At 37.9% G+C, this 144,179-nt stretch overlaps 4 protein-coding genes across 23 annotated transcripts in view; all 4 read left to right on the top strand.

The window, feature by feature from the left end:
- Positions 1-22,456, top strand: part of tapt1a (transmembrane anterior posterior transformation 1a) — a 24,374-nt gene extending 1,918 nt beyond the window's left edge. The window contains exons 2-15 of one of the 2 annotated variants that reach the window (XM_047353677.1): positions 734-864; positions 1,702-1,820; positions 3,127-3,159; positions 6,181-6,343; positions 10,035-10,170; positions 10,570-10,667; positions 10,934-11,003; positions 13,154-13,234; positions 13,746-13,855; positions 13,952-14,011; positions 14,111-14,179; positions 14,325-14,401; positions 16,266-16,435; positions 19,568-22,456. In XM_047353677.1, the coding sequence (XP_047209633.1) occupies positions 734-864; positions 1,702-1,820; positions 3,127-3,159; positions 6,181-6,343; positions 10,035-10,170; positions 10,570-10,667; positions 10,934-11,003; positions 13,154-13,234; positions 13,746-13,855; positions 13,952-14,011; positions 14,111-14,179; positions 14,325-14,401; positions 16,266-16,435; positions 19,568-19,872 (1,622 nt within the window). In that variant the 3' untranslated portion in view covers positions 19,873-22,456. The remainder of the gene's footprint in view (positions 1-733; positions 865-1,701; positions 1,821-3,126; positions 3,160-6,180; positions 6,344-10,034; positions 10,171-10,569; positions 10,668-10,933; positions 11,004-13,153; positions 13,235-13,745; positions 13,856-13,951; positions 14,012-14,110; positions 14,180-14,324; positions 14,402-16,265; positions 16,436-19,567) is intronic. The other variant, XM_047353678.1, reaches the window with a different exon arrangement.
- Positions 22,457-27,477: 5,021 nt separating this feature from the next.
- Positions 27,478-131,447, top strand: prom1a (prominin 1a). Of its 18 annotated transcripts, none has more exons than XM_047353578.1 (30): positions 27,478-28,141; positions 69,800-69,858; positions 70,520-70,546; positions 79,308-79,513; positions 92,456-92,576; positions 94,276-94,339; positions 94,681-94,770; positions 94,983-95,006; positions 100,392-100,621; positions 104,345-104,419; positions 104,548-104,611; positions 104,927-105,086; positions 105,391-105,543; positions 105,810-105,933; positions 107,113-107,216; positions 109,058-109,142; positions 113,383-113,529; positions 114,753-114,824; positions 115,636-115,728; positions 117,137-117,154; positions 117,601-117,654; positions 117,733-117,813; positions 117,893-117,961; positions 118,405-118,494; positions 120,174-120,289; positions 120,944-120,967; positions 121,355-121,423; positions 124,780-124,879; positions 127,222-127,259; positions 128,331-131,447. In XM_047353578.1, the coding sequence occupies exons 1-28, from the start codon at positions 27,913-27,915 to the stop codon at positions 124,847-124,849; spliced, it is 2,718 nt and encodes a 905-aa protein (XP_047209534.1). In that variant the 5' UTR covers positions 27,478-27,912; the 3' UTR covers positions 124,850-124,879; positions 127,222-127,259; positions 128,331-131,447. The 18 variants fall into 18 exon arrangements, with proteins under 18 accessions (XP_047209534.1, XP_047209543.1, XP_047209550.1 ...); XM_047353577.1 differs by having other exon boundaries at positions 27,479-28,141; positions 127,222-127,254; XM_047353587.1 differs by lacking the exon at positions 121,355-121,423 and having other exon boundaries at positions 124,132-124,879; positions 127,222-127,254.
- A 2,477-nt stretch (positions 131,448-133,924) lies between these two features.
- Positions 133,925-135,707, top strand: fgfbp2a (fibroblast growth factor binding protein 2a). Of its 2 annotated transcripts, none has more exons than XM_047354345.1 (2): positions 133,925-134,608; positions 134,746-135,707. In XM_047354345.1, the coding sequence occupies exon 1, from the start codon at positions 133,950-133,952 to the stop codon at positions 134,598-134,600; it is 651 nt and encodes a 216-aa protein (XP_047210301.1). In that variant the 5' UTR covers positions 133,925-133,949; the 3' UTR covers positions 134,601-134,608; positions 134,746-135,707. The 2 variants fall into 2 exon arrangements, with proteins under 2 accessions (XP_047210301.1, XP_047210300.1); XM_047354344.1 differs by having other exon boundaries at positions 134,779-135,705.
- A 4,054-nt stretch (positions 135,708-139,761) lies between these two features.
- Positions 139,762-141,310, top strand: fgfbp1a (fibroblast growth factor binding protein 1a). Its single transcript, XM_047354398.1, has 2 exons — positions 139,762-139,880; positions 140,377-141,310. Exon 2 carries the CDS (start codon positions 140,396-140,398, stop codon positions 141,002-141,004), a length of 609 nt encoding a protein of 202 aa, XP_047210354.1. The 5' UTR covers positions 139,762-139,880; positions 140,377-140,395; the 3' UTR covers positions 141,005-141,310.
- The last annotated feature ends 2,869 nt before the right edge of the window (positions 141,311-144,179 follow it).

Here is a 144,179-nt window from a genome sequence, read left to right as displayed (position 1 = left end):
AAATCGTAAAGTCATGCTAGATTACATAATCTGCCAAAATTTACTTTTGAAGTTGCTTTTTGGTCCATAAACGAGTTACAGTTCATTGAGCTTTTTATTTATATTCATAATCTAATCTTACCTAATTTACTTTACTAACTCGCACTGATGCTTTGTACTGAGATACAGCTTACACTGCAGTTTTACCGTTAGTTATTCCACAGTAAATTAATGCTTATTCACTTAATAACAAGAAACCTGTAAAGTAAATGTTGCCTTCTTATCAGTAGACACTTTGTTAGACAAAATTATCTACCACAACATTACGTAACGTAGTATCTGAAGTCAAAGCACTCAGAATTTAATTTAATATATATGTTTTGGGTTTCTGGATTGGTTTTACTTCAAATGATGAAGTAAAATATTTAGGATAATAACGTTTTTGTTGATTAATAACTGATTAATTAATAAGTCTCACATACAACCTTATTACGCCTATCCACATCTACTTAATGACGTATTACAAATGACTGTACTTTCCTGGAGAATAATTACAAAACCTTTTTAAATATCTGTATTCGATATATTTTGCTTTTGCAGGGATATACTCATCTAGGCTGAGATAAAACGGGTACAATCTAGTTTTCATCACTCAGAACTTGTGTTATTGGAATCTCATTGTGCTAACGGCTACATAACTGTTACAGACACTGGCTCTGTGGTAACACTGTGGCCCTGTTGTTGTTTGTTCCAGATCCATCGTTGACACGCTTCATTTGTGCAGAACTCACCAGAGGCTACTTCCTGGAACACAATGAAGCAAAGTACACAGAGCGCCGGGAGAGAGTATATACATGCATGCGTATTCCCAAGGAGCTGGAGAAGGTAGTATGCAGTAACGGCCCTGAACTCTTGCCCCTGTTTCTCCATATCCATCTGCCTGTGTGTAGAAGCCTACCTTATTATGTTATAGTCAGCCTGGAGTCCGAGCTAAACCATGTAACAACCCGATGGATGTTCAGTTCCTACATCAGGAGATAATTTGATGGGAAACTGTGTCAAAGGCAAATTTTTCTGTTTCTTCATTTGGTCGTTTTTAAGTAAATTTGTCCAGCTCGTCATTGTACATCTTATAGCTAATTTTAACTCCAACTTTAATAAATATAAACAGTATTTATTACTATTACTGACAGTTATCATTAATAATAAAAAATGGGCATTGATGTTAAATCCAAACTAGACACACAATAATGGTTAAAATTATTTAGTGGTTTAACATGTTTTCGTAGATCTTTTTGTTACCCGTTGGGCGGTACTGATGAAACATACCTTCGTTTGATCCATTTCTGTGCTAATTGACATTTTAAAAACAATTTAACATTTCTGTACTGTATTAGAATTGAAGTCTATGTAACTGGACTTTAACTGGAACTTTGAACTTGAAATGTATAATGCTAAAGGTTTTACATTGTTGAAATTGTTTTTTTTAATGTAAATCTAATTGCTCATCATGTATTAAAAACTGTAAAGGCTTTTTTGCTGCATAATTGGGTTTGAGCCTAATTTTTCCTGTCACATGTGAAGCTTTTAAGCTTTCTTTTGGACAATGTGTGAAATGAAAATGTTCAGCTCACACACTTTAAATGATCCTAGTGGAGTTTTTTATATTCACACTGAAAACTGTTGTCTGACATGGCGGTGTTGTTTGTTTGACTGTTTTAGCTGATGATCTTTGGCTTCTTCCTGTGTGCCGATGCCTTCCTGTACATCTTCACACTGCTGCCCCTCAGGGTGCTCCTAGCTCTGCTGCGCCTCCTCACCCTGCCATGCTGTGGCTTCAGGTAGGATTGGAAACATACATTATGCTGTATCTGGACACAGGCACAGGAATAAATTATATACCTAGACCTGCTTAGAGTCATTATCACCTCACGGTAATGGTTGGTAACTCTTTGTGTGTATTCCCTTTATGCAAACAGCGGGTGGTAAATTTACTGTTTGAGAAAACTCGAACTATGGGGGTTCTTACAGCCCATAGCTTTAGGTTCCGGAGCTTGTGTTTGAACCCCACTACCGAGATTATTTGACCTATTCCTTTGTTTCTTCAGAATCAGCTTTATTTGCCAAGTTTGTGCACACAAACAATGAATTTGGCTTTGGTTCCACTTGCTCTCAATGAGGATTTTTTTCAGAAATATAAAAGGGAAATAAAAGTATTTTTTCAGTATGTATATATACTGTGTTTTTGCAAAAGAGAAAGACACGGTTAAATTGCAATTCTTTGTAGATGAACTTCAATTCAAAGAAATGTGCATACCACTAGAAAGTCTGTTAAACTGCAAATACACAGTTATGAATGAAAGTTAAAGCCACTCTTTTTCAATATTTGATGGGTTTTATGTGTCTTAAAAAAGACACATAAGATATCTTTTATAATTCAATAAAAAAACATAATCTGAAATGTTTAACTAGGCTGTAGAAGCACATTTGGAAGCCCCAACTTTACATTAGGATTCTGTTTTTGTTCCAGAAGTCCTGTTCAGATGCATCTTTGCAAACCTAAGCTGTGAACATTTGCTCTTGTGATGTGTTCACCCAAGGTTTTATTCATCTAATAATAAAATATCTTAAAGACTGAAAGATTTTAACATGTACTGATATTTGAAACCGCACAATTAAAGGGGTGTTCACTTACTTTTATTGTTATCATGCAAGCATAAATACCTAAATGCAAACTTTTAATCTTACAGATTAATCTATTAATCTTGTGACTGGTAGTCAAGTTTGCATGTATTTATGATTAATTCCGCATCTCCTAAAAACAATATAAGTTGTAGACTCACACACAGAATGCTAGGATATGATTAAAGGCATTAGAAGACACTTTAATTGCAGCTTTTTTATAAAAGTGCACTTTAAATGTTATCTGCTCTCTAGAAAAGTCTAAAAACCACTAAGGAGCAATGCCTTCTTTCAAAAGCTCTGACATGCTGTATAGACAAGAGCAGTTAGTTGAGGGGTAGAGATGTTAACAGTTCAGCTGTCTCACAAACGTAGATAAATGTACCATCACCCTCATCCGAGTCACAGTGTCACCTTCTGTCCCCTTATCTGCCTGACTCTCCCCTTACTTTCCTTCCCCTGCAGGGCACGCACATGCCCCTACTGCAAAAGAAGCAGGTATGCTCCCACAAGCCTGCTGGGGCTCTATAAAATAATTATTACTGTCCTGAACTGGCGCCTGTTTCAAGTCATCAGTCTCCATTCATCTCCATGCTGTTTGTGAAGTTACAGCCTGGCACCTTACATCATGTTCTGGCCTTCCAAGTCAGTTTTAGTTCTTGTGTCTGCTCTGGTAAAGATCTGCTGAGCATGTTTGGTCATTTTCATCCTCGTGTTATTTATCAGTGATACACCTACTAATGTACTGCTTTTGGATGTGGCACAGTGTGTTGTCTGTGGTTGCACCTTTCAGTAGTTATGATGGCCAGAAACAAAATATTTATTTACCTCCTCAACCAAGTGGCTATTTGCTACTCAACATGAAGCATCTCTAATAAAGTATTTTCCTTCCCTTTCTGGCCTTTAATTTTAAGCTTTCTGTTTCATGCTAACAAGAGGTGAAGTAGACCCAGTCCTCACTGTTGGAATGCAGCTCAAAGCTGACTGCTCTCACGTAAAATTCTACAAGTTACAGTAATTTGAAGAAATAAAGTCTGAATTACTTGAATCTAGCAGCTATATACACATGTTACAGGAGTTCAATTAATCTATTTTTTGGTCCCTCTGGAGTTGACTGGAATGGTGCTGATAGTATAGGCTGTACTGCAAGTGGTTAGTGGGGCTGACTGGTGGGATAGCTCATAGGCCATGCACCTGGTGATCAAACAGTATATGGCTTAAGAAGCAGGTGATATCAAGTTCTGGCGAAAACAAGCATCTTAATAGAACCCATTGTGCAGATCAGACGGTATTTATAAAAATGTGTTTAGAAATAATTGCTGTATAACTTTAGCAATGAAATCTGTCCATTCCAGTCTACACGTTTCTCTTCATAAACCACTTCTAAGTGTCTTATAGTTGCCAAACATTGGTGGAATTTGTGCAGTTTTTTTTACACGATTCAGATGTTTTACTGTAGCCATGGAGAAAACAAGTAAACATGTTTGAAGGAGCAATTTCATAAAAAACATGCAAATTGAGAGAAAAAAACCACAAAAATGCAAATGGACATTCTTAAAGGAACTTTGATAAGGCCTTATTCCTCATCTGATGACCTGAGGGGTGTGTGTGGAGTCTAATTTTTAGAGAAGCTACATTTTATTTCAAGAGTAAGAATTTACTCTAAAATGGACCATGTTATGTTTTAAGAGACAGTGACAGAGATGAGTGACAAACTTTACAGAAAAGTCTGGCGAGTAGCTTTAAAGAGAAAGTTGGTCAGGATAGTATTCATAAGTGATGCATGCAGATGTCTCTTCTGCCTTTCTGTAAGCTTATGATCGCATTTGAACACTAGGTGGTGGTATCACGCCAGAAGTCTACATTTCATCAAAAACATCTTCCACAGTTTTGCAGAATTTATGTACGTTCTTGATTGTGAAATGAAAATGTTTGATAGAAATTAATGTGGCTTTTATCAAAGTTCACTATAAGGATAATTATTCTCTAATGGTTTAGTAAAACCAGCCGACATGTACAACCGCTGCCTTCACTGTAGAGTTTTATCCTTGGCTTTGCATTAAGTAGATAGACAGTGATACTAATGATTAAGCTGTTTTACTTGTTCTAGGGCACTTTTTTGTCATTTTTCAGTCTGGTGTCAGCTCATAAAACAGTTCAAATGTGCAGTGATGTATCCTCCCCACTACCAACCATCTGAAACATGTATTTATCACCTGCTGCTCAAGTCACTGAGGTTTTATCATGGCTGTTGGTGTAGTTCCTAATATTCAGGCTTGTTGTACTGTTGTTGAATATTGTATTTTTTTAATTTTTTTATTTAGCAAAAAAAACCAAAAAGAAACCAGTTAACAATGTGTTTAACTTTTAAGCTTATTGCACCAACCAGCAGCAGGATAGATTGGCTCTCACAGACCTTTTTAAAGGTCTGTTTTGTTTTGTGGATATTTTATTGGTATGTAATAAAATACCAACAATAACTATGATACACTGGTTATCACCATGAAGCTCCTTTTCTTAGAAGGGGTTTGCATGCTTGCACACATACATACAACACACAGCTGACAGGGAAAATATTGAGAAAGTGTTCAAATTAATCCCCCCTCAGCTCTCTCCAGTCGCCTTGGTCACAGTAGCTAAATAACTGCTCCTATGGGTATGTCAGCTCTTCTCGTAATGTGCTCCAGAGCCGCTGCTGCCAACTACAGATGTTAATAAAATAAGCTGCATGTTTGACACACTTTAATACCTTGAAAAGACGTGCCTTGATGTTACTGTTGGATATGACGGTTGATGCGTGTTTGCCTTCTGTTTTAGACATTTCTGTCCAAAATGTTGAATCCAATTTTATATTATTACTGAAACGTTTTTTTTAAGAGTGAGGCTCAGGCGCTGGTGCTGCTGGTCTGTTTGGTAGATAAGAACAGCCTGGATTTATTTTTATACATGTACTTTAAACAGAAAAATATATTTAAAAAACAGCCATATTAAAAGGAAAGCTGGCTTTTAAGATAAAGGTTGTATAAAGGGGATAATATCTTAAATATTTCATATTGTGCTGTTGTTGATATCATCTGTTGTTGCTCCTTCTTGTGATTTCATTTTGAACAGAAATGAAATATTTCCCTGTCTATGTTATTGTCTCTGTATTGTCTTATGTGATTAAAATCAGAGATCATTCAGCCCGAGTAACCGGCAGGAATAGATGAGGCTGGTAGACATCTGTTGTCTGTTCCTTCTTGTTTTGGTTTCTTAGCCTCACCGTGTGTCAGAGGTCTGCAAAGCATCAGCCTGGGCTAAAAAAATGTGTGCATGATGCTTCAAATGGTTGGAAATGTCTTTATGTTGATGCTTAGTTAAAATGTGCCTTTCTCAGCACACATTTACTCATGCATGTTTGATACTGGGAGATACAGAGCAACTTGCAGCCCAGCATGCATTAAATACCACAAGCATCTGTGTCAGTACAGAAACCAGGCGATGGGTTTTTTCAGTGTGTTCCTGTGTCTGTGTGAACAGTGGGTCACGGCTGCTGCAGCCAGCACAAGTTTGTGACATGCTGAAGGGCCTGATCCTGGTGCTGTGCTTCTCCATGATGCACTATGTGGATTACTCCATGATGTACCACCTGATCAGAGGACAGTCTGTCATCAAACTCTACATCATCTACAACATGTTGGAGGTACCCTACACCGCTTACACTGAAAAACAAAAAACCTCCTGTCATGTGTACACCATGCTGAGGTTTTTAGTCAATGGAGTTGCAAAGATGTTTCAGATGAAAACGCACTAAGTCCACATGTACAAACTTTTTAAATTTCTGTATTAAATAAGCAAGTTTTTAGTTGTGTTTCTAAAGCCTGTTTGTGCTTTGTCACCTTATTTACTGGATCAACCTGACCCCTTAATTTTCTTGTTTTCTACCCTTGTAGGCTACCTAAGAATCTGATAAACTTTAGCGCAGCCAGCTGTTTTTTTTTGTTTTTTTTTACGGGTTTTATAAGTTTTAAGCTCGGAAAATCTGTTTCGCTGTATGAAATTCAAAAGGAAAAAATTACATATTTATTCGTGGAGTCATTTTAAATAAAATATTATTTCTAGATTTTAAAATATTTATATTTCATTTGGGAAATTAAGTGGGGTCTGGTGTCGGTTGTGAGTATGGTGCTCGCTGGGGTCTGCTCTGTTGCGCCAGTGGGCAGAGTCTCGGGTGGTGTTGCGCAGGGCCCTTGCCTTGCCACCGCGGCGCGCTGTGTGGTGGGGGACAGAGTGCGGCAGGGGTACTTGTAGCAGGGCTGGGTGTGGGGCTTGCGCTGTGTGGATGTGGCTTCATAGGCTTTTTGAGGGTGGAGCTTGTCTGTGGGGAGTGCCCCTGTGGGAGGGGATTTATTGCTTTTGGGCTCCGGGCATGTGTTCAATATCTGTGTCCTGGTTGGGGGTGGCCCTGTGTGGAAAATTCATGTTGGGGTTCATGGGATGTGGGGGGGCTCATAGGGTTGAGATCGGAAATCATTGGAGGATTGGGACTGCTTTGTTCTGGTGTGGCTCTGGTTTAAACCAGGTAGGCCCCTCCTTTGTTCATGACCCTCTTTCTAGATGGGGGCCAGGGTCGTTGGGGGCTGGGGTCGGGGTCTGGGCCAGGGTCGTTCAGGTTCGGGAGGCGCTGGCACTAGTCTGGGCTGGTGCTGGGGTGGCCGTCCTTCTCCACCCTGGAATGAAGGGGACCACTTCCTGGGTCTGGGGGCTGCTTGCCCCCATGGGGTATCGGTACCTGGACCAGGGAGTATAGTGTATGTAGGGGGGAGTGTGAGTCAGTGTTCGACGTCCATTGTTGTGTCTTTACATTGGGTGTGTGGGTGTGAGTGTTTTTATGTGTACGCATGAGGGTGGGAATGTATGATTGTGACTGTGTGCGCCTATTTTTGTGTCAGGTCGGGTATTGGGCTGATCCCTCTCCTGGATCAGCTTAAGCCCCCCCCCAAATGTGGGGCCTATTTCTTCCCCACCACACTCCCTGCCGGTGACTGGTGTCTCTGCCCGCTATTTATTGCAATTTATCCTTCAGACTGCTCTGCTCTTCTCTGGGGAGTTGCGGTAGTCCCGGCGGTGGTCCCCCCGGGGTTCACGTGCTGTGGGGGGCCTATGGATGTCTGTGGCTCAGATCTCCTCTGTGTCTGTCTTAGGTCCAGGGGGCAGGTCTATGGCTCCTCATACTCTCTACTGGATAATTATTTATGGAGAAACCTTATATACACAAGCGGCATGCTCAAACTTATACCCACAGGTGTTTACATTCAGGTGTTAACAGATACACAGATGTTCTATATTGAGCTGCAGTTACCACCAAATACATCTTGCATTTATTAGTACCATGCACCTTTCAGTAACATTTCTGTTGTTATATATGTTTCTGCAGGTGTAGAAACAGTCTTCTAGTATCTTGAATTCTCTTCACCCTTATTTCCCTCTATTCTTTCTCCTTCTCTCCCTTTTAGTTTTTTGCCTGACTTCTCTTTCTTGCTTCTTTTTTTTCCTTTTTGTTTCTTTCTCCGTGTCCATTTCATTTGAAATAATCCCAAAGCACTTTCTAATAAAGTTTTTTTAATATATCTATAGATAGATACAGGGATTGGACAATGAAACTGAAACACCTGGTTTTAGACCACAATAATTTATTAGTATGGTGTAGGGCCTCCTTTTGCAGCCAATACAGCGTCAATTCGTCTTGGGAATGACATATACAAGTCCTGCACAGTGGTCAGAGGGATTTTAAGCCATTCTTCTTGCAGGATAGTGGCCAGGTCACTACGTGATACTGGTGGAGGAAAACGTTTCCTGACTCGCTCCTCCAAAACACCCCAAAGTGGCTCAATAATATTTAGATCTGGTGACTGTGCAGGGCCATGGGAGATGTTCAACTTCACTTTCATGTTCATCAAACCAATCTTTCACCAGTTTTGCTGTGTGTATTGGTGCATTGTCATCCTGATACACGGCATCGCCTTCAGGATACAATGTTTGAACCATTGGATGCACATGGTCCTCAAGAATGGTTCGGTAGTCCTTGGCAGTGACGCGCCCATCTAGCACAAGTATTGGGCCAAGGGAATGCCATGATATGGCAGCCCAAACCATCACTGATCCACCCCCATGCTTCACTCTGAGCATGCAACAGATTGGGTGGTACGCTTCTTTGGGGCTTCTCCACACCGTAACTCTCCCAGATGTGGGGAAAACAGTAAAGGTGGACTCATCAGAGAACAATACATGTTTCACATTGTCCACAGCCCAAGATTTGCGCTCCTTGCACCATTGAAACCAACGTTTGGCATTGGCATGAGTGACCAAAGGTTTGGCTATAGCAGCCCGGCCGTGTATATTGACCCTGTGGAGCTCCCGACGGACAGTTCTGGTGGAAACAGGAGAGTTGAGGTGCACCTTTAATTCTGCCGTGATTTGGGCAGCCATGGTTTTATGTTTTTTGGATATAATTCGGGTTAGCACCCGAACATCCCTTTCAGACAGCTTCCTCTTGCGTCCACAGTTAATCCTGTTGGATGTGGTTCGTCCTTCTTGGTGGTATGCTGACATTACCCTGGATACTGTGGCTCTTGATACATCACAAAGACTTGCTGTCTTGGTCACAGATGCGCCAGCAAGACGTGCACCAACAATTTGTCCTCTTTTGAACTCTGGTATGTCACCTATAATGTTGTGTGCATTTCAATATTTTGAGCAAAACTGTGCTCTTACCCTGCTAATTGAACCTTCACACTCTGTTCTTACTGGTGCAATGTGCAATCAATGAAGACTGGCTACCAGGCTGGTCCAATTTAGCCATGAAACCTCCCACACTAAAATGACAGGTGTTTCAGTGTCCAACCTCTGTAGATAGATGGTGTTTTTACTCCTTTCTAAAGATGCACTAATCATTTTCTACCCCTGGTAGTTTAAAAAAAAAGATAAAAGATTAACTAATTGAGACTTTTAGGAATTCCTAAATCCTCTACAGACCCGCACACCTTTCCAGTAGTATTACAGCTAATGAAAGCAGATTGAATAATTTGGCATAATATGGAACTTTTTTCAGAAAATTTGGCATTTATATACCTCATTTATATTTACCTTTAAATTTACCACTAAATTAACCGTCCAGCCTTGTAAGGATAGCAAGTATCACAGGCAGACTGTAGTTCTTTCCATTTTCGATGCTTGAAGTACATTATATGAAAGTCACTCATGTCAGGATTGACTTAGTGCTTTAACAGAAGAAATCAATAGTTCACTATCTGACACCATTAATTAAGGTTATATTTACTGTCTTTTTAATGGTTTCAGAGAAACTTGATATCCAACCTGTGTTTCTTTGTAAGGTTGCAGATCGCCTCTTCTCATCCTTTGGTCAGGACATCCTGGATGCTCTGTACTGGACAGCAACAGAACCCAAAGAACGGAAAAGAGACAGTATAGGGGTCATCCCCCACTTTTTAATGGCTGTTTTTTATGTCTGTATCCTTTCATTTTATCTTTATGTTAAACCCAAACTGTTAAATATGATCTTTGTATTTTTTTCTGCTTTAAAGCAAAAGTAATAAACATCAACATAAACTAGGCATATGACTGTATAACATCCATATGCATATCTATTTAAAATTTATGGCAGTCTTTCAAATATTGGATGCCAAATTCAGGATGAGATTTGCATTTCTGTACATGAATTACATTGTTTTTTCTATGTTGTTTCAGAGTCTGAGCCTTCAGCTGATATTGTCTCAAAAATCTCAAGAAATAACTGACTGTTACGGCTTCTGGATTTGGTCCATTTATTAGTCTAGAAGTGTTATACCTAACCACTGTGGATGTGCTTTCATTTTTAAGAGGTGTTTTTCCTGAGCATGTCTTTCTCAGTCCTTCATTCCATCCTCATCATGGTGCAAGCCTCCACTCTTAATGTCGCCTTCAACTCACACAACAAGTCTCTGCTTACCATCATGATGTCCAACAATGTCAGTGCACACATGCATGTATTTACACAGATGTGTCAGTAGACCACAGTATTCTAATGTAGAAGCAACTACTATATTTGTCCAAGCCTTCTCAAATTTAAAGAGTATGCTAACATACAACATTTTAGTAAAGGTATTTGTATGTTGATATATTCTAGAACCTTTATACTCAGCATTCAGATTTTAAAACCTTAGTACCACAGCTATAACGTATTCTTAGGCGATATAGATTTTATGACCACTAATGTGTGTTTTATGAATCACAGTTTGTGGAGATCAAGGGAAGCGTCTTCAAGAAATTTGAGAAGAACAATTTATTCCAAATGTCTAACAGTGGTAAGTTTTTCATCATCCCACTGAATATCATTTTTCAGTTACCTGTCATTCATACACAGCCTGGCCAAAAAAAAAGTCGCCACCAAAAATTAAAAAAAGGTCACACACTAACATTTTGTTGGACCATCTTTAGCTTTGGTTACTCATCCAGAGTGTTGGGTCTTGAGTCTCTCAACGTTCTCTTCACAATATCCCACAGATTCTCTATGGGGTTCAGGTCAGGAAAGTTGGCAGGCCAATTGAGCACAGTGATACCATGGTCAGTAAACCATTTACCAGTGGTTTTGGCACTGTGAGCAGGTGCCAGGTCGTGCTGAAAAATGAAATCTTCATCTCCATAAAGCTTTTCAGCAGATGGAAGCATGAAGTGCTCCAAAATCTCCTGATAGCTAGCTGCATTGACCCTGCCCTTGATAAAACACAGTGGACCAACACCAGCAGCTGACACGGCACCCCAGACCATCACTGACTGTGGGTACTTGACACTGGACTTCTGGCATTTTGGCATTTCCTTCTCCCCAGTCTTCCTCCAGACTCTGGCACCTTGATTTCCAAATGACATGCAGAATTTGCTTTCATCCGAAAAAAGTACTTTGGACCACTGAGCAACAGTCCAGTGCTGCTTCTCTGTAGCCCAGGTCAGGCGCTTCTGCCGCTGTTTCTGGTTCAAAAGTGGCTTGACCTGGGGAATGCAGCACCTGTAGCCCATTTCCTGCACACGCCTGTGCACGGTGGCTCTGGATGTTTCTACTCCAGACTCAGTCCACTGCTTCCGCAGGTCCCCCAAGGTCTGGGGTCCCCTTCTCCACAATCGTCCTCAGGGTCCGGTCACCTCTTCTCGTTGTGCAGCGTTTTCTGCCACACTTTTTCCTTCCCACAGACTTCCCACTGAGGTGCCTTGATACAGCACTCTGGGAACAGCCTATTCGTTCAGAAATGTCTTTCTGTGTCTTACCCTCTTGTTTGAGGGTGTCAATAGTGGCCTTCTGGACAGCAGTCAGGTCGGCAGTCTTACCCATGATTGGGGTTTTGAGTGATGAACCAGGCTGGGAGTTTTAAAGGCCTCAGGAATCTTTTGCAGGTGTTTAGAGTTAACTCGTTGATTCAGATGATTAGGTTCATAGCTCGTTTAGAGACCCTTTTAATGATATGCTAATTTTGTGAGATAGGAATTTTGGGTTTTCATTAGCTGTATGCCAAAATCATCCGTATTAAGACAATAAAAGACCTGAAATATTTCAGTTAGTGTGCAATGAATCTAAAATATATGAATGTTAAATTTTCATCATGACATTATGGAAAATAATTAACTTTATCACAATATGCTAATATTTTGAGAAGGACCTGTATATGTGTCCGTTCTGTGTCTCTGCCCTGGGATAGCTTGGCGACCTGGCCAGGGAGCACAATTTCTCTTACAAGTTGACTTCTGGGATGGGACCAGGCCTTCCTGCAACCTGGATGGATGAATGGATGGATGGATTGATGGATGGACGGGTGGACAGATGGGTGGATGTTAATCCATTCTCATTTTTCCTGCCTTGAAATATTACATACATTCTAGCAGCACCTATTAAATGTATTTTGTTTTAAGTTCATTTACAGCCAAAAGCTTGCTTAGTTTTTTATTTTGAAGATATTCTTGATTCAGCAGGGAAAATCGTTTCTGTCTGAAAAAAGCTTTTTACTACAGTAACTCTTAGTGTCATTCAACGTGATGTGAGAACAATCAGCCTTAATCAGTTTTCATCCCTCACTGTTTGTAAACATCTTGAAACCTTCTGTGCTAATTAGTATGCTGGTATATGTACATAATGATATGCCAAATATCCACATGTATAGGCTTTAAATTGTAGTTGTTTGATGCCACAGTCTAGTGAAGGCTTCCATAACTGTAGTTTAATGAGAAAAGAGAATTTATTTAGTTTTAGGCTTCATTGTGACTCATCACTCCGAGCAAAAACACATTAACAGCTGTAAATCCTTTTTGAAATTTACTGGAACTTGTTTAAACACAAAATAAGTGCTTTAAATAAAAATCCACTAGACAAAGATAAAGATGACACCTGAATTCAAAGAGATTACGTTTTAATTATCACTTTTTACTGTTTTTTTTACGCATAATTAGCAGGTTTTATTTTATCTTGCAGATATAAAAGAACGGTTTACAAGCTATGTTCTCCTCCTCATCGTCTGTCTCAGGAATATGGAGCAGTTTTCATGGAATCCAGGTAGTTATTTGTGTTCCCTTTAAACTAAGGTTTCAATATCATTTAAGTTGCAAAAAACAAAAACTGCACCATTCCATTTTTACTGTAAATATAAAACAATGGATGTTGGTGTTTGCCTTGAATAAAAATCTGACAGCTATGCTGAGCAGTTCCTTTCTTTCTCTTCCTGCTGACCCACTGTGGTACTGTGGGGAGTTTTCCCAGAATCCTAAGTCAACAAGACAGTCAAGTCAGAGATGAGAGTTGGGTGGTTCTGTTTGACAGCTTTCTGAAAACACCCTGCTCCTCCTGCCAGTCTCAAACACAGACGTTGACTGTCAGCTGAAATTTTACCACCTTATAGCAGTACCAGTTGTCATTTTCTTTACATAGAAATCACTGTTTCCAAAAAGCAACGGGTTGAGTTCTGAAATGTTGAAAATATTTTATTTGTCATTTTGTATTCATTGTGTTCTTTACCATCTGATACAAAAACATGTATTTACTCAAAAATGATGTCTTTTCTCCTCAGACCACCTGTGGATGCTCTTCCCTGATGTTTTCATGGTGGTCTTGTCTGAAGTTGCCGTTGACATCATTAAACATGCATTCATCACCAAGTTCAACGACATCACAGCAGATGTAAGAACCAAGCCGACGGCACATTAACTCATACATGCATCACTTAATTAACAATGTTTCTAACCAGGCATGTGTATAATACTGTATATCTACCAGGTATACAGTGAATACAGAGCCAGTTTGGCCTTCGAACTTGTCAGCAGTCGACAAAAGAATGTATGAATTTGTTTTTGTTCTCATATCACTATAATCATTCTCTAACATCATAAAGCTCATGCAGCTAACTGATTGTAATGCTTGTCTGTCACTATGCAGGCCTACACTGACTACAGTGACTCAGTGGCCCGGAGGATGGGCTTTATACCTCTCCCGTTGGCTGTTCTGGTTAGTGACTGCAGTCTGTCACAGCTCAATAACTATTATAAACAAAATGAGGGTCTCAGAAAAACCAGTTATGGAAACACTGGTTTTAGATTTATTGTTTTTTAGAAAAACGAAGCCATTGAAATGTTTTGCTGTTTGTTTGCAGCTGATCCGAGTGGTGATGAGTTCTGTGAAGGTGCAGGGAGCCCTGTCATACACATGTGTGTTCCTCTTTTATCTCGGGTAAGCATTTAGGTGTGCTCTATTTTTTTTTTTCTGGTTTTCGTATTGTACATTATTTACCTGTTGCCGTAGTGAGGCATCTCTTAAGCCCTTTTGGGTGTATGTAGGTCACACACAATATTTTGGAGAAAATTGTAGCTGATTTAGTTAGACTCTTGACATACTCACACTTACACAATCTACTCAGAAATCTGTGGTTATACAAGCATCAACACCGTAGCTTGGCATTATTTCAGTTTTGTAGTGTTGGTAGGTTTGCTCACTTCCCACTGGGCTCTTACCATTGAAGAATTCACCTCAGGGAGAAGAACACAACGTTGTCATCTCTTGTGTCATCTCTGGCCATCCCTTTCCTCTGGTTTAAAAATAGCCCTTGTTTGAGCATATCGCTGTGCCTTGGCAAAGATTTAGCTGACACAATCTCAGCTCCAAATGGCCTGTCACAGCGAACATTGCTCCACAGACCCAAATGTGTCCATCTTCCACTCATCAGTGTCAGAGTCTTAGGCCCTGCAAACAGAAGGATGCTGCTCATCAACATCCTGGTGTGAATGATGAGACCTGAATGGTGGTGATTGTATTCAATCGTTAGGCTCTATCTTATGAAAGCACATTAATACCGGCGCATCTCAATAAATTATCATTTGTAATAGAAGTGTATCGATTTAGGTAATTAAAAAACTAGTATTATATCGGTTCATTACTCTGTGATTTATTTTAGTTTATTTTTATGAAAATTTTTTTCTAACAGCTGATGAAAACCCAACATTATTATAAATAATATAATATCAGTTTCTTAGAAAATTTTAATATTACATAAGACCCTTTTTAAGATTTTAAAAGCAGGAATGTCAGCCTACTTAAAAGTAGTCCATGTGGCCCATGGCGTAACGCGCGACCCATTTGTGGAGGCTTTAGTCCTCGACACAGCTGTCCCTGGTTCGGGTTCAGGTCCGGATCCCGACGACCTGTGTCCCCCGCTCTCTACCCCACTTACTGTCTGCCTACTTTCAAATATCAAAAATAAAGGCCAATAGTGCCGCAAAATAAAAGTATGCTCAGTTACACAGTGTAGGCACTCAGTACTTGGTCAGGGCTGTGTTACTGCATCAATGCAGTGTGGCATGGAGGCAATCAGCTTGTGGCTCTGTTGAGGTGTTCAGAAAGCAAGCAGTCAAATTCTATGGTTGGCCATGACATGGTCCTAAAATATAGGACTGAACAATTTTTTGTGAATATACCGTTATCCCAATATCAGTGTGTGCAATATGCATATCACAAAGGATTGTTTGGAGAGCAATAACTGTTGGCTAATATATTTTATTTGTTATGAACTTGCATTTTTCATTCTAATGTAATATTTAGCCAGTTGGACACGTCAGCAGATCCTAAAACTGAACACAAATGACATGGCCCTAAATGCTAAAGGTCACAGAGTGATGGAAACATTGATGAGAAAGAGAGGAAAGAAGAAAATGGACAGATATCGCAACTGATATCAATATCAAAATATTTTCTTATATTTTGCCTACCCAAAAAACAAAATTTATGTTTTCAAATTTTTTTTTTCTTTTGGTGTTTTGGAATATTCTAAGCAATTGACTTTTGAGATGACCAAGAAATGTCTGTATTAAAATATATTTTATATTAGAGAAACTGCCTAAATTAATTTTGGGTTTCATTAACCCAAGCATTTATTTCAGCAACAGAAATAAGTGATTAAAACCTATCACGCTGTGTGTAATCAATCTATGTGGGTTTCATTTTTTAAGTAGGTAATCTTAATATTCTTTTTAACAAAATGATTCAATAAAAATATTTAAAACATGTCATATTTTTCCCTTCATCACTGCTCTAATTGCAGGATGGTTACACTGAAAGTTTTAAACAGTATTGTGCTGCTGGGGAAATCTTGTGTCTACGTCAAGAGAGCCAACATGGAGGACAAACTGTTTGAGGGGCCACCGACCGGTCCATCCTCCACTGCAAAGAGCCCCAGCAAAGCTGACCCACGTAAATGTTCGAAATCATCAGGTAAACTAAGTATAAAAGTAAAAGTTTAAATAATTATACGGTAACAATCTGCATTCAATTAATGAATCCAACCTTAAGGTCTTTATTTACACCATTTGAAATAATTTAAGGGTTTCATGGAGATTTATCAATTTCTTTATATTTTAGAGACAGAAATAGCTGAACTTATCTAATTTGTAAAACCATGTCAGATTTTTAGGTGCAGTAACAGTCATTATTACATTGTAAAGACTTGTGTAAATAATTTGTGGCTATTACTAAATCAGTTTTCTCCCCTTTCTTCTCTGTTGTGCTCTAAGCTCAGTCTCCTTACTCCACACATCCCTGACATACCGTAGCTTGCTGCTGGGTTTTAACCATTGTTACCATGCTCATATTTCAGACAGAACAACTTCAGGAATTGCCTAACCTTCACCTGCTGCTCCACTTGAGTCACTGCATAATTATTTTCATTCGCAGATCGTTGTGTTTACAGTAGTCTGCAATCTCGGAACACTGTGATCTGCCTGTACAGCGTGTTATTGTTCAGCGTTCACAGTCTAACATGATTCGACTTAAACCACATGGTGGTTAACTGTGTAACACATCATTATGCAATGGTAGGACTGTATCAATTACAGAATAAACATAAAAACTGCTGTACTGGGCTAACGTCTGCTTAAATGAGAAAGAGTTGCATGTATGGATTATTAAGCATTTTGTTTTTATTCTGTGTACAGGGAAGTTATATTTGAAAGTGAGGCATTTAAGTAGAAGCAAGCAATAGTGATCCCCTAATCTCGAACAATTTATTGAAACAAAAGCCAATAACAGTGGTGGGAATACCACAACACAAAATGTCAGTGATAATAATGTCATGTGCCCTTTAGCGTCAATTACAGCTTGACAGCGACATCTCATGATGTTCAGAAGTCGACTGACTGTCTGCTGAGGCATGGCATCCCACTCTTTCAGGTCATTGAAGTTCTGTGGTACAGAGTCACAAACCTCTAGACGGCAACTCAGCTGATCCTTTAGGTTTTTTTTATGGGATTGAGGTCTGGAGAAAGTTCAGGTCACCCTATTGGAGGTCTGTTCTCTAATGAGGCGACCTAGATGAGCTGCAGCATTGTCATCTATGAAGATGAAATTAGGCTTGTGTTGTTCATGCAGGGACACAGTGACTGGATTAATGATGTTATTCGGGTAGTAAGGGCTTGTCACTGTACCATTCACAACATGTAGGGCTGTTCTGTGTTGACTAGACACACCTGCCACCACTGTAACATCACCACCATCAAAGGCTTGCCTGGTTATAACAGTGGCTGATGCATAGCGCTCTCCCTGACGTCTCCGACATTGTTGGCGGCCATCATTTCTCCTCAGCGTGAATCGACTTTCATCAGAGAGGCCCACTGAGTCCCACTGGTCCCTCATCCAGTGTACATGCACCCTGGCCCATGATACTTGTGCCTGGTGGTGAGTTTAGGTTCTCTTGCAGGTTATCTAGCACGCAGACTACGCTGATGTGAATGGTTTCATATGGTCTGACATGGCACTTGGGTGCCTCTCACCTCCCTTAAATGTGCCTGGAGTTATAGGGCGTTTATCATCCGGTTCCGCAGGGCACCGTTCATAAGGAAGCGGTCAGCATCCGCTGCAACCTGCTGATGAGACTCCAAGTTCATTGTCCACTTCTGTCTGAGAACATCCTGTTTGATAATAGCGAGGTACCATTGATCAACTGTTAGGTGTCGTCTTGGTCTCATGATATCAACATGTATACAGCATGATGAGGAGGACCGTTTAAATACCAGTTCTGACTGAACTGGAAATGTATTGGTTGATTCATGGATCAAACACCTGTTGTAAATACTGCTATTAAGCTCCTTGTTGGAGAACAGCAAGTTGTGCAAAAAGAGTTGAAACATTATGACGTGCACTCAAAGGTTTAGTGAACGTCACATTAGGTTCACTTGTATACGTTATAGTACATTTTAGCTTCCTCCTGAAATTTCACCTGAAAGCTGAATATCCCTAACTTGCGAGTAATGTATGGATGTGTGTGTGTGTGTATGCATATACATGTGTTGTATAAGTATAAAAAAAGATCATATTTTGATGTTAAAACTCTGAATGCTTTTCTCAGACAAACACACTTCTGTTGGTGAATTGCAGTTCTGTGCAGTTATTTGTATGTAGAACTGTATCTGAGAACTGGTAGCTAAGACCCTGGAGTGAGGCAGTGGTCTCTCCTCTCAAGCCTTTTAATTATCAGTGCAGTTTTGCTTAGGTCTTTCAAATATGAATTATTCTGTTTATTCTGAGATTGATTTTCCTAATGTTACTACCCTCAGTGCTCTCAGTGAAATAGCTCTGCCAGTGTTTCCTCTCAACAAAACACAGTACTTCATAATGAGATCCTATGTTTTATGATTATATAAAGACTGTTTCTGGAGAATTTCCATGATTTTCCTCTGTGCTCCATTGAAGCTGATAACTCATGTTGATGGAAATCAGTCAAGTTGTAGAAATAACTACTTTATATGTTCTAAACTGGTTTCTCATTGGTTTTATCTCACTTTTGAGTCTCTGGGGAACAGGAAGTATTAATAAAAAAGTCATCTTACAGCAGTTGCTCAAAATAAAGAAATTAAACGTGTTTAAAGATAAAATATATTTAGTTTTTGTTTAAAAGTTAAACCATTTCATTTCACTCCATTATCAACAGGAAATCTTTAACTATAGTTTGAATGTTGAGGAAGACTGATGCCAGGTTCTATAGCTGAATGTTAACGAGTCTGTTATAGTTCTGTTACTGGGGTTTATTATTAACCATCTATTTTGTGTAATCAGTAGACAAAGCCACCGACATGGCAACAATTTGCCTTTGTGTGAACAAGTTGAAAGATGTATTGACTTGCTATAGTCTGCCTTGGTTGCCTGGCAACAAGAACCTTGTATAAACCCATCAGATGAGCTATGTCCACTGCCTTTTTCTTTTTATTCTCAGCAAAACCATTATAGCTTGACAAGCATCAAAATGTTTTTTAGTAATAAGAAATAAACTAACATTGCTACAGTTTAAAAAATAATGACTAGTATTTTTTCAGGGAAACTGAATTTTACTCATCTGTATGTTTTATCATTCAGGTGAATCCAGCATGGATCAGATTCCTGCCACACCCTGCAGCCCACCAACTTCCTCTTCGTCCTCTGTGACCACCCAGCCGACCCCCCGGGCTGACTTTTTTCCTCCCCCATCCACTGATCCCTCACCTGCGACAGCAGCCAGCTGTCCTTTGACTACAGAACCCCAGTCTGATGTTGATCCACCAACAGCCTCACCTTTAAAGGAACAGGAGGCAGATGAAGCCTCAGAAACGAACCACAGAGCTCCCAAAAATGACCTACTGGAGATCGACCGCTTCACGATCTGTGGCAACCGAATCGACTGACCAGCGGGAGCCACAGATGTAGCAAATAACCACTCAGGTATAACGGAGAGCGGAGGCTCTCACCCAGGCCCCGTCAGCTGAAAGCAGAAGAGTATTTATTGGCAATACATAAGTTATTGTTAACAGGGAAACAGTGTCAGACGATTCTGCTGTGGTTGATGCCTCAATTTGAGAACTTTCCCAAAAAAGCTTCAGGTGTCTGATAAACAGCAGGAGACAAAGTGTGAGTGTGGCTTCCAAGTTGTTGGGATGATCTGCCAAGTGTGTGTGTGTGAGTGTGAGTGAAAGAAAGCGACAGCATATGTGTGAGTGTGACAGCACACAAGCACTTCCTGAGTGAGCAGCTGTGGGACCAGAAGGAGAGAAATGTTGCTCAGCAGCCAGAAAACAAGTTAAAAAAGCTGGTTTTAAAGCGAGCGCCAGAATTGTTTCGTTTTCTACAAGAAAACCTATGCTGAAGAATCATCATTATATTGGCTTTTAATAATTAGTAATTCTTCCAGGCATTTAAGTTGAAGTCATTCAGGGACTTTGAAACAGGAAAGCAATCTTCTGCACATATCTGCCAGTGTCTTCTTTGTTTTATTGTGAATAATAAAAAATCTAAAGAAAATCTATGAACCAAACATGAACCATCAAACATGACCTTATGTAGGTCTTTTTTATTTGTTGAAATCAAAGTGAAGCATAATTGGGGATGTCACAAACACCATAACAAAAAAGCTTCTCCTTTCTTTTAAACGGTTGGCCTTAAGAAGAGCGTTTCGTTTACTCCACTATTAGGTTTTTTTTATTGACACCTTCACCAACATACTGACCTTTCATTAAAGAACCCCATCTTGCTGAGGTGGAGGATGAAGCAGGTCACATCTGCACATTGTCTTAAGTTGCCTCTCGCTTTTGACACGTGGTCCACGTACATCACCACTTTTTATAGACAAAGTGACCAATCAATCGATGTTATCTTTAAAATCTCGATACTCATTAAGACAGGACACGGCTGAACAGGGTGTGTATTTTTATTTCTTCTGGTCTCGAATATTTGCACTGATGGACCATAGCGTATTTATATCCAGTCGTGTTTCACATTTAACTCAGCTGATGTTTTCACAGGAACCGAGTAGAAAGATAGAAGCAATATTTCCACAACAGAATGCCTTTTTTTGCATGTGTGCTTTAAAACTGGTGATTTGAATGACAAGAAGTTTTTGTAAAGTTTTTTTATTGTGATAAAAATATCTATATATATAGAAACAGTATATAAAAACTGTTTATTCATAATTAACTGCAAGAACAATATAAAAATTCAGAAATTGTTGATAGAAAACCAAGCAAAGCCCTTCATTTCAGTCAAGCTAAATTTCAGAAGAACTGTTGACATGTAAAACAGAATCAGATTTGTAGGAATTCACTATCTTCATCGTTCAGTAATTCTAGAAACAATAAAGCTACTTGGAACAAGGAAATACAGTCAAATATTCAATATTATTTTATGTTTTTTGTAATGTTTACGAACATTGGCATCTACTTCTACAGTTTATTTTGGAGAAACTGTTTCTTTACATTGTCCTTTACCGGTATGATAAGGAATATGGTTCTGTTTGGGGAACTGTATATTAATACAAATTTTTGCGTGTGAAATGTGATTCCTCAAACCATTGCATGGTTCTAACAGATGGTCGGAATTCCCCCTTGTTTTGTTTGGTGTCGTCCGAACTCTTTGCTTTGTTACCAGTGAAAAGCAGCAGAACCACATGCGGGCCAAAGCTGAGATCAACAGAACCGATGAAGTTGAGTGTTTTTATGTCCAGTACACTGCCTGCTCTGTTCATCTGTTTGGATTTATATTTAATTCATACCTTGATAATGTATGAAAATTGCCTTTTTGAAGTAATAAAACTTTTTTCTTTTTTTTTTTCAAATGGTAAATGCAAAAGTTTCTTTTAAATAACGCTAACGAAGAGGATGTCTTTGAACAATAGCTTTCCTGTAGCTGTAGCTCTAAAACAGAAAAAAAAAACTGTTCAAATAAACCCAGCCCTATTTGAAAATATAATTGGCCACCTTGGTAAATCATGAATAAACTATGATTTACCACATTATTTGGTTTATTTTCACCAGCCAGCCTCCAATACTGAAGGGTTTCTAAAACCAAGAGATCACATTTTAAAGCACAGCAGCGAGTCCATCGCTGAATGTCTGAAGAACCTAAAGGAAGGTTTCGGATTGGCCTAGTCAAACTCTGGACTTAAATCTGATTGGGATTGTGCGGCATGAACATGCCGTTCATTCTGGAAACACACCTTTGATGTGGCTCAACAAACTCTGGTGTGGTTTTAAGTTTTAAGGCAACTTTATTCAGAAACAACAGATTTTATGTGAACCATTTATGGGTGTAACACATTTCACTCAGTGAGCAGGATCCTACTGGTGATTAACATTTGTTCTGTTTACTGGATGTAATGAATAAACCATGCCAAAGATAACTAGGGGATTATCAGAAGAAACACTTTGACTGAAAAGTATGTATGTGATAGTTTTGTAAAGATCAAACAATGAAATACAAAGAATCTTTTAAAAGAAACATTTTGACTGTAATTATTTTGTGCCTATCAAGTCACAAGCTGATATTTACATTTTAAATATCAGATAATTCATATAGATTGCAAACAGTTGTATCATATCAAGTAAACATTTCTGGTTATGTAAAAGCTGACAATTGCATAAATGTACCTTCATTTTTAGCTGTCATTGTTATATAAAATGTAATTTTAAACACTGAAATGGAGACAGTTTTCAAGTTGGACCTTGAAATGTCTGCCCTGGTTCTGAGTGGTACTGATGAGCTTTGGCATCAACTCCTAACAGACGGTTGTCAGTCAGGTAAGCTTCTCTTCCCATTGGATGATGACCTTTCCACCATGTAAAAAAAAAACATCAGTCAAAACATGCAGGGTTTGGCTGGGTGTGAAAGAGCAAGGTGGCTTATGGAGAGTTTTGAGCACGTACAGAACTTCAATTGTGATGTCATGGTAGTTTATTGTGCATTATGGTAAATCACTGACATGGGAATGTTGTGGCTTTAAGAATTTAAAGCAGCAGTTAGAGCTGCCACGATCTTGGCTGCATTATGATGCATTCTGAAAAGTGTTGCCATGTTGACATCACAGAGCTGTATATTAAGCTGCTGATGAATATTGGGGTGTCCATGGATGTGGGAAATAGCAGGCAGAAACTATGTGACGTCCTTCACACTGAGAGGTTGTTTTTTCCACATCTGCTGTTGTACAACCCTGAGTCATACATTGTGTAGGATCAGCAGAGCATACAGTGACTGAATTGTGCACACCCCTGCTAACACGCCAAGTCAAAAATGAGACCATAATAAGTCATTTAAAAACTTTTTTAACAAATGAAATTTATCTTGTACAATTCTGTTGCAAAATAAATGCACTGGTTAGACTAAAATTAATTAACTAAGGCGTTGTTGTTGTGCCTTTTGATTCCATTTCAGCATTTAGTTCAGGTTTGATGTCTATCTGCATCCCACATCTTGATTTGGCAATCCCTGCCCGTTCTGCCCTACAAAGACTCTCCAAATCTATCAAATAATTAGGAGCTATTTTTGTTAAATGTTCTAGACTCTGGAAATGTAATTCCCAAGCTTTAATTTTCCTTTCATGAAGTTGTTCTTGTGGTAGATTTAAATGTATCCTTCAGCTCACTGTGATTCAGTAACATAAAATTAATCTTTATCCCTAACTTTCCAGCAGACAGCTAAAGAGTTTTGGTCAGAGTGGACTCTCGATTCAGATCTGTTCATGATTTCTAGCACCTTGATTAAAGAAAATCCAGTTCCATCATAAAAACAGTAACCCCTGAGCATGATGCTGTCACCACCATGTTTCACTGAGACTTTGGTGTTCTTTTAGTGCTGCTTGTTTTTGTGTCAAAAATGCCCTTGGAATTTTGTCCCAAAAGTTCAAGTTTTTTTTTGTTTTAGACCGTAACATGTTCTCCCACATGGATCTAGGAGAATTTTTCCAGATCTGGATGTTTTCATAGGGAAATAGCTGCTGTCTCACCATCCTACTCCTTAGCTTAGACACATGGAGAACACAACCAGTTTTTGTTGGATATTCCTGCAGCTCCAGTTGCTTAATAAAAAAAAAAAAGAAAGTTATATTTCCTGTTCGCACATTTCCTCCGGTTATTAAAAATCATCTTCGTTATGCCATTAAAAATAAATAATACTATGATTTTTTTTTTTATCTTGTCCTGACTGATATCTGTAACCATGACATCTTTCTAATTTGTAACATCTCCAAAAACTATGGATTTAGCCAAAGGAAACAAGAACTGGAAAAAACACTTCAGAAAGACCTTAAATGATATTAAGAATAAAAAAAGTCTGACCCTTTCTAAAGAAAAGAAGGAAATATAGAAGACTAATAGTCAAGGTATTTATCCAATACTGCAGTATGCTATGAAATCGGACTGTACTGATGGCATACTTTTGGAGATGTTGACAACCTCATTCTATTTGAAGAAACAGATTTAAAAAGCAAAAGGACCAAAGCCGCCAATGTGCTCGCAAAGCTCGAACTATGTTTTTTATTTACGACTTCCTGTAAGGGATGATGACCTCACCTGTACCTGCACAGTGTCTGTTTGGAAGCGGAGGTCAGGCAGAGTAAATCTGCACCAGACATTCTTAGAGGGATAAGCTCCTTACGCTGCCGAGAGCTGAGACAAGCTTCAGCCATGTTCCAGCTTCCAGTACTTTGTGTAAAGAGTGGACGACAGGTGTAGTTGAAAGTTATTTAGACAAAGCTCTGTGCAGAAGCAGTTGTATAGTTGTAAATCTGAAACAGGTTTAAGGAAAGCATACCTTTTAAAAAGAAAAAAAAATGAAGAATGTTTGTCCTGTTTGGGGCATTTCAGAGGCAGGTATTTTTAGTCAATCCCATATAATATCTGTTTTAGCTCCAAGGTAAGTCATCTGTCCCAACCCAGGGTATGACACAGGTCTAATGAGTTTTTGTCATCAGTAAAGAAATGTGATCGCAGTCAACTATCAAACGTTTCTGAGTCGGAGCCAAGGCCCGCTGAGCTCTACATACAGAACAAAGATGTTATTGTGCTGCAAAAACCTGAAAAAGTCCTACCTGAACATCATCTGCTAGCTGGTGGGAAAGAAAGGTAAAAGACCTGGTATTAGCATGTACACAAAATGTATTTTTGTGCATTACTTTCTAAAAAAAAGTGACAAACAGGGTATTTACTACACATGTGAGCAGTAAAACCTCCACAATTATCAACTATCTGAAATAAGCTACTTTTTTCACCTATTTAGCATAACCTTATACATTCAAAATTGTTAATTCAAAATAATGTGTGATTGTGCTATACAATCAAAATAATAGCAATTATTAGCACTGGTCACAGGTTGTATGTCGCCCGAAACAGAGTGTAATTTGGGATACTTTCAACAATCATCAATCAAAACAGCTCAACTAAATAATTCATGTGAAAACATTTATGCATTATAGATCCAACAGAACCATTATAATAGTTTAAAGCTATAAGCATCAGCTATGGTCTTACTGTTATTCGACTTTAAAACTGATGATGTGTTGCTTGAATCACATCACATGTTAATAGCTCTTGAGATAAAGTATGCATTTTTTAAAATATGAAACGTATTTTGTTTCCCCCCGTTGGAATATAAGTTCTATTGTGGCTTCTAGAAGTTAATACTTGCTGAGAAGATGAAAAGTATTTAACTGAATGCACCCCGTACTTAATGATTTCCTTTTTAAATGGGATTCCAGAGCATTTTGTGGAAAGTCAAACATTTCTTCATTTATTTACATAATTTTAAGTAGTTTTATCCTTAAGTGATTGTACTAGTATAAAAGGTGAAACCCCAAAAATGTTTTGTTCAAAAGAGTCTTTATATGTGGGAACTGATTTCCATATAACATTTTACAGATTCAATTCAATTCCGTTTTATTTATATAGCGCCAATTCACAACACATGTCGTCTCAAGGCACTTCACAAAAGTCAGGTACATACATTCCAATTAATCCTAATCATTGAACAGTTCAGTCAGATTCAGTTATTTATTCAAATTGGATAAAAAGTTTTTCTATCTAAGGAAACCCAGCAGATTGCATCCAGTCAGTGACTTGCAGCATTCACTCCTCCTGGATGAGCATGTAGAGACAGTGGACAGTCACTGGCGTTGACTTTGCAGCAATCCCTCACACTGAGCATGCATGTAGTGACACTGGAGAGGAAAAACTCCATTTTAACAGGAAGAAACCTCCAGCAGAACCAGGCTCAGTGTGAGCGGCCATCTGCCACGACCGACTGGGGGTTTGAGAGAACAGAGCAGAGACACAAAGAGAACAAAGAAGCACTGATCCAGGAGTCCTTTCTATGGGAAGGAAAAGTAAATGTTAATGGATGTAGCTCCTTTAGTCGTTTTACCTAGAAAGAAAGAACAGATAAACTCTGAGCCAGTTTTCAAGGTTAGAGTCTGAAAGAGAGCACATATAATTAGTTACAGTAAAAGCTCAGTCAATTTCCATGTCTAGGAGAAAGAAAGGGTTAAACACTAAAAGACAGGGCTATGTGGATCATTGGTAGAGGGTGAGCATTAAGTTGTTGCCAGCAGAAGCTCGGACGATTCCCCTTTCCAGAAAGGTGTCACTGGTAGACACAGAGTCAGCCCAGGTGTAGCTTCTAGGAAGAGAAAAGAGAGAATAAAGTTAAAAGCTGAAATAACAGCAAATAGTGCAAAATTGGAGAGTAGAATGAGAATGTAGCGAAGAGGGTGAAAGTGGTCGTTATGTCCTCCAGCAGCCTAAGCCTATAGCAGCATAACTACACAGATAGTTTCAGTTTAGATTATTTAGTTAAACGGCGCTTATTTACAACAATGTTGTCTCAAGGAACCCCACAAAGGGTCCCACTGATGGTCATTGTTATACTAAAAACCACAAGGATTGGGATACCTCTCTCTGTCAGACTGATTATAACCATTGGAAAAGAGAAGGGGTCATACAGGTGAACACAAGTTTGTTGGTTCTTCCCACAGTTACCCATACTTTAAACGAACTTGTGTCACATGAAGCGCTGCACGACTTAAGGAAGATATTGCAATATCAATAGCGATTAAAATTAACTTTCATTTTGAAGATATTCTTTGTTACCATCACAAGGTCACCAACACTCCATGAACTCTTGAATCTCACCCACTAAGCAAATTCTCCTGCTGTGAACATTAAGGGAACTTCACAATCCATTCAACTGGAGAGAGATAATGTTGATATGCAGAGGGTTAATGCATAGCACTATGATAACCTACCAAATATTGCAAATACGTAGTCCCTTGAAATTGCGATTTTGCTTGTATTAATATTGTGATTCCAACTGAGATACTAGTGCTCTTGGGGGGCCCCTGTTAGTTAGGGGGACTCAGGCATCTGCTTAGTTTGCTCATGCCTTTGACCGACTCTGACAGTAATCTATAGTTATAAGCTTTAGTCAATAAATTAAATGGAAAGTGACTTAAAGGTAGACTCAATTTCATCTTGTTGGTAGGACATCCTTTATCCACCCTCCCTTTCCCGGCAGGAGGAGTGCTTCTCTTTGGATTATCCTCTTTGTACCGCGCACATCCCCGCCCGCTCCCGTGACGCAGCGCATCTCTTTGCGCACAGATGCTGAAGTCGAAGCGACAGGCGCGCACATCTCTGTGGGAGTGAACGCATCGAAGACTACGGTGGAGGGAAGATCAGCCGGTTTGCGTCCGAGAGAGAGTCACGGACCGCGGGGTAGGATGCTCAGAACGAGTCGCTACGTGGGCAGCAGTACTTGAAGAGCTGCGATCCATCCACTGGAGCGCACATCCACTGGATTGATCTCGAATCTCTTCCTCCGGTTTGTTGAGAAACACGAGTCCTTGCAGTGATCGTCCAGTTTTAGTATAGGCGCAATTTGAGGGTAGATTGGGCTTTGCTTTGGACACGATGTGGAAGCCCGGGACACTGCTGCTGCTATCGGTACTATGGGCGTCCGGCGAACTCCAGCAGGAGACGGAACCGCGGAGGCTACCACCTCCGGGAAAGTTGCATTTTGGCTATGTGCCTGCGGGAGTTTACGAGACCCTGGCCCATTACGAACCCGGTCCCATAGGAATCCTGTTCCACTTGGTGCACGCTTTCCTGCATGTGGTGCAACCCAACGCTTTTCCCCACGGTAAGACATCTTCGTCCGGTCTCAGTGTGAGTTTTAACCCCAGGGCAGCAAAACAAATCTGCTTAAACTGACAGCACCGGCATTTAAAGTAACGTGTGGTGACTTATTTCATTGAGCTAAAATATGAGAGTTTATCAAACCCGTTTAGTTTTCAGAAATGTCTTCAATTTGCGTCGTTTCATTGCGCCAAAACTCCAAATGTGCAACAAGAAAGGTGTGCGTGTGACGTCCATCCACACGGTGCGCGTTTAGCTCAGTGCGCACCGCAGCGTACTTTGAAAGTGCCGCTTATGCCTGCGACGCACTTTGTGTCAGGATGATAATTAGCGGACCTGACAGAATCAGATGGGCTGTGATCGGTGTGCCTGGCATTTTTATGTGTATGTAAAGAATTTTGTTGAAGCTGCAACCAGAAACCGTCAATGCGCCAGGCTCTTCATTTTAGTAATGACCACTTAAAGGAGGCCGGTGTTTAATTGGGTAAGGGATCCTTAAAAGAGGCAGCTCCCCTACAACCCACACTGAGTCCATGCTCCTTGGGAACATTTTAAAGATTAGTAGCTCTCCAAGTCACCTTGTTAATTGAGTAATCCAATAAGCCTCAGTGCCATATGTTGTTGGTCCCTTAGTTTTCAGTTTGCCCCAGCTTTCAGGGGGGATCCTGCAGGAGACAGACCTATGCTCAATGAAGTTTTAGTCATTCGTGACTTTCCCCACTAATTTGCTGAAGATAGTCATGTTGAGGCTGTTTAATGACATTAAACATCCATAGTGTCATCATACAAATGTATTCATAGAACTTGCAATTTTTTCAAATTTTTTCATGTTCTAACCACAAACTGCAGTGTATTTTACTGAGATCTTATATTATGGACCAACACAAAGTGTTTTAGGCTACATGTAGGCATAAAAGCTTTATTTTGGTCTCATCTGAGCTGTGCACCTTCCAGTGTTTGCTGTCTCCCTATCTTGTGCCAAACTGCTAATGGGCCTTCTAATGGGGTTCTTTCAACGATGTCTCTCTTCTCCCCACTCTTCCATTAAGGCCAGATTTGTGGAATGCACAACTTAAAGTTTCCTGTCAACAGATTCTCCAACCTGAGCTGTGGATCTGCCCAGGTCCTCTAGAGTTACAATGGCAGCTCCTCTGATTAATGCTGTCCTTGCCTTGCCTGTAAATTTAGGTAAACAGCCACGTCTTGGCAGGTTTGCAGTTGTACCATATTCTTTTAACTTTTGATTGATGGATTGAAGAGAGCTCTACGAGTTGCCCGAAACTTTCTTTAACCCAACCCTGCATAAAACTTCCCCACAGCTTTCTCCCTGGCATGTCTGCAGTGTCTCTTGGTCTTCATGATGCTATTTGTTTGCTATTTTCTAACAAACCTCTGAGGCCAGAAACAGAATAGATAGATTTTTACTGAGATTAAATTTATGAGAAATTAAACTCAGATAAATTTAATAATTAGCTGACTTCTAATTAAAAACCAATTATTTGCACTTGATGTTAATTAAATTAGAATTGCTTATGCACATTTTCAATTTTCAAATTTTGAAGAACTTTGAAAACCATGCATTATTTTCCTTCCACTTGCTACTTTGTGTTGATCAATTACATACAATCCCAAATACACTGAAATTGGAAATTGACAAAATGAGGGAAAGTTAAGGAATATGAATAATATTGCGAGGCACTAACCAGGACATTTCTGGGGTTGTTTTTATGTTTTTTTGCCTTCATTTTGCATTACATGCATATATTTTGTCTAACTGGGCTGTTTTTGTTGAAATCCTGTGCGAAGTTCGCAGCTTGTCATTCCTGGAACAAGACTTCTTTTCGACTTATTAAATCACACAGCGTAGCTGTAAGTCTAACAAAAATGGCAAATGTCAAGTGAAGATGAAAATCTGCACACACAAAAGTTTCCACTCACTCTGATGATTTGTGAGCCAAGGCGTTGCAGGTTCAGGCATGAAGGTAACCTGCCAGGTGTGGGGCCAAGAGTTTGTTTCTGTGGGACAATGTGGTCCATTTTACCAATGCTGAAGATTAGTCCAATAAATATTGGCAATGTCTTGGTTTAGAAATAAAAACACACCCAGTGGAATTTTTGAAGGTTGAGTCTGTGTTTCATAAAACGATCAAGGCAAAAATATATTGATTGGAAATGTATTCAGTTTTTATGACTGTAGACTTTCCAAAGATGTTTTTGCCGTAAGGGAATGCTGAAGAAAATCCAGGAAGTCTTCTGCATTCAGCTGCTACTAGTTCCTAGTGGCTTAGCTAAGTAAGTTATTATTACTAAACTTAATGTACAGTTGTCCTCAGAATGATCTGCTTTGTCTGTTTAACTTGTTGTTACCAGCTTGGAGTACCAGCATTGAATCTGACAGTCTGCTTGTGTTCCTCAGGACAGAAAAAAATAATAATACAAGACTTTTTGCCTATAGCAGTTGAACGAATATCTATTTTAAAGCAACATTACGGCTCTGTGCTCTGATCTTTAAATAAGTGAAACCTGTCCAGGGTGTACCCTCACCCGATGACGCTTGGAGACAGCATCAACCTTACAAGGATAACATGGATAAAAAATGTGTGAATAGATTCTTATTTATGACCTATTAGGACAGTTGTGCAGCACAAATTGTTAGAAGCCCAGACTGGCAGGATGATATTACAGTAATTACAATGATGTAGTTATTTTTTTTTGGGATAAATGTTGATTCCTCTGCTGACCTAAGATGCAAACAAGCAACTCTAGACCTTGTTCTCCTAAAGAAGTTATTTTCACGCAGCAAAGACACTTCAATGATTAATCACTACTTTTAACAGCTTCTAATTTGCTTCATTATTGTTTGACTTTGTGTCTCATTCTTTTTGCTATGAGATTCCAGTTGAAATGATTTTAACTTAAACTTCACCCAAATATCAAACGACAACAATTTGGTTTTCTTCTTCTGAACAGCATTGTTCATCTAATTGACTCTCAGCGTTTCATGGTATCAGACATATAAACTAAAATAACAGGCAATGAGCTTTATCTCTAAAAAACCTCAAAAGTTCTTTAACAGTTAAAACCAGGGATGCACTGATCAGAGGATTTTTGGCCATTTTCTGAGCACCAGTTTTTATAAAGCTCTGAGCTGTGGATATCAATTTTAGCTTTTACCAATTTCTCTTTTAATGCTATGAGACAAGAAAACATATAAAAACAGCATTCCAAATATTTTCCACACTTCCTGTGATGTCATTATTTATTTTAGCAGTTCAAGCAACACCGCATGTGCATGTGAGAGCATTCTCTGTAAAACAGGGTTGAAATATTATTTTAGACCAAAGACAAAATCATCAGAGTCAACATTGTTTACTCTTTATGCTCTTATATTTGTGAGTAGCATGGTTATTGTGGTTCAGCAGGCTCTGTGTGAAAGTGTAGATGGTGTAGACTCTCAGATTTTCAAAAGAATACCAGGATTTCTAAAACTAGCATGTTCCATAACACTGGTTGATAACTGAAAGATTTTGACCAGTTGGTCATCGGTTGTTATTGGTCATCGTCAGGAACAATCAAGCTGACAATCATCCATTCAATTCAGGTCACCAGCTGATTTTCTTGATTTCCAGATTGTACGTTTACTCAGTCAATTAAATGCAGCTGTTTGATTGAATTTGGACCCAGCTGTGCCAGCAGTGAGTCCTGCCATGTTTGGTGTGTATTTAACATCAGCATATTCTCTGTAATCACAGCATATAAAGTTTCCAATTACTGGAACTGCTCACAGTGTCTTGACTGTTTGTTTTCGTTGACTGACTGTTTAATCAAACAGTCTGCAAGCTTCTACGAGGTGATACAACAAATTCCCACCATGGACACCCACATTACACAAAGGAACGGTGATGTGTATTTAATACCGTGTATTGTTTGGTCTTTCTCTGCAGTGTGGTTGTCCACAGCAGCTGCTAGTGTCCCCCACCTCCCTCACTCCCACACAACACAGCCTAGCGCTTGGGTTCAGAGGCTCGTTTCCAGATGATCTAAGTGTAGCGTTCCTTGTGCAGCACAGAAAGCCAAGTCATTGTAGGAAAACTGCTTTGGTTTCTGAGATCGACAGGAAATGTCTTCCATAAACTGAGATAATACAATAGGAGTCTCTCTAAAGTAGCTCAGTTAAAATGCTTCATGATTTATTAAAAATGATTTATCTATAAAAAACTACAACTGAACAGCGAATCATTAGGAATTACTAATGCTGTTAGATCATACTGTACATCTTGGGAAATTAGGAGGATAAAAGTTGTTAAGGTTTGTATATAAAATTACTGGTTTAGATGCTCCTTTCTATACAGTGTCTTGATAAAGTCTTCAGACCCCTAAAACGTTTTCATATCTTGTCAAATTACAACAACAAACAAAATTAATGTATTTTATTAGTGTTTTACCTGATATACAAACACAAAGTAGTGCATAGTAGCAAAGCAGAAGGAAAATAGTGCATTGTTTTTACATTTTTTATATATAAAAACTTGTATCTTTCAAACGTCCTCTGTAATTAGCTCTGCCAATCTTATCATCACCCCTGATCAGCTTTCCTGTCTCATAAGAAAAGCATCCCCACAGCATGATGCTGCCACCACTATGTTTTACTGTGGGGCTTGAGTTCTTGGGTGATATGTGGAATGCATGACTAACAGCTGTCCTGATTACAGATTCTCCAGCTGCGCTGTTGGTTCCCTGCAGGGTAACTTGGCTGCTTCTGTGATTAATTATCCCCTTGCCAGGTCTGTTAATGGCCATGTCTTGGTAGGTTTAGAGTAGAGCCATACTCTTTCCATTTTCAAATGATTAACGTCGGGGCATGATGTGTAGGATTTTGAGACCTTTTTGCATTCTTCATGTTGTCAGACAGGTTCTCTAATTCTTTTCAGAACTATTTCTTGTTTCTACAGGTCTGGTAGTTATCATGCCTGAGTGTAAAAAAGTTTAATACAAATCAGCCATCCAAAAATGGGGTTAACTATAGTTAATTCATTATTTAGCAAAGGGGTAATTACTTTTTTACACTGCTCTAGGTTGATTTTGAGAACTTTTTTCACCAATAAATGAAATCATCAATTGAAAACTGCTTTTTGTCTTTAGTCAGGTTATCTGTTATGTGTTTTTATGATGTGATAGCTGAGTGATTCTACCATCCCTTCAATTACCTGTTTGATCTCCTTTATCCAAACTAAAGCAGCAGTTTTTAAATTGTCTTCTTCAGCTCCAAGTGTCCTCTTTAGACCCACAAAATCCAAAAGGACTATAAAACAGAAAATACCTTCCTGAAGGTAATTTTTCACAGTTTATAATGACTTTGTTTTATGTTTATTCTCAACAAGCAGCAGGTAACCAGCCTAAAGGTTGCAAGGTTGAGCTGCAACCACCCGTTTTATAGATGTGTAATAGTAACGTTGTGTCATTACACCACATTTTAAGTTTTATTTAGAAAATCTTTTTAAAATCTCATATCACAATACACTCCACCTTAAAGCTATGTTTATGTATTGTTTTGTGTTGCTGTATCACTGAAAAAGCCAATAGAAAAACATTTCTGGTTGTAAAATGACAAAATATGAAAAAGTTCAAGAGGTTTGAACACTTTTGTAGTTGACAAAAGACATTGTAGTTGATAATTATTTTTTGTGATTTTTTTTCTGTTATTCTTTCTTTATTCACAACAGAGGTGCATTAAGCTCCTTCGGTATCAACTCATGCCTGTGGGAGAGACGCCAGTTACCATCAGGCTGCAGATCCCTGTTGAAAAGCTTGTTCTCATTAGTGGCTGTGTTCCCTCTCTTCATAAAATCAGGTTTATATGGAATTCAAACCACAGGAGGATCTGAGAATATCTGGCTCTAATTCAAAGAAAGTTACAGTTTCCAGGGAGAACCTCTCTGTCGTCAGAACAGTGGTTTTGACTAAATATATTCACCCAGGTTTGCTATTTAGCATTCATAAAAATGTTTTCAACAACTTAGGTGTTGAGCAGATGACACACAGAGAAGGTTTAAAGAAACTAAAGCACTTCAGATGATTTCTAAGTAGATAAAAATCAAAGCACTTGATGAGATGCATTACATATTTCCTGGAAATAAAAAGTAGCCGACATTTAAATTTGTCTTTTATGTACTGAGAATGAGACTCCAATAAAGGAGAATATGCTTAATAATAATACATCTCAGTTGTGCTGAAAATTCCCTCATGATAAATGTGCAGCCATCTGTTTTATATATTACCATATACCCACATGACTTTGGTACCAATTAGAATTGCCTCTCCAGCGGTGACACTGTAGTGGTGAATCCAGGCACGTAATCCTCTTACAAGCATTTTGGATAATCATAAATTTTGAAATACCGATGAGATGTTTCAATCCTCTCATCATGGGAAGGAATATATTTCAGTTTTAAACTTTCAACAACACATTAATATCATTGTTTTTCCGGGAAGAATTATTTCACAAAAGATTTCATAATTTATTTTTTTTACTGAAATTTGCTCCTCAACTTTGAAGTAAGAATTTCACACAACATTATACACACCCAAATGTATGAATGTAGTCTGTACTTTTGCCACTTTTGATGTGTGTTTTGAATCATCTTCATTTAGTCTCATATTATCTGACACAGTCTTTCATTCTCAGGGGAAAGGAAATTAGCTAGAATGATCAGAAACAATTTAAGGGCGAAGCAAACCATGATCTGGACAATGCTTGAGAATCACTGTTACTGTTATTAAGTTACACTTAGGTTGGTGCTGACCAACAACAAAGCCCCTGCTCCAAATTTGAAACCTTCAAGTTCGGCTAAAATGTCTAAACACCACATGGACTATCCAAATGACTTTTGGAGAAAATAGGATTGAGGTTAAATGGGGGAGAGGGGGGGCACCCTACATGCTGATAAGAAGCTTCTGATAAGAATATTTAAATATACAGAGATAATTGTGACAAAGCCTGATCATTACTACCCTTAATTACCACTAAATTAAAAGCTGCATGTTAACCTCTCACCATTACTGTGAGTCTGTCCAGTACCTTCAATTAAACTCTTTTCAAAAATGTTCTGCTGCTGTCTGAATTTTCATGGAGTCACATTAACAGACAGACGTGAGCCCAGATAATTATTTAAATTTCCTAAATATTTTTTTCTGATCTAGTACTTAGTCTTCTTTAGAAAAAAATGATGAAAGAAAAAAACTTTTAAAGACAGTAGAGACATTTTTCACACAGAGCCAAAAACAGGACTGTTGCTGTTTTCTTTCTAAGGCAGAACATCAGGTTCTTCAAAGTGATAGAAACCTGCTCTGAAGATGTGTTTGTGAGAACCGATGGTCAAACACATTGCTCTATACACCGTTATCTCTCCTCTGATTTTGAGTTTTACCTTTCAAATACACAGATATGACAAAGTACTAAATTGTCTCAGTTTGCTCATTGTCTCTGTGTGATAGAAGGTTCAGATGATGGTGAATAGAGAATCTGTTTAGTTTTCCTTTTAACCTATGTTTTTCAACACATATTTATGCATTTACATCTACAGTGACTTAAAGCTGTTCACAACAATCCAGCATCCATGCCAGTTACATTATTCATTTCTTATACGCACAAACATAAAACAAGGTATAATCATTTCTGCTCATTATCTCTGACAAAAGCCAATTAATAATTTTGTAGTGCAGTAAACTGGACAAGAGCCAAATGAGAAGCTCTGGATTAGACCAGCAATTTGACATGATTCACCAGAACCTAACAGGCCAACTTCTTTAATATATGGTTATGACGGCTATATTTAGAAAGCTGAATTTTTCATTCTTTTATGGAGATGAGGTTGTCTGGATTTCTGTTTTGTTTGGTTGCAGTTCTGTCCTTGAATTCAGCTGAGTCCGCCCTCTCTTAAAGCTTTAAATTCACTGAAAACAGAGAGTAAAAGCCTGAGCTAGAAAAAAAAAATGCATATGCCTGCAGGTAGCTGTGGTACACAGTGATGACCGGGTGACGCTGTGGGCGGCGTCAGACAGCAGCGTACTGCTAAAGTGATAACAGAGAGTGTCCTTCAGCTGGAAGGTTGCAGCTCCAGCCCCTTGACAGAAAACATCTGCTGTGCTGAAGTGTCCTTGAGCAAAGTAGCGTGCAGAGTGTAAGATGATGGCATGAGGAAACATCTCTGTTGGAGAAAGCGACCCTTTTAGTCCAGAAAGTCAGAACAAAAGAGAGTTGTGAGAGATTTTATGAACATTTCTCCCTTTAGGTGAAAATGTTCCTAATTAGAGATTTCCTGAGCAGCAGGAACATCTGGGGAGATTACCATCCGGGACTTTGATGATCCTCCACAAAAGCTTAAATTTACAATTCAGATGTGAAAGACAAGAGTAACCTCTCTATTCAAAATCTATGAATACATTATGACCTCACAGTAATATATGGTCCCTCAGTGGGGAAGTTCAGGTGCACCGGCAGCAAAGTGACAAATCAAAGCATGCAGGTACATGCAAAAGGTAATAATATAAAAAAGAAAAAAGTAAGAATAAGAATCTGTACAGTAAGGGCAAAATGGCAAAATGTGTGTGTGTTGAAATGAAGCTCTGCTGTTCCATTTAACTATTATTGTTATACTTTAAATAACTAACATTTTAACAGTATGAGAAAATTGTTTATCAAAGTCTTTTATTGATTCTTATTTGTAAGAAATAGTTTATGTATTTTTAGCTGTTGTAACCCAACCAATGTGCGAACAGACAAAACAACTGTTGATGTGAAGGACGATTTTACAGTTCTGAGACGTTATCAAGACTGTAAGCGAATCGAACCATAGACCAGAACTCTTTCTGAAAATAATAAATATGAGCTTAAAGTTTATATTCCACAACTGATCAGGAACCACAAAACTGAACAGCCATATTTTTAAAGAGAAGTAAAATTCCTTGGCAGATACAAAACTTCAGCTCCAATGAACATCTGTCCCAATGCAACTTGGCTGAATGTCTTTGTGCATCATGTCACAGCTTTAGTCCTGTTTTTCCTGGAGTCATGTGCAGCAGCGCTACACCAACACAGCTGAAATGATCAGACAGTGCTGTGTGTCTGAACATGATCCAGTGCTTCTTTTGGGAGCTTTGTGGCAAGATGGCAATGAAAAGTCTCTGAGTTTGAATAACAAGTCTTTCTTAGCACTCGATTCACTAATTAGTTTAATTGTTGCTGCATCATTCTCTATACAAAGAATCACCTTTATAATGTACAACATTGTAACTGCAGGAGATGCATCCAGCTTATTAGTTTAGGGAATAGTTCATATTAGGTTTTGAGATGAGATGATTTATTTGGGGAACATAACTTTTTTTTACAAATAAGTGGAAGTAAATGGCCTGAACTTATATAGCGCTTTTCCAGTCATGCAGACCACTCAAAGCGCTTTACACTAGAGCCACATTCAACCAATCACACTCACTAACGCTCACACATTGATACACCAATACGCAACTTGAAGTTAAGTGCCTTGCCCAGGGGCACATTGACATATGGCAGGAGGAAGCTGGAATCGAACCCACAACCTTCTGATTACAAGACAACTACTCTTCCTATTGAGCCACAGTCGAAGTGAAAAAATAAAAAATCTGTGATCAGGATGGAATAATCCACTCCAGGGATTGATGAGCTCTTACATTGCAGCTTGTATGCTTCTGTAATTCCAGGTTCTTTCTAATGGCAAGAAACCTTTAAAAAAACACCCCCCTTTGTGTTTATGTGTATGCATTTTGTGACAAAAATACAGCAAGGGTTTCATGGATGTCATACTATGCTTAAAATAATCTCTGTTCAGTGTAGACTTATCCAGTTCACATTAGACCAGCCAAAGGTCACGGTGGCATTGCAGGCAAAACTGGCCAAAATCCAACTTTTTTGCCATATTTGACCAACGTCTGTTTTTGATGACAGCCTAAACAAGACAATTCTTGTTTTTCAAACCAGACCCAGACCAGTTTCAAATATGGTCTTAACTGTGATGTTGCACTTTGTCTTATGACTGCTTACATGTATGTCAAGTTAACCGGCTCAGTTATGGTTGAGGTGCAAACACACCCTCCATTCTTGTTACCTGTGCGACCCCTTCTCTTTTCCAATGGTTATAATCAGTCTGACAGAGAGAAGTATCCCAATCCTTGTGGTTTTTAGTATAACAATGGCCACCAGTGGGCTCTAGATGGACAAACTTTATCAGTTTATTATTTTACTTAGTACCCCTACACATAGCCCATTCTAAAATGGCCAAACTTTAACACTCAGTAGTTTAATCTAACCTCCCCAACAACCCTATACGATCCCAAACCCTTGTGAAGTGCCTTGGGACGACATGTGTTGTGAATTGGCACTATATAAATAAAACTAAATTGAGTTGAATTAAATTAATCATAATGGTATGCTACGTCCTGTTACTAAACTGAATCTCTTTCACAATAAAAGTCCTGCTACAACAGTATTTAGGAACACTACAGCAGAAATCAATGATGCAACCAGTCATAACTGTGTCAACTTGCACTCCCACTTCAGAATAAACCGTGTACGGCATATGCGTGCCACTTCAGGTTTTCTACACTGTTCACATTGAAGTTTGATGACATTCCCAATAAACTTAGAATTCTATCTAAAACATTGGAATTTAGCATAAAACGCGTAGTGTAAACATAGCCTAACTATTTTAGATGTTGAACCAGATTTGACCAAATGAAGGCCAGATTACTTAAAAATGTAAAATGGCCCTTTAGTTTTGCACCAATTGAAAACTCAGAAGAAGATATCAATTTTAGTATAATTAGCAGATCACAGTTAGCTGATCACTGCATTCTCACAGCACTTACAAATAATTTGATCTTCTCCGAAACTCTGTCACCTTTTCTTTTTCTCACAAGGACCCAAAATGCTGCCAGATAAATGATTTAAAAGTGGTGGAGGTTTCGTCATGGCGGTCGCCCTGACAAGAACTCTTTAATAATCAACTCTGTCTGTATAATCCTTTGTCTAGTCATGCAGAAAGTATTGTAAATTGTTCCACTGCTGCGGTTTTTAGCCATCACATGGTGTCATGTCATTGTTCTGACAGTGATCGCCCTTGGCAGAGGGAAGCTTAAGGACACATATTCTTACTTGCCTCCAACATAAAGCCAGAGGTAACGTGTCACCATAGTATGGAGCCAAGGAGGCTTTGATAGGTGAATAACTGATGTGCAACTCTCAGAACTGCTTGCTTCTTCCTTTATTTACAAGTAAAGTATTACAAGGCTCCTACAGTGATTGTGGATTAAAAAACACCAGGGTATGTTTACCTTGGCTTTTAAGCGTTCTAAGGCGATTTCCTTAAACTTGACTGCTGATAAACTGTGCTATGCAATATAAATAATTCATTTAGAAATAATTTCTAAATGAATAATGTATTGAAATGCATGTAGTAAAAACAATTTTACTACAAATGGGATACTTTGTGAAGCCAATGCATCTATTGTTTGTTAGCACTGTTGCTTCGCAGCAAGTAGGTCCCAGGGTCAAATCCCAGTCTTTTTGCATGGAAATACGTGTTCTCCCAGGTATCCTAGGATTTTCCAGATACTCAAGCTTCCTCCAAAAATCCAAAAATGCACATTTTATGCATGGTTGTCTGTCCTTTATATATCTTTGTTGTCCAGTGAAAGACTGGTGACCAATCCAGGGTGTTCCCTGCTGCTTGCCCAATGACCGCTGGAGAAAGGCACCAGCCCCCCAACAACCCTTTACTGGTTAAGTGGGTATAAATGTCATGATTCTGAGGTGTTAGACTCCGGTTTTCATTTGTGTTCATGTTTTTCAGCATGTTTCTTGTTATGTTCAATAGGTCTTGCCATATACTTTTATTTTTTGCTATTTGGGGTTTGCCATATCGTTTCATTTCCTTGTGCTCGTTATTGTTAGGTGTTTTTCTTGTGATTCTTTTACATTTAGATTGTTTCCTTTAAGATCTCTGTTTGGCATTTTCCCTATGGTTTCTTGTTCAGCTCCATTCATGTTTATTTGTCTTTACTATTCCTCTCTGCCCTGCTTTTTTCTTCTGTCTCAGCTGCGATTCATTGTCTCTGATTAGCTCTTCTGGTTTTCCTGTCATTTTTATATCCTCTGCCTCAGTATATATATTACCTATTCTATTTGTTTCTCACTCGTTTGTTCCTTTTTTCTGCCATTCGGTCTGTTTCTGTGCTACATGCCCAATTTCTCTATGTCTCCAGTTGCTCCAGCTAGTTGTGCCAGGGTTTTGTAAGTTATTTTCACTTGTGTTGTTTTCTGTTAGAAGTTCTCACTTTTAGTTTCCCATTATCGGAGTCATTTACCCCCAAAACATGACAATAAACAGTGGATGAATGGATGGATGGATAGCTTGCAACAGGCTTCAGCCCACTGACTTTTGTTGTGCAAGATTGACAATTAGTGTCAAAACATCCATATATTACATCAGAATACACCAAGCACCACATTTTAGCAACTGTTGTGACAGTAAAACATTCTATTTTATAATGATGTAAGAAAAATTATACCAAACATAATATAGAATATGTCAAAAAATAACAAAAATATATTTACCAGTGTTTCCACTCTCACTTTCCCCTTCCTCTAAATCACAGAAAGTATGGGAATCCTTCACTTGTAGTATGAGAACACATGTAGATGTAGGGCTATGGGGCAGAGAAAAAGGGTGAAATAGGTGATTTTTTTGTCAGGTTTTGTCCGTTTACCAGTTTTTAGTATTATACAAAATGTATGTAAATTCTGGTGCTAGAAATAATTGCCATCATGTGCAAAGGCTGTTCACAAGTCTGAATATCGTGGTAATGAAGTTGAAAATTAGACATCAGGAAGAACAAAGGCATTAAGGGATCATTTAGTTTTTTTCTGGCAACAGGCTTTCAGAAGCTGTTCAAGCAAACTGTCAACATATCATGCGCCATCTGCGTCTATGTCCCGATCATTTCCATGAAGGATTGGATGCCTCAAAACATGGGCTATGTGTCACATTAAGATGTCACATTCAGTGAAATTGTGCTTCATCTCTTTTCCATTCATTGTCGTGTCCATTTAGTTGTGGTACGAGTAACCTTTTCATATGCAAATGACTAAGTAAGGATGTGTTCACACCCATTAATGCCTAAAATGGAAGAGGAAATCAGACTTCTGCACACAGATTTTTTTTCCCAATTTAAAAAGCTATTAATTTCTATATGACTGTATAAATATTGCAACAATAAAGCATATTTTTACATCAGTCTAAGAAAATTAAAACACACTTTTAGCTTTCAGACTGCATGCATTTTCCTCCTGTTCTCTTGATATAGATACTTTAATCCTGACAGGACGGAAAATGAATCCTTGAGTCATGCTTTCATTATGAAGTGAAAGGCATGCCATATTGTTGGTTGAGGAAACATACTTTTGTGTTTTCATCAGACAGGTTTGTCTTGCATTCAAGCCACTGCTGTTGCCTCAGCTTATGGGACCGATTAAGCTAGATTTTTAAAACACGAAAAGAAAGATCGTACGGCACTTTAATTTCCTGCTTGCAGCTGCAACCCTGTGAATACATATAACAGCCTTTAGCTACATGCCTACATGGTGGCTCTCTTAAAATGGATATACATGTCTGGGTTTAGACTCAGAAAACAACAAAATGGGCAGCTGTAAAAAAGAAATTCCCAACAAGATTATTATTGTCACAATATGACATAAACACGAAAAATTTGAACTTACAAAACTTATTGTTAAAGCCAAATGCCAAACTAACTTAACAGGAAACCAGATGAATAAATAATAATTTTAACTAAATAAAATTTGATTAACAAAATTGGCCTAAATTTATTTAAATGTGTGGCAGTTGTTTTTTAATTACTGCGTAGGTACAGCTGACTGCAGACTCATACTAAACAAAAAGACTTTTTAAGCAAATAACCAGAGTGGCATTTTGTCATACCTGCTTGTGTTTTTGTTATATTACCTGGTCTAGTCTTTTGTTTTCTGTCAGAATCAGAATCAGAATCAGAAAAGCTTTATTGCCAAGTACGTTTTTGGACATACAAGGAATTTGTTTTGGCGTAGTCAGTGCAATACAATACAATACTGTCTCCCTGCACCCCAAGCCCACACCTGTTCTGTGTTTCCCCCTGATCATCTTGTCACGTTTGTCATTGGTTCCCCCTGCTGTTCAGTTTTTTGTATTTAAACCAGTTTGTTTCCTTTGTTCCCCATTGGTTCCTTATGTTATGTGTATGTGCGATCTCGTGTGTTGGCTACCCTGTCTGTGTCCTGCCTTGGATAATAAAGATTCATCTTACCTGAAAACCTCGAGCTTCAGGAGTTCTTCCCTGCATTTTGGTCCATCAAAAAAGCAAACTATGACACATTTCCTTTTCAATAAGTGTAAATTTTTATAAATATATTTGTCTGTCTGTCTGTCTGTCTGTCTGTCTGTCTGTCTGATCTATATTTCCTCAGGCTTCCTCCCACAGTCAAAAAACATTATTGTTAGGGTTATTGGTCTCTCTAAATTGCTCTTATGGGTGACTGTATGAGCATGGTTCTGTGCTTCTGTGTTGCCCTGTGATGGCCTGGTGACCTGTCCAGGGTGTATCCTGCCTCTCTCCCAATGACCTCTGGAGATAGGCACCAGTCCTTTTTATTTCCACAACTGGTCATAAGGACTGATACCAGAGGTGGAGAAAAGTCATCAACAATTAGTATCGACACTAAGAAGTGTTATTGGATGTGATTTGCTGGCATTATTAAAGACTATGCTGGAAGAGGGAATTTGACTAATTCTGACGTGGATTCTGAAGCATTTCTTTTTTTAATCCAGTCTGAAGGATTTTTCTCAGAGGAATACCAACAAGATTAGGATTAAAATGATAAAGATCAGATGAAGAGAATATTCCAGCTGCAAGAAACAGGTTCAGTCTAATGCGTTTGGGCCAAAAAATGCCTTGAATGTGGAAGGCGAACCTGAATCCAAGCTTCGAGAATAATGTTGTCTTCAAAACCTAAACTGGTAAGACTTTTTTCTGGTCCAGTTTAAAGTTTGGAGCAGTTCTACTGCTTAGAACTTGAATAAGAGTTTTTCTTTCTTCTTCCCACTGGTGTGGGCTGGACTGATGGAGATGTAAAGGCAGTACTGCAGGTGGAGGCATTGTGGTTCAACTGGTTCGTCTGGACCCATCAATTTGTTAGTGGATCATTCTTGTGGTGGATGGCAGGGCTGTTTTGCAGAATCCAGCAAGACATATAGTTGGTCCTTCGAAACAAAATCTATCCATCCCAGTGAGCCTCAGTCCTCTTAACAAACAGCTTCCATGTGCCTGTGTGTGTTTTTGGGGTTTTTTTGCCAGTAAATTGTCTGAAACATCTGCAGAAGTGTTGCTGCAGTCATGCAGAATAGACGCATATAAAGTGAAGAGCAAATGTGAATAAAAAGACAGGAAATATTATAATACTTTGAGCATACCTGCTGTATGTATGTAATGGTACTTTTCTACCTATGAGATTAAAGGGGGTTACTGTTTTGGAGCCCATTTATTTTTACAATGTTGAAAATGTGGACAGAATTGGCGAATTTAATCCAATGAAGAGCATAGAAAATTGTGCAATTTGTTTTGCCTCACAGTCAAAGTGTTTTTAACGTTTTACAGTAAAGTTCACTATGAAAGACCAACAAAACAGACTATATTGATTGCAGCTCCCTTTCAGTCTTGAAATGTGTCCTGCTCGAATGAGGATCTGTTCTCAAAACACACAGACAACCAACGGAAAATTCAGAAACACCAGTCAATGAAACAATAACATTGAAAGCAAAGATGCACACGTATGATCAGAAGAGCAGTTTTTATTCATGTTTCATTTCCACAAGGTTGACTAGAATCTAGAGAAAGCATGATGACCAAAACAATCACTATCACTTCAAAGACAAAAGAAAACGTTAGCATCATCCTGTCACTTCAGCTAAGTCCTGCAGATGCAAACATTCTCAGGAGCAAGATGCGAGTTTATCAAAGACTATGCAGCAGTATATGTCAACTCACATATTCCTCTAAAGGAAACTACAAAGTTACTTCTGTTTGTGGTGAAGTATTGCAAAAAGGTGATGACAGCCTTAGGCAAATGCACTTAACTCCTGGTTGGAGCAGAGCAGTCTGTGCTGCAGGCGTTATAGGAAACAAATATTAACAAAATAATATTATAAGACTTTACAAGGTCCGGAACATAACTGGTGGCTAGGTTAGGTCACGATCACAATGTCAGTGTATATCTTTAAGGTAAACCATGTTGTTTATGTACTTCCTGAATCTGAGAGGATCACTCTTCCTGCCCGCATCAGTCATGCTGCTTTGGACAGAAAAATGAAACAGTTGTCTATAGATTGTTCTGCTTAACTTTCAGGTATACACCTGCAGTAACTGTTTGCATACACAACATCTAATCATGAGCATTCCTGCATCAGGAATGTGACAGAAGACAGTGAAATTAGGCCATTGAAGCATTGATCACAGGTTTTATTATAGCATTTACAAGCTAAAATATTTTTAAAGTAGCCAAACCTTCTGACAATCTGTATTTTCAATAAATATTGAGGTTCCTGACATCCTTTACTTGGAGAGAGCAAGTCTTGATAGTCGTAATTTTCAGCAATAAAACACTAAGTAATGATTGTATTATAGCATTTTCCCTCTATAACCTATGTAAAGTTACTCTAAGCATGATGCGATGGTGCTTCTGTAGGAATTTGTAATATTGTGGTGAAGGAGAGAAGCACAGGAACTCCAGTGAAGATTACAGCCTGGTGTTCTGCAGCCACAAACAATACCAGACCCTTAAATGGTAATTACACTCTGAAATAGAGCTACAATTACTCAAAATGTAGAAGAAACTGTGTAACACTAACAAAGGTTTTAGAAATTTACTTTGTGTCTGAGAACATAAATCCTTTAAAAACTTCCTCATTTACAACCATAAAACATAACTTTAACTGGATGATTTCCTCCTATCTCAACAGATGGTGAAAGTAGAAGTCTACAATTTAAAATTACAGTTAGAGTTAACTGAAAATAGTACCTGTACAGGACCTAAAAGTGAGATGAATAAAATATAATGCTGAGAAAATTCAACCAATCCAAAATGCTTTTCACTTTCCCTCTAGAAAAAAAACCCCAGCCCAAAAATTCATGGTCAGTCTAAAAAGTAGTGAACCTACCAGAGCCTTTTTCTGGGGTAAATTTATACTCTGGTAATAGTTGTTTAGCCTTTGAAGAGGCTATGGAAATAGAAGAGGGTAAATAAAGGCCCCAAAAAACTACAGTGGTACAATAGGACCTTTTACTAAATATAGATTAAATTTTAGGTTAATCTGAAGTTCTTTTATTTTAAAAATGGAACAACTGTTTCTTTATTCTCACATTTTATTCTCATTTAATCATAAACAGCGTACAAGTAGACTTGTAATTCCCTTACATTTACAAAAGGACTGAATATTCAGTTCGACTGCAAAGCTTTTCAATGTTTCTGTTAAAATATATAATGATTAAATGAAGATAACTTATTTTTGCATTTTTTGTTGAACTTCTTAAATGTACCTTCTCCACCATATTGTAAGACACTTTTTAAATGAAGAAATGTGGTTTAATGACTAACATTAAATAAAAAAAATATCTATAAATGGAAAAGTTTTATTTGGAAAAAAGGAAAAAGATTAGAGAGGTGCTATCATTGTAAACATAAATTGAAGTACGTTACTGAAAGTAAGGGGAGTGGTGGCCCAGTGGCTAGAGCAGGGTTCTTGTGACTTGGGAAAGCAGCAAGTTCCCTGGTTCAAATCTCATTAGCCCCAGAAGATTCAGGATTCTTTATAGTCATTATATGTCCATAATGAAACTTAGCTGAAACCCGGGCTGCTGCACATCAGCATCCCACTGCTGTCTAAGGGATGGTTTAAATGCAGAGGACAAATTTCATTGGAATGTTCAAGTTGCAATGACAAATAAAGATTATTATTATTTACATTTTTATCTGATGAATGTTTAAAAATATCCATGTAATTTAGCAGTCTGATTACTTGCCTGTACTTGAGCTCAAATGATTAGCTGGTGGGTAGACAAAGTTTGGATAAAGAAAGAAAATATGGACAAAAAAGCTTTTTATTGACATTTTTCATTTTCAGAGACTGGCCCTGCAAGCTTTACTTTTAACCCTCTGTGGTACAATGTTGCATTTGGTAACAAACTCATTAAATTCCTTCCACACACACACACACAAACACACACACACACACACACAGTACCACTTTTAAGATGTAGTGCACTGAAAGAGTGATGGGATACCAAGAAAACCAATAGCAGTGTTTAAATTTGTCACATAACTTTCTGGAGGGAATTTCGACGCCCTTTTCTGCAGACCTCTTTGCAGGGAGTAGCCTCACCATTTGACTCTTCGGAGATCATCAAAAAAGTATTCTTCTGACATTTTTTGATGGAGAAAAAAATACATACTCAACAATAAGTGAGGTAAGTGTAGTATTCTGTGGTTTATTGCGTGGTATTTGATCATTTAATAATGTTAAACTGTTAAAATGTGGATTTTGCCATATGGTAACACTGGTACCATTAAAAATGACCATTGTATTGCTAGCCCGGCATGTTGATGGTATGCACTGATATTCTACAATCTGTATTACCAATGCATTTTGTGAGTCTTTTCCATATTGCATATGACTATATTTGACACTCTTTTCTTCCATTTACAGAATGAATGCAACAATGTTTTATAGTTTCTTATGGAAGAAAACCAAACTAGCACATCCTGTAGATGGTAGTGAGGATGAATTAGGATTTAGTGATGAAGAAAACAAACAGCTTGCAACCCAGCAAGGAGACAGTGAGGATGATGAAGACTATGAGCCAGAGAATGAGGACAGTGGAGACAGCAAGGAAAGGAGGAGCAGTGCGGACAGAGCACATGGTACTCAAATGAAAAATCCAATGAAATGTTGAAAAATATCTTTTAAATTGTTTTTAAGTTTCAAATGATTTACATTGTTAACTTTTAATGCTACTGGGGACTGTTTGGACTATAACCGATTAAGTTGTTAAATAAAGGTTTTTACAACAATAAGCCAAACTCTCTTGTTTTCATTAATGTCAACTATTGTACAGTCTTGCCACAGGACAACGTCAACAACAAATTATTAAAAAAAATAAAATGTTTTAAAAATGTCGCTTGATTATGTTTACTTGGTCTATTTTTTGTCTAAAAAACATCCCAAGCACTTTTTTCCCCAACTTGCATCATTAAGGCGTACCGTAGAGGGTTAACAAAATAGAAATATGTTAAAATTCTGGAGATTATCTTATACTTAAATTCCAGTAATGTAGATGTAAACGATTACTCAGTCCTCACAATATTTCTGAATGTCAAAACTGTAGTTAGACATGTTTTCTGCCTTCGAAAGAGAATACAAGACGAGCTGTTGTCCCGGCTCATAGACCCTCTGTTGTGACCCTCATACAGCTTTTGGTCTATCTGTCTTGTCAGTTGAGAGTTTGGGAACTTCTCAAGGGCATACAGACAACCATCAAACTGCACCCTATTTTATTTCAAGGGTTTTGTCTATTATCACATAATAATAATTATGTAGACTTTATCAGGTCATGAAATCAGGTATATGTAACCAAATAATGCAAAAATAATAAATAATACATTCCAATATGCCATTATTTATTTTACAAAATAACGGCAAAATGTAAAAGCTAACAACACTATTTAAAGTTTTTGTTTTTCTACTATAACAGTCTCTCACATCATTGTGAAAAACATTGGCCGACTCTTATTTATACAACAATGCTTTTTTGCTTGCTTGACTGGAATTTGGGTCAGACATATGGTCTAGTCAGTGACTACAAGCATTTGAGGTCCTGTAGCTGCAAAATAAGCCCAAATCATCACCACTCCACCACCATGCTTTCTAAAGCACCTGGTTGGTGATCTGTTTTCATCTTGCCGCTGTGTTAAGGCACGAGTATGTTGCAGACCTGCACACAGCCAAAACTCCTGCTTTTATAGAAGTAACCTCTCTAATGATCAGTGTATCAAATGCTTTTTATTAGTTGCACCTGGCTGCTACTTTTCTTAACAAATTCTATGAGAGAAGCAAGGGTGTACTTATTTTTTTTTCAACTACAGCACTTGCCATTTGGCCTCCTTTTTGCTATTAAGGAATTTGCTGTTTTTTGGTACTCTTGGGTTTTGATTTACATCATCTTAGGACTTTAGAATGGGTGAACTTTTATTATACCTGGTTGTACTTTTTACAGAATTGAACACTTGATTTCAGAGAAGATTTTGCAAGATCCTCACTATCCAACCTGACATCTTAAAATGAATAGCCTTTAAATGTGCAGTTCGGGACTTTAAAACTTTAAAAGGACAAATCAATAGTGTGAACTGGCAGCTTTTGGATTATGAGGAAAGAGTGATGCATCTCATTTGGAAAGCCTTCTTTGCTACTGGCTGCCATATTAGCAGACTAAGTAAGGTGAGATACGAGCTTTGGCATTAAGATAAGGTGAGCATCTAAGACATTTAAATGTAATACAATAATATCACCATCAGCTTAAACTCAATACTACTTTATAGAGCGTGGATGAAAACTTTGGAAAGCACAGATGAAACATCAAAGCAAATTGGAAAATCAGTCCTTCAAGAAAGGCTGTAGGTATCAGCTTATTTTAAGAATCCAAAGAAAGAAGATTGGATAAAAAAAGAAATTAAAAGAGTTTGCTGGAGAAAGACATGTCACATGTTGCTAAAGCTCCGGTTTATTCGGGATAGTCATATTTGGGTCAGGCTTGGGAAGCCAAGCAGGAGAGGCGAGGGTGAGACGAAGCAAGCGGCTCAGGCCTGCTAAATAGATGTCAAGTCATGCATTCTCTGTCGCTTTGTTCCGCTTCATTGGCAAGAGCATTGGAGCCCACTATGAATCAACTCTGGGGACATGGTGATTTTAAGCTGCAGATGTGTTTTGATAAGGGGTCAACCTGCCAATGCCAGACAAGACAACTTTGCTCTTAAGAGTCCAGCTCTTTGTCTCCTCTTGCTGCTTCTCGTCAGACTTCATGAGGTCCTTGTTGCCTTCACTTGGCAACACATTTCATGTTTAGCTGAGAGGGATGTGTCACAGGAAACGGACTGTCTGATAAGTCAGAGAGGACTTTAAGAGAGTATAGTTTATCTTAAACTGACAAGCAGTATGTCAAGAATACTCAATTATGGAAAGCAGCATTGATCCTAAATGGAGCACTGGCACAAAAATATGCTTACATGGCTGCTGTTTTAGTGTAGAAACCAGGGTCTAAATTCAGCTTGGCTTTTAATCGGAAAAATCACTGTTCCACTTTTCTGCAAGTTCACCCTTAAGAAGAACTATCTCAGTGTTCAGTTAACACAGATTAAAACTGAAATATTTAATCTGCACCTCAACAGTTAAACATTCTGTAAAAATCAGTGTTCCTATCTGAAGTAGTTCAACAAAACAAATGCCAAAACACGTTGCATGTGCAGTTCAATCTCTATCAGTATATCTGCTTAATTTTTTCCTTTAATTTGTATTCAAATTGACTAAGTGTATTACAAAGTTAAACTTACCTAAAAAGGGTATTGTGAATGAAGTATAGTTCATGTTTAGTATCATCTGTACAGCGACCCACAGACAGTTTCAGTTTCTTGTTGGTAGATTTTATTCCCGGACGTCTTCATTTTTGCTAACAAAGAAAAGGATTCAGTCTTGTCCAAGCCCCTGGTTGCTAAAATCGTACTGGTTGTTTACAGGACTGAAACACACCCGAATCTCAGTCTGCACCATTAGAAAAGAAGTTAAGCCAAACAATACAGTGTAAACAAAGAAACAGGAATATGATTAATAATCTACTACAAATGGATTGCAATATACAACACTTCATACAGTTAATCTCAGAATCTTTACTTTAAAGAGAATAAATACTATAAAAAAAGAAATTCCTCCATTTGGTTGTGCCCAGGGATGTAATTTAGTGACTTCGTGAAACAGGAAGTGCTTGGTTGGCCTGAACAAAGGGAGAAACTATGGCCTGTATGTAACCAGTCAGTCAGTCATTTTCTATACCGTTTCTTCTATAGCGGGGCGTGGGGAAGCTGGTGCCTATCTCCAGCAGTCTATGGGCGGGAGACGGGATACACCCTGGACAAGTTGCCAGTCTGTCGCAGGGCAACACATAAACAACCATGCACACACCTAGAGTACCCAGTAAGATCCCACGCATGCACGGGGAGAACATGCAAACTCCAAGCGGGAGACCCCCGGCCGGGAGTTGCACCCAGGACTTTCTTGCTGTAAGGCAACAGTGCTACCAACCGCGTCACCGCGCAGCCCACAAAGAAATCATTTACCGGAAATCTACTTTCAGCAGAAACAATATTCAAATTAGCTAATGATGCAATTGTGTTTTCTTTAAAAACCTATGCTTCAGTGTAAACTATTACATGATGCTACTGCAAACAAACCCAGGATGTTATGTGAAGCCAAGTTCCAACAATGACGGTAAATTAAAGCATGATGAATAACTATATTATAAAATGCTTTACATTATGATTATGTTTAAGTGAATAAATACATTCTCATTTACTTAGTCACACTTTTTATTAAAGAGGATTTTGTTTCAGCACATCACCTGACTAAACTCCAGTCCATGCATTAAAAGAAAATGCCTGTGTTTTTATTTCAGGAATACCTACATGTCCAGTGGTCTTAGAGAAGAAGTTATAAAAGCAAGAATGAAGGATTTTCCTTAACACCAACATTTTGTCCTTTCATGCTGAGATTTGGGCATACTGCCCAGAGAACAATCCTGCCTGGCACATGTAGACTGAAGCATATGTGCAAAACATGGTGAAGGATTTTAGGGTTGAAGGTTTATACCTATGCATACCTTGCCCTCAAAACTGTTTTTAAAAGCCTGCAAGTAAAACAAAATCTTTTATTTTTGTTTATTGCTGGTATTATACCAATTCTGGACCCAGCTGCACTCCTCCAGATGAGGAAATACAAATTCGGCTCCTATAGAAGCCGACATCAACACTAACGACATCAAGATCCCAAAAAAGTTATAATTGCTTGGCTAAAGAAACTTTGTTTGACACTGTTGACACAGCTCTCAGTCATCAACTCCTTCTGCACACATTTGAGGTTAACAAAGACAGTCATGTTGACTGAAGTGGCTCCACTGTTGTGGTTTTTTCACACAGGAAGCAAAAGTGGGCAATCATTTCTAAGAAGCTTTTAAAATCCAGCCCACACAGATGCAACACAAACAGAGTTTTTAAAAAAATCGCTCTCTCATTTTTGCCTTTGACCAAAATCTTGATTTGTATCTGGACAGCAGCATTTAAAGGTATCCATTTAGCCATTATCATGGTAGACAGGACAGCGACTCATTTGTTAGTGAAAGTCCACGAGTTAGAGATTTAGGTCACATTAGACTAACAGATGATCATCATTCATGTGGTAATGGTGTTATATTAATAGGCAAACCTTTGTTTTTTCTGTTTTAGGATCCCCGAAACAGTATATTTTAGGTGTAAGATTAAGAAAATCTTGATTTGTCCTCTTGCGTTGTTATATAAATAATCAAGAAGGAGCTTTATGAAAGTGATGTCCCAATGGGTTAGTGTATTTCCATTGCAGTTTTATTACATATGTTACATCATTTAGGGTTGTTCTTTGTGTTTTTGTGTTGATGAAAACATTTCCAGAAACCACAAAGGTGATTTTGGAAAATCTCTATTTTCATGCCAACAAGACAATTAAAACATGTAAATAAACGCTTTTATTTACATGTTTTCACACATTTGTGCCTGAAGCTAAACTTCACCTCAAACTTTTTAGAACTCATAATAGACTATTTTTAAATGATCTGTCATGTAGTGGCCTGAGGTCAAACTCATGTGTTCTGATTATTTTCCAAGTAGCTCAGCTGCACTGTGAAGCAGCAGCTGCATCCTTCAAAAACATCTACATATAAAATTATTCAATTCAATTTCAATTCAGTTTATTTATATAGCGCCAATTCACAACACATGCTGTCTCAAAGCACTTCACAAAAGTCAGGTACATACATTCCAAGTAATCCTAACCATTGAACAGTTCAGTCAGATTCAGTTATTTATTCAAATTGGATAAAAGGTTTTTCTGTCTAAGGAAACCCAGCAGATTGCATCCAGTCAGTTTGATATGAATAGTGTATATATCTGGATAATAGCATTAGGTAAAAATAAATTTTACTGTGTCCCTTTTTATGTTATTTGATAGCAGATGGGTATTCAGATGGTTTAGTCTGATTGGTCTTTCTTCACACTGCAGGTCACCAGTCTTGTCTTTCACTGTCACCTCTGTGGCAGGAGACTTCACCCTTGATTAGCTGAAAATAATCTGGGGTTGTGTTTACTTGGTCAGATTGCAGAACCAATCTGGACATACAACAGCCCAACTCCACTACACACCTCTGGTTTTCTACTGTTTATGTCAGAATTATGCTGTACTCTGTTTTCTAAACATCCATGAACAGAAAACTGTAAATATAAAAGACAGAGTAAAACTCACTTAATGGGACCCCTACAACACTTGATTTATGATGCCATTTCTTAAAGTGAGCAGCCAAGACTACGTGGTGCCCCTGTGCAATGTAACATGCTTTATTACTGTCTGTGCTGTTGCCATATCTCCCAGATTTATTTTTATCTTCCTGTGATTGCTTGAGTGCTCTCGCGCACACACACACACACACACACACACACACACACACACACACACACACACACACACACACACACACACACACACACACACACACACACACACACACACACACACACACACACGCAAACACAGTCGACCATTTCTTCTCATCAGTGTGACTTCCATGAGGGGACACTGTCAACTTTATTACCACACTTTATGCCATATTTCCATAGGTTCATTGCAGAAACCACCATTGAGCATAGGGACGTATTTAAGGCACAGGTAAAGAAGCTGTTTCTTCATTCTGTGTCTCTTACACATGGCTTCATCTGTGAAAACAAAATAAAGAGAGACTGTAGCTGCTCATGTAGCCAAGAGACTCAGCTGTTTACATGAAAGTGCTTTCTACACTCCCATGCATACAGTATGCCTGGGCAGTATGTACAGAGCCTTGTAAAAGTATTTATATCCCTAAAACCTTTCACATTTTTTCTTGCTACAACCAAAAATTAACTTTGACATAAAATATTATGTCAAAGTAGCACATATTTGTGACGGATGAGTGATTGCTGCAAAGTCAACGACACAATAAAAGCGACTGTCCTCTATCGCTGCATGCTCATCCAAGATGAGTGATTGCTGCAAGTTACCCACTCGATGCAATCTGCTGGGATTCCTTAGATAAAAAATGTTTTAAACAATTTCAATAATAAACTGAATTTGACTGCATTGTTTGATAACTAGGATCGATTGGAATGTACAGAATGTAGTACTTGACTTGGCATCTGCCTGTATAATTCATTTGAAATGACTTTGTGGCATTGAGAAGACGTGCTGTGAATTGGCGCTATATAAATAAACTGAATTCAGTTGAATTGTGATGTAGGAGGAAAATGACACATGCTTTTAACATTTTTACATATAACAAATTGAACGTTTGTTATGCATTTCTAATTAGGTCTTCTTTACCCCTAAATTAAATCCATCTGATAACCCAAAATTAAATCCAGTGCAACCAATTAGCTTCAAATAAGACCTAATTGGTGGACAGAGTCCACCAATTGTAATTTATTCTCTGTATAAACTTTGTCACACTATTCCATACCTGTCTTATGATGCAATAAGGCAATAATTCTCCCACATCCCTTCATGCACATTTAACATTAGCATATACAGTTCAGTTGTATCACCAGATAAGCCAGGCTGCCACAGACTTTTTGAACATGTCAATAATTCCTTCTCATGTCCACATATTCCATGAATGCTACACGTGTACACAACTAGTAAGGAAACAACGTAACTATGGCTCAAATGTCCCAGCAATGACTCAGAAATAACACTAATTAATCTCATTTTACCCTGGCCAGAAGGTTCACTCACTTCACCGAGCTGGATCCTTGAAACTCAAAGTATTCGATACTGTTATTCAGCTGATATTCATTTGTCAACTTGGGGGCATTCATTGAGTGTTAAATTATATTGCCAGATGGCTTGTCGATCTTTTAGAATAATAATAATAATGTAGATGCTGATGTCATGGAAAGTAACACAACCAGTTATGATGCAACAGAAACATGCACCATTTAAAGCATGAGTGCATCAGAAGTGGCAAACATGCTGTAAAGACATGACATAGCTTTATGTTCCACAAAATGTGCTAAATTAGTTTTATTTGTTTTTTTGCCAGCATACATGACAGGATACGAAACTGTGTGACAGCAGCTTTATAGATAGAATATATCAGGAAGACATGTATCTTAATTGTGATGACAATTTCAATTCTAATTAACCTACATTTACCTGACTCTTCCTGTGTCACATTGTCCCACCACTCTTTGTGTGCTTTAACTTCTCAGCCACTGAGAAAAGTCCATCTAACAGGTTAAAAATATTAATGGCATGCAGAATTTGAAATTAATATCCTACCAAATATTGCATCCAAACAGTCCATCATGACTGCAATATTCCAGCAGGACAATGACCCTAAGCATACAGCCAGAGCTGAAATGTAGTGGTTTAGACCAAAGCATGTTCATGTTTTACAGTGGCCTAGTCAAAGTCCAGACCTAAATCCAAATGAGGATCCATGGCAAGACTTAGAAAAAAACTGTTTATTAAAAAAACGTTTGCTAGATGTGTCAAATTAGCATCCTCCAGAAGCATTGACTTAGACAATCTAAGCACAAATACAGGGTACTCTTTTTAGATTTTTATTTCTAAAAAATAAAGAAACACATCAATTGTGCTCTGCTTCAGAAGTATCCAGTTTTTAAACAAAATCCTAACTATAAAAGTTATATTTGTGGTTGGGACTAAATGTGTATATGAATAAAAAACCTTTCCCCATGAAGGCACTACCATTAAGCTCTGGCAGAAAGTATTATTGAAAACAACAGTAATTTGTTTTAATTAGGATGTAAGAGTGACATTCTTATGGTGGCTTTATATGGAGCGTAACTACTGCTGTTTATCAGCTGCACCATCAAAGACACTGGGAAAAGAACCTCATTTTTGTATCCTAGTTTAAGTATTCTTATAGCACTAGTGGGAACATTGTTACTGAGTCATTAAAGGCAAGGTTGGCAGCTTCAAATTAAATCTTTATGTATACTGTCGGTTTGATCGTATGTCTTCTCCTGAAAAGTAAAGTAAAGTCTCATTGTCTCTCCATAGATACAGATTCTATGGTAACAGTGTTTATCCTGTGTCGTGTGTTTTTCAGGCAAGCTCATGGGAAGTTGGCTTTGACATTAACATTCAGCCCCTGAGGCTCTCTCTCACACACACACACACACACATGCTTGTTATCGTTCAGGAACATTAACTATAACAGGAAAAGGAATAAGAAACTAAACAGCAGCTGTTTTTCTTCCGACAAGGATTAAGATCAATATCTACAACTCTCATTTAGTGGACCTGTAATTTTCATTTCAGGTCCACTAACTTTCATTTCCTGTATTGACCTAAAGGTTGAAAGTCTACTTAAATGCTTTTGTCTGTGTTTTACTCTGATAAACTGTAAGGTAATCAGTCAATGGGGAAACTACCTTTTGCATCTCCTTAAGATGCACTAGTTAAAACATAAAGTTTGAAATATGTAATCAAGAGGGGAAACATCCCCCTGCTCGAATGTTTCTTGTGCTTCTAGGCCAAATTGATCTTTTTTGTACTTATTTTGTACTTTTTCTGTTGTTTCCAGGACACAGCTATGATAAGAGGATTAAGAATAAAAATGCATTCATTAAATAAAAAAAATAGAGACATATTGGCCTTCTAAAGTCCTACATTCTTTTAAAATACCCAGCTGTGGAAAATCATTCTATCTTCTCATTGTCTCTTCCAGTAAACAGAGAATTTATCCTCTTCAGGTTAAGGGTGTGTTTTAATCACTAATATCCTAAAAAGGATGAATTACTAACTTTTTGTTAGGCTTTGAGGAACGGAGGAACCCAGAATGCAGACTAGCAGGTGGCATGACGGTAAGTGCAAAAGGATTTAATTAACAAAAACTCACTTATAGAAGAGGCAGGAACAAAACAATAAACGGGCGGGCAAGATAGGTTTGGCATGATCCAAAAAAAAACTAGACATGAGCATGATCCAGTAAACAAGACATGAGCATGATTAGAAAATGTTTCCGGAAGGAATAAACAGAACAGGTGTGTATGTATGGAGTGTGAACCAGGGGAAGCAAGACAGATTAACTAGGTGCAGGTGAACCGAATAAACTTAATTGACAGGAGAGAACAAACGTGACTGGAGCACAACAGGAATTCAAGATCACAAACTAATAGAAACATAACTAGAAAAACATGAAACGAAAGCATAACCAGATCCAAAAACTTAACTTGACAACACATGAACGAGAAGACAAAAACTAAAACATGACTAGGAAAATAATAAGCAGAAACATGATTGAAAACCTTAACTGTGAAACAGACCAACAAAACCCAAAAACACCCACAAATCATAACACCTTTAGCCCTACAAAGTCCTGGGTATCACCATGATTCTTCTCTTTGTCGCTGTTTCACCACAACCTATGTGTTGAACTTTCTAGTAAAACACAGGAATGCCAAAGGTATTATCCAAAAGTGAACATCTTGTTGCATAGCAACAGGTAGAAGGATGAAGACCTGCTCCTTGAATGCTTTTAGCTTTTTCTATTGACACCCCGAGCAGCACTGCATGAAAAGCCTCACTTGTGAAATCACAGGAATACAGACAGCTTCTATAGGAGACAGAAGATACCTCAGTGTTTCAGAAATGTATCGCTTAGGCTTTCCAAGTGATGTATTTTAGTATTTTAAACCTATTTTAAACAACTGTTGCTAGTTGTTTGGTTGATCAGTTCTGGTTAATATTGTAGAAAAATATTTTTTAGCATAATTTCTTATGTTATTGAATAGATCTGCTAAAAATGTTCAGCACTGAATCAAGCTTTTAATTTGTGTTTTTCTGTAACTTGGTCAGTTTAAGGCTGGAATAATATTTTTAATAGAATAATAATAACATGTTTTTCATGTTTTTTTCTTATCAGAAAAAGATCTTAAAATGATCATTTTTATTTCAGATTATTATTTCTTATCTAAACAAACTAAGCAGCAAAAAAAAAACAAAAAAAAAAACAATTATAAAGCAAATATCTGCAGCAGGTGTTGCCTTTTTCTTTTATGTTCAGTTTGCTGCAGAAATTGTAGTAACATGTTTGCTCTCTTCTCACACCCACACTCTTTTTCTGCATAGCAACTATCATAGTCAGTTTAGTTAGAAAATACTTTCTCTGTTGTAAAATAAGGCACAATTTGATCGTGTTTTTTTGTAGCCAAAACTAGAAATTAAATATGTGATCCTCAAAAATGATCTCCAGATTTTGCCATTTGATGGGTAATCTCTCAGAGGGACATGTCCAATGGGCAAGCCACCCAGAGCACAGTTGCTTCCCCCCTCTGTTTTCTTCTGAACCGTGATAATAAATACCGACTGTTGCGAATGTATACTAAAACAAAATCTGCAACAGCTGCTCTTAATCTACCCTTACGTTTAATCAGTTTACCACAAACACAGAAATGTCTGATTATAGGGAAGAAATTATGATAATATGGCTTCATTTAAAGGTTACATTGTTTAAAGATAGATTTTAAATGTGCGACCTCTTAAAATGGTGTGATTCTTCGCTCATTTAGAAGAACTGATTTTGAATAAAAATTGTAGTTTCCTTGACTCGGGAGTGGAACTATAAAAGGGCAAGCAAAGTTCCTTGTCTGGATTAATGTTACAACTTCTGCAGAATATAATTGTTGACAAATTTCTTTCCTCACTGTGTCCGCGTGCAACCTCTGATATCTTTGTGTGAAAGAATCACCACAACATCCCACTGGCTGGGCTCCTTGTGGTGCTGCTTGCCTTCCCATCAGAGCAGAGCTGAATCAAGTTCTAAGGAATAAAGAGTCTCTCATGGACAGGCTTACTTTATAAATGTATTTCTTAATAAGCCTGTTAGTAATGCGTGTTCTCACACATGATGGTCGCAGCTTAACTGGAAAATGTCACAGCTTTGTTGATTTGGCTGGGGGCTATTGGAGCAAGTTGACTGCAGTGGGTTTTTTTTCCAACCTTTTAATGCAAAAGTTACACAGATTATGTAAACTGGAGTGCAAAATCCTTTGTACTGTAACCTGCTAAAGGCACACAAACCTAGGCTCAATATTAACATGTTTATTTTCGTTTTCTTTAAATCCATCTCTCCCTGTCATCTGCCTGTTTCAACCCATGTTTCTAACTAGGTTTTCCACTTCTGTCTGCTGTTTTACTTTATCCATCACTCTGTTTATTCTATCCAATTGATTTTACTTTTAGCATGTAGATTATAATTCGGTATTCATAAATTTTGAGGTATATGAATTAAATGTTCTATTTTACTAGTTCTTTTTCTGGTACGTCTTAGACAAAGACAGAACCACTGAAATATATACAGTCCAGTATTTTAAACAATGAAGAGACAAAGCTAAATGGGAAGTGAGTAACAACAATGCAAACCACAACCACAATCCTCTTGTGTTTTTAAACTCATGTCTAATACTTTACCTGTTTCCTTATGTGTCTTTTTAAGGCTAACCCTATTTTGTTTCTTTTACTTCCTCATAAAACCCCAAAATATGTTTGCAGCATTTGATTCTGTAGTCTATGGTACAAGTGTACATTGACTCATCACGAGTATGAATCAAATAATTTGAGGCTGTTTTTTTTTCCAAGGTGGAATTATTAAACACAACTGTTTAAGTATTTGAAAACAGGAATTGGATGTGCCACCTTCAGTATTATACATATAATCCCCTTTCATATGTTGATGACAAATGCCTGTTGTCTTCTGGTTCGTCATCATGACTGAGTATAGGTTGAAGTTTCTCTTTGTAGAACAGAAAATGAATTTGCTGAATGAATAGCACTTACTGGATTGACCAATTCTCAGGACAATGGGAATGTTTAAGGAACTTGGTGAATATCCGTGAATATAAGAAGGAAAATTGTAAACTAACACATGTTGGGAAAGATATTTGGAGAAATTTCCAAACAAGCAGAATAATCCCAGATCATAAGTTTATAAAGCTGTGTACAAGTACAAGTTATTTGGGGGTGTCACCACTTTGCCAAGGCGTGGGCAAAAACTGGCATCCTTAAATAAAGAAAGGTGGTTAAGATGTTCAGGAATAACCTCAAGCCTAGAAATTAGATATTTTCTGGGGAAAGTTTTTATGGTAAAATGAGACAAAGATGAACTTTGTTAGTTAAGATTACTTAAGGTTATTTGGACATAGCAACATTTGTTATGTTGGAAGAAGTCAAGGTGAGGCTTTTGAACCACAAAAAACTATAACAAGTGTCACACATGGTTTTGGTAGCATCATGCTGTGGGATTGTTTTACTGTCACTGATGCTGATAAATTGCACAGTAGATGAAATACTGAAGGTGAAGAGCTAAATCCAAAGTCTCCAACTTCATTTCAAACCAAGAGCTAAAAATGTAAACATGGACAAAATTAGTGTTCCAGTGAAAAAATGATCCCAAACACACACAGGTCAGTATTTTCCTAACATGGCTCTGACCTCCAGCCTTTTAAAAATAAATTGTGGACTATGGTTAAAAGCCAGTTCTGTGCTGGGAAATCAATCAATTTAAATAACATCCACCCATACTCTGGTATATCTTCAGATCTTCAGGCAGAATTGTGCCAGAAGCTTGTTGTTGGCTACAAGTGTTTAAAATGCAGCCAGCTAAGAGACATCTAGGTAAATATTAGTGGGGAAGTATGGGATGTCAGCCACTTTGTCAGCATTTGGTAATCACTATCTGCTTTTTTAATGTTCACTCTGACATCTATAGTTTACATTTCTGGTTTAGTTTTCGTAATCCACAAATAGTTTTTTATTTGTGAAATGACTGAATACTAACACCTGAGAAAAAACATAAATTCATAACCTCCCTTCACAAAAGCTATTCATGCATTTAAAAAATCAGGAGAAAAGTCTTTTTAGGAACTGAATGTACTCTCACTTGATTCAACTCCATCAGACATTTCCTAGTCAATCACAGCCTCTTGTATCTTAAGAAAACAAAAGCCTTTCTTGTTCCATTTAGACAAGGTTGTTGACTTTTCAATGACTGTGTTACATTATATTTCTGAATAGATTCTGTTTGAACCACAGCAATTACAAAGCCCAGTCTAATCTTGCTCCTAGTCAATCTTCGTCAGTTCATACCCTCATTTTGTGCTTCCATGCTGGCGTTTTGTGCAAGCCTACTATTTTTATTGATTGTGGCAATAATTCCAAATTAGCTCAGTTGACTCTTATAAAATATGAGGGCCAAAACAACATTTCATTACAGCAAACTATTAGCAGATTATAGTAAAGTACTATAAATCACTGGTCGTCAAGGCGGGAATAAAACTTCAATTTGTACCAGTCTCAGAATGGTCAGTACGAAGAATCTCGTGTCTGATGGTTCTTTTTCATGCCCCAACTTCTTCAGGCAGGACAAGACTATATGCAAAAAATAATAATAACTTGGAAATAATAACTTCTGGATCTCCCATCTATAACTCTGAAAGTGTCACAAAGGAAGGGCTCTTTTTCTATCATACACTGTAATATGCCTGTTACTGTAGATGCAATGCAACCAAACGTTTTCTTTTTTCCCTGTGATGATAGATCAGCTTTAATATAAATAAGAAGAAAAACACTGATTGACTGAACACTGTTACTGTAGATGGATGCGATGCAACAGCAAGTTAATATTTTCTTAGTTTTCCACTAAAGCTTCTTGTGAATGGTTGATTGACTTTAAATTCACTGTCACTTACACCAACAACATTCTGCTGAAAAATCACCACAGTCGCTGCACAGATAAAGCTGCTGTTAATTGTATTTATTACGTAAAGCTGCAGTCTTAAACACTTGTGACAGATGATTTCATCCATGACACTAATCGCATTTTTATCCTCAGACACTCAGTCAGGTTTCCCAGCAGGATTAACCAACATTCAGTGTAGTTGTTATGATGAGTTCTTCTTTTTAGCATTTGCTGCTTTGGAAAAGCGACAATGCATTTATTATCAAATGTCTGCTTTGAATTATGACCCATTTGATTGTTTATAACTAAAAGTTTCTTTTGCCTACATTATAAAATTATTTTTTGTATTATGAATGTTGTTACACTGCCAAAATCACCAGCATAGTTTCTAATGACTTGAGGTGATTGCAGTTTGATCAAAGCTCTTATTTACCTTCTTATCTAAGAGTAGCATAACAATGATAGCTCGTCAAAACTTCATAGAAACATTTCAGTTGCAACAAAAATTAAGACTTAGTAAATAACAAAGCAGGTCAGCATTAACCATGAAAAGTTAAATGCTATGTCAGTTTTCTCACCAGCAATTAAATCTATACTGGGGATTAGAATGTAAATTGTTGATAGGAAAAAGAAAAAAAACTTTATCTGCAGTAAAATGCAGGTCTAGACTGACATTTTTATCTATCTTTTTGGGTTTTACCTGGAATGACCACATATTTTTTGACTCTGCTTCAATTACACAAAACTGTTCAATAAAACAACTGACTTCATGTTCTATTGAAGAATCTTGGCAGAGCAAACCATGTCTGGCTGATTTAAAAGTTATTCTGCAAACCTAAGTGTGATACTGCAACTGCAAGATTAAAAAGCCCAGCCAGGTGGGATTAAAGTTTTGGTCCAAGGATGAGCTCAGTATCTTCATCATTCCCACTGTTGTATGCTGTCCAAATTTTTCCACTGCTGTTCCAATCGTGAGAAGCAGATAAATGAGGAGCTGCTGGATTGCACTGGGTGGGTGACTCCCTTCTAGTGAAAACTGATGAAAAATTCATCTTGCCAGGTTTTGCTTTATCTTGAGCAGCCTGCAAAGTTTCATTAAATCTGCTGGGAGAGCTCTGCCATGAGTATGTTTAAAGCTCAGGTTTCTGAAAGTAGTTACGACAGTTCATTTAGATTGATGTGCCTGTTACATTTCAATGTTGATGAATGCAGGGGAAAGACGTATACAGTCCACAGATAGGCTAGACAGACTGCTGGAGCGTGGATACATCATCCATGTAACAGGTTTGTTTAAAAGGCTTTTAAAGACCAGTGCATCCTGACAAATACATTTCTATGCTTTTTAAATTAAATGCATTGGCGTAAAGAGTGGAGAGAGGAGTAATGTGGGTGGAAACAAGCATTAACTGAGCTTTCTCTTCCTGAAGGAGGATTAGACACCTCTTAAGAAGTAGAGGCTGGTTTCACTTTTGTCATTTTCCCTGGTTATTGTTCCCCTCCTTACCTTCGCTAGCTTTTTCATTCTTTTAATATATCCTCCTTCCTGCTAACACTGCTCTCTGGGGTTCTCGTGTTGCTATAACAATGATTTCCTTGTAATAACACGTTATGATTTTTTTTGTATAGTCATTTTGAAATTATTCATGTCATTCTCCTGACTGGCAATGTTTGAGCAGAGTTTGTTTGTACTCCTATGCTCTGCCTATCAGCAGTAACTTCCTCCTGTCTCTTTCTAAGCTGGTCACTTCCAGTCCCATTGGGCTAGAAACAAGCCTTTCTTAAAGTTTACCTCATGCACTTCTGATTTGACTGGCATCTCCCCATGAAATTATAATGCTGCTTGCCAGCTAAAACTTCATGAAAGTTATTCACTGGATTCAGCTAGATTTTGAATTGACATAAAGTAAGAATTTTTATGAAAATCTCAGAGTAGCATTTTCCCCTGAGATTTAGGGAAGCCAGCTTTTGCAGCAGAATGTGTGCAGATTGAACAAGGATGGATTTTTCTGTCAATTAAAATGTTCTCTGCAGATGGTTATTACTACAACTTTAACTTTGCAGCTGTAACTAAAGTTTGGTTGATTGGTGTCTTTACAATAATTAATCAAACATCAGATAACAACAAAGCAGTAAAAGTGACTGTGGCTCAGTGGGATGAAGAGTTGTCTTGCAATCTGAAAGTTGTTGGTTTGATACCAGCTTCTTCCTGTCATATATCCATGTGCCACTGGGCAAATCAGTTAACGTGAAGTTGTGTACTAATCTGTGTATCAGTGAATAGATGCCTTTGCCACTGTGTGAATATAGGTCTAGTATAAAGCACTTTGAGTGGTTGGTTTGACTAGAAATGTCCTAAATGAACTGTTTAAAAATGTTTTTTGTTTTTTTAACAGCGCAGTTTCAGTTGCATTGCACTTTGATGTCTTAAGCTTCATTTTAGTTAACAAGAAAAGGAGCAAAAAAAAGTTATTTAATTTTTTCTATAGGTGCTAAAATGTTAAAATTTCTATTTGTTTTCACCCTCTTTGGTGAACTAACAAGTAAATCTGACATGATGGTGAAGAAACATAAGCTTTGAATTTGCATTGACCTGCATGTCCCTGTAAAATTGTGCTGTTTTCTGCCAGTGAGAAATTGTGAAAGTAATTTTTAGTATTTAGATTAATTCAGTCCTGACATGAAGCAGAAATTTATGTAAAAACTTCTGAATTCTGCATTTTCATCTGACGTTTATGGAACCCAGCTTTTGCAACATGAAGACATTTTTGCAGACTGATAAGGATGGAAATATTTCCAGTCAGTCAGTCATTTTCTACCGCTTATTCCATAGTGGGTCGTGGAGGAGCTGGTGCCTATCTCCAGCAGTCTATGGGCAAGAGGCGGGGTACACCCTGGACAGGTCGCCAATCCATCACAGGGAAATATTTCCATTGTTTACTTATTCAGTACATTCAGTACAAATCATTGTAGATTGCAAAGAAATCAGAAGGTTATATTTGTTACACAATGATAGCTTTAGCTTCTTTAGGGTTTTTACTGTATTGTTAGTCACTACACCTCTTATTTTAGAAATAAAAGATAGCTTCACATCTTCTCATTGTTAACATAAGTGTGGCATTATTCGGTTTACTGTAAGATAATCAAAACAATCACCTTTTATCATAATGTAGACCAATGTGGTTTATAATAGATTGGCACATTGGCCTTTATCACCTTTCTTTTTGATGTGGGATCAGAACTTTGCCATTTTATTTGTTTATTAAATATTTATGTACTACGAGGCTTAAATTAAACAACTGAATCAGCATCTTCCTTGTAATTCTTTACCTCTAGATGGTTGTGGAGATATTTCAGGTGGCTGACGTGGATCATGTTTAAAGCGTAGATTAGAGCTGGTCAGTTCCTGAATCACCAGGATTAATTTTTCAAGTCTTTGTACTGAATCAGGCAGCATATTAAGTATTAACCTGGGTCCTATGAATGCTAATGCTGGCTGCTACATGAGCCCAGAGTCAAAGGTTGGCACCACACACAAGAGTCATCAGGAGCAGAAGAAGAAAAACAACAACCACGGCTATTTTTACTTTAGAATCAAGGAGTGGAGAGATGTTCGCTTTCCCCATCAGGATAATTTATCTCCAAATTAACACAAGAAAAATAAAAATGCACTGACTGCTGGTAAAAACAAATATATAGTTTTTTCAGAATTGTTTCTAATCATATTTTCAGAGTAGACAGTTTGAAAACACCTGAACATCATCCAACAATACTGGGGCACAACCACACTGATTCAGGGGACTTAATTCGATCATTTTTAAATTATAATAATAATTTTTTGTCTTACATGTTCTGGCATCTTAGACAAACAGCATGGTGGGTCTGGTTGCCTTTAATGCGTCAGAGCAAATTTACTCTGCATGAGGGGCACGATAATGGGAGAGTAGAAGGAGGAAAGTTAAGTGTAGGGGGCAGATGGGGGTCAATACTCACAAAACCAAAGATCATCTAAATAAAGAACAGATCAAGGATGCAGACGTTTGTGTGTCTATGTGTCTATGTCAACACAAACCGGATCACTTTGGTGAGTGGCTCAGATTAATTCGGAACCATAAATTGAACTACTTATTCAACCAGTAGTATAGATGGAACAATTATCTGTGTTTAAATGTTTTCATTTAAAATTTGTTTTTGAATATATTTCACCTCTGACCATTACCATTTTAAAATGAAATTGCTATTAAAACTGTTCATGATTTATATGCTATTTATAAACACCCTGTGTTTCTTGTTTGTCAATGAAACGAAGCATCTCAGTTGCTTCACAGCGGACACAAGTAGAATGCAGTGAAAGTAAAGCAGGAATATTTCAACCACCGATAAGTACTGAGTTTTAAAGTCTAAACTTCAGCTATGTAACCGTAGGCTTTTTGAAGTTGTTTTTGTGTAGTTCTCTGCTTTCACCTGCCGAATGACTAATGCTAAGTAAGTAACTCCTAACCAAACACTTTGTCTGGATTTTCATGTAAAATTAGTTCCCAATTATCCCAAAACTCAATGGAAATTGTTTTCTTATTTACTTAATTAACAAAACATTAATTAATGATAGCTGACCAGCATTGTAGCTCCCACTGTACAAACAAGAAACAAGCAGAAAAGATATATTTTGCAGTGGTGCTTCGACACTTATTTATGAATATAAGATTATAGTGTATTATCCGAAACCCTCACAGGGTGCGCGAGGGTTTATGGGAGTTTAGCCAACCGGTCCACATGAGCTTTGTGGACCTGGAGAAGGCTATCAACCGTGTCCGTTGTGGTTCCCCGTAGAGGACGCTCCAGGAGTATGGAGTCCAGGGCCTTTTATTAGGCACCATCCGGTCTCTGTATAGGCAGAGCAGGAGTATGGTTTGCATTGCCGTCGTTAAGTCGGACCTTTTCCCGGTGCATGCTGGACTCCGCCAGGGCTGCCTTTTGTCACCAGTCCTGTTCATAATTTTCATGGACAGAATTTCTGCCGTACACAAGGGTCAGCAGGGGGGTCCGGTTTGGAGATGAGCGGATTTTATCCCTGCTTTTTGGGGATGATGTGGTTCTGCTAGCTCCCTCCAGCCAAGACCTACAGCATGCACTGGGGTTCAAAACAGAGTGTGGAGTGGCAGGGATGAGAATCAGCTCCTCCAAGTCCGAAGCCATGGTTCTTGAACGGAAAAGGGTGGCTTGCCCTCTCCAGGTGAGAGGGAAGTTTTTGCCTCAAATCGAGGAGTTTAAGTTTCTCGGGGTCTTCTTCACGAGTGAGGGGAGAATGGAGCGAGAGATTGACAGACAGATTGGTGTGGCAGTAATGCTGACGCTGTGCCGGTCTGTTTTGGTGAAGAGAGAACTGAGCTGAAAGGCAAAGCTCTCAATTTACCGGTCGATCTACATTCCTACCCTGGAGGAGGTGCCTGGGGAGAAGGAAAACTGGGTGTCTCTGCTGAGACTGCTGCCACTACAAGCCAGTCCCAGAAAAGTGGAAGATGACAAATATGAGTATATCATCTTAAAAAAAACTGGTGAAATGTTATGGATCCTTTGCTTCTATTTTGACCGCACCTTAGCATTACAGAAAGTTTCAGAAACTGGAGCCTTATTTTTTCCCTTTGTGAGATTTTTCCAGTTTTCAGGCATTAAGGCTTTGTTTGCTATCATACAGACTTTACAGTCTTTGTGGTCTACAAAATGAATGGACACCCTAACCCCAAGCTTAGGTTGGAAAAACAGAAACTTATCTCATTGTTTTCCATGGACAGGCTGGATTAAGTGACACTTCATGCAGAAACACACAATAGTGACTGCTGGCAGCCATTTTGGGGCGGAGGAGCCAACCCAGAACACATGGACAAACTGACCTAGAAACTAGGGTTTTGTTTCTGATCTTTGTGGGAAAATGTATTCAAGAAAGGACACCACATAGCTCAGGGGTTACAGTAAGGACACAAGCAAGCTTCTGTTAAGTGATGCACATACAGTTACACTGGGCAGAACTATAAAAGAAACAAGCACGGAACGGACTGGGTCAAAAATTCTGCCTTGAAAACAGGCAATTAGATACAACTTACTGAGAAGAGAAGGTGTTTTCTTTTGCATCCATAACAACTGGGTGAAAGCCTAAAGCACATTTTTTTTCATATAGAAAAGATTTTCTTTGAGCAGATGCAGAGTTCAGAGGTTTGTTCTTTGATCAATGAAAACAGCTCAGTAACAGCATGTTCTGTACCTTATTTTCAGGAAAAGAAACTTCGCACTGCAGATAAAAAAAAAAAAACTAAAATCAAATGCACTTGATCTGTTGAAAGAGTTCATCTAACATTATCCTTTGTCTTTAACCTTATCTCATGTTTGCACAGCAGCAAAGATCCAAGAGCAAATTTCACTCATTATTGTTAGCAGGTGTCCACAGTCAAAGACCTTATAAATTTGATGAAATGATGCTTGCATGAACCAGAAGAAACAAACTAAGCTCTGCTTGTCTACTACTTCAGATCCATACTGTCTAGTCGAACCCAATTATTGGTGCTGCACATCTGTTTTAGGATAGCTCTGAACTGCATTTGAAAGCTATGTAACATAAAAAGTAAAAAAAGAAAAACAATCTGTGGCTTTAGAAGCTTTCAGGTCAGTAAGAATTACCTTAACTTACAAACACAGATGTAAATCCAACATTTTTAATTTTAGAGCAAATACGTCATGTCATTGTGTCACCCGGCAATCACGTAGAGGGCATAGATTTTCTCTGGTCTGTCTGTGCTTTGTGCATTATTCTTACATACAGATGATGTTGAATATTTCTTTTGGTTTTTGCTCAGTTTTTCTCTCTTTCACTACAACCTTAATTCCATATCTTGATTTTCTCTGCATGCTCTCACAGGGCTCTGATTCAATCCCTTTTTGTTCTTTTTTTTGGTTTGTCTTCTGTCTCATCCAATCTACCACTTATTTTATTCTACACTCAAGAACCATGCAAAGTCCCCAGCTGTAGTACCAACTATATACCTGTTGCATATTTTATAAACCATAATTAACAACTTCCGTCCCCTAACCCTATGGGGTCCCTTCATGTTATTCTCCAATTGTGCTCCTTGGAAATAGGAAATGCACCTTTAAAGCCATATAATATATTATATATCAACAAATATCAATATATTTAACTTCGGGGCATTTCTCACACCTTAAATGCAGGTTTTACCCAAAAATAATTTTTTTTGTTATATTAAAACCACGCATGTGTAAACTAGAATCTTTGGGAGGATATTACCAGAGCCTCTTAGTATCAAAAATATGCAGCCATATTGAGTCTGATAACTTTTTATTTTGTTTTGCATAGAAAAGGTTGATTTCTTTTTTATACCATATGTAAATTGATTCAAATGCAAAAAGGACAGATTTTTCTATTTAGCTTTAAAGTTGTATGAAAAACGAAAACATTATGAAAATCAAAATTGCCTCCCAAAATACACAAGCTGACCAAGTTTTATGCAATTTCTATACACAGCCATAATTATGCAAAACCAAAAGAGGTTTATAAAACTGAACAATATTCTCAAGGGACATATGAGGGTTATGATACCCACACCATAAATATTTATACTGACATAACATAAAATGTTGTAGAACATATATATATATATTTTTACAATGGCTGACTTACAACCGTTAAACAAATGTTTTCTTCTTGTTTTGTTTTTTTAACCAGCCGTTCAGGGATTATTCATCTTATACAGAAATATTAGACACCTGGTTTTTACTTATGTATGTTTTTTGCTTCTTATTTACTGCATGCATGTTTAGAGAATGTAAACTTGATTTCACATGAAAAACTTTTGAATTATCAACCAGCTTGTACAAACATCTTGATTTCTTATCTGTGGGCAAAGGGATGCAATACCACTAATATTTTTTTTAACAATTTGTCATTTTTTTCTGCTGAGATATGAAAACTGGAGTTGGGGTGGACCAACATTTTTCTTTGTTGATGCACATCGGTCGAGTTGTCTTTATTTTTATTTTGTGTTTACAGTAAAAACAATTAAATTTAAGCAAAGCAGAGCTAGAAAAAATGGTTAAAATAAAAAAACCTTTATTAAAGGGGCCATTTGGACATCAGAGATGAAGGAGAAGATGTCCAAGTTTTAGTACAGCATCTCATTGCAGGTACACGGTCTTGAAGTCTAACAAAATGTAGACATGTAACAACGTGTCTAGGACGTAATTATTAAAGAAACTCACAACACATCATAGAAAATAACAAGAAACGTATGAAAGCACACCTGTTTAAACTAAATGAAATAAAGAATGTATGAAAGTATTTTTAGTGACATTTTAGGACAATAAGATGATCGAGGAATTTATCATTCCTGGTGTTTTCTCAAAAATAAAATAATTTTTCTTTTTCTCTGTGCCACTGCAGATCTTATTGTCAAACTGGCAAAGGACAAGTTTGGAGCCATTCAAACAGAATATCAAAAGGTGAGTGAGTGAGTGAGTGGGTTATTAGTTACATATCTTATCCAAACTGTAAATAAATGTAAAGTGTATAAGGATCAGTACAATATTTAAGCATGACAGCTATGAGGATTGCTCTCACATGATTTACTCTTGATCAGTGATAGTAATATACTCCCACACAAGCCTTTTATCAGCTCAGCCAACACGTTTTACTGGTAAACAGAAGTGAATACACCTATTGACTGTGGCACAGTGAAAAGAGTAGTTGTCTTGCAATCCGAGGGTTGTGTGTTTGATTCCAGCCTCCTCCTGCCACATGTTGATGTGGCATCAGTGTATAAATGTGAATGTGGCTCTAGTGTGCTTTGAGTGATCAGTATTACTGGAAAGGTGCTATATTAGTTCAGTCCATCTGCTAGGGAGCAACCTTTCCATAAATATTAATTACATTAATTTACATTCCAATTCTGAATGAATTAAATTTAAATGAATTTTAAAAACAACATTTTTCACTATGTGTGTTTTGTTACAATATGCAACCATGTTTTTGCATGCCTGATGTGACATTTTCTTTCTATTGGTCTTTTTCATCACGTTTATGTTTTGTGGCTTTGCTCTTTCTTTGATGCTGCATTGTCTGTGTCTTCTGCATGTCCTCTTCATCTCATCTGGCTTCCCTCAGCCAGAGAATATAGTGCTGACCCTGCAGGTAAAGTCTGCTTTTTCTCCAACCCATCTTCAGTCTAATCATGCCTCTGTTAGTCACTAGGGTGGTACAATTACACCAGAGATTGTCATTTTCTTGTTCTAAACAGCATAATAATTCTAAACTATTATTTGAAAAATGACAGAATCATCAGTGATTAGTTGTGCAGCCCTGTGACTTTCACATAGCCATCCCATATTCCTCAAACCCCATTCCTCAGTTTGTCATTCCCCTCTCCTTTGAAAGCATGTCTCAGAAAGAGAAATGCTTTTTTAGGTCACAAAAAGAACAACAATGTGTACTGGATAACCTAAACAGGTTGATTTGGATTTTTGTTTAGTTTTTTTTTTTCTCCTAATTGTTGGTTTCAGAGCTTCAGGTTTGCATCAGTTGCATGTTTAAAATTCTGAAATGTTTTTTTTTTTTTTTCTGAAGCAGCACCTATTGGTTACAGCATTGTTGGTATTTTTTCATCAGACCATGTTACACAATCCAGTTTATTCCCACAACTGTCAGACTGTTACCTGGTCAGATTTTCCTCCAAACCACAGACATAACATTTTTTGCACCTATTAGTGTTAGCAATAACCCTTTTAACAATGCACAGTTTCTACAGCACTGACATACACTAAGTATCAGGTATGTGCTCAGTTGTGCTTGTTGTATGTTTGTAAATATTTGTTGTCCTCTCCCCATTTTCCCTTTTAAGTGTTTAAGCACTTTCAGGCTAACATTGTAAATAAGATATTGTTCTTGTCAATGTTAGCAATGTTATGCCAGGTGAAATAAAGTTTAATAATAATAATAATTAATGTTAAAAACTGTGATCATCTTTATTTTAACATGTGCAAATAGAGCACATTTACAGTGCCAACCACACCTGGTAAAGATGTGGAAAAGGCCTTATAAGAAATTCATATTTTATTGGATTTAAAAAAATAAACTTAAGCTTTTTTAATAAATAAACAAGGATTTGTTAATGTCTACACAAATACAAATTTTGCTTGTGTGAGCTTGAGAATTATAACAGTATTACAGAAGATTTTGGATCTGGATTTACTTTAAATTGGTAAATTAACTCATAATTGCAGGCATCAAATTCAGAAATATATAATTACAACTAGAGCTGCACAATGAATAGAATAGAATAGAATAGAATAGAGGTATCCTTTATTATTCCTCAGTGTTGAAATGCAGGTGTACCAGGAGCAAATGGTAAACAAATATATAAAAATACAATTTAATAAGTAAGAGACTCTACAGAAATGAAAAAAATGAAACATAAGAAAAAAAAAAACTGTACAGGTGTTAGAAAAAGCATATTCAGACTGAATGGAACAACTGTGCAAATAACAACAGAGATGTAAATAATCATTTAACTTGTTTGGAGCCGTGATGGTTTTAAAGCCCCCTGCACTCCAAAAGATCCTATTCTCCTTGGTAGGTAGACTCTGCTCTGACCCTTCCTCTAAAGAGCAACACTGTTGTGATTCCAGTCCAGTTTAGTGTTCAGGTAAACACTCAGGTGCTTATAACAGTCCACTATCTCAATGTCAGTTCTGTGGATATTCACCGGTGTTGGTGTGGTGGGTCTGCGCTTCAAATCCACCAGCTTTTGGTTTTCCCCCATTGACCAGGAGCTGGTTCCGCTAACACCTGTCCACAAAGTCATGAGTCCACTCTCTGTACTGAGTTGTGAATATATTATAATAGTTATATTGTTGTGTGCAATATTTATATCTGTTTGGAGTTGAATAATTGCTGTTTAATATATTCTAAATGTTATGGACTTGCATTTTACATACCACTGAATATTTAGCCAGTTGGCCGGTTGAGTCTCTCGGTAGCAAATGGTCAGTGTCAGGGACCGAGCTGGTTAAGCATGAGGACACAGTAGTAATTTTCCAAAAAAGTGGGTTTTATTTCCCCAAAGTAACAAAACTGAAACGATTTATACAGAGCCCTGAAAAGAGGTCAAATGAAGAGACTAAACTCAAGTCATAACATAATATGACCTCAAACTAACTATTCAAACATAATGAACTGACCTGACACACAACAAACAAAGGGGGCTTAAATACTGGCTGATCAGACCAGACTGACCCACATGGCAGGAGAAAAAGGGAACATCTACTTATTAATTTAGTAAAAAGGGACTGAACACACAGTTAGGGCAAGAATCCACTTAAAAGCTAATAACTAAAAATAAAATTAACCAAATAAGAAAATCAAAAAGGAAAGACCTTATGCCAGAAAAAGTGACTCCATGGTCTTCCCCCATGGTGGAGATCTGCATGGTGTCACCCAATCAACACTTTCTGCATCAGTGTGCCAGTCAGATTCCATCTTTTTTTGTCCTCCATAGTTTCAGCTCTTAGCCCCAAAAACCCTCCCCACAGCACTGGCAAAGCAGGAAAACACCACAAATATTAAAAGATGTTTGACAGAATGAAATGTATAAGTTAGTTAAATGTGTGCGCTACAGTTAGAACTAATGTATTTTAGTGTTGCCAAACAAATGGAAATACACAACAAACCTATATCTACAAAGAAACTCAAAGTGAAAAGGTGTTGCTGCACGTGGTTGCCGACTGTTTGGCTGCAGGTGTGGCCATCACACTGACACCAGACATGAACAGCATTTCTAAAAATGCTAAAGGTCAGAGAGTGATGGAAGCACAAGAAAGATAGGAATAAAGAAAATAGGCATATATCGCATCTGATATCGTCATTGCTATATTTACCCTTGTTATCACCATTGAAAGATAATACTGTGCAACCTTACTTCCCCCACGCGTTCTCCCCAAAATTCATCCCTGTTCACAGAAGTAAGGCTACATTTGTTTGATAGTTATAATTTTACATTAGAACAGTTTTCCTTGTATTATATGCTTCATAGTTCCACAGGATAAGACACCAACAAAAACGTTTTCTATTCTTGTCATTCTTGGCTGCTCGTATTTAAAGATTATTGGTGGGTTTAGCCATGGAAATTGTCACAAGGAAGCTGAATGCTGAGGAAGGTTCATTTTGTTTAATGTTTCATGTTTCAGTTCAAGTGTACACAGTACCATCACTGCTAAGCAGGTCTGAGTAGCCTGCAGGGAAATGGAAATATTGTTATCGCTTTCTTCATAAAATGTGCAATATTGTACAAAGCTTTCTACTGGGTTCTGAATGATCATTGTCTGTAACCGAGATGAACTGAACTCATTCATATCCAGTTCCTTTACATTTTTTCTCCATAGGTGTAGCTTAGATTATTATGAAAATAATTTTATTTCCAAAGCAGACTTTGGTGCACAGGATGAGTTGGACTAAACCAACTCCAGAGTAAACAAGAAAGTACCAAGAAGGTACCAAGAAGACGTTTTTATCTTTGGTTTATTAGTTAAAAAAGTAAAATAAGGACTATCAAGGACTTTTTTTTATCGTTTTTTGGGGTGGGGACAAAATTATTTATTTGCTTCCCAACGTTTAAAAATGGAGCAACACTAACTGTAATTGGTCCATTGATCAGGTGCCTGTGCTTATAACAACAAACTGAGAAGGAAAAAAAGATGCTGAAGTAAAAGGCTTCTCCTTTGGTGGACTCACAACATGGTGTATCTCAAGTAATGGCTTAAGCTATTAGGCTTAGAGTCACATTATGTAGGTTGTTTGCATTTCTAATGCCTGCTGCTGACACTACATTTAATCAAACTTACATCATCTTAAGCAGTCAGACATGCTGCCACCCCATCATCCACATTGTTCTTTTTAGAAGGGCGCCTTTTTATTTTGGGCACTTGCCAAGACAAAACTGTAGTCCAAAAATAGTCAAAGATGCAGGCACTCTAAGAGATGGAACATAAATACATGGTTGACCTTTTGTTGTGAAGATTCACACCATAATGACCAGTTCCCAGAAGCATAATGGCAATGTGGGCATTTAAATTTCTACAATACCCCAGACAGCAGGCTGACATCGGGGCTTTTAAATGACTCACATACATTTAAACTCACATACGCCTCATATCTTTTTCTCCTCTTCTGACCTCCAGCATTAGTACTGTCCGATTTCCTTTTTGCAAGACTTGATTCTTTAATCCTCCGCATTTTTGTAGCTTCAGATAAAAACAGATGATTGGACTTTTACTATCAGCATCTTTTTAAATACAGGCATCTTAAAATCTCCCACTTTTAAAGTAAATCATTGTAAAAATCTGAGATGTCCTCTTTAACACAGATATTTTCTGGAGAACAAAAGAATATTCCTGAGCCAAGTTCAGAAGCTACTTATTTTTGTTGTCCAACATTTATGCTGATGAAGCTTAAAGATTAGTGCAGATCAGAGGAAAACCTGTTTGGCTATTCAGGACCATTGGGAGCAAAACCGTCTGTTCTTTTCATACTGTGCAGCCACAAAACATCATGCTAAAAGTTACATCCGCTGAGAGGGATTACCAACAGCCTTTTCAGTTTTGCCAAATTCCAAATCCTTTGATGAATGCAGGTTTTTTTAGGAGCAGACTCCTGTGGAAATGCTGAAGCACATGACAAAAAGAGGTAGAAGATCTACACAGAACATTTCAGCCCCAGTAGTTTAGTCAACGTGAATATTTATGATATTCAGTTGAATTCCAGGATTACTGAGGCTTTGTATGGAGAGATGTGTCTGTTTCCAAGGTGACCACATAGAGATAGGACAGAATCCTACACATACAAGGTAAAATACAACAACATTGTTGTTGTATTTGTGTGTAATGAGATTAAAACTGTACCATGTACAGTACAGACCAAAGGTTTGGACACACCTTCTCATTCAAAGAGCTTTCTTTATTTTCATGACTATGAATATTGTAGCTTCACACTGAAGGCATCAAAACTATGAATTAACACATGTGGAATAATATACTGAACAAAAAAGTGTGAAACAACTGAAAATATGTCTTATATTCTAGGTTCTTCAAAGTAGCCACCTTTTGCTTTGATTACTGCTCCGCACACTCTTGGCATTCTGTTGATGAGCTTCAAGAGCTTCACCTGAAATGGTTTTCCAACAGTCTTGAAGGAGTTCCCAGAGATGCTTAGCATTTGTTGGCCCTTTTGCCTTCACTCTGCGGTCCAGCTCACCCCAAACCATCTGGATTGGGTTCAGGTCCGGTGACTGTGGAGACCAGGTCATCTGGGGCAGCACCCCATTACTCTCCTTCTTGGTCAAATAGCCCTTACACAGCCTGGAGGTCTGTTTGGGGTCATTGTCCTGTTGAAAAATAAATGATGGTCCAACTAAACGCAAACCGGATGGAATAGCATGCTGCTGCAAGATGCTGTGGTAGCCATGCTGGTTCAGTATGCCTTCAATTTTGAATAAATCCCCAACAGTGTCACCAGCAAAGCACCCCCACACCATCACACCTCCTCCTCCATGCTTCACGGTGGGAACCAGGCATGTAGAGTCCATCCGTTCACCTCTTCTGCGCTGCACAAAGACACGGTGGTTGGAACCAAAGATCTCAAACTTGGACCCATCAGACCAAAGCACAGATTTCCACTGGTCTAATGTCCATTCCTTGTGTTCTTTAGCCTAAACAAGTCTCTTCTGCTTGTTGCCTGTCCTCAGCAGTGGTTTCCTAGCAGCTATTTTACCATGAAGGCCTGATTCACACAGTCTCCTCTTAACAGTTGTTCTAGAGATGTTTCTGCTGCTAGAACTCTGTGTGGCATTGACCTGTTCTCTAATCTGAGCTGCTGTTAACCTGTGATTTCTGAGGCTGGTGACTCGGATGAACTTATCGTCCGCAGCAGAGGTGACTCTTGGTCTTCCTTTCCTGGGGCGGTCCTCATGTGAGCCAGTTTCTTTGTAGCGCTTGATGGTTTTTGCGACGGCACTTGAGGACACTTTCAAAGTTTTCCCAATTGTTCGGACTGACTGACCTTCATTTCTTAAAGTAATGATGGCCACTCGTTTTACTTTACTTAGCTGCTTTTTTCTTGCCAAAATACAAATTCTAACAGTCTATTAAGTAGGACTATCAGCTGTGTACTGTATCCACCTCCTGCACAACACAACTGATGGTCCCAACCCCATTTATAAGGCTTGAAATCCCACTTATTAAACCTGACAGGTCACACCTGTGAAGTGAAAACCATTTCAGGTGACTACCTCTTGAAGCTCATCAACAGAATGCCAAGAGTGTGTGGAGCAGTAATCAAAGCAAAAGGTGGCTACTTTGAAGAACCTAGAATATAAGACATATTTTCAGTTGTTTCACACGTTTTTGTTCAGTATATAATTCCACATGTCTTAATTCATAGTTTTGATGCCTTCAGTGTGAAGCTACAATATTCATAGTCATGAAAATAAAGAAAACTCTTTGAATGAGAAGGTGTGTCTAAACTTCTGATCTGTACTGTATAAGCTGTTGTCTGGTGTCATAATGTTTCCCCGTATTTAAGTTGTCTGTCATTCATGTGTTTTAAACACATTTTAAAGCCAGAGGTTTTTTTTTTTTGGCAGTATGTCCCATAGATACGAAGATTTTTTTTTATACTTAATGCTGTCAGTCAGTTGAAAATTGTCAATGTTATGCTTGTGACCAGAAAAGGGATCATCACAAAAGCAACTAAATATGTTCCTTCCAACAAATAATGTCGCAGTTAACTAAACAATTTTTCCATTTTTTTCTGTTTTCAAAACTTAGTCTTGTTAAGCTTATTATTCAATTTCTCCTGGTTTGTTTTGTTGTTTTTATTGCATCCTATTTATCTTATGTGAAGCACTTTGTATTGCCCTTGTCTAGGAAATAAACACCAACTTAACTTAGCTGCTGTATATTCTATATTTTTGTTATCAAGGTTAGCATAGCATGAGAATCCAGCACCAGCACAAGCCTTATTAGCCTTGTCCTGGTTGGCCTTAGTGATATTAGGCGACTGTGGCTCAGTAGGAAGAGTAGTTGTCTTGCAATCAGAAGGTTGTGGGTTTGATTCCAGCTTCCTCCTGCCATATGCTGATGTGCCCTTGGGCAAGGCACTTAACCTCAAGTTGCCTACCGATCTGCGTAACGGTGTATGAATGTGTGAGTGTTAGTGAGTGCAATTGGGTGAATGTGGCTCTAGTGTAAAGTGCTTTGAGGGGTCTGTATGACTGGAAAAGCGCTATATAAGTTCAGTCCATTTACCATTTAAAAATACTTTGTAATAGAAAGACTCTCAGTAAGAAACTATACAAATGAAGATAAAGATACTGAATTCTTTGGAATTAAATTTCACTTACATCATAGAAACATTCCTGTTCTGTGGTGGTAACACAGGTGATAAACCTTAGCAACTTCTCTAAAGTCTCCTGCTGATACTGTCTAATGTCTTCAGGTGCATAGAATTTTGATGATTTTTATTGATCCATTTGGCTTTTAATATTTGAGTTTCTATATCAGCCTCAAAACTTCAGCTTTAAAGTTTTGAACAAACATGACATTCATAAAAAAGACAGAAACTAGCAAATAATAATTACAGGTTTTTAGTGGTTCTCTGCAGCTTAAAGCAATATTATTAATCAATTAAACCTTTCAGTGGCACAGCTCATTTAGTGAACTGTTGAAACTCACTGAAACAGGTAATCATCTCAGTTTTGGGTCCATTTGTGTTGTTTCAAAAAACAAATCTGTTTTATAATTCAAGTTCAGTCTAAAGAGCTTCTTCAAAATGTGTTTTTCTACTTTTTAATCAATTTCTATTGAAACAACTAAAAAACAGCACTGCAGGGTAACTCAGATAGGTCAGATTCATTTGACTGTTTCCTCCATCATCACTCATACTGCATGCTGCTATTATTCAGAACCCTATTGTCTGAAATATATGCAAAACCCCAGAGGGCTTTCTAATAGAGATGCACTGACCAGGCTTTTCCTAGCTAATGTTAAGTTCCAGTTTTCTTTAATGTATGAGCTGCCAGTTGTGTTTATTTTAAGGACTACAGAAGGATTATAAGAAATAAAAGAGGAAAAAATGTGCTTCAGGTTCATTTACAGTTGTTTTGAATCCACCAGAATATGAAGCAATTATTTGTGTTGGATATGTAGCCCTAATCTTTATCAGATCTTTGTTAAACTACAAAAAAACAAACAACCATGTACGTGTTGTTAGTTGGTGATTGGGATTCTTAACTTTGATGCATTTAAGGTATAAGAAAAAAAATCGGATATTTCTGTATTTGTCCTGTCGTTTACCAATCAAAACCAGTAAGTGGGAAAATTATCCAATTATAATCTCTGGCTCATTGATCTATACTTCTTTAATTTTAGCCATATTTCAGATTTCTTTATTACACTTTTAATCTTTACCTGGTACACCTGAATTTCCCCACTGTGGCACAATAAAAGAAATTTCTATTCTATTCTTTATCAAAGAATGTAAGAATGATAATCTCATGGAAACATTTGTTTGTTTAAATTATGTAATTAAAATCCTTAATCAGATTAGCTAGGACTATTTAAGTGTTATGCATTGTGTTTATTGTTTATGTACATATCTATAGGACAGCAGTAGATTTTACAGCTCTGGGACATAATAGATATTTTTAGAGTTGTTGCTCACTTTATCCTTGGCCTCCTTGTGTGTCCTTTCTTCTCATCCTTGTTGCCTTCATTAATCTCTCCTTTCTTCTTTTCCTCACCTCCAAACTCTCCCAACCCAAAACATCTGATTTTAATCCCCCTTCACCTTACATTTCTAATGATTCTCATCATTTTTCCTCTCATTCTTCCTCCGCTGACCCCAGGCCATCTACTATGAGATAGGCTTCCTCATATGTGCAGCAGTGGGCCTGCTGTTTGCCATTCTCGTGCCAATTGTGGGGCTCTTGTTCTGCATGTGCCGCTGCTGCGACAACTGTGGTGGTGAGATGCACCAACGCCAGAGGAAGAACGCGGACTGCCGGCGTGGGCTGCTGGGAACATTGCTGTTCTCCACCTCGTTGGTCATCACGTGAGTATGACTGATGCAGAAATGACAGAAAAATGCTCACAAGAACGCATGTTCTTTTTAAAGGAATATTTGAATGCATGCATACATCATTGCAAGCAAACCACCTTCTCTTCAGCAGCGTTGTACTCATAATTATGTTTATCCACACTCCTCCTCTGGTCAAACACTCAGTCATCAGCCTTCACCATCCCCCCATGTTGTTTGGCTATATTTAGTAAAGTCTTACTGTAGATTCTGTGTGGCAGCACCCTTCATACTTGTGTTCAGTCTAAGCTCTGGTCTCAGTATCCTGCAGGAGATTCTTTCTGAGAGCATTGCAAATCCTCTATCATGTCAATACACATTTATAATCCCAATAGATCCCAGATAAATCCAGAGTATACCTTATAATTTGAAACTTATTTATGTGTCTTACAATTTCATCTTTTCTTTTCTGTTGAGATGTTTAATTCCAGCAGTAGATCCTTCATCTTATTACAGCCAACACTCTGACATTTCTGCATAAAGGTGATAACTTTCTTTGAAGAGACTGCAATGGTTGTAACAAATAAGAATTTATTTCTATGATCTATCACTAGTATGAGCTTTTGTAGGCTGCTGTAATCCAGCATGTCTCAACTTCAGATGTTTGGGGTAGGTTTTAATTAGAAGATAAACAACCAAAGTAGAAATCATTGTCTAACACGGTTTTCTGTCTTTGTTCATTCACTTCCTACTGAGAGTTACTCTCTAGTTGAATTCGTTGCTCAAAATAAAGCAAAGGTTTCCTGCAGCCTTGAGTTCGAATTTAGCTTGGTCAAAAACGTATTTCCATGTTCTCTTTTGAGATTTTATTGAATCCTTGAATCCTGAATCCTCAGATTATTGTCATGCTAGAACAAAAGAGAATGGTTGTGCAGGAGTGCATCAATTTATTTTCACTTAATAACTAAAGAACGGTTGTTTCATTTCCATTGCGGTGTGCTGACTGTGTACTCACTTGCTATTTCTGTCGGCGACCCTCCCCAATCTCCTTGTGCCCCCATCTTCCCACCCTCAATGTAACAGTTCTCTGTGGGCCTAACCCAAGATACACAGCAACACAAACTGATAATTTCACAAAGTTAATTTATTCTGACTCTATGTATTAAACTCAGCATGGAAAGCATCTGTTGGAACGTTCTGCGATCAAAAGGCTTCCGAATATTAAAAATAGCAACAACAAAAAAAGAAAAGATTTTTAACACAATTTAGACAAGTTCTTTGAATAGAAACATATTTGTGCACATATCAGACCGCCTTTACTAGAAAAAAAGAATCAGATCTCAGACCTGTTTTTGTAAAACCAGCAACATGTTCATAGATATTCACAAACTTGGATGTTTTTATCCTAAATGCTTGCATAATGCCCCATTTAAATATGGGCCATCTGTATCAACATAGAGTGACCCTGCTTGCTTGGAGACCAATCTTTAGAGCGGATCTGACTTTACATCTACTTTCAGAATTAGGAGACGCAAACCCAGGTTTGCCAACACTTGCAAATAGCTGTGTGCATCTGCTCCTTGTTTTTTTTTTTTTTTTGCTTGCTTTGCTTTGCAGTCTCAGTACGAGCTTGAAATGTATCTTTAATCTAAAGGCTCTGAGAGAACTCTATTTGATGCTTGTGCTCAGTGAAAGAATCCAGGAGTGTACCTAATTTGATGTTCTTTGACTTTCTGTCTTCATGTTATAAGAAATTCCACAGCAATAACCCAGCAGCCCAGACAGAGGAGTCTGCAAGCTACTTCTCCGCTCTTATTAAATCTCCCAAGCTACAAGGCAGAGATGCAGCAGAAGCTCTAATGAAGCAATTACAAGCTGAGAGAGAGGCATGAAGCCCATGCTCTGACTGCCTTTTACTGTCACAAGAAAGCTGACAGCCAGGCTCACAGGAGTAGCAGTGGTGACATTTATTTCCCAAGAAGTGTTAAAATCAGATTAAGGGGAAGAAAGCAGACAGGTAAGGCTGGTAACATAAAAGACAAAAATTGTTGGTACAGAACAAAATTGACTTTATATATAATTATATGAGGCAAAAGATCCGTAAAAAGGAAATTCAATATTGCCTCTAGGAATTTTTTATTAATAAAGTCACTAACAAGAAAAAAAAGCCACTGAAGTTACATTCAGAATGCACTGTAATCAGCACTGTTGTTTCACATGTGGAAGGCTGCTGCTTCATCCAATCTGTTTAGAGTTATGTTCTTTGTGCTGCACGGTCAAATAGTGATTACCACTGATGCTTTGGGGCCTGAGTTCAAATGCTGTCTGATGTCTTATTGTATGGAGTTTATATGTTCTTTCTGTGCATGTGTGTGTGTTTTACCGAGTACTCTGGCTTCCTCCCACAGTCCATAAAACTTGACTGGGTAATTAGTTACTCTAAATGCGTTCTTGGTATGAGTGTGTGCATAGTTGTCTCTCTTATGTGTCTCTGTGTTGCCCTGTGATAGAGTGGTGACCTGTCCAGGGTGAACCCCGCCTCTCACCCATTTGAAATAGCATCAGTCCCTCCTCTGTATTTGTTTTGAAGGCAAAGGTGTTTGATAATCTATAGGTCAAAAACCTTTTTCTGGTTTGTAATTATACCTCTTTTGAGTAGTGATCCAGGTTGTGGGAATATTATATCACCTTGTTCAGTTGGCAGGTCCATCCCAATTTCCACTTCATCAAAACCAATTCACAGTTCAGTTCACAAAGATTCAAAATAAATTGTCTGTAGATCACCATATGAAATGCTAAACTAAATTTGGTGTCTTGAAATAAACCAAGTTTTTATGTCTATCTGTTGAAAATTTGTCATTTGACTTTATCTTTCTTATTATGTTGTTAATTGTACTGTATCATAAGGACAGAATTTAAGGTCCCTCTCATTTACATAGCTTTGTGTTTTCCTGTGAAAATACACACAAAACTGAAAGTCTGAACTTAACCCTAAAAAGTGTCCCCACATGTTTTTGTCTGTAATCAGGATTTACTTCAAAGCCCTGGCAGGCTGATAGCTTCAATTCACAACACGTCGTCTCAAGACACTTTGCGAAAACAAAGACGCAATTTAAGCCAATCATACAGACAGATTCCAAGTCAAGTGCATACATTCCAAATTGATCCTAGTTATCAAATTATGCAGTCAAGTTCAGTTTATTATTCAAATCTATATAAGGAAACCCAGCAGATTGCAACAAGTCACTGACTTGCAGCATTCACTCCTCCTGAAAGAGCATGTAGCGACAGTGGACAGTTGCTTGCATTGTGTTGTTGACTTTGCAGCAATCCCTCATACTGAGCATACATGTAGCGAAAGTGGAAAGTAAATCTCCCCTTTAACAGGACGAAACCTCCAGCAGAGCCAGAACCTAACTAAGTGTAAGCGGCCATCTGCCACAACCTACTGGGGGTTTGAAAACATACACACACTCTCAAGTGCTCTTCTTGGGTCTATATTTGAATGCTTAGAAATGGACTCACTTGGTGGCAGAAATACACTGCTTTGGGTGCATTCAGAACCTGGAATACAGCCACAGCTCAGCTGTTAGTTTGATGGTTATGCGAAAAATGAAGGAAAGGAAAGGAAAGCCTTTAAAAAAAAAACTGGTCCCAGCAGAAGTATTGCTACACAGCATGATAATTTTATTTTAAAGGGGATAATGGCAACTCCAAGAAGAAACAAACCTGTAACTGGAACAGGCTCTCAATAAGTTTTGAATATAAACAGGGAATGAGTCAGTAATGTTCACCATGTTGAAAAATGCTGGAGGTATTTAGATGTTGATTTACACAGATGAATGTCATACAGTAAATGCATACTCTCCTGCTTTTACTACAACACTTCTGTTTAAGGAACACAGTAAAATCTACCAAGGGCGCAGCTGGTGTGAGGCTCAATTGTTTTTATTCATATTTGTCTTTAAATGTTATGTGTTACAAGCAAAGAATTGGTTTTGGGTATTTAGTAATTGGCATTTGTTTTGGCTTGTAAACACATCCAGCACCACAACAGAGCAAAAATATGTGCGGGCAACAGCAGAAACATCCTTCGCTTGTCATCATCCGTCACATTCAACAACTAATTAAACTCAGATCTGCAGCAAGTAGAACCAATTAATACGACAATAATAAATGTGCATTATTAGCTTCATTAGATATTGGGTGTTGTGGATTTAAACATATTTGAAGTCTAGACACCCCTTTCCCTAATGTTATAAGATTTACAAGCTGACATTGTAACCTTTAAGTGACAAATGATTATTTTTAATGCTTTTCCTGATATTTATTAATATAGATCACTGTCAGTCCATTCATCTTGTGCAGATGCTCTTAACATATCACATCTGTGCTCTCATGCATGGGCATTATACTGATATAACATGTTGCATTTTGTCTGCCAGCTACACTAATGCCACACCATGCATTATTAAAAGAACAGAAGGAGCTATTTAAGTCTCTCCTAATCTGATTCAACATGACCCGTGCGTCCATGGATTTGTAAGAAAATGAAGATCCCTCCTTTTGTTCCAGTCAAGTGAAGAAGCCTGGCTCATGCTACTACCCAGCATACACTTCAACAATCTATTTTAGCTACTGGGTGTCAGACAGTATTTATAAAAAAGGTCCAACAATTACTGGCTTAGTAATTCATGCTCATTATAACAATCATATGGGTTCTAATTAAAATACTGCAGATACTTTGAACAGAGTATCAACTGAAAATCCCAGGCAGACAAATGCATTGAAGATAATTGTGTAAGGGTAGAGATGATATGGCACACTGTTCCTTAGGAGACATATGAAGGGAAAGCTGCAGTGTTCTGTTGTGTGGTTTACAGGTTAGAGGTGCCCTGTCTCTGCAATGCTAGGATGGGATCCTCTACAGCCCAGAAACAGGACTTCTAATGTAGTAACCTGTTTTTTTCCCTTTGTGTCACTGTTTTTCAACACTTAGCTGGCTCTGAAGAAAAAAAATAAAAATGAAGATGGTTGTATGAATAATGGATGAATGAATGAAATCTTTATTTCAAACATAAAATCTATAAATATTAATAGAAGAAAAATTAATGCTGGATGATTTCAGATGTTTTTTCAGACAGAGCAACTTAAATCTCCATCTGTCCATCCATTTTCCCACCCGCTTCTTCCTTTCAGGGTCATGGGGGAGCTGACAGTCTCCAGCAGTCTATGAGGCGGGGTACTCCCTGGACAGGTCGACAGTCCACTGCAGGACACACACAGGACAAACAACCATGCACACACCCATTCACAATTAACCTAACAGTCATGTTTTTGGACTGTGGGAGGAAGCCAGAGTACCCAGAGAGAACCCACACAAGCACGGGGGGAACATGCACACTCCCTGCAGAAAGACCCCTGGCCGGGAGTCGAACCAAGGACCTTCTTGCTGCAAGGCAACAGTGCTACCAACTGGCCACCGCAGCATACAGTTATAGACCTATACACCTAATAACAAAGCAATGGATAAATAGCAAGACTTGCAGTCTAATCCCTATTTAATTAGTCCTGTAGATACTACTGAAGCTAGGATCAAACCTTACATTTTTTTTACCATAAAATGATACCATAAAATGCAGACCAAGAGTTGTTTTAGATAATATTGTTGCTTCTTGCTCCAGCAGTACATTACAAGCTGGACTATAAATTAGTCTTTTAGGTGCACATAAACTAGACCTTGCTATTCTACATAGATCATGTTTGCTCTTTAAAACATTACATTAACCACAAATTTAATCAAGACCAGGGCAGCTAGGGCAACTACAGACATTTTTCGCAGGTATAAAATATATTTATTAAAGTCAACTGATAGAATTACTATTTTCTCTTGTCTTATTGGCCTTCTCCCCATTTTATATCATCCTAAACTTTAAGGGATTTTCTGTTGCTCCCTGCAAAGTTGGGGTCTACTTCAGGGTCTGTTAGGGTGAGAGCTAATCTATTCATTGTCTTGGTATTTTTTTTTTTATATGGAAGGCATGGTTGTAACAGGATGTTCGGTTCAGACACTGATCTGATGAACTCTGAGGAGAAAAATGAAACAATAAATTTAAAAAACGGTAAAACTGGCTGCTTTAGCCAGTTATTAAACTGGATGAAGCATAAAGAACATAAAAGAGCTTAATTAACAAAAAACATCTGGAGGCTAAGCTGAATGTAGCTCTTTTAAAATAAAGTTCTAAAGGAATGTAGAGTAAATTGAATTTAAAGTTAAAGTACTGGCTTTATGTAATGCGAAACAAGGGTTGTCTCCCAGTAGGCATGGGCTAGTGAGATTATAAAAGCAAGATAGCCTTGAATAAAATTATTACTGTTTCACTGTATCTTAACTTCAAACAGAGAAATTCAAAATGGAGCAATTACTTTTACTGAAACCGCATAAATATCAGTTACTCTTAATGTCTCCATATAAAAATATTAAATTGGTTATTACAATTATACTAATGTTATCTCTAACATTTTGTTTTTTATTTTGATTTCAGAATAAACAGTCATTAAATTTAGAAGTCCCCGGAGAATAGGGTCCCTTTTTGATGTTCTGGTCTTAATAGAGTAAGAATAACAAGCTTATATTAGCTGCTTAATTAGTCAGGATATCTGCTCAGGCAGCCAGAATGGTGTGGGCTGCTTAACAAGCATATTGCTTGTCACATATATTACTTGCCAGTAGTCTCATAAAAAGACTTTATACTTTGAGAACATGCATAATTGTTCATTTTATAATATTTGATAGGGGCTGCTTAGCAGACAGAGAGGACAGGATGTGTCAGGATACATTGCTTTGGCTTCACATTGTTTACGTCACCATATATTTGTCCCACATAGTAAATGCTGCTATTCTCTAATCTCGCTTTTCCCAGAACCTTTTTCTATGGAGATCATTCAAATTTCATCAACACAAAAAAGCAAATAAATTAAGTTTTGCCAAAAGTATGAAAAATAAAGTAATTCCATAATTTCATACTTTTCAGATTGTCTCAGCACAACCAAAAATGTTTTTTTTTTTTCTCATACATAGCTGACTTTTACACAGTCTACAGTTTACAGAAGAGTTTCAGGCTAAAACTAATGTCTTTCGAGAAACGGGAGAAGCGAGTGCCAGTTCCAGCAGTGTGAAACAAGGAGACGGCTGAAAGGCGACTGTCCCAGCCTCACAACCACAGTCATGCTGAATGCAGCCATTGTTAGACTTTGTAAAAGCTATGGAGGCACCAGACCATGTAACACACACTTCCCAGCCCCCAGTAGTGGCCTAGATTCTGCAGTACAGCACTGAAGTGATGCTCTTCTTCAACTGCTTTGTCGTGGTTTTCACCCTTAGGGAAGAGTTTTATGTGTCATTTGGCTTTTATTCAAACAAGAATTAAAGCCCTTTTCCAGAGTTGTTAGAGGTAAACCCTCTTACCGCTGTGTTTGAATTATCCCCTCTGGTCAAAGAGCAGCACACCACCAAAAAAGCCTCATAGACATGTGGCCATTTGCCAAAGTTAAATGTAGTAGACATACTTAGAAGTCTCTAAAACATATGATGAGGCACCACAACAAGCTAGTGGTTGAGCCGGATATTTTAAAAATAAAATGGTGTAAACAAAACAGGCAGAACTCATAAAACCAGATTTAAGTAAAGTAAGTTGATGCTATAAATAATATAGTTACCTCGCTACAGGAGCCTCAATGTATAATGTTAACGGGATTTTATGTGATAGACCAGCATAAGGTAGCACATAATGTTGAAGTGGAGAGAAGCAATTCATGAGTTTCAAAATGTGTTACAAGTAATAAATGCAATGCATTCATTCCCCCTTATTCTGATACCCATAAATAAAATCCAGTGCAAAAACTGCATTTAAAAGTCACTTAATTAATCAGTATAGTCTACCTGTGTGTAACAGAATCTCAGTCTTAGATCCGGGTGTTCTATGAAGGCCTCAAAGGTTTGTTAGAGAACAGTAGCAAACAAACAGCATCATGAAGACCAAAGAACACAGCAGAAAGACCAGGGAGAAAGCTTTGAAAGTGTTTAAAGCAGGATTATAATACAAACAACATTCCAAGCTTTGAACATCTCACAGACCACTGTTCAATACCGCTGAGTATGACAACTAGACATGGTTGTCCACCTAAAGTAACAGGTCCTATAAGGATGGCATTAATTAGAGAAACAGCCAAGAGGCTCATGGTAATTTTGGAGGAGCTGAAGAGATCGACAGCTAAGCTGTGTGGGTGTGATTGTATGTTTCTCCAAGTTGAGCCCTTTCGGACTGATTTCTAAATTCTCATACCAACTTAACACAGCTGTCTTTATAGAAATGGTACATACCTTTGATTTTGATGGAATTATTCCAGAATGATAAGATACATTTAGAAAAATAGATAGATAACATATTCAAAACTGAAGTGAAGCCTCAGGTGGAGTCATTTCAAACTTCTCAGAAATTTCCCTAACTTGGATAAAACTAAACATATGGACTCAGTTTCAGTCTGTCTATTTGTAGCAGCATTTGTGAAATGAATGAGGAGCATAAAACAGCAATAGAAAAGCTAAATGTTCTTGCTGTAAAAATGTAATTGCTTGCCTGTTGCTTTTATAGTGAGTTCATATCCCAGTGGGTAAAATTGAGCAGAAAATCTGAAGCACACAGAGGAAAGAGAATGCTCTTGGTAAGAATATTCAATTCAATTCAGTTTATTTATATAGCACCAATTCACAACATGTCGTTCCAAGTCAAATCCAGCGGTCCAGTTGAATTTATTATTCAAATTGGTTAAAAGGTTTTCAAAGGAAACCCAGCAGATTGCATCAAGTCACTGACCTGCAGCATTCACTCCTCCTGGTGAGCATGTAGTGACCGTGGACTGTTGCCTGCATTGTGTTGTTGATTTTGCATACATCGATTTATCTTCACAAAACTGATTGTACTTTGATTGTGGGGACAAAGTTTTAAAAGATAATATTTTAAAACTTTAAGCTATAAATAATTCTGTTTTTCTTACTTGTTTGTAATTTCAAATTTTATTGTATTGTAAATTTAAATATAACCAAAACATACACACTGCTCACACTGCTTCATATATTTTAGTATGGCAGACAGGACTCTCCAAAGCTCTTTGTTAACTGCTTTGCTTTTTGCTCAAAGACTCTTTGTTTTGGACTGGATTCCAGTGACCTTGCTGGACACCAGGGAGACAGAGTGAGCAAGAGACAAAGAAAAGAAGGAAGAGGTGGGCTGAAAGAGAGAGAGGGGAAACAGAGTGCAGATTTTACAGGAAAAAAATATGAGTCTGACTTTCTTTATACATGTACAGTATATTGAGTAATGTGTGCGGTTAAGCAGAGTAAAAAGACCCAAAGCAAATTTGAGTGGAAGTCATAACAAGTTCAAGCAAAGAAGTTTGATTTTGTCAAGTTAGTAAAAAGCACAGTGGCATCAAATGTATGAAACTGCATATTCATAAGAAGTGAAGGAAACTAAAGACAAAGGAAATAATAATAATCATTCAAAATTATTTTTTCTCACTCAAGTCCTACGATGCTTCTTGACATTGTGGGACTGTCTTGGTTGGCATGTACTGTATTTACCGTCACATGGAAAACTGGGACAGTTCCTGCAAAACAGTGGGGTGGTTGGTGGTCCCAATCTTTAAGAAAGTGGTATGGATTAAGTGTACCTATCTAATGAAGGTTCACACCTCTTACCCCACTTGGGAATGGTTACTCTGTGGTGTTAAAAAGGATGTTGTGACTGATTGTCACACCAGAGATTCAGCACTATGGTTTCTTCCTGGCTATGCAGTAGAGCAGATCTTTATCCATGCAGAAATGCTGAGGAGGTCATATCAGTTGTGTTCTTCAACCTTCAGATAGCTTGACAACTACTCCTCCCAATGTGCTACAGCAGCCAGCTGCCCAATAGCTGACAACCTGTGAGGTCTGCAGAGGTATTGCTACATTAGGGTACCCAAGGCTTTGTTATCATCAGTCAGTCATTTTCTACCACTTATTCCATAGTTGGTCATGGGGGAGCTGGTGCCTATCTCCAGCAGTCTATGGGCGAGAGGCAGGGTACACCCTGGACAGGTCACCAGTCCATCACAGGGCAACACACAAACCACCATGCACACACTCATACACCTAAGGGCAATTGAGAGTGACCAATTAACCTAACAGGCATGTCTTTGGACTATGGGAGGAAGCCAGAGTACCTGGTGAGAACCCACACAGGCACAGGGAGAACATGCAAACTCCATGCAGAAAGACCCCAGGCCAGGAATCGAACCCAGGACCTTCTTGCTGCAAGGCAACAGTGCTACCAACTGCGCCACCATGCAGCCCAAAAGATACTTTGTTTTCATGCTTCTGTAAATTTCCCTACAGCATATTCTTGCAAAATGTATTAGGTGGAAGATTTATTTTTGAGTGGGCTGCACAACGTATTGACCTGTTTGTCATTGCATATCAATGTGTGCAATATTGCAATTGCAAAAAAAAACTGCTTCAGTGCAATATTTGGTGAAGTGCAATATTTGGTGAATTATTTGATTTCAAGAGCTATTCATGCCAATAATATATTTGGCCTGTGTGAGCAATTCTCTCTGACCACACATGACAGTGACTGAGATGCTAAAGCTTACAGAGATTAGTGGTTTATCTTGATAAGAAGAAAGAACAAGGTAACATATATATATATATATATACTCAAATGCCACTTTATTAGGTACACCTGTCCAACTGCTTGTTAACGCAAATTTCTTATCAGCCAATCATATGGCAGCAACTCAATGCATTTAGGCATGTAGACATGGTCGAGACGATCTACAGCAGTTCAAACCGAGCATCAGAATGGGGAAGAAAGATAATTTTAGTGACTTTGAACGTGGCACGGTTGTTGGTGCCAGACAGGCTGGTCTGAGTATTTCAGAAACTGCTGATCTACTGGGATTTTCACACATTACCATCTCTACAGTTTACAGAGAATGGTCAGAAAAAGAGAAAATATCCAGTGAGCGGCGGTTCTGTGGGCGCAAATGCCTTGTTGATGCCAGAGGTCAGAGGAGAATGGCCAGACTGGTTCGAGCTGATAGAAAGGCAACAGTAACTCAAATAACCACTCATTACAACCAAGGCATACAGAAGAGCATCTCTGAATGCACAACACGTCAAACCTTGAGGCGGATGGGCTACAGCAGCATAAGACCACACCGGGTGCCACTCCTGTCAGCTAAGAACAGGAAACTGAGGCTAAAATTCGCATAGACTCACCAAAATTGGACAATAGAAGATTGGAAAAACGTTGCCTGGTATGATGAGTCTCGATTTCTGCTGCAACATTCGGATGGTAGAGTCAGAATTTGGCGTCAACAACAAAAAGCATAGATCCATCCTGCCTTGTATCAACGGTTCAGGATGGTGGTGGTGGTGTAATGGTGTGGGGGATATTTTCTTGGCACACTTTGGGGCCCATAGTACCAATTGAGTATTGTTGCTGACCATGTCCATCCCTTTATAACCACAGTGTACCCATCTTCTGATGGTTACTTCTAGCAGGATAACGCGCCATGTCATAAAGCACGAATCATCTCAGACTGGTTTCTTGAACATGACAATGAGTTCACTGGACTCAATTGGCCTCCACAGTCACCAGATCTCAATCCAATAGAGCACCTTTGGGATGTGGTGGAACGGGAGATTCGCATCATGGATGCAGCCGACAAATCTGTAGCATCTGTGTGATGCTATCATGTCAATGTGGACCAAACTCTCTGAGGAATGTTTCCAGTACCTGGTTGAATCTATGCCACGAAGGATTAAGGCAGTTCTGAAGGCAAAAGTGGGTCCAACCCGGTACTTTATATAAATATATGTATGAAAAATAAATAACTTTATATCTCACTAGCTTTTGTTCTGCAGAAAAGAACTTAACTACTATGTACACATTTAGGGGTGTTAGATGAAATCTATAACAGTTGTACCCAGTCTTAACAGACCTTACAATCCCTAATGTGGAAAATGTCTTCAGTTTAATGTCACATCAGATTATATTCATGACGCCAGACTGTGACTAATGCAGTGGCTGCTGCTCAGAACCCTGTAAGCATAAACTACACACATCATCTTCACTACATCATATATGTACAAGCTGCTTTTGTACTTATGCTTAACAACAGGCACACACACTCACGCTCACACTGCTTTTTTATTCAATGAGTCACAAAAACCTGATTCATTTCTATTGATCTAAACCATCCCAGTGGCAACTGAGTCAGTCCTTTTGTTATTCTTCTCAGCAACTCATCTTACATCATTCATAAAGCTGCTTATTCCACCAAGGCATTTCTGTGAAAGAGGTTTGCTGTGCTCAATCCCACTTCATGAATTCTGGCTTCTTCAGAATCCATCAAACATTTTTTTTCTTTTTGAGCCATTTTTTCTGAAGTTGTTCACCCCAAGAGCTACAACCGTACTCACAGGAACACCCGGACAGACTTACAATGGCAGGGGTAGCTGTGAGGTGCTTAGCAGGAATATCAGATGGGATGAAAATGAGTCATGGAAACAGCCAAGTATTATGGGCTAGCTCTTTTGATGTTGCTTCCTAATTAAGCCTGTGAGCTTCTCAGGTTTGTTCAAAGCCTACAAGAGACTCACTTTAATGTCCTACTTCATGCATTTCGGTTTTTACATTAAATTTAGAGTTGTTTGCATCATGTGTCCTTAGATTAAATGTCTGTAAACAAACTGCAATCATTGTTTTGCTGTATAACTTTTTACTGTAATTTATGTTGGATTTATATAATAACATTACCTTTTTCTACAGGTGCCCCTTGTTGTATAGTAAGGGAGGGAAAGACTGACCCCTACTGCTGATGACATGCAATCACCCCACACTGTAATTTGCATCTGTCAATTGTTTGCAGGATTGGAGTTCTGTGTGCATATGCAGCCAACCAGAACCTGAGCTCCCAGGTGAAGAACATACGGCGCCTGGTCAACAGCAACATGAGGGACCTTCACACCTTTGCTAATGACACACCAATGGTGAGACGACACCAACAGCTGCCTCTCAATACATTATAAAATCATTCATTCATTAATTAATTCATTCATTCATTCATTCAGCTATACCGCAAATTCTATAGTGGGTCACAGGGGAGCTGGTGCCTATCTCCAGCAGTCTACGGGCGAGAGGCAGGGTACACCCTGGACAGGTCGCCAGTCCATCTCAGGGCAACACAGCGACATACAGGACAAACAACCACACACCCATTCATTCACACCTGAGGCCAATTTAGAGAGACCAATTAACCTAACAGTCATGTTTTTGAACTGTGGGAGGAAGCTGGAGTACCTGGAGAGAACCCACACATGCATGGGGAGAACATGCAAACTCCATGCAGAAAGGTCCCCGCCCGGGAGTCGGTCCCAGGACCTTCTTGCTGCGAGTGCTATCAACTGCGCCACTGTGCAGCCCCATTAAAATTTAAAAGTTAATTAATTTCAAAAATTCAGTCTGAAAAGTGAAACTCATTTTGTTATTTTATAGATGTATTACACCAGGAGTGACATATTTCAGATGTTTATTTCGGTAAATTTTGATTATTTTGACTTACAGCTAATGAATACACCAAATTCTGTAAAACAGAAAACAAGAATATTACTTAAAACCAGTTAAATTGGAATCCTAATGCAGAAATGTTATGTTATGGGGAAAGATTACTGATTTGACAGTTGTCCACAGGCAGTAATTGAGAGGAGGGTTAGCCACAAATAGAAGACAGGAAGTTGGTTGTCTACTTAAGGCTGTATCCAAGCATATTAACGGAAAGTTAAGTGGAAGGAAAAAGTAGCATAGAAAATGGAGGGAGTAACACTGTGTTGAGAAACGATTTGTGTAGCAATCCTTTGGAGCGTTTGGTGAGATTAACAAGACATGGGTCTGTGGTTCAAAAGCCACCACAAACAGAAGTATCTGGGATACAATGGCTGTATTCTTTGTTTAAAGCCATTTCTGACCCCAAGACAATGTCAGCAGCTTCTTACCTGGACAAAAGAGAAAAAGTGGAGGAAGACTGAAGAGATACAAATTCCAAGTAGCTTAAGGTCCAGTGTCAGGATTCCACAATCAGTGATGATTTGGGTTGCCATGCTACCTTCTGAGGGTTGGTCTACTGTGTTTTATCACGTCAGTAGTTTACCAGGCATACTTTGCCGACAAGCTTTATTGAATGCTGATTTTATTTTCTAGAAGGACCATGGTAACACTGCACCTAATTGTGCTTTACTTAAACCACAGATTGACCACTGCCAAGAGGCAGATGAGAGACACCAGAGCCAAGATGGAAAAATATGTTGAAAACATTATGATATTGTTGCATTTCTGATGGTTTTGGTGAAGCCTGTAAACCGCTATTTCTCAATTATTAAAGGCTTAAAAGTTATAAAAATTACAACTTTTTGTGATATTAAGGAGTGGGTGTTTTTATCTTTTTCTTTAAAAAGTTCAATTTTAGGGTTGGGCACTACCATTTCTTAATAATTTTGATCTCAGTTTTGAGGGTTTTGTTCATGTTTTGAGAACATTTTATGTTCATCATGTTATCTAATGTTCTTCCTTATATTGTCCCATAAAATCTGCTTCATTTTTTATTAAAATCTGTAGGAATGTACAATAAGACTAATGAACTAGTTTTTGCATGCTTTCATGTAAAACTGGCTTTGCTCTGTTTCCTGTTTGCAGCAAATTGATTACCTAATATCCCAATACGCCACTGCCAAGAACAAAGTCATCTATGACCTAGATAGTAAGTAGAAATTCTTCCTGCCTCTGATAGTGAATTAAGTGGGCATAAATGATTCACTGAGCTTTTATTCTTGATTTATACATTGTGTTTATTTCTCCTTTTCCATGACTTGTTTTTACGACTGATTAGCGACATAACTGGGTCTAGATAGCTCCAGTTGTGACTCTAATGAAGGCTTCCCCTGAGTATTCAAGTTTTCTTCTGCAGGCAGTTCTTTCTTGAAAGTTAAAGCTTGCAAAAATCACAGCTCATATGTAACACTCTCTTTAGCAGCCATGTATAACAATAGTAGTAGTGTATATTTGACATTTGCTTAATAATCTATTGCTGTTTTCTTACAGACATAGGTCCATTACTGGGTGGAAGGATACATGAACAGCTGAATAAGGAGGTTCATCCTGCTTTAAACCAAGTGCTCAATATGGCTGGAGGTACATCAACTCTTTAATTTACTATCAGCAGTGTAAAACTGCCAGCTTCTATCAACAAATTGTATAACTTGACATCTGTTTTATGAAAAAAGCTTAGGATCTAGTCATTTTCAAAGCAAATACTTTTTTGCAATGTTCCTGTAAATAAGTCCAAAACTTTTAATCATTATAACTCCTTGTTATTGTTTATATTTGTACGTTTTTTCATAAAGTGAAAATCCACAGAGCCATCAAAGGTAACTCAGCGACTAAGTAACTTATTGATGATCCACAGTCGTTTGACCCCTAATGTTGTGACGTTTGCTGCTGTAGTTGCTCCCGTTATTTGATCCTTTTGTTTTTTTCCTTTAAACATGGAACCTCCCTGATCATCAAGTCACATCTTAATGGACAACATTTACAACATTAAAATTGCACTATGCAACATCTAACGACAAATGTCCAAAACCATGTGGTGATATCAGTTATAAAATGATCTTTTTAAATCAGACTTTGATCCTTGTAGACAATCACGAGGAGGAAGACGATCATGGAATACATTTTCAGGGTTAAATCTGCTCTTCTTTTCAATTTAGCATGCTTGATTTCTATTTCCATTAAGGTGGAGAGGGTTATTTTTTTATTTGCATGGGTAAGAATGTTGTTAAGTGCAGTTTTAAGTTAAATGTATCTGTTGATCTTACTAAAGGTCCAAACCAACATCCATCTGCATCCAAATATCTCAGTTGTGTTCCCTCATGGTAAAATGTTTGCTTACAACAACAAAAGAAATATGACTAATCGTCTAATATATGCAGTGCTTTGCAAAAGTGTTCACAACCCTCAGACTTTTCCACATTTAGTCATGTTACAATCACAAACTTCACTGTATTTTATTGGGATTTGAATGTGCCAAACCAACACAATATAGTACATAATTGTGACTTGAAATACAAATTCATCATGGTTTTCAAATTTAGTAGCAAAAATCTGTAAAGGATGGTTTGGTAATTATATTCAGCCCCCTTCCCTTTGATACCGAGAAATAATATCCAGTGAGCTTAGTAGCCTTCAGAAGTCACCTAATTGTTCTGTGCTGTTTGTTCTCTAATGTTCTGTAACATTAGAGAACAAACAGCATCATAAAGACCAAAAAACACATCAGACAAGTCAGGGAGAAATTTGTGGTGACGTTTCAAGCAGGGTTAGGTTCTAAAACAATATCCCAGCTTTTAAAATCTCACACAGTATTCTTGGGAAGGGAATTACAGTGGTGCAAACCTGGCAAGACATGACTGCCTAAACACAAGCTAAGAAGAGAAGCAGCTGAGAGGGCCATGGTCCCTCTGGAGTAACTGCAGAGATCCACAGCTCTGGTGGGACAATCTCCTGACTAGTCACAAACTATAAAGATCTGGCCTTTATGGAAGAGTAGAAAGAAGAAACCCATTATTGAAAGAAAACCATTAGATTCCCAATTTCCTACCATACAAGCTACTTAACATTGCACTACTTTGTGTGGTCTGTCCAATAAAATCCCAGTAAAATAGTTGGTGGGTGTAAGATGACAAAATGTAAAAAGTAGTGTGAATACTTTTGAATGGCACTGCACATAGCTTTGGCACGCCTGAAAAAGAACAAGTGGCAGTCAATAAGTACTTGTAAAGCTGAATATATTATTTATAATTAACCACCTCTCTTTTCACAAAGTGTTTTGCAAGTTACAGCATCAGTGTTGCCATTTCTCCCCTTGCATTTTTCATCTTTGTTTGAGGATCTTCTTATTCCTTATCCTGTTTAATTTAAAATGTTTGCTACAGGGTGTTACAGTGCCTTGTGAAAGTACTCGGCCCCCTTGAACTGGTCAATCTTTTGCCACATTTCAGGCTTCAAACATAAAGATATAAAATTCAAATTTTTTGTGAAGAATCAACAACAAGTGGGACACAAACGTGAAGTCGAATGAAATGTATTGGATGTGTCAAACATTTTTAACAAATAAAAAACTGAAAAGTGGGGCGTGCAATATTATTCGGCCCCTTTATTTTCAGTGCAGCAAACTCACTCCAGAAGTTCAGTGAGGATCTCTGAATGATCCAATGTTGTCCCAAATGACTGATGATGATAAATAGAATCCACCTGTGTGTAATCAAGTCTCCGTATAAATGCACCTGCTCTGTGATAGTCTCAGGGTTCTGTTCAAAGCGCAGAGAGCATCATGAAGACCAAGGAACACACCAGGCAGGTCCGAGATACTGTTGTGGAGAAGTTTGAAGCTGGATTTGGATACAAAAAGATTTCCCAAGCTTTAAACATCCCAAGGAGCACTGTGCAAGCAATCATATTTAAAATCTGCAAATCTACCAAGACCCGGCTGTCCCTCTAAACTTTCATCTCGAACAAGGAGAAGACTGATCAGAGATGCAGCCAAGAGGCCCATGATCACTCTGGATGAACTGCAGAGATCTACAGCTGAGGTGGGAGAGTCTGTCCATAGAACAACAATCAGTCGTACGCTGCACAAATCTGGCCTTTATGGAAGAGTGACAAGAAGAAAGCCATTTCTCAAAGATATCCATAAAAAGTCTCATTTAAAGTTTGCCACAAGCCACCTAGGAGACACATCAAACATGTGGAAGAAGGTGCTCTGGTCAGATGAAACCAAAATCCAACTGTTTGGCCACAATGTAAAACAATATGTTTGGAGTAAAAGCAACACAGCTCATCATCCTGAACACACCATCCCCACTGTCAAACATGGTGGTGGCAGCATCATGGCTTGGGCCTGCTTTTCGTCAGCAGGGACAGGGAAGATGGTCAAAATTGATGGGAAGATGCATGGGGCCAAATACAGGACCATTCTGGGAGAAAACCTGTTGGAGTCTGCAAGAGACCTGAGACTGAGACGGAGATTTATCTTCCAACAAGACAATGATCAAAACATAAAGCCAAATCTACAATGGAATGCCTCATAAATAAACGTATCCAGGTGTTGGAATGGCCAAGTCAAAGTCCAGACCTGAATCCAATCCAATCTTTTCTGTGAAAAGAGCTGAAGACTGCTGTTCACGAACGCTCTCCATCCAACCTCACTGAGCTCGAGCTGTTTTGCAAGGAAGAATGGGCAAGAATTTCAATTCTCTCGATGTGCAAAATTGATTGACACAAACCCCAAGCGACTTGCAGCTGTAATTGCAGCAAAGGGTGGCGCTACAAAGTATTAACGCAAAGGGGCCGAATAATATTGCACGCCCCACTTTTCAGTTTTTTATTTGTTAAAAAAATTTGACACCTCCAATAAATTTCATTCCACTTCACGATTGTGTCCCACTTGTTGATTCTTTCACAAAAAATTTGAATTTTATATCTTTATGTTTGAAGCCTGAAATGTGGCAAGAGGTTGAAAAGTTCAAGGGGGCTGAATACTTTCACAAGGCACTGTATGTGACTGTTAGGCAACACTGACGGCTGCTTTGCAAAACTCTTGGTTACAAAAGGAAGAGCTCCTCATTCACATCATTAATAATAAAAACTCTTCCAATAAAAAATATTTAAAAAAAGATAATAAAAAAAATCTTCCATTATTTAAATCATTGCTGCACAAAAAAAATAAAGCTGTTGCATGAAGATGAGTTATCACATAGGTGTGAAAGAGCCTTTTGTGTTGTAATGAGCTCAGGCCTGGTGATTTCCAAGTCTTAACGTGTCCCCGTGTGAGTCTTAATGCGTGTAACAAAAGCACACATTATATATTTTGTCTTCTTCCTGCGTATGTATGCTGATGATAAAAACTAAGCTGTCATACATACAACTGAAACACTGGGCCAATTATGTTGAAGAATGACACAAAACTCAGCCTCTTTATGATACTAGTGTATGTCTACACATCATGTTATTCATCCTGCATTTTACCAGGACAGAATTACTACATTTACGTTAATTATTTCCTGCTTCATGGGTCCTTATTAGTCATTCTGTGGTAAGTTGCATGAGGTGGATACTGAAGAATCAAACCTTGACTTGATCCATAAAACATTATAGTAAACTATAAAGAACTCTCCTGTTTTGTCAGTTTAATAAAGGGAATTTTCTGTTAGAAGTTTATAACCTTTTTTTCCCCTTGCAAACTGGTTTTCCCATACCTGCAGCCAAATCCACTTTTTCAATTCAATTCAATTCAGTTTATTTATATAGCGCCAATTCACAACACATGTTGTCTCAAGGCACTTCACGAAAGTCAGGTACATACATTCCAATTAATCCTAACCATTGAACAGTTCAGTCAGATTCAGTTATTTATTCAAATTGGATAAAATGTTTTTCTATCTAAGGAAACCCAGCAGATTGCATCCAGTCAGTGACTTGCAGCATTCACTCCTCCCGGATGAGCATGTAGAGACAGTGGACAGTCACTGGCGTTGACTTTGCAGCAATCCCTCATACTGAGCATGCATGTAGCGACAGTGGAGAGGAAAAACTCCCTTTTAAACGGAAGAAACCTCCAGCAGAACCAGGCTCAGTATGAGTGGCCATCTGCCACGACCGACTGGGGGTTTGAGAGAACAGAGCAGAGAGACAAAAAGAATACAGAAGCACTGATCCAGGAGTACTTTCTATGGGAAGGAAAAGTAAATGTTAATGGATGTAGCTCCTTTAGTCGTTTCATCTAGAAAGAAAGAACAGATCAACTTTGAGCAAGTTTTCAAGGTTAGAGTCTGAAAGAGAGCACATATAATTAGTTACAGTAAAAGCTCAGTCAATTTCCATGTCTAGGAGAGAGAAAGGGTTAAACACTGAAAGACAGGGGCAAGTGGATCATCTGTAGAAGGTGAGCATTAAGTTGTTGCCAGCAGAAGCTTGGGTGATGCCCCTCTCCAGAAAGGTGTCACAGGTAGACACAAAGTCAGGCCAGGTGTAGCTTCTAGGAAGATAAAAGAGAGAAAACATAAAGTTAGAAGCTGAAATAACAGCAAATAATACAAAATTGGAGAGTAGAATGAGAATGTAGCGAAGAGGGTGAAAGTGGTCATTATGTCCTCCAGCAGCCTAAGCCTATAGCAGCATAACTACAGAGATAGTTTCAGTTTATTCATTTATATAGTGCTTATTTACAACAATGTCGTCTCAAGGCACCCCACGGCGCGGGACCGTGGGAAGGCCAGATCACACCACTGAGCGCCAGAGCCCGGCCACCCCAGAACGGGCCACCTGTGGGGCACTAAGTAAAATAATAAACTGATAAGGTTTGTTCATCTAGAGCCCACTGATGGCCATTGTTAGACTAAAAACCACAAGGATTGGGAATACCTCCCTCTGTCAGACTGATTATAACCATTGGAAAAGAGAAGGGGTCATACAGGTAGCAGAAATGGAGGGTGTGTTTGCACCTCAACCATAACTGAGCCGGTTTAGGCTAAACCTGACTCCCCCTTACTCCGTCCAAATGGGAGGGAGGAAGGCGGAAGTAAAAAATAAGGAAGATAGCCTATGCCAGTCTAACTAAAAGCTTTATCAAAAAGGAAAGTTTTAAGCCTAGCCTTAAAAGTAGACAGGGTGTCTGCCTCACGGACCAAAACCGGGAGCTGGTTCCACAGGGGAGGAGCTTGATAACTTCATCTCATCATTGTCTTCTTTCATTCCAGCCATGAGAGAAACTAAAGAAGCCCTGGAGAACGTCAGTGTGTCTCTGGTGGTCTTGCAAGAAGGAGAAGGGAGGCTTCATTTCAACCTGAGCCGCGTCCGCGGCAGCATCAACCACACCCTCGAGGACCCTGGCTGTCACGATGAAGAATCAGACGCCACCACGGCCCAGCTTTGCCGCAGCATCCGCCAGTCCCTGTCCCAGCTGCAGATTAGTGCAAATTTTACCCGGGTAAGAAATGAAATGCTACACGATCTAAGAGCATAAAGTGCTGTGAACCGTCATCTGAATTGCTTTACTTTCCTTACAACTCTAGTGCTGTAGAGAAGCTTGACAAATTTACTCATCAAAGTTTAATTTTGGCTTTTATCAAGTGTGGTTTTAAGAAATGGCATTTTAAATATCTGTTTAAAAATGAGTTTACTAAATAACTTAACTGCATTTACGTATAACTGAAAGCCTGTTTTTCACTGGTCTCAGACTGCACAATGACAAAAGAATCTACCAGTATATGTATCATATCTGCAAGGTCTTGGAAATATCTTTTGGAGTGTATCATAGTACACATAGTACCCTCCTCATTACAGTTGATAAAGCACGCTCCTTTATTGTTTTGAGCATGTACATATCGTCTTTGTTGAGATTGTGGTGTTCTAATATTATAGTAGCGATATTTCTGGATTTTGGGTGTGGCACAGAGGAGCCTGTTAGCAGCAATGGTAGCTTATATAGTTTGTATCCCCAAATACAGACAGCATATTAAGTGTCCCACCAGAGACAAAAACACACTGGACCATTGTTACACAGCTTTAAAGGACTCATATCATGCTGTTACCAGGGCTTCTCTGGGTTTTTCAGATCATTACTTAATCCGCCTCATCCCAACCTACAGACAGAGACTAAGAGCTTCCAAACCCAAGGTTCACACTGTTAAGAAGTGGACTGAGGAATCAAAGCAGATGCTACAGGCCTGCTTTGAATGCACAGACTGGACTGTTTTTGAAACCTCAGCCACTGACCTAAACCAACTAACTGATGTGGTGACATCATACATCAGTTTCTGTGAGGACATGTGTGTGCAGACCAAGACCTTCTGCACCTTTGGGAATAACAAGCCATGGTTTACTCCACACCTCAGGAATCTGCGCAGGGAAAAGGAAGAAGCTCACAGCAGTGGAGATTGGGCGCGGTACAGGCAGGCCAGGAACAGACTAACAAAGGAGACCAAAGCAGCTAAGAGAAGCTACAGTGAGAAGCTTAAGAACAGCCTTTCTACTGGTGACACTTCAGCTGTATGGACTGGTCTGAGAAACCTGACTGCCTATAGGAGCCCCCCCACCTTTCCTGAACAGAGTTGTCTGCTGGCCAACCGTCTGAATGGCTTCTACTGCAGACATGACAAGAAGCCATTCACACCTCAAATCATCCCCTCCACATCCCATTCAGGAACAAGTTCTTCCCAGAAAGCTACCAAACCCCCACCATCAGATCCTCCGCCTGCACTAAAGATCCCCGAGGAAGATGTAAATAGGATCTTTCAGCACATGAAAACAAAGAAAGCTGGAGGACCTGATAACGTCTCCCCATCATGCCTGAAAGCCTGTGCAAATCAACTCGCTCCGATCTTCACAAGGATCTTCAACAAATCACTGGAGAAATGTGAGGTCCCCTGCTGTCTCAAACGATCCACCATCATCCTAGTGACCAAGAAACCCACCATCGTAGGATTAAATGACTACAGGCCTGTAGCCCTGACGTCTGTGGTCATGAAATCCTTTGAGCAGCTGGTGTTGAAGCACCTGAAAGACATCACAGGCCCCCTGCTGGACCCCCTGCAATTTGCTTACCGAGCAAACAGGTCGGCAGATGATGCTGTTAACTTAGGTCTACACTTCATTCTGCAACACCTCGACCACCCAGGGACGTACGCCAGGATCCTGTTTGTAGACTTCAGCTCAGCCTTCAACACCATCATACCAGACATCCTCCACCAGAAGCTCACACAGCTCAACATCCCAGCCTCCACCTGTCAGTGGATCAACAGCTTCCTGACGGACTGACAGCAGCAGGTGAGACTGAGGAGCATCTTCTCCCGATCCAGATCAAGAAGTACTGGTCCCCCCAGGGGTGTGTTCTATCCCCACTCCTCTTCTCTCTGTACACAAATGACTGCACCTCATCGGACTCGTCCGTGAAACTCCTTAAGTTTGCAGACGACACCACTGTCATTGGACTGATCCAGGACGGTGATGAGTCTGCATACAGACAGCAGGTGGATCGGCTGATACACTGGTGCAGTCAGAACTACCTTGAACTCAACCCACTCAAGACTGTGGAAATGGTGGTGGACCTTCGGAGAACACCACCCCCATACACCCCCCTCACCATCCTCAACAACATTGTATCAGCCGTGGACCACTTCAGCTTCTTAGGAACCACCATCTCTGAGGACCTGAGATGGTCATCACACATAGACACTGTTCGAAAGAAGGCCCAGCAGAGACTGTACTTCCTGAGGCAGCTCAAGAAGTTCAACCTTCCACAGGAGCTGCTGGTCATCTTCTACACTGCCATCATTCAGTCTGTCCTGTCTTCATCCATCTCAGTGTGGTTTGGTTCATCCACAAAACAGGACAGGTGCAGACTGCAACGAATAATCAGGAATGCAGAGAGAATAATCAGAGCTGACCTTCCCTCCATCCAGGACTTATACAGGTCTAGGGTCAGGAAAAGAGCTGCTAAAATCTCTGCAGACCCCACACACCCTGCACATAAACTGTTTAGAGTTTTACCTTCAGGCCGCCGCTACAGAGCACTGTTTACTAAAACCAGCCGCCACAGAGACAGTTTCTTCCCCCAGGCTGTTTCTCTGATGAACATTCAATAGAGTACAAAACAACAGCATACAGAAGTTGCAAATGCACCTTTTTATTATATATTGTACATTGTAAATATGTATATTCTGTAATGCAAAAACAAAACCAAAGAGCAAAGAGTACCAGAGTCAAATTCCTTGTTTGTATGTACGAACTTGGCAATAAAGCTGATTCTGATTCTGATTCTGATTATATGTGACATGTGGCCCATGTTTGTGGATTGAACATCTAAGAGTTTGAAGCGATGAGCCAGGTTAGCCTCATTCCAGGTCAACAACCTCATCACACCAAGCTCTCACTGGTTACTGTGTGCATCGCATCTCGCCATAGATCTGGATGCAATCATAAAGATTTTATTCAACAGCTGACACCAACAGTCCACAATCTCCATCCCTAATAAACACAGCGCAAGGATCAGGCTGCTTTTGAATCAGTATGCGCCTGTCTCTCTGTAGATGAGGGCTCCCAACTGAAAAAGGCACACATCAAAATAGTGCATATAGGCTGGTTGCTGGGAGACTGAGGGAGTTTGTGAGTTTTTCAGGATGTACTTTAGGTGGTAAATATAATTTAAGATGTACAAGAGAAACCCTGGCACTGTATTCAGCAAAGTATTAGTAAGAAAAGTGTCTGACAGAAAAAATTCAGCAAACATTCAAACAGTAAACAGATGTTAAAGAAAATGTATGATCAACACTGAATGAAAACATCCTTTCTCAAAGAGATTTCTCCAACTTTACATATTTTACTCTATTGTTATATTTAGCTTGTTATGTTATACTTAGTTTTCCTTTTAGTTATATATTAGGCTTCTTAAACCGGGACCTGAGTCTGAGTTTCATACCTTATCATGTAAATGGTGAAGTGGTATGACAATAAAAGTTTCTTGAATCCATGAATCCTTGAATACAGTATACATACAAATGTGGTTGGCTAGGAAGCTACTTTTTTGCCCATTTTCCAATATTTTCTCTTTGTGAAGTAATCAAATTAGACTACTGATGACATAGCAAAGACTGTAATCTGTATCTTGTGTTAGAGTTCATGTTTATTGTTGGTTTTTTGTGCTGATTTTCAGCTTCCTGATGTGAAACCTCAGCTGGAAAAGATGAAAAATGTTGTGAAAACAGATCTCAGCTCTGTTGTTCACAGGGTGAGTGTGCATACATTAACAAAGGATTTCACTGCACATTTTTAAATTGGCTTTACAATGTGTTTTTTTTTATTTTTTTTTATTGCATTGTGAATAAAAAAAACAACCGATGTCTTCTCCTTTTACAGGGCTTCTCCTCTTTGAATGACACGCCACACATGGTGATTGAACAGACCAGAAGTGTTGTCAACAGTAAGTGTTGTTTAATAGCAAACACAAAACACAATTTCTGCTGTGCACATGAGCGTTCTGTGTAAATTTCATTCTCCTTTACCCTGCTTTCATTTGCCGTGTAAGTCTGTGCCTGATGAGGCAGATACAAAACCTGTAAAATTCAAAATCTGATATTTCTGTATACCAATGTTTGTTGTATTTTATCTAAGCTTCATTTGGAAAATTTTATTAATTATAAAACACAAGAATTATTCAGATTTTGTGAGTGTTTTTTTTTTTTTTTTTTGTTGCTTTACCCAGGCCAGTCTTTCTAATGACTGGTTTTTCTTTCAGACGTACAGAATTTGGTGGACAGCGTGGGCAGCAACATCAGCAGCTTCTCTAAAGCTTTCCCAGTGCAGACATGCCTGTCAAACTTCACCATCTTCATCAGCCATGCACATGCAAAAATTGAAGACCACTATCCTGAAATTGATCAAATGGACTTCTACAGGTAAACTGACACCCTGACATCACAATGATTTTCATTTCCTAAAAAACATGTTTACAGTGCAGGAAAGCTGAAAGAAAATGACACTTTTTATGAGAATAAAATCTCTGAAAAGCTCAAACAGTCTGTGATAAAGAAAATTTCAGACTATTTCACTCAGAACCTTTCAGACTGCCTAAGCAATATTTCTCTGCAATCAAAATAAAACTAACTTGAAGTATTTGTTATGGAACTTAGTGCTCTTTTTGCGTGATATTAGGACCGCCTTTTACAGAACCCTTGCTTAGCTTCTGCTTGACATTCACAGATGGATCGGCTGTATTGCTCTGTGCTGCATGGTGGTTCTGGTCTTGGCCTTTAACTATCTGGGCCTTCTGTGCGGCACCCTGGGATATGACAAGCATGCCTCACCTACAACTCGAGGATGTGTCTCCAATACAGGAGGAACACTGCTCTTGGCGTAAGTCTACTAAAAAGAAGTCAAACTCAGGTTTATTAACTAATGTTCTAAAACTTTTATCCTAATAAGCCTCACTTAAATCTCCACCTTTCTGTTTCCAAACAGCAATTTTTTCTCGTAATTATTCATGTTTTTGATATTTGTACAGGTGTGCTATGCTTAGCAGGAGAGAGTCTAGATAATTATAAAATAAAAATATTCACAGTTAACATTGTGAACATCAATCAAACATCCCCACCTGAGTGTGAGTTTGTTTTTCTCCACAGCGGTGTTGGATTTAGCTTCATTTTCTCCTGGGTGCTCATGGGGCTGTTGACCGCCATCTTTTTGGCAGGAGGAAACATGGAGAAACTTCTCTGTGAGCCATTCCACACCAAAGAGCTCTTAAAGGTAAGGGGAAAAAAGCAGACAAGTTTTCAGTTTTTTCTAAACCCTTGTCTTTAAGTTTTGTTTGGAACTCAAAGAAATGTTTTGGACCATAAATCCATAAACTATTATTCATAGTTAATGGATTACATAAACTTCGGAATAATAGATGTTTAATTTTCTACCATTATACAAATTATATGGGTTTTCAGTGTGTAAAATGTAATTTTTTATGAATGTGAAGCAAATATTCTTGTACAATTTTCTCCTTTTTCTTTGTTTAAAGTGTGGCGTGAAATATATTGAGGAATTGCAGCTATCAGTTTAACGACTATAATAGGAATTTGCTGCAGAGAAGTAAAAAAGCATGTACAGTACACCAATCATGTATAACATTATGACCACCTGCTTAATATTTGATACCAAGATGTTAGCAGTTTCACAGTACTTAAGTCCTTTAAGTGGCAAGATGGGATTGTTATGGATTAGCCCTTTTTTTCCAGCACATCCTACAGATGCTCACTTGGATTGAGTTATGGGGAGTTTGGAGACCTAGTCAACACCTCATAGTTGTTGTTGAGCTCCTCAGACCATTCCTGAATGCACACCTTCCTGCTGAAGGAGGCCACAGCTATCATGGAATACTGCTCTCACTCAGAAGGATCTGCAGCTATTCAGCTCCATACGCAACAAACTGCAAAGCAGTGTGTGTTCCACAACCTTTCTTTTACAACCAGCATTCATGTCTTAAGCAATTTGAGCTACTGTAGTATGTTGATCGGACCATACTAGGCAGCGTTTGCTCCCCACAATTATCAATGAGCCTGTTGCTGGTTCAGGACCATTCCTTTCTTGATATTGACCCCTACAGACTGGATGCACTGACCCAGCTGTGTGGCCTTCACAGATTGGCTCTTCTGAAACTTGCTCAGATCTTTATGTCTGTCCCTTTTTATAGCTTCCACCAACAGGTGTTATAATCAGCGTCATTCACTTAAGCTGTTAGTGGTTATAATGTTATGCCTAATTGGTATTTTAGTGAAGCTGTATGATAGTCCAGTCTTTGTCAGCTACAATTCTGCCAACTTTAAACTGACAGTTTTCATAATTTTATTGTAAATACATATTTACATGCATGAGAGAACAGTAGAAACAAACTGCATCATTAATGGTTTGACCTTCCTACTCTCTTGTTTTAACCAGTTGGTGGACACCCCATACCTGATCAACCCAGAGTGGAAGAATTTCATCCCCGGCTACATGTACAATGACTCCGAACTGGAGCTGACGGCAGAAAGTTTATACAGGCAAAGGAAACTCAGATACATGAATGTGCAACATTCTGCAAAGTTCTGTTGTGATCCCAAATTACTTTTTCATTTTATTTGAATGAAATATACTTACAGTTTATTTAGTAGATATTAAAATGTACAGTGTTTTCAGTCAGGGCTGTGAAAGATTTAATGTGAAATCATTTTATACATAAGTGTCTTTTATGCAGGCATACCCTTTGAGTTTGTTATTGTGTTCAAAATAGCTCTGACCCACATACAGAGAACACTCAGGAGGAGGAAGTAAAATAAAGACTGTTTTATTGGTGATGTAATCAGGAACGAAATGAACGAAAATCTCACTGTTGGGAGAGAAGTGAAGAGAAAGGATGAGTACGGGTAACGGAAGGTACAGAACAAATAATTATCATGAATCTGAGATCGGCTTACTGGGTTATGGTGGTCAGGTCGCCAGGGGGAATGAGACTCAGGATCCAGGTCTTAAGCAGGGATATCCGTAGAGAGTTCACTTGGTGCTGTTCTGTGTGAGCTAGGAACAAAGAAACAAGTTCGATGTGCGGTGGTTTACGTTGGAGGGTGGACAGGGTACACTTGTGGCTTGGCTCAGGAGACGGAGAGGACAGGAAGCTGCCAGCTTGATGCGAATCCAAACAAAGGCAGATGACAAGATAGGAATCCTCAGAACGAAGATATGCTTGATCATCCAGAAATAACTTCCAGAAACAAAGTCCAGAAACTCAGTGTCATAGATCCAAAGCTTAGGTTCTCAAAATCTGCAGAGGAGCGAAAACAAAGGTAAACGAAGGTCGAAGTACGAAGCATAAGCTTAGATGTGGCTCGAGTTTGTACCACTGGTGGTAAAACACTCTCGCATTGAAGTGCTGGCAGCCTCCTGCTTAAGTACTCCTCCTGGCAATCAGTGGAACAAGTCGTACCTGTCACCCAGCACACCTGAGAGCTCCAGCACAGTGTGAAACAAAACATATGTGGCAAGCACAAACACAACCCAGATCCTGACAGAGTTTAGGAACCCTTTTCAAGCAATGCATGCAAAGAAACATATTCCTGTGAAATAAGAAAACATTTTGAAAAGATAAACTTCCAAACAAAAAACAAGATCTTCAAAAAGGTTCTTGTTCCTGTGAATTATCAAGAAATATAAGGTAACTATATATTTATCCACACCACTGTAGCGTGCTCTGTATCTATCTTTTCCATATTTAAATTCTTAGAAAACATTGATGAGTGCATTTTTACCAATAAAATATATGTCAGATGTTGGATTATCAAATAATGAAGATTTTCAGATTTTGCTAAAACTGTCGGTTGTGGCAGCTTCATTGCTTGTGGCATCGAGTCTCCAGCTGAACATGTCATCGACACAGAGGGGGATGCAAATGAAGGAGTTGCAGTTAACTTGCCGTAGCCAATTAGTGTCATTTTGTTACCCCATCAGTGCTGCTTTTCTCCAGCTTACTTCTGTAAGATTACACGAGCTTTCATCATCCCCATCCTTGATGTGGATTCATCTGTACACTAGGATGGCAAACCTGAAGTCATTACATTTACAAACAGACACGTGTTTAGTTATTAAAAAGGAAGCTCCACTAACACAGTTGAGTCTAGTTGGCTGCCTAAATGGAATCATTTATATTTAACATTTTAACAAAGATTTAAACTTCTTGAGTAAATTATCCTGCTTCCTGTTTTGAAACACTTCAGCTTTGTTCTTCCAGTCAATTACACATGGTGGCAGCAAACATTTGTTCCCAGACTGAAAATGAAACTGACTTTTCTCTTTCTCTCTCCCCCCTCTCCATGCCCGTGTCTTTGTTTGTGGGTGTTGTCTTTCCCAGTACTTGCAAACAGAACAAAGGCATCTACTCTGCTCTGCGTCTGGACAAAGTCTTCAACATCTCCTCGTTCTTGAACACTACTGTGGTTAGTGACCTGCACAGACACTTTAAACATGATGAGAACACGGTGCTATGAATAAGCTTATTGAAGAAATCAGCTTTCAACCCTATTATCCCTAAATCAATACAATTTTAAAATTATGTTATTTTAGTAATGCACAACATAAGCTACACATATGAGTAATATTACAATATGTCAGATGCCAACGACTATAGCCGCTAGGAATTCATTTATCAAGGTAAAAGGAACCCCGGGTGATATGTGTGCGTTCTGTTTCCACTGCTCTGAAAGGCCATGGGAAATTTATTTAAATCAGCCTATTGACATTTGGGGAAGTTGTGAAGACAACTGCACTACACCTCCAGTCCAGCAGGTGGTGGCACAAAGCAAAGTGAATAATTTTGCTTTTATGGTCTTTATGGCTTTGAAGATGTTTTATAGATGAAAATCGAAGAAGTGTGGCATGCATTTGTATTCATCCCCCTTTACTCAGTACTTTTTACAATCACAATTCACTACAAATAAACCTGCAATTATTTTTCAAGTCTTGCCGCATATTCACAATTGGGTTTAGGTTTGGACTTTGATTAGGCCATTTTAACACATGAATATGATTTGATGTAAATCATTCTACTGTAGTTTTGTCTGTAGATTTAGGGTCATTGTCCTGCTCTGTTTAAACATAGGGGTAGCGTTTTCAGGGTGATGTGGTTTTTTCAACCACATATAGGCCAGAATGTTTAAATTTGGTGCCATCTTACCAGGGCACCTTCTTCCACATGTTTACTATGTCAGCTTCATGGCTTACGGTAAACTACAAGTGGGACGTATTTTGGCTTTCTTTCAACAATTGGTATCTTCTTGAAAAAATCTGAACATTCCATAAAGTTCAGATTTTGGAGCACACGACTACTAGTTGTCCTTTCAACAGATTATCTCACCTGAGCTTTAGGTCTCTGCAGCTCCTCTAGGGTTACCATATGCCTCTTGGCTCCTTCTCCGCTTAATACAATTCTTCCCTGGCCTGTAAATTTAGGTGGATGGCCATGTCTTGGTAGGTTTGCAGTTGTGCCATACTCTCTCCATTTTTACATTATAAATTGAACAGAGCTCTTGAACACTGAGAGCACTGTGAGATGTTTAAACTCACAGAGATATTTTTTGATAACCCAACCCTGCTCTAAGGTTCTCCACAACTTTACCTCGACCCGTCTGCTCTGGTCCTTGGTCTTCATGATGCTGCTTGTTGCTAATGTTCTCTAACATTCTGTGTTCCTGATGTAAACAGGGATCCAGCAGGAATAGAACAACAAAAAGATCAACAGAAAAACCAATAGATAAACATTAACTTATAACTAAACATATATACCTAACCAAACATGTTAAGTTAAAAACACAAGCCAAGTAAAAAAGACAATCTCACATAACAAAATAACTGCAATGCTGATGCTCAAAAAGCCCTTTATTCACATTTAGAAGGCGTTATAAAATGAAGACTGCCTGACAGTTTGTGGGATGTGATGCTCTAAAAGAACAAAATTGTTCGAATTCTGGATGGGATTATACAGTCTTACCTGGCAGCTCCAATTTTAGTTCTGTTCACAGCTCATTTCAAATAGACAAGATCAAGAAAAGGATGAAAAACAAGCACATGCAGGATCCCAGAAATTGCTTTATTCAATTTTTCCATCTGAGGAGGCTATATTTCATTAAAATATGATGAAAGCAAAATGACCTCTTATCTACAAATTTAATGGTTCATTTTTGAAATGGTTCTAGTGATCTTAAAGCTGCAGCGTTTGAATTTGACCAGCATTTCAAACAGTGACTAATATGAGAGAAAGCAATATTCATATTCAAGTCTTTCCTATGGCTGAGCTGCGTTGCCTGCAGCTGACTGGTCCTCAGCAAACATAGCTCTGGACATTTATCAGTTGTTACTATCAGAATGTCTTATAAGAACCACCTGAAGTCAAAGATCAGGCATCTTCTCTTTACTCAAATGTTCCACTTTTTTCAGAAAACACACTCTTTACATGCTGATGATAATCATTTTACAGTACCAATAAATTCTCAGAGGTAATTATCAGAGCTTTCGCATGCATTCAGAATGAGAAAGTTACATCTTTCTGAAAACATATTTCACCAAACTCAGAGGACAATCATTTAATTGTATCTTATTTTAAATTAACGGCACACAACTCAGAGGAGATAAACATAAGGTTGGTGGTGTCACTAACTTAACTTTAAGTGAGACTTATGTAAGATTATAAGCACTACTTGCTCCTAATGTTGTTAGCCATTATCACAATGTTAATCTTAGTGGAACTGTTGATATACAACCTGCCACTTTGATTGGTTGTCTCGGTCAACCAGTGTAGTTATTATCCAATCAGACAACCAGTCTGTAAGCAGGATATAAAATATATAAAGTTGCTTATATGTGATTCGTAATATAAATGCAATAATATATAATCATGGCAGTTTAAACATGCAAGTTTACTGTTTCATATTAACAATATGATCAACAGTGCCCTTGAGATGGACAATGGTATCTTCATAAAATGTGAAATTAATAACGTGTTCATCATCTTTCTTATTTCACAAGTTGATTGCACTGTCTTTTCCAGGTAGCCACCCTTATGCTACTTTAATTTCTTTTTTTAAGATGATTAATTTTTAATTCTAATACTTTTACTCTTTATTTTTGCTCTTGAATTGATAGGTTAGCAGAAAAGAACTTTGACTTTAAAACAACATTCATTTTAGCCCTCTGAAGAAAACAAGCACACTGATAATCTTATATACATGACATATTTAGTTTTCTGGAAAATCCCAAATTTTTGACGTGACCATACAGACATCCAAAAAACAGCTTTATTGTCCCACTGTTCTATTTTATCTCTTTATAGTGGCACAAAAAACATCTCTCTTGGTTGGGAACACAGACATTTTCTGGTCAAGGCATTCTTTTTCAAATCAGTTATGCCAAGAAATGTCCGAGAATGACAATGACTGTGGTTTTCAGAAGAGCTCAGAATAAAAGAATACCTAATGAAGTTTTTTGCTGTTTCTGCTATCAGTCCACTTAGTCCTGGTGCAAACATAGACAAATACATTCTTATAGCAATAAGAGAAGGCAAGAGATTCCCGAGCAAAGACTGAAACATTTTTTATTTGAGTTGATTATTTATTGCAAAAATGTTTAAAAAAAAACTTAAGTTAAGGATAGAACAGCATAAAAAAGAAAAATCCCCATGTTTTGTATTTGCCCTCCTGCTACATTAACCATGATTTGCTCACCCATTCAGTAATTCCTAGTCTCTGTAACATACTGTATGTCTTCAGACCAAGATGAATAACTGAAATCCTCTAACATGGGAACATACATCTGCAATGATCTTTTAAAAAGAACTGGGTGCACAAGTTAGAACTTAATGCTGATTTTCTACAATCCACACCAGTTCAAAATGACACATAAAGGACCAAATATAATATAAAAACCCCTACTAATTTTTAGTTATATTAAAAAGACCACTAGTGCAATGCAGAGAAACCATTTGTGTAGCGCTTCTATGCTCATGATGTAATTTTGAATTGATGAATGGACTTCACCACCTTTCCTATCAGAAAGGGAGTAGAGTTTATTCAAGCTTGTTTGCTGCTTTCAGTCCATAAACCTTCTATGCAGTTGATGTGATTACAGAAGCTCAACATTAGCCTGCCTTGTTTGTTCTACAACCAGTTTTTTATAAAACGTTTTAGGATCATGGTTCTGTTGGACACCCAGCTTTGCTTAAAAGTTGAGTATGTTTTTGGAAACCAACCAGATAAAATGAGCTCTTTACCATTTCTCATAAGTACTAAAAACTGTAGCCGGAATAATGCCAGAACCTTGTCAATTGCGACAGAAGGTATAGGTTGGCATTTTTCACACTAGGTTACTATGTATTATAACTGTCTCTGGGTATGTGGAATCAAAGGCCCTAATTTCTCATGAAATTAGAGTGACCATTGTGCTTCACTGTGAAAAATTAGAGCAGTTAAGGGTCTCAAAACAGTTGTTTGCATTAATATGATATTTCTTTTGTTTTTAAGTTGTAAGCAGATTTAATTAAAGGGATTTACTCAGGACTACTTGTTAAAGACTGATTTAAAAAGAAGATATGGACCTCTAAATATGACGTTTGAGAACCCCTGTTCTAGTTGGTTTTACACGCCTTATATTTTCACCCAAATATCTGATGTCCTGTTGTGTTTACAGTTCACTAAGGATGTGGTGCGCCAGCTGGAGAGCTTTCGGATCGACCTGAGAGGGATAATCTTGTTAGAGGCAGAGGGGAAGCAGAACCTCCGAGATTTCTCTGAAGCAGGCCTGTCAGAGATCAACTACGCTGACTACCTCGACGAGGTGACACATGATATGAATTTATAGGAACATCTGAACAAGAGAAAAGAATGCCTCCAATGGTTGTTTTTAAAACTCGGCTACAAATCACAAATTGATTGAATTGTTTAAATTATTTTACTGCAGATGAAAATTGGCGGAAAAAAAATGTTGGATTTAATTAAATATGTATTGATTTACTAAGTCTATCTTCACCAAACTATCAGTTAACAAAAATCAGGCAGTTTTCTGCTGATGACTGCTCAAGCTAAATTATCTTATGGCAATCCAGACAAAAGGGTGTAAAGAGACAGGCTGGAACTTGACATTTTCTCTCTTCTTCCGTCCAACCTGCCAGGTTCACTTATATTAAAACCGTGAGAACAAAAATAATTAATTTTGGGCTGAATCTACAAGCAAAGAAGGTAGATTTTAAGTCTAACTTTCATTCTCTCAGTTAGGTGTCCCTGTTATGAGACAAGATATTTGATTTATCTCTACATTTTTGTTTAAAGCTAAGATTTTGTTTATTACGACCTAAAATTGTGTAATTACAGCCTTAACTGAAGAAAAACACATTTAAAAACAAAACTTTGGGCCGTCACTCAATAACATTACCATACAGGTGTGATGTTGTTACCATGACCCTGTAGTGTTTAAATATGATGTTTTTCACTGATAGGACAAAATGTTTTTTAAATTCCGACGCAGGATGTCCATTGCTCTTTCTTCTTTGTTAACAAATAACTAAAGCAGTGCTGGTATGCTAATCTTTCCATACCACTTCTGCAGTTTGCCTGAGTTTGAAGTGAAATAATGACACCAGTAATGAGATGTGATGTGTCTATCTAGGTTGTATTTAAGGTGGGCGGTATAGCAATAAGAGCATTTAGGGCAAAAACATTTCTAAACAGATTTTAATTAGTGTGTGCAATGTTGCAAGCTTGAGTCATGCACATCTGACATTTAAGTAAACATGTTGACATATTTAGCACTTTAAGGGTTTCTGTGTAACTCTGAAAAATATTTGAGTTTAAAAGCTGGACAGTGACAAAAGCAGGGAGGCAGGACATCATCATCTCTCATGTCAACAAGGAAGATGTGTGTAGGAAAAGTGTGTACAGACAATAAATTCTCCACAGTGTCATAAAAGCTTGATATGTTATAAATAATTTTCAATGTATTAAATGTGTTTGCAGCCATTCAAACTCAGGGTTTTGCATTATGGATGTCTTGCTCTTCTTCAGGTGAATAAGGGTGTTACAGTGGTGGACGTTCTCTCATTTGCCAAAGAACTAGAGTCCCAGACAGACCTGATGGTAAGAAAGATGATTTGGCTAGTTTAGTTGATGTATTAACATTCACATTATGGGGTTTCACATGATTTCATCTCTACACATGAGATTATTTAAATGCACTTGGTCACTTAAAATGCTATTAGGGAAGGTGGTCTTTTTAAACAAGCTCTTTTAACAGGTGGCTACACAGAGACTGACGTGTTTTCATGCAGGTTTCTTACAGTGACGTGCGATGGGGTTCATGACTGGTGAAGCACAGACTCCTATGGAGTCAATGTACAAAAATGTGAACCTAAAATAGAGGCTTATATTTTAATTTTGACATTAATTGAAACATGACATTTTAAAATCTTTTAATTATGCTTTCATATTTGTAAAATAGTTTTAATTTGTAACTTTATTGAACAGTCAAGCGGACAACTTGATTTTCTCTTATCACTGCCTCACCTGCCTCCTCTGACTCCACGTCACGGATTTCTTGGTTTGGCCAACCCCAACGTTTGTTCATTTTCAAATGCAAAAACTAAATAAGATCATTCACAAATTTGTGGTAAAGTAAACTGAGAAATGTATGGTTTTAAAACAGGATGTGTCTAGTTTATAGGTTTTACTTTATATTTTAGATTTGAACTAAAATGTTTCTTATAAATATTAATAGTAACCAGTTAATAAAACCATTTGATTCTTCCCATGTTGAATAATGGCTGAGAACTAAAAAATGCACTGCTGTCTCTTACGTGACAGAAATGCTACGAATCTCACAAATGCATCAGTCTTTTGTTTCTTCCTGTTCTTTGGGAATGAACCTCAACTTGTTATTCTCCTTTTTCAGCCCAGAGGACCTCTACAGACAGCACTGAAAGGCCATGTGGCCACTCTACAGCGGATCCACAGACAACAGATCGCTCCAATGGAGCAAGCCATGGTAATCCCCATTGTGTGTCCCAGATACTTTTTCCAGAAATTGGTTTATGGGTAGACCAGATTTGCATATGTTCATCCACCCTAAACCACATAGAAACAATACTAAAATATTTACATTTCCTTTCAACATTTTTCATTTACTTTTTATGCATATTTTCTGTTTAACATAGCATAAAACTCAGAGAATATTAGTTAATATTAGAAGAAAAACAGTAATTTTCTCAGAAGTCCTAAGTAGAGTCCATCTACAGAGCACAACCTGGTGGGTTCAAACATACTGAACTGGAACTGGAATGTATGTATTTAAATTTGTATCTCTTTGTATGGGTAAATTGTACAGAGCCCGGGGACTGACATGGGGAAAAAAATTTAGCGTGTGCACGAAATACTACGTCGTTCCCACGAAATACTAATCCGTTCCCAAGAAATACAAATTCATGGCCACTAAATATTATTTTGTGCCCTCAAAATATACATAATGTGCGCACAAAATACAGCGCACTTTCTCAAACATACAGAGGAACAAAACAACAACTGGATGGACAGGGATAGTCTGATCGAGTTTTATTTTAGGCTGGGGGGTAGCTACAAAGAGACTTTGAAAAGCCTGGCATTGCAAGGAATTCCCATTAGTGAGAGGCGTTTAAATAGAATATTGAGAACCCTTCCTGCTTCCATTTCCTGACCGTGGTCAGGAAACACAGGGGAGATGCTTCCTCCAGGAATATTTCTGTGTATGAATTTAACTTTCTTATCTTGTGATGTGCCTTGGCATGACATTTGATTTGACAATTTTAGTTCTTTTCATTGCATTGTTTTAGTTAATTTTAGTTTGGTTGATTTAATGGTCATTTCACCCTTCCATTATTTCATACTTTTGGAGTTTCTGTTTTTCATACCTTATTTTTTTGGCAGTGAAAGAATTATTATTATCAGAGGATATTTTGTTCCAATTGTACGTCTATTTATACCCACCATAGAGAAATTTTGCTCCTGCTTTTATAACCAAAGATTTTAAGTAACTATTCTGCTGTTTTAGTCTATGGTACAGAGATGTGGTTATGCAAATACAGTCATGGGCAAATTTGTTGCCAATCTTGGTAAAGATGTGTAAAAATCCATAAAATTATTATTATTATCATTGTTGGAGGACTTTTTAACCTGCAGCATATACAGATATTTAAACAAAAACGCAGTGAGAACATCACCTTATTTTTGACTGGTGACAGTGTTACTTTGTTGGTTGTTTGCTAAAATAAAACAGTGCTTGTGACCCTCAGGCTTGTGTCGCAACACATAAAACATGAAATATTCAGTTTTCTCTGTCAGCTGCAGCTGCAAGCATTGTTGGTTCTCAGCACGTTTATTTATGAATGTTTTGTTGTTTTTTTTCTCTGTTCACCTTCAAGAAATATGTTAGAGCAAGGGTAAGCAAGAATGTATCTGTAATATGCATTTAGTGCCCCTTTTATATCACCTGGTGCTTTAAAGAAACACAGCATCTGTCAAATGTTATATTTTGTTGCAAACACAGTAAATCTGTCAGGTTTTTATTGTATTGTATGCATATTGTTATTACAAACTCATGATTCATATTTAAAGCTTTTGTGCCAAAATAGTGCAAAATATCCACCTTAAGAGAATAAATGTTGCTTATCAGAGGCAACACAGAGGAGATACAATGTTATGTTTTATGTGGTGTATGTGATTGGATTTGTTTTTCTGCCTTTGCATTGTGTGGATATTTGATTTTGGGACAAAATCCTTCTGCATGCCAAATCAATGTTACTCATCATGTAGGTGTTGCTCACAGTTTTCTGTTGGTCTCATTTGGCTTCTGACACTGACGTGTTATTTTTTTGTCTTTTCTAAGAGTGCATTGAACCAGAGTATGAGACTCCTGGAGAGGACAGCGTCGGACCTCCCGGTAAAAAAGCCAAAACAATTAAAGTTCATAATTCATACATTTACATTCACATCAATATTTACTATTTCTTCTTTACAGAACAAAGTTATAGATGTTCTTGAGGCCATTGAAGCTGCTCAGCGCCTCATTTCTCACAATGCAACACTTTTAATCAATAAGGTAAATTTATAATTTGTCTGTTTGTATTCTTAATTTTGTGGCTATGTTAAACTAACAGCTGTTAACTTCTTTTCTGCAGGAAACAAGAAAATATTCAGCAACCATTATTGGCTACTTTAATCAGTACATAGAATGGGTCAAAACATCAGTAAGTGTTAAGCAACCATTTTAAGAACCTGCTGAAATTGTTATTTCAACATTTTTGTACACGTTTATTGCAATGATTTTCAGCAGCAAGACCTATGAAAAAGCTTGGCTTCATGAGGTGGAAAAAAACCTTGCATATGAGTTTTGGGGTAAATATAGAGAAGACGAATATAAAAGCTACAGCGCCTTTAAATCTGAGGAATGTGCTTTAGGGCACTTTGGTTTCTGCTGCAGTAAAACCAAGGAATTCAAACCAAAGTAAAAAATATGATGTTTTAGTTCGGATTCTCAAATATGTCAATAAAACCTTTTTGCTTCAGTTCTAATGTTTTTGTTGTTCAGGAACAGTCAGAATAAAAACATCTGTTGTGCAACAGTTAAGAGACGTCATGTTTACTGGCAGTATAGATGTGCAATAACATTTCCTGTTTGCATCCTTTATAGTTGGCTTTGGAGGTTGCACCATGCAAGCCCTTCAGCAACATCTTGGATACGGCGCAGATCATCACCTGTAGATTCTTGGTGGATTCTATGGTAACAACAGATCCCACATAAACAGGCTTCATGCAGTTAACTGCAGATCACTGTGGTTGAGTGCACACATTTAAGTACAATGCTGTGACACAACAAGAGTGAAGTGAAACAAATCTAGCTCTGCAGTAGTTTTATCATTCACCTAAATAGGCTGTCAAAAGTTAGTCCGCAATGAAAATTTGGTCAATATCTTCTTCCTACATCTGTAAACCAGAAGCAAATTTCAAACAGCACATACAATGCATTGCAAACGTATTCACAACCATTCAAATTTTCAACATTTTTGACATATGGCAACCACAAACCTGTGTGTGTTTCAATGTGATTTTATGTCATACACTACTACAAAGTAGTGCATAATCATGAAGTGAAGGAAAATAGTTTTTTTAGAATAGTTTTTTTTTTCTACAGATAGACATCTGAAAAGTGTGGACTGCATTTGTATTTAGTCCCCCTGATTTAATCCTTTGTAGAACCACCTTTCACTGCAGTTGCAGTTGAAATTCTTTTGGGATATGTCTCTACCAGCTTTGCACATGTAGAAACAGACCTTTTTATATATTCGGTGAATGTGGGTCTAGTTTAAAGCGCCCTTAGTGGTTGGTATGACTGGAAAAGCAAAAATTTTCAAGTCTTGCCACAGATTCTCAGTTGTATTTAGGTCTGGACATTGACTATACCATTCTGACACATGAATATGCTTTGACTTTGAAGATGAACTCCCATCTCAGTCTCCAGTCTTTTGGAGCCTCTAGCAGGTTTTCTTGTAGATTTTCTTTTTTTAGCTCCATCCATCTTCCCATCATCTCTGACAAGCATTCATGGCCCTTTCAAAGAAAAGCAATCCTAGAGCATGATACTGCCACCACCATGGAAGGCATGTTCAGGATGATGTGAAGTGGTACTTTTACACCACATATAGTGTTGTGCAGGTAAACCAAAAGGTTCCAAGTTGGTCTAGTCTTACCAGAGCACCAGAGTTTGTCATAGAGGCTAGATTTGCTAAAATGCAGAGATCCACAGCGCACGTAGTAGAATCTGCTGACCAATTCTCCTACCTGAGCTGTGAATCCCTGCAGCTCCATCAGTGTTACCTTGAGCTTCTTGGCTGCTTCTTCCAATAATCTGCCAAATGCCAGCACAATTATGTCTTGGTATGTTTGTAGCTGTGCTCTTCCCTTTCAATTTTCTGAAGATGTATTAGACAGAGCTCCGTGAGATCTTAAAAGTTTAGGATTTGGTTTTATAATCTAACCCTGCTTTAAAGTTCTCCACAACTTTCTCCCTGACCTTTGTTCCTTGGTCTTCATGATGCTGTTTATTCACTAATGTTCTCTAAAAAACGTCCGGAGCCTTCATGAAGCAGATGAGAATATGTTACACCCAGGTGGACTCTGTTTATGACTTATGATTTAAGGCTATCAGAGTAAAAGGGGTGGAAGATAAAAGAAACGCTTCTATTCCTAAAATGTTCTGAAAAACAAGTAAAATTATCCCTTCAGAATAAATCACTACTGTCTATCAAAAGAAATCGCACAATAAGATACAGTGAAGTTTGTGGTTGTAACATGACAAAATCTTCAAGAGGTATAAATACTTTTCAATGCATAATATTGTGTTGATAACTCCATGTAAAAATCTTACTAGTAATTTCATCTTTTACATTCTCTTTTCAACAGAACACTTTCTGGATGGGTCTGGGCTGCAGTACGCTATTTTTACTCCCAAGCGTAATACTTGCAGTGAAACTAGCCAAGTACTACCGCAGGATGGACACAGAGGATGTTTATGATGAGTGAGTGGTTGCATTTATTTTTCTACTTTTTATTTTTATTGTACCTGTCATTAGTGTAAAGCTGCAGTCTGGATTCTGTCATTGCTCAGTAAGATCTGAATTGGTGCAGAGAACGTGAAACCAACTTAGTCAACACATAATATTTAATGGCTGCAGGACATCCTTCAATCTGAATATATTCGATAAGTTATCTGATTTGCTCTAACATGGGTTCATAAATGGGTTCTAAAACGTTTCTGTACAGCTGAAGCTCTTCTACTTTGACTTATTCTGTTCTGTTCACTTTTCTCTTCCTTGTAGCTCCTCTGTTTCTGGAACTTGGCATTTTACTTTGTGATAACCATTCCTACTATTTCCATCTTCCATATCGTTACTTTTATTGTTTCATCCCTCTCTGTCAAGCACTTGGCACTTTACAAAAAAGACACTGATAAATTAATCAATTCTTATTTCTTCTTCATGGGCCTTTTTTCATGTTCAAACCCTGTGGACTCATGGCTTTGCCTAGATAGTAGTTCTGTTATGCCTCAGCTAATCAAATGCATCTCCCTCTATGTAATCAGTGCTGATTGTACAGAAGGATTTATGATGCATTTCTTTTGCTGAACATCTCAATAACATTTTTATGTTGCTGTTTTTTGTGTATCTCCATAGCGTTGAGACAATTCCCATGAAAAAGTAAGATGTTCTTCCCAGCCTCCTCTTCATTTTAACCCCTCTCACTCTGTTTTTTTCCATGTATATAGAAAGCTATTTACTAAATTCTTGGTGCTTGTTTGCATTTATGAGCTTCCAAATTGTTCTTGTGGGTGGATGATGTGGCTTTTTGTTATGTGCTAAGTTTAAAAAGTGCCCCTTACAGTACGTTTTATGAAGGGCTCGTGCAATCATTAACGTGTTATTTGTAAAATATTGTGTAAATAAAACACTAAGGTTTATACTCAGAACATATTCATCTTCTAACATTTCTTAGAAGTTTAACAATGCATATAAGAAACATTTTTATTCATCATGTCGTCTTTGACACTTTTCAACCCATTTTTGTTTACAATGTTTTATTTTCAGTATGGAAATTGGTAATAATGGTTATCATATTGAGAGTTCACAAGGTATACCAAATCCTATGATGACAAGGTAAACTTCCTGTTTATCTGGCTGACTGCATGTCTTGGTGGAGGTGGATGCATGCCTGGGAAGTTGGATGGTTAATATATATATATAATAATAGCAAACATTTAAAATGACAGGTAGTGGTAGCTTTTTATTAGAAACTATCCAGAGTCATTTACATTTTCCAGCGTAAAAGTGCTTTAAGCCGCATTTCAACAGTGGTTTAACTCTGTTGGGGTGGGGGGTACTTGGTGAGTATGAGATGGTAGCTCTGCTGTCTTTGAGGCTGGAATATGGAGCAAAGCATAGACTAATTACCCTTAATCAGCTTTAAGACTGGGGAGAGTAGAAAAACAGGTACACTGGGTTTTTCACAAATTAGAAGAAAATCTGATTCAATTTGATTCCGGGTCTAAAGTTTAATTACATGCATCTCAAAAGCTGGAGGAGAATTAATGTCCTTTAATGAAATGAATGTACTGTGCTACACAGTGAAATACTAAAAAGGTCTGAATGAATTCACCAAAGCTTGAACACAATTTGCAGGTGAAGTGTTACGAGTAAAATGGAGTCTTTGGGTGTTTTACTATAAACCTGATAAAATAGGTACTAATTTATACACTTCAATATTTAGGCGTTATTTTTATTATCAATCTATTCTCCACAGGCATAATGTGTTCAGATGGTGACAGCTAGTAATTCCATTAACACATATCATATAAATTAAGAACAAGCGCAAATGCATGGTGACGGGGTGTTGCTTCAACCGACGGATGTTAAGGAGTTAATTTGTAGCTTTGTAGTAAAATTGATTAACTTAGAATTAATTCTGCTGCACCTGAAAACCTAAAAAAAAAATTTAAATGAGCTGGTTGCGTATATACTAGTGCATCCACAAAACGGGCTTAGAAAGAACACCAGCAGAAAGGCCCCATAAAATACCAAGTAAACTTGCAACGCTGGGTTTGTTTTTAATTGTTGCAACTTAATTCTTTTAAAATTATATTTAATATTAAACTCTAAATAAAATTTTTAGCAGCAGCTGCTAAAAGTAGTCATTGCAGCTGAATAATAAATTGCAACGTACTGCCGTGCCAGGCTGCACAATATTAACTGAATTGTAACATTTTCTTTAAATAATCCCTGTGAGCTTGTACAGTATCGTGTAGACTATCATCTGTGTCAGGTATGGGTACCTGCCCCAATAAAACCCAATTCAACAGGCTGATTTTCTTCCTGGCATGCAAACTTTCAATTGGTAATAACCACTAGACAGACCAATTTTCAGAACCTGCTGTATTTCTTGCAAGAATGATAAAAGTGATAATAAAAAGTATTTAAAAATATTGTTAGTCTTTTTAGCAATTTATCTCACTACATACAGTCAGAAACTCGCAAACACAAATACTGCTCCAAAAATAAAATCAAAGTGCAGTTTTCCTCCAAAGCAGCACACAGTCTTTTATTTTACTGATATTAAAATAATATCATTAAACTTAAATAAATGTTGGTGCACCAAAATAAAAGCATTATACTTAGATTTGGATGTGTTTACATGTGAAATTAACTTTTAATGGCTGAGATACAATTAAGCCCAAAATTATTTATTCCCCTGGCAGATTTGCTTTTCAAAGTTTTTTTCATTCAACCAGTAAGTTTTTAATGATAGGAAATAACCCAGGCATTTATCAAAGGGTAATAAAACAATATAAAGGGAGCATCAAAAATTAGTTTTTATCCACATTTTATTCAATAATTGGCTTTTGAAAAATTCTGCATTCTCTTCTTAATAATAAATGGAAATTGTTTTTGCCATTACACTGATCAAACGCTTCTTATAATTGCTGATTTACTATGATTCACTTCTGTTTTGATCATTTATCTTTGGTGATGGGATTCAAGTCTTGGAAGGTTGGAAGGCCTCTTTGCCATCACCCTAATTTTTTATCTCCTTCCGAATTCTTTTTTGGATTTAAGTTGGGATTCTGGCTGGGCCACTCTAAAATGTTAATACTACTTCCATTCAGAAAAATGTGTTGGTAAAATTAAAAGATTACTTTAGATAAGAAGTTAGTTTCCAAGACTTGTAAAATGCCCAGATCTATTATGGAGTATCTATAGCAGATATCTATAATTCAGTTCCTTCATGTCAAAAACAATGCAAAGGCCCCTTTTCACAATCAACATTTTAAATACCTTAAATTAAAGGAATGCAATTGCTTTTTACATTGACAACAATATAAGCAGCAGTACAAAGTAGGTTACAGGTAGGTGACAGACAAATAAGGGTTGGAAAATGCAGAAGATGAGGGGCTGATGTCTGTATTTTGCCTTGGGCCACAAATGGGTAAATCTGTCTCTGGATGCAAATGTACAAATACCAAAAAGTCACTTTTTATACAGAGATAGGAAAATATACAGTATAGCAAACAAAAAAAAACATGTAGTCTTTGCAGCGGGGAAAGCTAAATTATACCCTGACTTAAACTCTTGTCTTAAACATCACATTTAAATTCTCAGTAATCAGTCTGACTCTTGCACCTTGCTGCCATGCAGCAACGATAGGAGCCTTGAGGCCCATCAATCTGTTTGCTACCACTACTTCACTGTCATGTTGTAAATGTTCTGCTCTGTTGTTTATGGAAATCTGCTGTATCACTAACCAGCTACTTGCTGTCTGACGCTGGGAAATTCCTGTGGAATGAAACCTTTTCCTGTTTCCTCTTGTTTAGTGTCAGCCACAGTCCGATGAATGTACACCTGATCATTTTGTTCAGAGAGAGGCAAGCATGTTAAGCTTTAGTGTGTCACTGGATATGTTGCTACTTTTGATTTTCTTTTCGGAATTTAACCAAATGCTTAACTGCATGTTTTATAATTTTAAGTTGCTTTTGGACGGAGATGAGTTTGAACAAACCAACCTGGTTTAACACAAGATAAACGTAGAGAGTAAAACATCTAAATGAAGGGCCAGTCTTGTAACTGTTTTATCTTTAATATGAGTGTCATTCCAAGAACATCTGTGTTCAGTTTGCACTAACAAGAGTAATACAATGTTTCATTAGAACTCAACTTTCCATTTAAGTTTGAAAATGTTATATCATAAACACTGGTTAAAGTTGCATCAAGCTTTTGGAATGAAACTCGTGCATCAACAGGGGCATTCAATAATTTAAAACCTGTTCAACTATTCTGATTGACTGCACAGTAAAATGCTCAGACGATGTTTAGGAGACTGTTTTCCTCTCTGTTTAATGAACTCCTCACCGTTTTCCTCTTTGCCACCGAAGGAAGAGAATGAAGAAACAGTCCTAAAAATGTTGAGTGTGTCTGGTAACGTTTTTCCCTGTGTGTGCGTGTGTTTTTTCCTGTGATGCTAGCGTCCCTACCTATGATACAATGAACAGGTTCCCACGGGCCTCGGCTCCTCCGAGGCACATCGATTGGTGATAGAGTCAGCTCTAGTTTGGCTCCTGAAAGGTACTGGAACACAAGACAGTGAATCAGTCTTTCTAACACTGATTTCCTCACCTTTCTCCTTACAGCTGTCCTACTGAAGTAAAGAGTCAGAAATCATTTGTTTTAAATCTTAGCTTTTATAATTCTCACATGCTAACACTCATAACACCTGTTTACAGCTTGTTTTAGGGCTTTTTCTGCTTGCTGAAACACCATCATGGTGAGAATGACTAATTTTACAGTGAACGGTCAATGCTTGTGACTGTCAAAGTGTTCTAGAGAAGAGAAACCTTAATTTGTAGGTTTGATTGATATATAGGACAATATCATCTAGCTTAAAAATATTATTTAACCTGTTGACAAGCCTCTTGTGAATGGTTCTGTTCAGTTAGTGTGTGAGATTAGTGAGCTCCTTCAATTCCTTGTATATGTAGCTGTGTCCACCTTACACATTTAATAAACTGCTGGGAAAGTTGAGTTAAACCTTAAACTAAGACTTTTATTGCAGTAAATCCTACAGTTGAATTATCTCACAATGAAAAATAAAAAACTATCCAAGCTTTAATTTGGGTATATTTATTCAGTGAGGAAAGAAATCTTGCATTAAAAAATATTATTTTTACTAAATTACCATTACCACAAAAACTTTTTGTTAGTACTCCAACTCTTCTTTTTCTCTTGGGGATATGCAGTTGGAACCAGGTATTTACAAAGATTGTATAAAATACAAATAATACATGTGTTTTCTCACTGTCGCACACATTTATTCAGGCTAAATGTCTTCTGTTTTTGGTCAGTGACGATTACCAAGTTTTTTTCTATTTGGTAAATGCCAGAATAATGAGATAATTATTTTGAGAATTTTGTTTTTATACTTTCTTAAAAAGCAGACGTTTGCATATCAACTCAGATTATCTTGCATTAAAATAATCAGGAAAAGCTCAGATGATGATATAAAACAGGCTCCAAATGAGAGATTGTTGCAATGGTAATAAGTTGATGCAATCAATGGTTCACAGTCAGCACAGTTTAGGTGAAAGGATTGTTGCAAAGTCGGCAACACAATGCATCAGCCGGTCTCCTTAGACAGAGAACCTTTTTACCACCTGGCACTATAAACCGAATATGACTGCATTGTTTCATATCTAGGATCAAATTGGAAGGCATGTAACAGACTTTGAATCTGTCTACATGATAAGACTTGATTATATATTTCTGTATATAAACTTGATCTTTTTCTCTATGCAGTACCTTGAGATTACATTTGTTGTGAGATGGTGGCATACAAATAAACTGAATTGAAACAGTGTGTGTGGGGGACGCAGCCCTCAAACTTGACTCAATTACACCAATTCTGTCTGTTGCAATAGGCCGGCTAGTGAAAAAAAAATCTGTTGAAGGATGAACAAAACATAAAAGGAAATTCAGCCTCATGCAGTCTCAAATTCTTACATTCTGTTTTAATATTTTTACTTTTGTGTGAATCTGCATGCTTCGATCTGCCTGACTCTTTGCTGCTGGTGCACCTGAATTTCCCCACTGAGGAACAATAAAGGTTATTTCCATGCATGTTAACTTAGGAATTTGAGGAAAATTAGAGAAAAACAGCTAAACAATAAAAATTATATCATACCCCAGACATTTAGCAAATCTAAATATTATGGTAATCCTATGTGACCTAAAACAGTTTTTTGTTAATCTCAGACAGTGAGAACAAAAATGTGTATTTTTATACAGTGCATGTAAACATATGGTTTTACCTTTAAATATGATGTGACACAGAGCGTAGTTTCCCAAAAGCCAGTCTTCAAAATGGGAAAGATAGGATAACCAACCCTTTATGCAAGGCAAATGCATATTGCTCTTTATGGATCAGGAAATGGATGCAAACAAGGTTGGTTTGTGGTGGCTTTACACCAGGTGAGGAGGAAAGCAGGGAGATAGAAAAACCGTTGAATGCTCTGTGTTGGAGAACAGCACCATTGTTGTTCTTTTAGATTATTGCAACTACATGAATAGACAATTTACACATCTTCACAAGGGCTACCAATAATTGTATTAGTTTCTACTGGTGTTAAAAGTAGTATTTGTTGAAAACGTAGGATCAACCAAGTTAGAATTTTGTTTGAAGATCTCTGCTGGCAGAATGACTGCAAGCCTTCCTGAATAACTGTATTCAAATTAATAATTCATTTGTATTTTTTTACTATGAATTACACAACTGCAATAAAAGCCTAAATTATTTTAGGGATTTTTATCTTTATTAGGGGTGCCACTTAAAATGGAGCATGCTGCGTTATGTTTTGAATTATTTGCTTGTATTGAAATTTCTAAAGTTATTTTTCTGCTTCTTGGCCTCATAGTGCCCTTGACGACTGGAACTAAATAACTTCATGGTGAGGTACTATTGTATTTCTCATGTTTCATGTTGTAGCCATTTGAATGAATGTGCAGAAACTCCAATAGTTGAATGAATCTATGAATCTAATCAATACAAAGGATTGCACTGAGTCAGAGCTAGTCAAGGCAAGTTGTTCATTTAGCAAGCAAGTAAGGTCTGAAAATCTAATTCAACCTTAAAAATCCGCACAGTTTTCTAAATGAGATTGTGAAACGTCTCAACATTTTTGAAAGCAGCTTATTGTCCTGATGTTAACATCTCTTTGACTGAAATAATTTCTATTGATTGGCAGTAAGATAATTCCCTTTCATTAAAAGAGCTTTCAGCTCTGATTTAAGGTGAAAGTGATGTGATGGGGCCCTTGTGACTCCTAGACAGAAAATACTATTTAAAAACAGGCTGACAAGATGGGAGCAAAAAGAAAACACGCAATGTGCTGAACGTGTTCCACTTCAACAGATGCTTCAACAGACTTTACTTAATTGTGCTGCCAATTAAAAATCTGAAGCTACAGTAAATAATTCAGAATAACAAACAGATGACAAAGTTGGTAGAGACAAACCCAGAAAGACTCATCTGTGATTGCAGTGAAAGGTGGTTCAGCAAAGTGAATTCACAATTAACCTTTAGTTTCTCATAAATGTTTTTGGCTGTTTCTTCAGAAGATGTGAAAAAGCTCAAGAGATATGAATTATTTCATAAAACAATGTAATGTAAGAGGTCTAAATAAAGTTGTTATAATGCCACAGTGATGTTTAAAATAATCTATAAAATCCAAAACACATTTTATGTTGGGGATTTCCATTTAAAATCAAATTAACTTATATTCATTTCATTCAGACAGTGTTGAATGGGATCTATAACAGATCAGTGTGAGAAATCATTAGATAGATACTGTAGATAATCAAAAACTCAAATAGATAAAGACACAAAGCAAAAATACCTAAAATAATAAAAGCTCTATGATAACCTTATAACAACAACAACAACCAATAATAATAATCATAATAATAAAAATATTGCATTACTTTGGGTAAAATAACCAAAGATGTTCTTTTTTATTTCTGCAAGCCCACTGGAGGAATCTCAACAAAATCTGGGTTCTTCACTCCAAAAGAAAATCACCGAAGTTCCTGCTTGTTCACTGAAACCGTTCCCTGATGCGGATCAGAGCCTCCCATTTAGTTGCTGCCTGCAGGACACTAACCTCCTCACCTCTCGGCATCAATCTGAGCCAGGGTTCATTTACATTTTTTCCAGGATTGCTGTGTCTGTGTTTACATTTGTCTGGACACAAAACTAAGCTGAAAAAACCTCCAGAGGACATAGCGTTGACTGTTGTGCTTGCTTATTTTAATGTACTTTGTCTTGAAGAAAAGAGAAGCTGGTAGCTGACCTTAAGTTCCGGCTGGAGAAAATCGTTTTTTTCTTCCTACAGTTAAAAAGGGTGTTGCAGTTTCAATTCAACAAAATACATTTTAATTAAGATCTGTGTGTTTTGTTGAAAATAATGCATCCTTTTTTAACTGAAGCATGAGTGAGGTGATGGATGTGTGACATTCTAACTAGTGAGAAATGGCTTGTTTGAACAAAGTGGTGTAAACACTTGTGGAGACATTTTGTAAGAAAATGAAGAATGACTTTTTAAACTGTTTACAATATTTCCGGAAATGTTGGTTTTGCTGGTTTTAGATGGCTGTGGGTCGATTTGCCCCTTTGGCAGTTCATGAACCTATTCAACACGTTGCCATTTCATCCCCATCTAATTCCATTTCTTACCTGGAAAACAAACTATTCATACCCTTTTCCCAAACTGTTCTGTTTGGTCTGCTGGTTTAAGTATTTTGATAAATTAGAGATATTCACTACTAGTCAAAAGTTTGGACACGGTTTATCATTGATAAAGTGTGTCCAAACTTTTGACTGGAAGTGCAAATAACCATAAAATTTTGAAATCTCACTATTAACTAAATTTAAAAGTTTTTTATATTATGTTGATTTTGGTTTTGATCTCTGTTTGGACCAGTCCCGTTGGAGTCACATAACCACATTTCCTTACAGTAGACTATAATTAAAATACACAAAATTACCTTAACTCAATGGTTAAACTGGGTATGAACTGTCCCACATTGGCTCAAGTTTGGTACAGAACACCCAATGAATTTCATACCCAGCATGAAAAAGACAAAACTGTAAAAGTAAGAATTGACAAAGGGCCAAAATGACCCACATACATATGTGTAACAGTGAAGAAGACTGTTTGCCTTTGAGATGTTTTACCATGTGTTACAGGTAGACTTTTAAAAAAACACATTTTACATTGTTAAATATAAACAATCTAGAAATGATTTGTCATTAAACATTTAACGCTACGCTTCTATTGTACAATTTGAACCTGTCAGGTGTTAACATTCAGCATTTACCTAAAGTTCCCCCTCTTAAAGTTGTTTAACAACAGATTCTTCTATTTGGAGTTTTAAATATTAAATCTAAAAATTATCTGAAAATGATGAATATTGGTTCAGACCAAATACAAATTCTGGAGTCAAGAAACACCTTTGACCTTTAAACTTCCTTTGTCTCGGTAACAGAGTAAAGTCATACCCACACTGTACCAAGGACAAAACACCAAATAACAAATCCATACCAAATTCATAGCAGCTGTGCTTCGGTTGAATTTTCTATTTAATTAATACAAAAACGTTGGAGCATAATGGTAAAAGAAGTCTGACTCTATTTCCTCGATGTACCACATGCTTTCATTTTCAGCGCTTTCCTGCTTTGATAGTAGTCATATATTTGTAGTGGAAAGTTAATTCTCAAGCCAAATCCCATTTTCTTTAGATGAGCTTTCTGGTGCATGCTTTTTTTTTTAAAACAATACTTATGAATACATGGAATGGGTGAATGTGTTCATTTGTTGATTATTGCTATATATAGAGGTTGAGTGAGAAACATGCTGAAATTGCTACTTCAGGCAGGCCAATCAACAAACCATATATCTCAGATCTATATACCTATTCCATCTCCAGTGAGAACTTAGACAATCCATCTTATGGGACAAATGAGTACTGTCAATCAGATTGTTGAATCGAAGCATTTTTCACAGTTTACACAGATTTGGATAATTCGCATTGTAAAAGAAAACAACGTCTACCTTAGCAATCAAAGTCTGGATTCTGTTTGTCATTGTAAATGCACAATTACTAAATAAATTTACCAGATTTTAGAAGATCAAACAAATACAAACAATATCAAAAATCTGTTTTTATGTGAATCAAATATAAAATATTAAAACTGTGACAGTAAAAACCCATTTGCCGCCCAGTAGCAAGAAAGCTAGTCTAAATTTTATATTTTAGCCATAATTCTTTATCCTAGTGTTGTTGGTTTTCTTCTAACAAATCCATTTTACTATCCAAGCTTGGTATTATTTTTAAAGAGACATTCCATAGAATTGAAGCAAAATAAAGAATAATCAGCCACAAACAGAAAGTCAGTTAGCAAGTTTCTACAGAGTACTAACTAATTTCTATTTGTTTTATTTTGTTATTTTACACATTTAACAGCTTTTATTTAGGTTACAGTGACAAAGATTAAAAGCTAACCTAATTTATAATCCTTAAAAAACAATATTTAGATTTTTGTGCGCATTTGGCTTCTATAAAGCCTATAACTATAAAGCCTATAACTATGACTTGCAGTAGTTACTGAAAAGAGTGGCCAACAGTTTACAAGTTATGTTCATATTCTTTAATTTTATACACTCTTTGCATTAATATTTGTCCAAAGGAAATACTGACTTCCACGATAAGATGTCCCCGCTGTGCTTTTTATTAAGGTAATCTTATTGGCTCTGTCTCTTCCCAGCTCTTATTGTTTTCTTGTTTCATCTACAAACATAGTCCTTCTTAAGGTGGACATATTTTAGATGATCGGCGTGCTCAACTTGACTATCACAGTTTTCTTCCTTGTTAGAGTCTGGTAAAGCATCTATGGGGACAAATTCACAACTTAAGTGCTTAAACTACTTATCATATGTAATCACTTTATATTGTTCAGATGAATGGGTTGCTGCTTTGAAATGTGAAGCTCCACAGTTGGGCGATGATGGAACCTGGAAGATGTTTTTTATGTGACTATGAAAAAAAGTGTATAAATTGTGAATAAACTCTCCAGTTCAAGTTATTTCCTCTTCCAGTCTTTTCTTTACCTCTTTTTCAGCTTGCGGTGCATTTTTGGGATAACAGTATTTGAGAATTATACTGAAGAGAAAATAATTTGTGGGTTTTCCTATTTTGCTTTGAAGCAAAACATGAAATGTGTGATTCTGTGGGCAGAAAAAAGGTAAATATGTTTTAAATTAATATAAATTCGATGTTAAATTGAAACTATGTGTAACGAAAACTTGAAGCAGATGGCTTTACACAGTTTAGCACAATGCACATTCCTACATGATGGTGGTACTGCCAAGCCAGAACCCTGTGGGTTGCATTACTGGTCAGCTATTTCAATAAGACATTATTATCCTGTTTCATATGCTTGGCTTCAAAGTTTTCTCAGGAACCGAGCAGTATCCAAATAAACACCCCCAGAAAAACCACACACAAACTCTTTGGTTCTACCAAGTTCACTTTTTAAGACAGAAGAGTAGTCAAAAACACAGGCAGTGTTCAAAGGAACACACTTATTTTTTTCTTATTGCTTACTGAAACACATAACTTTGTCTGGGTGTGGTCAGCTTAAATATATGAAGAGTGTATTCTGATTTCTGTGAAATGTTGCATCTTAATGGATTTATTCATTAATTTTGTGGCACTAGTGGCCTTTATTTTACAGTACAGAGACAGGAAATAGGCAGAGAGAGAAGGCGGCAGACATGCAGCAAATGACCCAGGGTCAGGAATCGAACCCCAGACAGCTGCTTCTGTATATGGTGTGCACGCTCTACCTCTACACCACTTGACATTTCCATCTTGATAGATTTATTTGCAATTACTGTTTGCACTTAAATGTTTCATATCAGCTGAGTGAGTCAGAACTACAAGTACAGCTCAAACAATTGGAATATTATGAAAAAGTTCAATATTTTTTGTCACTCACTTAAGAAAGTGAAACTCATATATTTTAAAGATAATATTTCAACCCTTAATTTCTTGTAATTTAGATGGTGAGTGGTCCAAAGTCCTGTTTTCAGACAAAAGTAAATTCTGCATTTCATTTGAAAATCAAGATCCCAGAGTCTGGAAGAAAAGTGAAGAGGCACAGAGTCCACGTTGCTTGAAGTCCAGTGTGAAGTTTTCACAGTCAGTGATGGTTTGGAGTCCCATGTCATCTGCTGGTGTTGGTCCACTGTGTTTTCTGAAGTCCACAGTCAATGCAGCCATCTACCAGAAAATCTTAGAGCACGTCATGCTTCCTGAAGATGATGATTTCATTGTCCAGCAGGACTGGGTACCTGCCCACACTACCAAAAGTGATGCAAGCTGGTTTAGTTGCCATGGTGTTCCTGTGCTTGATTGGCCAGCAAACCGTCCTGACCTGAACCCCATAGAGAGTCTTTGGAGCGTTGTCAAGAGGAAGATGAAAGACACCAGACCCAACAAAGCAGATGACCTGACGGCTGCTATCAAGCCACCTGGGCTTCTATTACACCTCAGCAGAACCACAGGATGATCACCTCTATGCCACGCTGCATTGATGTGGTAATTCATGCAGAAGGAGCCCCAACTCAGTATTGAGTGGATTGAAATTAACATACTTTTCGGAAGCCTGACATTTCTATTTAACATAATCTTTTTTATTGATCTCATGCAGTGTTCTAATTTTTTGAGACACGAAGTAACAAGAAATCATGGCTTGAAATGTGGCATGAATTTAAATATTATGAGTTTCAGTTCTTGTAATGAGTGACAAAAAAATATCGAACTTTTTAATGATATTCTAGTTTTTTTAACTGTGGAGCAAAACTCAAACTGGTTAACATAGCCTCTGAGATAAAAAACACAAAAATCACATATGAAAACCGAGTTGAAAGACGTTAGGTCTAATGTAGTTCTCTGTTTTATTTAGTTCTTGCTCCATATATCTCTCATCCCCCTTTCCTGTCTCATACAGACATTTCTTTATTTGTCATGCCAGTTACTGCTTAGTTTTCCAGTCCTGTTCCTGCATGTGTCTACTCATGTTTCTCTGTGGCACTGTCCTGCGTTTATGTTTAGAGGGAAATGATAGGTTACGCTGCACAGTTTTGAGCTTTAAATGGCACTTAAAGCAAACAAGAGATTCAGCTTGCTTGTTTCAGTCTGATATTACATTTTCTTATTGAAATGCATGCAACAAATGTGAAATTATGAAAGTATTTGTTTGAGTGCATTAAGCCAGTGTTAGACTGACCTGTACAATTTCGAAATGAGGGACCTTATCGAAGATTACTTCTTCAGTGACAGTAAGTCATAATAATGTAAAACGATCAAACACAAGCATCCGTGTTGCCTCTCGGTGGGTTTTACATACATTCAGCAGTAACTAAAGTGATTGTTCCCTCCTCCGCCCATATAACCACTTTTTCTTAGTCTGACTCATTTTGAGTTCCCTAAGGTGTGTGTCTGCTTGGCCAATAAATAGCAAGACGAAGCCTCAGCTCGAGCAGTTCCACTCTCATATTGCTCTCAGCATCCATCTGACACCATGTGGATCCAAGCCACTGCTCTGCTGCTCCTCGCCTGCTGTCTTTGGCCAGCTGAGGCTCAGCGCGAAAGGAGACAAAGCATCTGGGACAATCCCATCAGGTTCCTGACCAAGAATAGGGACAAGTGCACCATGATACTTACGGGCCAAGGGGAAAACATAAAGCTGAGGCTGTCATGCCAGGGGAGGAGGCAATCCTACTGGTGTGAGTATGTTGGGAAACCTTACATCTGCCCTGCTTTCAACAAAAACCCAAGGCACTACTTTGTCCAGATGATGTGGACACTCAGAAAGCAACCAAATGCCTGTAAGGGTCCTAGACAGATCAAACCTCACATGTGCAGGAAGGCAACTGATGAATCTCTGATGATCTTCTCAGCTGGTCCTTTCCTGTGGTCTCGGCCACCAGCACAGCCATCAAAGCAGCCTGAAAGATCCCAAGGTACACCTGCTTACACAAGACCAAATTTGACAGTGAATGCCCCTTTCAAAGCAGTTCGGGCGTCAGGGAGAGTTGAAACCACACAGAGAGCCAACCCAAAACCAACGGCACCTCCGACTGAGAGCACTCGGAAGAGAGTGGCCCGGCAGTACTGCTGGAGGTCCCTGCACGGCGTCTGCTCCTTCGTAATCGGTTTGTTTCGAAATTAACAAAAAAGGTGAGCAGCAGAAAACTCTTAAGGATTTATATCAAGTTTAAGACTGAAGTGCAAGTATAATCCTATGTAAACCTGTCTGCTTGCTTCAGTTTTATGATTAATGTTTTTCTCTTATTTCACTAATTCCAAATGTTCAGGATTATATTTCTTCCTCTCTGTCCTAAATACAGATTGTGCTGATCTGTTGACTCAAGCAACCACTGGAGAAAAATCCAGGCTAGCCATTTGCTTTGAAATATCTATAGTGCCCTCTTACGGACATTTACTGGTACTACAGTATTTGTTTTTTGTTGTTTTTTTTGTTTGTTTTTTTTTCAAAAAAAATGTTTTATTTCTCTGATTTTACATTTTTTATGGAAACCTTTCTGGAGGTATTTCAACAACTACTTTTATGTTTTGCATGAACTAGACCTGTATTGAATAGAACTACTTTAACCTGTGAAAAGATGAGTATTCATGTTTGTGTTTTTGTGATATTATCTTGAAAATTGTTCTGGTGACCAGAATTTATGTTTGATGTATGAGAGAAATCTTATATATGGTATATTTCTGAGAAATATATATGGACTGTGAAAATACTTTTATGTGAGAAATAAACACTATTAGTTAAAAAAATCTTATTAATCTGCTTATTTTACACTGCTATATAAAATATGTAATTAACAAAACTGTCAGATGGCAGCTTGTGAAAGAAGGGATATTAATAAGTAGAAATACAAACACCCTAAAATGTTTCAGTATTGTTAAAATGTTAATTTTGGGTCAGGATTTAAGAATTTAAAAGGTTCTTTGATGTTTTCAGAGCAGGTTATAAGAATAATCTTTAAAGCAAACTTTCATGATAACTTAAATCTTTATTAGCAGTTAAACTGACAAACTGACATATTTATGCCCCCTTAACTTTTTCACATGACACAGAATCCTGTGAATTTCATTGGGATATACAGCATGGGACAAATCTACAAAACGGAGTGGATAATTGTGAAGTAAAAGGAAAATACTACATGTTTTTCAAAATGTTTTATAAATAAAATTCTAAAAAGTGTGCATCTGTGTTCAGCCCCCTTTACTCTGAGCCCTCTAAGTAAATTCCATGCCAAACAAAAGCAGTCTTCACCATGCACCCTGTTTTTATCCTTATCCTCGGTACTGTTATTCATAGCCATTTGAACCTTTGATGCTAATATACAGGTCCTTCTCAAAATATTAGCATATTGTGATAAAGTTAATTATTTTCCATAATGTAATGATGAAAATTTAACATTCATATATTTTAGATTCATTGCACACTAACTGAAATATTTCAGGTCTTTTATTGTTTTAATACGGATGATTTTGGCATACAGCTCATGAAAACCCAAAATTCCTATCTCACAAAATTAGCATATTATTAAAAGGGTCTCTAAACGAGCTATGAACCTAATCATATGAATCAACGAGTTAACTCTAAACACCTGCAAAAGATTCCTGAGGCCTTTAAAACTCCCAGCCTGGTTCATCACTCAAAACCCCAATCATGGGTAAGACTGACGACCTGACTGCTGTCCAGAAGGCCACTATTGACACCCTCAAGCAAGAGGGTAAGACACAGAAAGACATTTCTGAACGAATAGGCTGTTCCCAGAGTGCTGTATCAAGGCACCTCAGTGGGAAGTCTGTGGGAAGGAAAAAGTGTGGCAGAAAACGCTGCACAACGAGAAGAGGTGACCGGACCCTGAGGAAGATTGTGGAGAAGGGCCGATTCCAGACCTTGGGGGACCTGCGGAAGCAGTGGACTGAGTCTGGAGTAGAAACATCCAGAGCTACCGTGCACAGGCGTGTGCAGGAAATGGGCTACAGGTGCCGCATTCCCCAGGTCAAGCCACTTTTGAACCAGAAACAGCGGCAGAAGCGCCTGACCTGGGCTACAGAGAAGCAGCACTGGACTGTTGCTCAGTGGTCCAAATTACCTTTTTCAGATGAAAGCAAATTCTGCATATCATTCGGAAATCAAGGTGCCAGAGTCTGGTGGAAGACTGGGGAGAAGGAAATGCCAAAATGCCAGAAGTCCAGTGTCAAGTACCCACAGTCAGTGATGGTCTGGGGTGCCGTGTCAGCTGCTGGTGTTGGTCCACTGTGTTTTATCAAGGGCAGGGTCAATGCAGCTAGCTATCAGGAGATTTTGGAGCACTTCATGCTTCCATCTGCTGAAAAGCTTTATGGAGATGAAGATTTCATTTTTCAGCACAACCTGGCACCTGCTCACAGTGCCAAAACCACTGGTAAATGGTTTACTGACCATGGTATCACTGTGCTCAATTGGCCTGCCAACTCTCCTGACCTGAACCCCATAGAGAATCTGTGGGATATTGTGAAGAGAACGTTGAGAGACTCAAGACCCAACACTCTGGATGAGCTAAAGGCCGCTATCGAAGCATCCTGGGCCTCCATAAGACCTCAGCAGTGCCACAGGCTGATTGCCTCCATGCCACGCCGCATTGAAGCAGTCATTTCTGCCAAAGGATTCCCGACCAAGTATTGAGTGCATAACTGTACATGATTATTTGAAGGTTGACGTTTTTTGTATTAAAAACACTTTTCTTTTATTGGTCGGATGAAATATGCTAATTGTGTGAGATAGGAATTTTGGGTTTTCATGAGCTGTATGCCACAATCATCCGTATTAAGACAATAAAAGACCTGAAATATTTCATTTAGTGTGCAATGAATCTAAAATATATGAATGTTAAATTTTCATCATTACATTATGGAAAATAATTAACTTTATCACAATATGCTAATATTTTGAGAAGGACCTGTAGATTCAGCCTGTGCTAGGACTCAACAATGTATGTATTTTTATTGGAAATAAAGAACTTTAATGTTGACTGTTTGTTTTTACGAAGGTTTTAATCCTGGCCCATAAATAACTTTTTTATTGTATTTTTAATTGCTATTTTGAATCCTCCACCTTAAAAAAAGGCATAGACTAAATGGCTTTATAATGGTGTGCAGCAAAATTACTATATACTGATGAAACTTCAAAAGCTGACCAAAGTCATCCATCGTATCATGCCTACAGGTTGATGCCATCTGGGATCAACGGCAGATTGTTTGTCCAGATTGACTCTGGGGTGAGGGATTGCTACTAAAACATGGTGGATTTTTCAGATTTTTATTGGCAAAAAAATTAAAAAACTATTGATTATTTTTCTTGTACTTTACAGTTATTTACCACCTTGTGTTGATCTGTCACCTAAAGCCCCATTAAAATGCATTGAACCTTTGTTCAATTTGGGTTGCAATGTGACAAAATGTCAAAGGACATGAATCCTCCTGCAAGAGACTGTATATAATTTAGTAAGCTTCATGGTTTGTAAGTCAAACTAATTAAGTAAACTAAGGGTAAATGAGCCCGATGGTGTAAAGGCTTTAAACCCACCTGCCTACTTGTTCACTTGCTTATAAATCTTTCTCCTGCAGGGACACCTGGCCACTTTTCAGATACAAGTCATTTTACCTTCACCACTATGGAGTTAAATTTGTCTCAATATTATTCAATCAAACAAAAAACTAATCTCAATCAAAAAATATTAAGTTGTGATCAAAACTTTCAGAGTTTTTTTCTCACAAAGAGAAAACAGTTATTTGCAAAACATAAACTTTTATTTGCGCAGGTCAAAAATCTTTGGTTACGAGTCTCGCTTTTTTGGTTTTGACGCTCTCTGTTTTTGGTTGAACTCAAAGAATTTTGAGTTCTGGAAACATGAACATCCTGGGCGGGGCCTAAAGACGAACGCTGTAAGACGTTTCCCTATTGGTTAGCGCTGACTAAAGCAGCAGACTCTGATCCCCCGCATCTCAGAACTTCTGCTCGAACTGCAGGGCTTGCAGCGTCGCTTCAGTGAGGAGACATCAACTGTACAGAAGAAAACTGCGGTCAAGTGAGCCGAGAGTCAGAAATACGCGGTCACGTCAGCCGACACTAGCTCTCTCTTAAAGATTAGCGTCACGCATACAAGGTGCATTATATATACTACACTTGGGACAGTTGTGTATTTCTCCAGAAACCTACAGTGAATTTATGAAATACTAATTCTGGTTATAATATAGATGACCCTCTAATATAATCTGAAGAGATTGTGTTGTCACCTCTCATGGTTTTGGAGAAATAAATTCCTGAAAGTGGGACAAATGCATATAATGGTTGAGCATTTTGAGGTATTTTGACAAGATATTTCTCCAAAACTGTACAGTAAAATATTTATTCTTTGACATAAAACATGAATGTGAAAGTTGTAAAAATGTAATTAATATAAATGTTCTGAAGGTTACTTTTCCGTTTTCCTCTTATTTTCTCAACCGTTGCCAGGATCGGGTCCTTTCTGCTCCATTACCGTAAAGCACCTTGTATGCGCGACGCTAATCTTTAAGAGAAAGCTAGTGTCGGCTGGCGTGACCACGTATTTCTGACTCTCGGCTCACTTGACCGCAGTTTTCTTCTGTAGAGTCGATGTCTCCTCACTGAAGCGACGCTGCAAGCCCTGCAGTTCGAGCAGAAGTTCTGAGATGCGGGGGATCAGAGTCTGCTGCTTTAGTCAGCGCTAACCAATAGGGAAACGTCTTACAGCGTTCGTCTTTAGGCCCCGCCCAGGATGTTCATGTTTCCAGAACTCAAAATTCTTTGAGTTCAACCAAAAACAGAGAGCGTCAAAACCAAAAAAGCGAGACTCGTAACCAAAGATTTTTGACCTGCGCAAATAAAAGTTTATGTTTTGCAAATAACTTTTTTCTCTTTGTGAGAAAAAAACTCTGAAAGTTTTGATCACAACTTAATATTTTTTTATTGAGATTAGTTTTTTGTTTGATTGAGATTAGTTTTTTGTTTGATTGAATAATATTGAGACAAATTTAACTCCATACACCACACAGAACAGGTGTTCAAGTAAACGACTTAAGTGTTCCTAATGTCAGGTTTTGTTGAAATTACAGCATTTCTTACAATGTAGCTTAGATGTTTTGAAGCAGAAACCAAATTCTGACAGAAAAGTATTCTTAAAATTGATACCTTAGCTTTGTTCGAGTAAGTTTTCATTATGCCCAATGTGCCAACTGTCACTGGTGTGTGTGTGTGTGTGTGTGTGTGTGTGTGTGTGTGTGTGTGTGTGTGTGTGTGTGTGTGTGTGTTTGAAGGGGAGGGCTGATTATGTAGTAGCCTTTTGCAGCCTGCAAGAAAGGACGAGAAAGCTCAAATCTGTCAGGACAGCAACTGAACTTTCTCTGAAAACGTCTGGTAAGTTTAAATACTTCTGACCGAAACTTTTCAGTTAACCTGCCTTTTGTATAATGGCTGTCAATGTTTAGTTGGAGTTTTCTTTAATTTCTAGAATTTCTAGTTGTCTTTTAGTTTTAATTCATTTGATACATTAAGATAAAGTAAAACAAATTTTATATGAAAAATGCATGCTATCATGGCCCTGCATTACTTTAAGAGCGTTTAAAGTCAGTATTTGTATTTCTTTTTTTTTTTTGTCAAGATCTTATATACCTGCAGCATTATTTGCTCACTAGTTTACTTGTCCTTTCAAAATAAAATGCATCGTTGCAGATCTAACATTAGAATAATTGCTTTGGTTTCCCCAACTCGAATATGCATGAAAATGCATTTAAAAAGAAAGTCTTTTTTCCTCAGAAATAGAATATCCCGACAACTCTTGTAAGATGTAAATGTAATGGTGGCTTAAAACAAGTTTTAATCTAGTTCTAAATCTAATTTAATTCTCTTGCAGGGTGTGTTCTGTGGATTTCATGGCTCTCCTCACCAATATAGCCATCCTGATGGTCCTTGCTTGTATTTCCCATCAGATGATGTTGGGTAGCTGCCACAGGAGCCATGGACATAGAGGACGGGGCGACAGAGGGCAGCGCAAGGAAAAATCAGGACTGAGCCGTGTGAGGCCTGTTCGAGACAAACTAGTTACCAAAGATGGTTCACAGTGTACCTGGACTGCAACAGATGATGACCCATCATTCCTCTTCATTAACTGCATAAAGGGGGAGATGAGCTTTGTCTGTACATACACAGCCAGACCAGCTCTTTGTCTCCAGTATGCCTCAAACACTGTACTGTACTGGAAGCAGATTACCAGGGCTCTGAAGAAGAAAATCAACCTGTGTCATAATGAAACTGCATTGGTGAGGGCAGGCATGTGTAAACAAGCTCCCAGAAATGCTCACTTTAGACTCGCAGGGGCAAAGATGAAGGTGACTCCCTCACCTTACATTCCACCCCCTCCCAACAAAGCAGTCAAATCCTGCCTGCCTAAAAACAAGAAACTGGCCAAAGACTTCTGCAGTGACCCCTGGTCTAGTTTTTGCACCTTTTTCTCCACGATGGTGAATAATTATGATTGCTGAGACAGGAATAGATGAACTGAACAAAACAAGCTGGACTTGTGCAGCCACATCAAAACATATAATTTTTTAGTGTAGATTTTTTATAGAAGCTTGTGGTCTTGTAAAAAGATGATAATAGACCGGTGGTCACTAGAGTGGTAGGCAAAAATTTTCAGTTCACTCTAAAAACATACAAATATATATTTTAAATACATACATATTTATATATTAGAAACTGACATATTATGTGAATTTTAAAGACATTCTGTCCCATTGTGATTATAAATAACTAAGCCCATGCTAAATAAATTACAGTCATACACTCAATTTAAGTTTCATCTTCATTCTTTAATGGAGACTGCTGATGAAGCAGTATTTCTGGATTTAAAAAGGCAATTGACATATTAAACCATGATATAATTTAAAATCATATTGTGTCATATTGTGTAAACCGTGAGCGGGGGGTGGGAAAACGTTTGGAAAAATGTATGTAGGTGTACCGCAAGGCCTAGTACTTGGTACACTTCTTCTCAAGTTATATATAAATTATTTGCCATGTTTGTGTCCCGGTGCAGGTTTTGGTTGATACAGTTTTATATTTATCTTGTAAGCAATGTGCTGGTAAACAAATTTGTCCAAAAACGTATGTCAATTTATATTCCTCAGTAAGGCTTTGGTTAACAGTAATGATTTAAATCTAAACATTAATGGATACATTTTCATGTTTAAGAAGTTAAGTCAAGCTTAATTTGAATTTAATACCTGACAAGCATGTCATTATGTTAAGCATATAGACTATAAATCTTGCCTACGTTTAGCTTAATTAAACAGTGTCTACCACTTCCTGCTGCACATATTCTTATGTATTTAATGATTTTTTTTCACATTGAAATTACTGTATTTCTGTGGTTCACAAGCAGCACCTATGTAAATCCGGCCCCTGAGGTTGAAACATTAAGTAATCCCATCAGATCAACTCACTGTCATGTTCTCAGAAAACTGAATATGAGGAATTTGGATAGAATAGAATAAAAATATCCTTTATTGTCCCACAGTGAGGAAGTTCAGGTGTTCAGCAATGTGAAAGGCAAATGGAAGCATGCAGATACACACAAATGTAAAAACAGGGCAAATTTAGAACATAAGAACAATAATACTTTACAATTACTAAAAAGAGCATACTCAGATTATAAGAAATATACAACTGAGTAGGGTGATTTAAAATTAGTACAGCATGTGGATGTTTATTCGTACATAAAAAAAACAACAACAGACCATTTATACAGGAAATGGAAAAAGTGTGCAGTTAACAGCAGGTAAAAATTTATTGGGTTTGTTTGGAGCAGTGAAGGTTATAAGTCTAACAGCTGCTGAGAGAAGGGAGCTGCGATAATGCTCCTTTGTGCACCTAGGATGCAGCAGTCTGTCACTGAAGGAGCTCTCCACTTCTGCAACAGCTCATTGCATGGGATGAGAGACATTGTCCAATAGTGATGTTACTTTTCCCATAATCCTTCTGTCTCCCACCACCTGTACTATGTCGAGGGGGCATCCTATGACAGAACTGGCCAAGAAAGTCACAGGTTATAAATGTTGGAGTGTACAGTATTCGTTAATACTTAACAGTTGTCTGTAAACAAATATTCCACTAAAGAACATCAACCACCTTTTCCAAAGTGTGTTGGCTGGCTGAAAGGATTTTCTGGAATTGAATCATGTTTTATATTTACACAGTAAATTAGCTGGAGGCGGAGTGATTCTTGAAAGCCTCAGACAACATACTTCATTCATTCAGGATATTATAAAGAGACACACTCTCAGGCTAGATGGGCTGTTAGCCTCTATGCTATTGATGCTGTCATTAATGCAAAGTTAGCCCTAGCTAGTATTTAGTGCATATACTGAACAGTACGTAGACATACTTTCAGTAGTAAGTAAGCCAGCATTTCAGTACTAAAAATCCTTTCCCTTTTTGGTCTAATTTAATATATTTTACAGTAAAACCGAATTGTGGGTTTTGTTTTAGCTGTAAGCCATAATCATCAAAACTAACTAAAATGAACAATAAATATCTCTCTGTGTGCAATGGATCTATATATAAATTTGTTTCACTTTTTGCAAGAAATGACTGAAATAGGTTTTAACTGATAATCTAATTTATTGAATCGCTTTTATTTTTGTCAAAACATCTAAATCATAAAAACACACATCTGGAGGGTGTTCTTGTGTTTTAGAGCATTTGTCAAAATCAGATGATTTTTTTTTTATTATTTAATTTACAAATATATTGTTGAGACAAGGTTTTCATGACAAATTTAGTAATATATTATTAACAAAATGCAACCTTTCAAGGCTAAATTAGAGGTTTATTTAGAAAAATCAGTTTTGATGCATGCATATTAGTAGCTTTGTCTCCTTTTAGTCTTTATGCGGTTTAAAGTAGTAATAATCTGCTCACATACTTGAAACATCAGCAGCACACAGAGTGAGAATATCAGCTTTCAGCAGTCAAACAGAGGTCATTAAAAGGCGAACTTTCCCAACCAGAGCAGCCTGAGGCCAGGCTGGGATTTTAGAAGGGAAATAACTTTATGCTTTTCTCTTGACTTAATCCCGAACTCCTGCTGAAACATAATGCAATGCCCACAGATGATATCCGTCAAGTTTAGGCTCTCAGCAGGCTTCCCTCTTCTCTTTGTTGGAAATCTGTTATGGTAGAAAATAAATAAAGACTTAAGCAGAGTGGCTGAAGAGGAAAGAAAATTAGAGGGCAGTCACATTGTAAAGAAGATTGCAGGTAAATGGAAAACTATATTCAGGGAGGAATTTTCCTTCAAGCCAAAGTATAAAACACCACCTGCTGAAAACAGAGCACTGCTTCCACTGGGAAGGTTGTTAAAGGTAATGCAACCACCTTCTTAAAAAAAACATCAATCTGCTGAAACTCTCACAGAACATTTACTTTGCGAACTTTTCAATTTAATCATAAAGTTGATAAAGTGGTCTCCAGAATTGTCTTTTTAGATGCTGAAAACCCCTAGAAAAATAAATACCTTGGCTTGTGTTTAAAGGAATTTACACCAATGTAAAATTAAACAAGTGGTTCTTTTTATTCTGAAATAAACTAAAACAATTTATCTGTTTTTATCCATTTCAAAGATGGTCTAACTTGAAGAGGAACTTTTCTGTATATTAT

Source organism: Girardinichthys multiradiatus, chromosome 23 (assembly GCF_021462225.1).
Source record: "Girardinichthys multiradiatus isolate DD_20200921_A chromosome 23, DD_fGirMul_XY1, whole genome shotgun sequence".
Taxonomy (NCBI): domain Eukaryota; kingdom Metazoa; phylum Chordata; class Actinopteri; order Cyprinodontiformes; family Goodeidae; genus Girardinichthys; species Girardinichthys multiradiatus.
The sequence above is the reverse complement of the archived record's forward strand: the minus strand, read 5'-3'. Positions and strand labels throughout refer to the sequence as shown.

What these genes read in the sequence shown, in the direction of transcription:
- prom1a (XM_047353578.1), top strand. Translation starts at nt 27,913, where the DNA reads ATGTGGAAGCCCGGGACACTGCTGCTGCTATCGGTACTATGGGCGTCC. An exon ending in TTAGTGCAAATTTTACCCGG is followed by an intron (nt 100,622 to 104,344) that starts GTAAGAAATGAA and finishes GCTGATTTTCAG; the next exon opens with CTTCCTGATGTGAAACCTCA. An exon ending in ACACCAAAGAGCTCTTAAAG is followed by an intron (nt 105,934 to 107,112) that starts GTAAGGGGAAAA and finishes TGTTTTAACCAG; the next exon opens with TTGGTGGACACCCCATACCT.
- fgfbp2a (XM_047354345.1), top strand. Translation starts at nt 133,950, where the DNA reads ATGTGGATCCAAGCCACTGCTCTGCTGCTCCTCGCCTGCTGTCTTTGG.
- fgfbp1a (XM_047354398.1), top strand. Translation starts at nt 140,396, where the DNA reads ATGGCTCTCCTCACCAATATAGCCATCCTGATGGTCCTTGCTTGTATT.